General features: G+C 41.4%; 2 protein-coding genes and 1 long non-coding RNA gene across 3 annotated transcripts; 2 read left to right on the forward strand and 1 right to left on the reverse strand.

The window, feature by feature from the left end:
- The first annotated feature begins 13,639 nt into the window (after positions 1-13,639).
- On the forward strand, positions 13,640-36,648 carry LOC311503147 (NACHT, LRR and PYD domains-containing protein 3-like). The gene is made up of 9 exons (XM_084565699.1): positions 13,640-14,811; positions 15,648-15,883; positions 16,565-18,362; positions 18,493-18,666; positions 19,364-19,540; positions 19,713-19,889; positions 20,063-20,236; positions 29,188-29,361; positions 36,273-36,648. Exons 1-9 carry the CDS (start codon positions 14,660-14,662, stop codon positions 36,451-36,453), a joined length of 3,243 nt encoding a protein of 1,080 aa, XP_084421825.1. The 5' UTR covers positions 13,640-14,659; the 3' UTR covers positions 36,454-36,648.
- Positions 36,649-47,017: 10,369 nt separating this feature from the next.
- On the forward strand, positions 47,018-53,333 carry LOC311503148 (NLR family CARD domain-containing protein 3-like). The gene is made up of 6 exons (XM_084565700.1): positions 47,018-47,596; positions 47,843-48,036; positions 48,597-50,394; positions 50,531-50,704; positions 52,331-52,504; positions 53,076-53,333. The coding sequence occupies exons 1-6, from the start codon at positions 47,454-47,456 to the stop codon at positions 53,305-53,307; spliced, it is 2,715 nt and encodes a 904-aa protein (XP_084421826.1). The 5' UTR covers positions 47,018-47,453; the 3' UTR covers positions 53,308-53,333.
- Positions 53,334-126,848: 73,515 nt separating this feature from the next.
- On the reverse strand, positions 126,849-129,591 carry LOC311503156. The gene is made up of 4 exons (XR_014699572.1): positions 129,117-129,591; positions 127,688-128,113; positions 127,156-127,219; positions 126,849-126,964 (listed from the first exon to the last, which is right to left on the reverse strand). It is a non-coding gene; the product is annotated as an uncharacterized lncRNA (long non-coding RNA).
- Positions 129,592-133,373: the final 3,782 nt, after the last annotated feature.

Consider the following 133,373-nt stretch of genomic DNA (forward strand, 5'->3'; position numbering starts at 1 on the left):
AATCCCCGCCCACTTGGCCCCTACAGATCGCTGATACAACGAAAAAAATGCACTAAAGGGGAGAAATGTTGTCTTATTTTTGTATTGTATTATACTTCCTAAACACGTCCTTACATTATTTATAATATTTGTTGTGGAGTAATTTTCTACACTTTGTTCATTTAAGAAAAAAAATCCAGAAAGAAGTTCAATGAAGAACGAGATTAAGTTTTTTATTGTAGTTTCTGAACATGCCTGAAAAATAATTTGTTTTTATTTGTCCTCAAGTGATCATTTTGTGTTGTTTCTGAACAAAAACTTTTATTGTAATAAAGCATTTTCTATTTACTTATAAACCAAATTCTGTACTGAACTTTAATTGATTAATAATCCAAAAGGCAAAGCACGAAAACACTTAAAATGTCATGAGAATTAATTCAGATTTGGACTGATTCAGATTGATGGTGCATCCACCTTAATTTTTAAAAAGTATCGGTATCGGTATTGGCGATACTGGCCCAGTATTTACTTGGTATCGGATCGATACCAAATCTAGCGGTATCGCACACCTCCAGTAACGGGGTAAAACAGCTGTTGACGTGGACTCCCAGGTCACAGTGGGATTCTTCTAGCCTAGAATCTAGACTGCCCCTAGCGGCAGCAAATTACATTTGCTTCCAGGGGCAGTCTAGTTACTCTCTGTTGACTTGAGATTTTGAAAAATCCAAGATGGACCGGGCCAATCACGAGTCGGTGGGCGGGCTTAACATGATGACGACTGACCTGCGACCATAAGTTCCGTGAATTAGCGTGAATTCCCCATCCTGCTAGAACTACCAGAGCGATGGCTGCTGCTAGCGAACAACTTTCTTTCGAATCGGCTTTGGCCGCCACTCTGAAAGACTTGAAGTTAAGCTTTTCTCTGAGAAAAGAACAAGAAACTGCACTGAGGTCGTTCTTACAAAAGAAGGATGTATTTGGAGTTTTGCCAACCGGATACGGCAAAAGTTTGATCCACAGCTTAAAAATGTTTAATGCAGGAGAAACTCAACCTGTAGGCGAACTCATAATAAAAACAAAACAGGATGCAACAAGAACTATTTAATATCTATTAGGATAAGTTTTTTCCACAACACATGTGACTACGTCACCTTCTTGCGTGGAGAGGGAGTTTGAAAGACGACTGTTTATCCCACTCCTCCGGTTGAGCCCTGTCTATGGAGAATGCCCAGACCCTACATTTAATGTGGGTCTGTCTCGTCAGGCTAGGATTCTTCAGCATTCAGACGGAGAAAGCAGCACAGGACCAGAACCAGACTCAGTCAAAAGAGACTGGTTAGCATCCAGCTGAGCAGCCTAGCGCTGCCTACCTGCACAGCTGACAACAGGTGAACGTCACGTTGGTAGTAAAGTGGCATCAGGTGCGTTTGTAACAGAGCTGTTTTCCAGATAGCAGCACAGTGTGGGACCCATGTCTGTGTTATCAGTTCATCAGTCATTTGTGTCATGGAGCTAAACCTCCCTGTCTCCATGTCACATTTAATGTCAGTCTTATTCTTCAGAAGTCAGCACCTGGAACAGATCATGTCTGCTCTGTGATACTGTTCCTTTCACTCCAGTTAAAGCTTTGACTGTTTGTTCCATCATCACTCCATGAGTCTGAACTAAGTCACACTAACACGCATGCGGAGGTGGTCTGGGACACATGTGACCTCCTTCCTTTGGTAGTGTGAACACACAATGAGTCCTGGGTCACATTAAAGACCACCTACTCAACAGGGCTGATCTGTGGAAGAGGAGTTTAACTCATTCATTCAACCACTATTAGAAATGATCACATGAATCAGTGATGTCTGTTCATTAGTAATGAGAGCCTTTTAAAAGATTCTGGCCTTGGAGCTGAGAACCAAACTAAACTAGAAACTAATCTGAACTAGAATCAACTCAGGAGATGATTGAATACGATCAAATATGATGTGGTTAATGACTGATGTGATCATGTTGATGTATCAGGAGCCGTGTGGAGTTCAGTTACATATTTCCTCAATAATCACCGGTGTCTTTATTTCCATTTATTACCAGAGATTACGGTGCATATGAAAGCTTCCAGGGTTGGAGTTTTGTAGCTGGGTGGTGAATGAATAATAAATGTTATTTTTCACTTAATGGCAAAATGATTCTAATGTCTTATTTGTTTTTATGACATAACAACAGCACAGTACAACTAAAGCTTCCTGACCAGACAAAGAATAAGGATTTTACATATTACTATTTAGTTTGTACAAATTGTATCACATGGAAATGTAATGAGAAACCAAATGACATGTCAAAACCCTATCAAATGTATTTTAAGTAAAAAAAAATCTTCCTCATTCAACAGAAACATTGTCCACTTTGTCCATCTTGCACAATACAAATCTTTTCTCAGTCTGAGTAATAAAGTCAGTCTTTCCATCTCATCCTTTATGATTTCTAGCCAATCGGTGACAACAGGTCGATCTGTAACCACTGATGAGTTATTGCTTCTTTTGATGCCACAATCTTTATTTATAAAAGGTATCTATGGTTTCCTGTTCTGGTAGATCATCTAGATAAAGATGATTCTGATGTCTTATAATATATTTTTGTTTTCTTTGGTTCTCTTTCACATGTCATACTTCAAGGTTATGGAGAAGTCCACTAAACGTAAATGAGTTCCATTTGTTATCGCAGGGTGGCAGCAGTGAGCTGTTTTTGGTTTGTCCCGCCAAGTGCATTTTGGGTTATTGTGTTTCCCTGCTGCCAACCATGAGACTGATGAGTTTGTCAATAGGCGCGTTCGACTTGATGCAGATCTGTCTGAGTCTGACTTGACGTGATGCATGCTGGGTTGTCATGCTCATAGATCTCGAATATGATTGGTTAAAATGAACTTGTTCTACCCAGCATGCATCACGTCAAGTCAGATCTGCTCAGATCTGCATGAAGTCGAACGCGCCTAATGCAGATCTGTCTGAGTCTGACTTGACGTGATGCATGCTGGGTAGAAAAAGTTCATTTTAACCAATCATATTCGAGATCTATGAGCATAACAACCCAGCATGCATCACGTCAAGTCAGACTCAGACAGATCTGCATCAAGTCGAACGCGCCTAATAAAGTTGGGAGGAGGAGCTAATTGATTTTACCTGCCTGACGCACGTAAAACACCTGCGGGTCAGTTCTGATAGATATAAATATTATCTTGAGGCCTGATACAGTTATGAGCCTTGAGTTTGACATGTGTGGTTTATGAATTACCATTTATTTATTCATTAGCCAATATAAATATTATATATGACCATTTAAAACACAAATAATAGATTAACACTTAAATAAATAAAATGTGTTTATATTTTAAAAGTTAATTGGAACAGATTTCATTTAAGATTTAATTAACTGCACTTTATCAGAGAATGTGTTCATTGTTAATAAAGCATTTCAAGCTTTAAGTATGGCTAACTGCTTTCTTGATCATCCCTTTACTAAAAACACCAGCACAAAATAAAACATACCACTACTGCAGGCGCCCTGTCCCACAGGAGTCGGGCCCGTGGTGGCCGTCCCTTATTTTCATTTCTGAAAGGTGCCAACCCTAAATAAAAACTACAGTTCCCATCAGTCTCTGATCAACCTGGAGTACTGTAACTGAAATTAACTATTTCATACCATATTATATTCGTTCATTTGATTACACTCCTATATTCTATTAGTTCCTCATTTATTCATAGTTGTCACTTCATTAAATAAATATTTGTTCACACTTAAGAAGTTGTTTGTGATGTTATTTTACGGCAGAGAATGACTGGTACAAATTGTAGTAAAGGATTCACTCCTTCAGATATGCAAATTATTGAATTGAGACTGATAAATTGATTTAAACCGTGTTCTTCCTACGATAACAGGAGGTGGTGCCCTAACGAGACATTTAAAAGGTGTAGACTACCCTACATTATATGGCGCATCCGCGTGAGGCTGCGTATACCTGATTTCTCTGCAGTAATTTCATATTACAGACAAAACTTAACTGTGATAATTAATTAAGAGTTAATGCCGTTCTTGTGTCCGCTGAGCGATCCGACATCGCTGCTTGTTCGCTGTGCTTCGGTTGTGTATGAGCTTTCTTTATTGAGTCACTACCTTATTTTAAACGTGTAAAAGAAACCTTGCAAGGATAAAATTGAGCAATATTTAATGAAACAACGTCGCCGTACGTTATGTCTGAGTCGAGTCGCTGCGAGTTTCCAGGACTCTGAACTGTTTGCATGCTAGAGTGTTGTAAGCACGCTCTCTTTAAAAGGCCTGTTGGTGGGTTATCAGTTGTTGCGAAGTTCCAAAACTGATTAACGTCGCCCTGAATATTAGTCCACTTTGCTGCGAGGCTCCAGAAAGTTTGACATATTCAGACCCTCTTGTGTTTTCTGGTTAGATTAGCTACCTAACCCAAAACAGCTGTTTTAAAGACAGTGAAAGAGGCTATATTTTCCCCTCTTAAGTGATGAGACGGGTTGTTGCTGTGGTAACGAAATTCTTACCACACGCGTATTTGTGAAAATAGGAGTAGATAACTCCTAAGTTGTGCTCGTGAACGAGCTGAATTAACCCTGTGCTGGTTGTCTGTCCAGGTGAGCTGGAAAACTTTTTTGTGTTGAAACTTTAAAGAAGGCCGCCGTGCCCTGGAGTTTCTCTTGTGTGAAAAGTGAACTTCTCGCTGCTGAGAAATTAACCCTATCGTGCCCAAACTGACACTGAATCAGATTCTGTTTGAACAGGGCGGTCTTTCAGTGGGCGGAGCTAAAAACGCCCCCTCGTGACGCCTAAAACGTAACTTCCTTGCATTTGTAGACGTAACTTCCCTACATCTGTAGAGTAAAATAAACGACACCGCCTCTGGTGGTTGATTTGACTAATTGCATTTGACTTGCAAACATGGAAGGTCTGAGCTTGTATAGACAGAGCCTAAAGTAACTCACTCTATCACTATTGAACTAGTGGTTTTGTTAAAAACTAAAACTAAAAACTAAACTTCCTTGAGATATACTATTAATCCAATTTACTAAACTAAGTTTGTTTGATTACATGTTTGAAGATATATAAATTATCAACTTTATTTGGAAATTGCTAACTCCTAAACACATTATATATTTCTGTGTTCACAGATTCTCATTTAGGCTAAAGCCACTGTGTGTCAACATACACACAGGCTATTGAAATTTAATTTGAAACTAAATCCAGATTTAATTACTTAATTTATTCTATCATAAAAAAAAACTTATTAATCAAAAAAAGTAAACTTTTCTAATTTTCTTAAAATTACTCATTCGAGTTCTTTTTAATTTTCCATGTTCCTCAACCTAGTACCACATTAGGTTAGCATAGCATAATTAAATTACCACAACTGAAAATGGAGGACCCAACCGGATCCTTTCCCTCCAGTTTAGGAAATCCCTCCGAGAGCCTAGACTCAGCATTGATCGATCTGACTAGCAAATTGATGCCTGGATATGTAAATCAGATCCAAGAAACAAATTCCTCTGATCTAGAAGAAATAATGTCTGTGCTCGTGTGCCAAGCTTTAACTGAAAAACTTAAAGATAAAGATCTAACTAAGATGTTAGGAAGCATGGCTATTGTCATGGCAGCGCAACTCAAACAGTCAGCAAAATTGTTAGAGCAAAGCCAAACTAAAATAAGGGCCCAGCAACAAGATAATAAAGCCCTCAAAAGACAACTTGATGAGACTAAACAGTCTTTAACTGCGGCAAAGGAACGCAACAATGACTTAGAATCTCAAAGTAACACCAAAAGGGGGGAAGATAATAGATCGTCGGACGACGAAGGTACAGAGTTTGAAAGTAGGAATACTAGACTCAAACAAACCCTCCAATACCGCGAGCAGGAGCTAGCGGAAACAAAAGATCAGCTTCAAGAGTTGAGCAAACTTCTCAACCATTCTGACAATTGTCTTAAAGACGCACTAAATGAAATAAAAGACCTAAAAATGAAGCTCAAAGTTCACGACCGAGCTAGAGAATTTGAGAAAAATCGCTTCCTCCACTTGAAGCAGGAACTAGAAAAAGTCCGGGATCATGCTGGAGAATCCCGACAACAACAAGCAAGGACAGAGACAGACCTTGAAGAGATTAAAAGAGAGCTAGAATACTCTTTTGAGTTAGGCCTACACCAAGGAGAACCTTTGGGTGCAACATCCCATGACAAAAGAAGAGGAGCAACACACCACAGGGACACTCAGGGAGACCGTCCCTCTCCTCATCCTCCGCCGCCCCCAGCTCTCAACCTTCACACTCGGGTTAGCGCAGCTATACCTGACCGATTTAGGGAGACCTTGTCCCCTAAACCTCACTCATCTTCGGACACTTATCATTCACAAGGTCCTTCCGACAGAGACCTGGATAAGATCGCCCGCAACATGACTCGCTTTGACCCCAAAGCTGGTGACACGCATGACACTGACGCTTACCTCAAGGACATAGAGTTCTACCTGAGGAAATTCCCAAATGCTACAACTGATGACAGGATCTACCTAATCAAGGTAACCTCAAGTCATCGAGTTAGCAGATTCATCGAGCGACAACCTCACCATATCAAGGAAAGATATGGAAGCCTCTGCGAGGTACTAAAAGAGGAATTCTCTGGCTGCACGCCACAGACAAGTCTCACAGCTGCTTTAGCTATCAAACAAGGAAGACAAGAATCTCCCCAAGAATACTATCAGCGGCTCCACGAAGCCTATTTTGGTTCCAGAAACGATATACAGATGGAAGAAGAAATGCACTTCAAATCTCTGTTCGTGCAAAACCTCCATCCCTCAACTAGCCATCACCTCGGAGTCATGGCATGTCCAAAAACCCTCACTAGTCGCCAACTGCGTGAACTAGCCATGAAAGGGTTTGCAAAACAAAAGGAAAACATGGGCAAACCATCAGAACCCCACATCCTGAGTATCAACACCAGGTCAATTCCCTTGGAGTTAGAAGGAGCTCCGAAGAGAGCACCTTCGCAGCCCACCACGAATCCTGCTGAACCACGTCAACCTGTTGCCAGACCATATCCTTCCTTTCAACAAAAGAAGCAAGGCCGCTGGCATTCACAATCCACCTGGTCTGACAGAGGCCAGAACCAACCACGCTTTGAGAGAAATCGGAAGCCTCCTGATTTCCGCCGAGACAAGCCGCCACCTAACCAGTGGAAGGACCGCCAACCTCGTGCTAACAGGAAACATAATCAACGTGACTTTCGAAACACTCCCTTTAGGGACCAGGAACATCATGATCACAGCTCCTCTGATGAGGAAGCAACAGATCAGAACAGGCGAACTAGAAAACAGAACAGAAACAGCACTGACGGTAAGTATAATCAATCAGGTCTGACCAAGAAAGATCTTGAAACCATCAGGCAAATGATTGAAAATATATTCAAGAAAGAAAAGAAAGTCGACGTCTTTTCTGTAGCTTCAGCAAATCCAAAACCTTCTCCTCAGAAGAATCCAGACGACCAACCAAACGTCGTTGTGGAAGAAGTCTATTTGGGCCCCGAAGAAACTGTGCATGTGCTGCCTCAGACTCAAGCCCCAACACCCTTAACCACTGCGCGTGAACAATCAGACGCAGGGAGAGAGAAAACAACCCCTCCTAGTGCACTTCTGGTAGTCCAGTCGGACTCAAAAGAAGAACCATTCAAGGAGGACTCTTTGATCACTCAAGGTGAGCCACCTTTCCAACAGTTCTTGTGCCACCTCACAGAAAAAGGAATCGCTCGAAAATTCTACTTGCCTACTACACTTGAAAACGAGCTTGAACATGAAGCACTCCTTGACACTGGTGCAGATATCACTTTGATGTCATCAACACTTTTCAACAAGTTGCAAATGGTGACAAACCAATCCAACAAGAACTTGAAATTGCAGAGCTGTTCTCTTGATGCTCAACCATATTCTTCCACAAGCACCGTCTTGAAGGCCATGGCAGTGATTAACTTCACTATTGGACCAATGAGCCTTGTCCACCCCGTGTATGTGTCTCCCCTTGACACCATTCCTCTTCTAATTGGTAAAGACCTCCTTAATCGATTTGAGCCATTGATTGACTTCAAGCGTTTGAAGATCTGGGCACAGGTCCGTCGACCTCTGCCTATTTCTCTTTCCCATGCCACTGCAGCTCAGTGCTACACCCTTGAGACAAGGACCTTGACAAGTGACAAAGGACCTGACAATAGACAACCAACCGAGGTTGATGACATGTCAGAAGAAACTAATAACATCCAGCCACCACCCTCGTGGCCCAAAGAAGAACTTCTGTCTGAACAAGACACTTTCTTGTGCACATTGACCAGTTCTCCTAAGGCACACAACTACTACCCTCAGGTAGTAAAAGGCATCAAACTTGAAGATGCTGATGCCAACGATGTGATCTTAACTCTCTGGACTGATAAATCAGCCATCAGCCGAGAGCTGTATAAGTCCTTGTTACGGACAAATCCAAATCTTCCGTTTGTGAAGAAATCTTTCCGCTTCCCTTTAGATCCCACACCTCAGGCGATAGCGACCGCCGACGGGATCTGCACCTTAAAGGTGATATGGAACCACAGGGAGCTGAATCATCTTTTTCTGGTCATTCCTGACCTACCACACTCTGTCCACATTGGCGGTGATGTACTTGTCAGACTTACTGCTCAGGTGGACACGATCAAAAACATTCCATGGTCTCAAACAGGAGTACGAGGTGAAACCACCCTTCCTGACCATGATGACATGAAGACAGGACAAACAATTCCTGAAGCGAGCCAGGTGGCCAACGAACGCCACCCACACATACCTGCCAGAACGAAGGACGTGTCTATACACCACAGAAGACCATTCAAAAACAAAGAGCTCAATGACCTGCCAGATACTTTGGCCAAAACAGGTGCCCCTGACGGGTACCCCTGCACACTTGACACTGGATGTTTTACCCACCCTCCCACCCCAGTTGTTTTTGCTCCTCAAATCACCAAGGGCCTTCTTGTCCATGTCTCCGAAGCACTCACTTCTCCTGAGTTCGTGGTGCCTCAGAGCCACAGGGGGGTAATGCCAATGCATGCCATTGACTCTCCATGCGCAGGCCACAAAAGAATCAGAGCAACCCCACACAGAGTGACAGGGTTCTCACCTTTTGAAATGACAACGGATAGACAGATGATGCTTCCACGGCACCTGCTCTACCAACCAGAAGAGACCAACATTGCAACGGCATATACAACACGCAAGTATATGACCAACCTAAATGCTCACCTCAAAGCTACCTTCGCCTTTGCCCAGAAAAACTTGGACAAGAGTGCAGAAGGATGCAAGGCTTGTTACAACCAAAAAGCGTCCCATAACGAATCACAAGTGGGGGACCAAGTCTCTTCCGCCGTGTACCAAAACAAGGTTAGCAAAGGTCAAAAAGAGCCAACCTTCAAATGGGTTAATCGCAACCAAATTAAACCACGCAAAAACCCCATGGGACTTGTCGGGGACTCCAACGTCCTAATTAGGTCATAAATGATAAGAAACATTTAAACACCCAAGAGTGCCAATCGATAGTGGAAAAATAAATAAGATTGCTGTTAACGTAAACTACTAAAATTAATTGTAAGATAGGTGTCCTATCCTAATCCACCAAACTCGATTTACTTTCCAAGTTAAAATCGACATAATTAGCTACAAGTGGGGGTCAAACACCTCACACAACATAGTTCCCTTTAGGGCTCAACTCTATACATTTAACAGAACCCTAACCATGTGTGTTCTTTTCATAAAGATGATTTGGCTGATCACCAATTATCGACTGCACACCAAAAAAAATTTATTTGTTAAGTAAATCCTAGCGAGTTAAGTAGGAAAAACTTTCCTACAACCACTGATCTGACCAGCTGGGCTGGTAAGAAATGGAACAAAGAAGTTATAAAACATGCTGAAGCAGACACGACTCTCATGTCGCTGCGGTTGCAGAAGTTCACTGTCACACAATCAAAACTGAATGGGTATGTTGAGAGACCTAAATGGTTCATTGGAATTATGTCCGATTGCAGACATAAGAGCACAAATGTACAGACAACGAAACGAGTTGCAACTGTAATAGAATCATTGAAGAGCACCATTCTGGTGGTTAATGCTCATAGTGAAGCCTTGAGCAAGACTATCTATGCGATAGTCTCTCTTTTCTTAATAGTATCTGTTGACTATGCTCATACACAACTGGTTAACATGCTAATGACAGATATGTTGCAAGAGATCCTCAATGGACAGCCTAGCCATTGGTAAGATTTCCCCATATCTTATTTCTCTATCCCGAGTGCCAAACATATTATTCCCTGCCATCCTAGAGATAGCATCCTAGAGAACCAAGTGATTCAGAAATTCAGTTAGGACTAGATAGTGACCCTGTACTAGACCCATTTTTCACTGATATTTCCAAAAAAAAAAAAAAAAAAAAAAAAACACCAACTCTGGTCTTAAAGGTGGTTATCAAGTCAACGTCCCTTCGATGACAACAGGTCCCATCTTGTCGATCCGAAAGATCCCTGGACAGCGATCATTCGAATCGAGTGGGGGATATGTAGGGGAACCAGTCGTCCTCTCAATTCCCCCCCTCTCTGGAATTTAAATTTACGGAGTTGTTTTGCAGAAGAACTCTCCTAACAGATTAACCTTTTTCACCTTAGCCATAAAGGTGCCATGTCTGAACGCGGGACAGGCCCACGCTATCGGACCTCCCTGATGCTCTGGACGTCATCTGAGCCAAAAGAGACAGATTTACACTTCTTGTGGAATTTCCCACTCTTGTTTCTGAACTAATTAGTCCTGAATCGAAAGAACATCAACGCGATGTCAGGAACTACAAAGAATTAATTAATTGACTTCTACTCCTATGGACAAAGTCTAGAAGCCTTAATGTGATGTTCAATTATGTTTTAAACTTGTGATGTACTAATTTTCTTTTTCAGAGACAAATGCAAACATACCATTTTAACAGGTTTTGCCCCCCTCTCCGAGAATGACCAAGAGAGTGAAAAAGATAAGAAGGTCGTAAATAACTTTCTTTCCCCAGAACCAGACTCTGATCTGCATTTCTCTTCTCTAAAAGAGCCTAAGTTTGATAATATGACTATTGAAAATGTAATAACCTGGTAAGTTATATATTATTGTTCAGGAAGTGCTTACGATCACAATGAGACGACTTTGATCCTTGTACGATAAAGCTAGCCCAAATTCACATAATTTGTCACAGTAAGGATGGATCAACATTGCCATCAAGTGGCTATCTTTAAAAGTATTTTCTCTCTTTTAATTGTTGAAGTTAAAGAATGTAGAACCTTAGATATGTTCTAGTAGATATTAGTTGAAATCATAACTGTTGAAATTGTTATTTTAGAAACCTCAACCTTTTATTATTAGCAAAATGTCAATGTAAAAAGAACTTGAGTTTATTAATTTATTGATGCTTATGAGTTATTTTGATGTAGTCATTCTGATACGTCATCTTGTCATGTTGTAATGTTGAGTGTTGTCGCATACGAAAAACATTGCTAACGAGCCATGATGAGTGATGGAATGATTCAATTTAGTAATATAAAATAGGTTAAGAAGATCAGGCAATAAGACAGACAAAGGAGTAGGCGTTCCCTTCTCTTTCCGCGCGAAGATTATGGAAACCCGATCCAAACACGCCCTTAATAATTAACTCATAAAACCAGAGAGACGCACCCATTTCTCCGCACTTTAGGACTTTTATACTTTCGCTCTTTCGCCGCACTTTCTCCGCACTTTCAACTCTCCACTTTCCATTCACGTTTTACTTTTATTTTAGTCTTCTTCTTTACGTACTTAGTCACGTTTATACTTAGTAACTTTAAGAACAACTTGAATATTGACAATCCGGTCCTTTTCAAGCTCTGTTTGTTTCTCGTCGGATGTTTTTCCCGACGTACGATTTTTATAGTGACTTAAATATTTTTCTAGCTTTATTCATTTTTATACTCTACGAACCGAAGTACTAACCAACATCGTTTATAAGTTAGCCAGCGTAGTCAGCTGGGATATCAGAGAAAGACCCAATCTCTTCGACGGATCAAGAAATCAAGAAGCTGTTGCCATAGCAACGACATCAAGAAGACGTGACGATCCAGTTTCTTTCTTCAAACACAAAGACATTGCCAAGTGTCATCTGCCTTTGACTGAACACCTACAACGCTCTCAAGCAAAGCTGGGTGTTGGAGTTGCAGATCAAGCAACAAGTCCTGTCTACCGGTCCCAGAGAGACCTGCATCAGCTGTGCCGTTTCATCACTGACCACCTCGTCACACCGACGCTCCGCCATCATCTCATCACACCGACGCTCCGCCATCACCGACGCCGAGAAGACTCTACGGAAAAGTAGGCTTAATCGTTCCTACCGCTTAAGACAAAGAGTTGGTGTCACTACTTTGAAACTCCCTACTAACATCTTTTAGAGAAGATTGATTAGATTAGGTATCAAATCCATTCCCTTTAGTTTAGGACTTAAACACCTCCATCTCTCACCATCGCTCCAGAAATTAACTATTTCATACCTTATTATATTCGTTCATTTGATTACACTCCTATATTCTATTAGTTCCTCATTTATTCATAGTTGTCACTTCATTAAATAAATATTTGTTCACACTTAAGAAGTTGTTTGTGATGTTATTTTACGGCAGAGAATGACTGGTACAAATTGTAGTAAAGGATTCACTCCTTCAGATATGCAAATTATTGAATTGAGACTGATAAACTGATTTAAACCGTGTTCTTCCTACGATAACAGGAGGTGGTGCCCTAACGAGACATTTAAAAGGTGTAGACTACCCTACATCACTGAGTGTTTCTGGTTTACCTCTCAGACTGACCGAAGTCCAGAAGATGGAGGAAGAGGAGGACAGAGTCAGCTGTCTGTCTATGAAGAGTGACAGGTCCAGAGAGAAACTTGAAAACCCCAATGACATGCTGCATACTGCTGTTGACTAGGCCAGGTATCTGATGTCTTCATGTTGGTTGGTAGCTATATTTCTTTGTTTGGTTATCTGCTGAGCGGGCCATACAAGCCAGCAACATTTACTTTATTTAGATTGTAGGTTAAGCGTCATATCACATGACTATAGGTTTGTTAGGGTTTCTCAGTTGGACAGAGCCTCTAAATGTGTTTTGCCTGGGATTTTGGCGCAAGGGATTGTAACATCTAATTCTGTGTATTACTGAATATTATATTATTGCTGAATATGTGTTTGTGTTCTTCCGTGTATTTCCTTCTGCTGCTTTTATTTTGTATTTCCTGTGAAGTGTATTTATTATTTCCTGTGAAGTTTATTTTGAAAGGAACGTATCCGGATGTGATAACCGTTAATGACAGTAACAGAGGAAGACGAGGACAGAGTCAGCAACTGGTCCAGAGATCAACCTCCAGACTTCAGTGAAGAACCTGGACCCTCAGACACAAAGTAAGAGAACTAACTTGTTCATGACTCATTTTAATCACTTCTGTCACTTCCAGTTTATTTTCCGTCTCTGATGGTTGATTGAGTTTAACTAAAATGTATTTGTTATTCTAGCTGTTAACCAAAGTTTATTCAAGTTAGAGTTATAAAATGAAGGTGGTCTTAAAGACTGCAGAGTCTCAGCTTTAATTTGAGAGTATTCACATCCAAACTGGAGGAAATCTGGAGGAATTAAAAACATTTTAATACACAATCCTCTATTTTCAGGGACTGAAGTGATTGGACAAATTCACTCAATCATAAATAAAACGCTCATTTTTAACAGTTTGTCCAGAATCCGTTGCAGACAGTGACTGAAGTCTGAGCCCATGAACATCATCACAGAATAGGTTTCCTCCTTTGTTCTGCTGAGCCTGGTCTTTACTGCAGCTGTCTTCAGTTGTTGATTCTTCCTTTAGTTTAGTCTTTTAAGTGAAATACGTTTAAATCAGGTTGAGGTTGACTTGGCCTCTGCAGAATATTCCACTTCTTTACCTTCACAAACTCCTGGGTTTCTTTCACACTATGTCTTGGCTCATTGTCCATCTGGACTGTGAAGCACCATCCAATCATCTTTCTTCATTTGTCTGAATATCTCTCTTCACTTCAGAATTCATCCAGTGCATCTGTCACATCATCAATAAACACAGTGACTCTGTGTCATTGGAACTGATTCCTGCTCATGATCTGACTGTGTTCTACAGATGATGTTGTGTTCTTCAGATCAGGAGTCGTTCCAAGTCTTCTCCAGACTTTTATCTTCCTGTTGTTCTGGTTCAGGTTGATCTGAGTTTCATCTGTCCAGAGATCCTGTTCCAGAGCTGTTCTGGCTTTTCTTACATGTTATTTGGTAAAGTCTAATCTGGTCTTTCTGTTGGAGGTTCATGAATTATTTGCACTTGTAGAGTATTTTCTTAATGGTGTATAATAATATGATTACCTTCCAGTAGAGTGCTCTTCACTTGAATGGATATTGCGATGTGTCTTTTCTGTTGTGAAAAGGATCCTGAGATCCTCCACCACTGTTGTCTTCTATGGATGTCCAGGAATATTGATGTTGCAGACAACTATCCAATCACTTTTGAGCCTCTGAAAATGCAGCGACTGAAACCTTTTTCAGTGATGAAAGATGAGAATAAAACATATTTGTTTCTGCAGAGGTCAGTACCACAGACAGAGTGCAGAGTTTACAGTATCCAGCTGTCTGTCTGTGAAGAGTGACGGCTCCAAAGAAATAAATCCTCCAAACTTCAGTGAAGAACCTGGACCCTCAGACACAAAGTAAGAGACTGTTTCGACTGTAAACTGACCCAATGGAAGATGATGATTTTAGGATGAAGCAGAAATGTTCTGCTGAAAGATTTATAGTCATGATGCAGATGTTTTAGTGCAGGTAGGTAAGATCTGCTGGCTTGTAGGCCCACAGAGCAGCAAAGGATAATTCGAACCTTGTGAAATATAAGCTAACCTAATGCTGCTGGCTTGTATGTCCCGCTCAGCAGCTAACCAAACAAAGAAATATTGCTACCAACCAACATGAAGACATCAAGATACCTGGCCTAGTCAACAGCAGTATGCAACATGTCATTGGGGTTTTCAAGTGGGCACCGATGTTTCGTTAAGTTAGGCCCACGACACCTCCAGAAGGCTTAACAGTGAATTCAAGCGTCCTGGAGTCAACCCCCTCCACCCTGCCACTGCAAAACTCCGTTATTTTTCTCACCATTTCTCACCATTAATATTAGACAACAACTAATATTTCAATAATTAGCCTAGTCCTTTTATGAATCGCGAAACAAACAAATCTACCGTGGTTCGCCCCGTTGATGCAGACTGAACCACCAAGCAATTGACCACAGCTATCATGATTTGCAAACACACTAAAGTCACGCAGCCACCCTTACCTTTAGCTAGCTCTCCAGCGAGCATGTTTCCTACGTGTCCAGAGCCACTCGTTCGCTCTCTCTGCTGCCCAGGACATGTTGCATACCGCAGTCCTCTGGCTTTTTCTGTGTATGCCCAGTTCGCTCAGAAGGGCAATCGCCGATTTTGCCACAAATCCACAGCAGCCCACTTCTACTTCCAATGATTTTAGTGATGAAGAAATGTGTTGACAGAGAGAGGAAGAGGAGCCATGTTTCTGTGGAGGAGCAGCTGTCCTGCTGTGCTTTGTGTCAGGACGTCCTGAAGGATCCAGTCTCTAGCAGCTGTGGACACTGGTTCTGCAGAGAGTGCATCACCTCATACTGGGACCAGTCTGCTTCATCAGGAGACTCCTCCTGTCCCCAGTGTGGACCAAGATCCAAACAAATACCTGGACTGCAGAAAGCCAGTCAGAGCAGCACTGAACAAAGTAAGACTGTACATCTGTCTGCTGATGGACTATATAAATTAAACCTGTTGATTTAATCCAGACACATTGTTGTGTTTAACATCATGGGGATTTAAGATCATTGTAAATATCATTCTAAATGAACTACCAGTGAAATGTTACTGCATTGTTTCAGCTCCAGTAAACAGATCTGCTCTGAATCGTGTGACCTGTGGTTTCTGGAGAAAAAAGTCGGAACCCAAAGAATGAGGTTCATATTTCACATTGAATGGTTTTATGATGGCGCGCCCTGTGTTTGCATGTTAGTACTCTTGTCTGTGTAGAAAACAGACTCTTTCAAAATCCCACTGACATTTGTATTGATGCTAATAACTAAACACCCAGTGTTGGAACAAAGTCGTTCTCAACAGTATGGCGTGTGGCTCACTGTCTAGATCAGGACACTAGTGGTTTGAACATTAATCTAATATTGTTGTTTATTCACGATTTTTAGGCCTTTAACAAACAACATTTCCCATAAACCTTTGCAGGAATGTCACAGCTCAACAGAAGAGATGTCCATATATGAATTGAGGGTTTGCAGTGAGATCAGGCTGTCTGAAAAACTCTTTACAAAACATTTAAAGTCAGTTTTCTGTTCTTTGTGGCTTTAAACAGGGATGGCTGTTTTCTTTTTGTCTCATGTTTGTTCTTTTTTTCCAGCTGATGTTGGTCTGCAGGAGATTTTAGATGAACATAAGATCAGTCTGAGGAAGAGATATGAATGTGTGACTGAAGGAAGTGATGTAACAGGAAGTGGAGTCCTCCTAAACAGGATCTACACTGAGCTCTACGTCACAGAGGGACAGAGTGAAGAGGATTATACCCAACATGAGGTGGAGCAGCTTGAGACAGCTTCCAAGATGAAGGCCCTCCATGACACTCCAATCAAGTACCACGACATCTTTAAAGCCTTACCTGACCAACAGAGACATATCAGAGTGGTTCTGACCAACGGCGTCGCTGGTGTTGGAAAAACCTTCTCAGTGCAGAAGTTCACTCTGGACTGGGCAGAGGGTTTGGAAAACCAAGATGTCAGTGTGGTGATTGTGCTTTCGTTCAGGGAGTTGAACTTGATCAAAGATGAGCTGTACACTCTTCTCAGCCTGCTCCATGTTTTCCATCCAACATTACAGAAGGTCACAGCAGAGGAGCTGGCTGTCTGTAAACTTTTGTTCATCTTTGACGGCCTGGATGAAAGCAGACTTTCATTGGACTTCAGCGACATTGAGGTTGTGTCTGATGTCACACAGAAGGCATCAATCGACGTGCTGCTGACAAGCCTCATCAAGGGGAAACTGCTTCCCTCGGCTCTGGTCTGGATCACTTCCCGACCTGCAGCAGCCAGTCAGATCCCTCCTACATGTGTTGACAGGGTAACAGAACTACGAGGCTTCACTGACGCCCAGAAGGAGGAGTACTTCAGGAGGAGGTTCAGTGATGAAGAGCTGTCCAGCAGAATCATCTCCCACATCAAGACATCCAGGAGCCTCCACATCCTGTGTGGAGTCCCAGTCTTCTGCTGGATCACTGCTACAGTTCTGGAGCACATGTTTACTACAGAGCAGAGAGGAGAGCTGCCCAAGACCCTGACTGACATGTACACACACTTTGTGATGGTTCAGACAAAGAGGAGGAAGAACAAGTACCATGAGGGACATGAGACGAGTCCACAGGAGCTGATGGAGGATGACAGGGAAGTTCTTCTGAAGCTGGGGAGGCTGGCGTTTGAACATCTGGAGAAAGGAAACATCATGTTCTACCAAGAAGACCTGGAGCTCTGTGGTCTTGATGTGACAGAGGCCTCAGTGTACTCAGGAGTTTGTACAGAGATCTTCAAAAGAGAGAGTCTGATCTTCCAGAAATCAGTCTACTGCTTTGTTCATCTGAGCGTTCAGGAGTTTCTGGCTGCAGTCTACATGTTCCACTGTTACACCAACAAGAAGACAGAGGTGTTGGAGGACTTCCTGGGGAAAGACCACCAGGACTCCACTAAACCTCTGGATGACTTCTTGTATGGAGCCATGAATAAATCCCTGTTCAGTAAAAATAGTCACCTGGACCTGTTTGTTCGCTTCCTCCATGGCCTCTCTCTAGAGTCCAACCACAGACTCTTAGGAGGTCTGCTGGGTCAGATAGAGAACAGTCCAGAAATCATCCAGAGAGCCATCAACAAGCTGAAGGAGATAAACAGTTATGAAGTATCTCCTGATAGAAGCATCAACATCTTCCACTGTCTAATGGAGATGAACGACCTCTCAGTTCATCAGGAGATCCAAGAGTTCCTGAAGTCAGAGAACAAATCAAAGAAGGAACTCTCTGAGATCCACTGCTCAGCTCTGGCCTACATGCTGCAGATGTCAGAGGAGGTTCTGGATGAGTTGGACCTGAAGAAGTACAACACATCAAGGGAGGGACGACGGAGACTGATCCCAGCTGTGAGGAACTGCAGAAAGGCTCAGTGAGTCCTGATCATTAACAGAATCGATCAGATGTTCATCAGATGATCACCTCACTCTGTTTCATACTCATTCAGTCTGGATCTAGAATGTATGTTTTTTACAAATTATTTGTATGTTTTCTAATCACAGATTTACTGGATGTGGACTCTCAGAGATTCACTGTGAAGTTGTGGCCTCAGCTCTGAAGTCCAACCCTTCCTATCTGACAGAGCTGGACCTATGTAAAAATGACCTGGAGGATTCAGGAGTGAAGCATCTGTCTGCTGGACTGGAGAGTCCAAACTGTAGACTGGAGACTCTGAGGTCAGTTCACTGATTGGAGCTGTTGTAGGTTTTCTTTGTTTATTCAGTTCAAATCATTGACTGATGTGTCAAATGTTCTTTAGTTGATAAATGTTCAGTCGAGGGTCTCTGACTACAAAGGCTCAGTCTCCTCTGGTTTTAAGCCTCGACCCAGGAATTAGTAACAGAGCTCTACTGGAGGAGGGTTAACATGTCAGAGATACAATCAGGGACCAACATCATACCAGACTGAAAGTCATCATTGAAAATTTAACTTCTGTTCTAAAACACAGAGAGAAGCAGTGAAGGGATGCTACAGCTGGTGTTACATGTTACTGGGTTTAATCAGTGATGATGTCTTGTGGTGGAGAATCTTCTCTCAGCAACATACAACTGCACTGACTCCAAAGAGTCAGACCCAGGACAAGTCTTCTTATTTATTACAGTCATACCATCATCAACTATTACTTAGAATATTTCACATATCACTGAAACTCCCCAAACCATAAGTGGCCTCCAATCTTAAAACAACAAGTCCTGGTAAATATGCTGCTTTGGTGCAACAGTCCATTCCCTTCTCCACTGATCATAAAAACTAAATACACAGTCACAGACTGTTACTGATGTTGTTGAGATAGACTGATAGAAGGCTGCTGCTCTGAGTCAGGATGAAACACATAATACATTTCATTGGAGATCACTTTTATTCTTTATTCAGATTTGAGATATGCAGGTTGTCAGAGACCAGCTGCGATTTTCTGGGACCAGCTCTGAAGTCCAATCCCTCCCATCTGAAACATCTGCACCTGAGTTACAACTACAACCTGAAGGATTCAGGAGTGAAGCAGCTGTGTGGTTTTCTGGAGAGTCCAGACTGTAGACTGGAGACTCTGAGGTCAGTTCACTGTGTGTTACTGTTGTAGATCTGATATGTTTAATCACCAACTGAATCTATTTCATGTTCATCCAGAACTTTCCTCCATTAATCTGTAAATGTCCTTTAGTTCAAGACCAGTGTTTGTATCAGAAACTGTAGAATATATCTTAATCTTTAATTCTTTATTTAGATTGATGGGCTGCAGTTTGTCAGAGATCAGCTGTGATTCTCTGGGACCAGCTCTGAAGTCCAACCCCTCCCATCTGAAACATCTAGACCTGAGTGACAACAACAGTCTGAAGGATTCAGGAGTGAAGCAGCTGTGTGGTTTTCTGGAGAGTCCAGACTGTAGACTGGAGACTTTGAGGTTAGTTCATTGTCTGTTACTGTTGTAGCTCTGATATGTTTAATCATCAACTGAATCTTAATTCATGTTCATCCAGAACTTTCCTCCATAAATCTGTAAATGTCCTTTAGTACAAGACGAGTGTTTGCAGCAGAAACTGTAGAAAATATCTTAATCTTTTATTCTTTATTTAGATTGAGTGACTGCTGGTTGTCAGAGATCAGCTGTGATTCTCTGGTCTCAGTTTTGAGGTCCAACCCCTCCCATCTGAAACATCTGGACCTGAGTGACAACTTGCTCAAGGATTCAGGAGTGAAGCAGCTGTGCCTTTTTCTGAGGAATCCAGACTGTAGACTGGAGACTCTGAGGTCAGTAACTGTTGTAGATGTAGCCCAACTGCAAGATGTGGGACAGAACACAGGACAAACTTCTTTTTCGTGGTCTCTTATTCCCCGACTGCACTCAGCAGAGAAAAGCATTAAATGATTCACTGTTTGGGGAGTTTGTTATAATAATGGGAAATTAAATTGTATGGCTTCACGTCCTTGTTTGTTCAAAAAAAAAACAAGAAACCAAGAATGTCTCCTATGGATGCTCCTCTCTGCAATGCTAGCAAGAAAATTAGGAGTAACTGAAAGCTCACACCATGGTGTGGAAAGCTAAGGCATGGGTAGATTACTCAAGCACATTTAAATAAAAGAAATCCCTTTAAAACTCAGTATCTCCTTTCTATCTGCTCCCTACAGTTCAAGTTAGAAGCCCTTTTAAATCTGACCACATAGACAACAGTAGTGGCCTACTTCGCACTCGCGCTCTCGTGTACAGCCTGCACGCTTGGATACACACATCCACAACTCAGGATAGCGCTGTAACTCCCCTTAGGCACAAATACTCTTGTGAAATTATGGGTTTCTTATTCCTGAAATAGTCCAAAGTAAAAAAAATGCTCTTCCCTTCGTTCACTTGGCAACATAGATCTGATATGTTTAATCACCAACTGAATCTAATTCATGTTCATCAATCAGACTTTATTTGTATAGCACTTTTCATACAACGAAAGTGCTTTGTACATTCACACAGGGAGGGACACACAGCAGTAAACATTCTACATAGTAATAGCACAGAATTTTCATGATAGTTCATAGTAGTAGATTAGTAGCAGGAAATTAGTAGTAGGAAATTAGAGGGCAAGAGCTCTGTGCCAGAGAAAAGAAAGTGGAGGATGCGAGAGAGGAGAGAGAAGAAAGAAGGAGGACATGTGTTTGGTGCATCGTCCCCCAGCAGCCTAGGCCTATAGCAACATAACTAAGGGATGGTTTAGTCCAGCCCTAACTATAAGCTTGATCAAAAAGGAAAGTCTTAAGCCTGACCTTAAAAATAGAGAGAGTGTCTGCCTCCCGGACCCAAACTGGGAGCTGGTTCCACAAGAGAGCCTGATAGCTGAAAGCTCTACCTGCCATTCTACTTTGTGAAATTCTAGGAACCACAAGTAGGCCTGCACTTTCAGACCGAAGTGATCTGTTGGGATGATATGGTACAATGAGGTCTTTAAGATATGATGGAGCTAGGCCTTTGAGGGCCTTGTATGTAAGGAGGAGGATTTTAAATTCTATTCTAGACTTTGAAGGAAGCCAATGAAGAGAAGCTAAAACTGGAGTAATGTGATCTCTCTTGCTAATTCCTGTCAATGCTCTTGCTGCGGCATTTTGAATCAATTGGAGGCTTTTTAAAGATCTATTTGGACATCCAGACATTAATGAATTACAGTAATCCAGTCTGGACGACACAAATGCATGAACTAGTTTTTCAGCATCACTCTGAGACAGGATGTTCCTAAAATAAATAAATAAGAACAGCATTCATTAAAACATAAGCAACAACTGGAGCAAGAACTGTGGAAACGCTTTCGTATGTGAGGAAACACCAGAGGCTGGATAAAACCAATAATCGCACGGTAAAATCAGTCAATAAATATAGACTCTAAAGTGGTAGAAACAGAATAAAACATAAGAGCAAAAATTAATTAATTAAATAAATAAATAAAATAAATAAATAAATAAAAATGCCAAAAGGAAAACAAAAGAGGAAGTGATAAAATTATGATAATAACAGAACAAAAATGCCAACTACTAAAAAGTAAAAGAGTTTTAAATAGTTGTAGGGTTTGTTACACTTTTTAAATGTCTCGTTAGGACACCACCTCCTTTTATCATAGGAAGAACACGATTTAAGTCAATTTATCAGTCTCGATTAAATAATATTTATATCTGAAGGAATGAATTATTTTCTACAATTTATACCATTCATTCTCTGCTGTAAAACAACGTCACAAACAACTTGTGAATATTTATTGAAGTGACAACTATGAATAAATGAGGGACTAATAGAATATATGCATATAGGTGTGTAATCAAATAAAACAAATATGATAAGATCTGAAATAATTAATTTCTGGAGCGATGGTGAGAGATGGAGATGTATTATGGCTAAAACTAACGGGAATGGATTTGATATCTAATCTAATCAAGCTTCTCTAAAAGATGTTAATAGGGTGTTTCAAAGTAGTGACACCAATTCTTTATCTTAAGCGGTAGGAACGATTGAGCCTACTTTTCCGTAGAGTCTTCTCGGCACAGTGATGGTGAAGCGTTGGCGTGCTCCGGTGTGACGGGGTGGTGACGAAACGGCGCAGCTGATGCAGGCCTGTCTGGGACCGGTAGACAGGTACTTGTTGCTTGGTCTGCCATTCTAACACCCAGCTTCACTTGAGAGCGTTGTAGGTGTTCAGTCGAAGGCAGTAGATGACACTTTGCAATGTCTTTGTGTTCGAAGAAGGGGTAGTTGCTATGGCAACAGCCTCTCAGTATCTGTTTTTTTTTTCAATTATCTCTTTATTTATTTTTAAAGTTTCAGAACAGACAATCAAGGAAATGAAGGAAAAATAAATAAATAAACATAAAGAACTAGTGCAAAAGGTACTTGTTGCTTGGTCACCCTATTAACATCTTTACACACACTCATAAATGGTGAGTGTGTGGAGAGAGTCAACTCATTCAAATTTCTGGGCATCCATATCACAGACTGTTTCTCCTGGGCAACTAACACCACAGCCATTATCAAAAAAGCTCAGCAGCGCCTTCACTTCCTCAGGATACTGAGGAAAAACAACCTGAATGTGAAGCTACTGGTGTCCTTTTACAGATCCACTATCGAGAGCATCTTGTCATACGGCATCTCTGTGTGGTTTGCTGCATGTTCTGCAGCAGACAAAAAAGCCCTACAGAGAATTATAAAAAATGCAGAGAAAATCACTGGTTGCCCCCTCCCCCCCCTGTCAGATATTGCACTCAGCCGCACCCTCTCAAGAGCCAAGAACATCATCAAGGACAATACTCATCCTGGCCACCACTTGTTTCAACTGTTACCTTCTGGCAGGCGTTATAGGTCCATACAATCCAGTACCACAAGATTTAAAAACAGCTTCTTCCCAAACGCAATAGTCTTCCTAAACAAACACTGCTAAACCCAGCCACCTACTGTCACCTCTTGCACTTTAATAGTTGCACTATTTGATCATTGCTCTGTTTTACTCTTTTTACTGTGTTTTATATATGTCCTGATAGTGTGTTTTATATATGTCTTGAAATGTTTATTTATTGTATGTATGCACCCAGTGGAGTAGCGCTCCTAATTTCGTTGTATTGCAATGTACAATGACAATAAAGGCATTCAATTCAATTCAATTCAAAACAGACAACAACAAAAAAATACAGCAAATTAAATCAAATCAGTCCATGGTCACAGTTCATCCTTTGAAGATGTTATGTAAGCATGCCAAACCCTATTACGATGTGTGTCAGAAATCCATCAGCGGTTCCCATATCCTCCGGAAGGCATCCCCCTTATTCTTTAGAGCGTATGTACGTTGTTCCAGTCTTAAAGTTTCATTTAAAATTTGTTTAAACAAATCACATGATGGGGGTATGTGTTGATTCCATTTGAGCAAGATGCATTTCTTTGCTATATAGGATATTATGATAATCCTCTTCCTCTGTGTGGCATCCAGTGTCTTGTCCAGTTCCGTACCAAAGAGGTACTGTGTTGGTGTAATGTCAAACGGGGTTTCCACAACCTTAACAGTTAGATCATGTATTGCCTTCCAGAAATATTTTAACCCAAAAATGGGCTGCAGTTTGTCAGAGATCAAAAAACATGCATGATTGACCCTTACATGTTTTTTAAGCAATGGAATGTAATTTATGAGGTAAAGATCTTTAAGTTTTATAGCCACATTCACCCCAAGATATTTAAAGCTGTTTTGAGCCCAGGTGAACGGTGAGATGACCCTGAGTCTACTAGAAACTGATGAATTAATTAATAAAGCGTTGGATTTTGTCAGGTTGACTTTATAGCCGGATATTGTGCCAAATTTAGTGATGAGTTCTAATACTGCTGGGATTGATCGCTCGGGGCTGGTTAAATATAGAATTATATCGTCAGCATATAGTGACATTTTGTTCTTTGTTTTCCCGATAATGATAACGGCAATCTCTTCATTAGCCCGTATAGCTTCTGCGAGTGGTTCAATTGCCAGGTTAAATAAAAATGAGGATAATGGGCACCCCTGCCGGTAGCCTCTAAACAGGTCAAATGTTTCAGTGAGGGTACCATTTATACATATTTTAGCTTTTGGATTGCTATACATACTTCTGACCCACCCTATACATTTTTCACCAAAAATAAATTTTTTCCAGAACGGCAAACAAATATGACCACTCGACTCTATCAACCGCTTTTTCTGCGTCAAGCGACAGTAGTAGAGCTGTTCTGTTGTGTAGGGCCGAGTGGTCAATTATATTTAGTAGCCTCCGGATATTGTCAGATGCATAGCATGCCTTCACAAAGCCGGACTGGTCGCGATTAATAATCTGGGGCAACAAGTTTTCCAGAATGTGTGCAATTCATTTTGATAATAATCTTAAAGTCCACTGGGAGTAATGAAATTGGGCGAAATGATGCACATTCAGCAGCATCTTTGTCCTTCTTGTGTATTAAAGATATTATTGCTGTCTTCATAGTGTCGGGAAGAATTCCATTTTCGAAAAAAATCTGTGACCATAGGCATAAAAAGTGGCTCAATTTGCACCCAAAAATCCTGATAGTACTCTACTGAATATCCATCTAAACCGGGAGTTTTTCTGGAGGGCATTGACTTAATTGCTTGTAGCGCCTCATCTGAGGTGAATGGAGCACTCAATTGCTCCTTTTCGTCCTCTGTAATAGAGGGTAAGGATACTTTTTCCAAAAATCTACGGATATCCGTTTCGGAAGGATTTTCCGACGCGTAAAGCTGTGTATAAAAGTCAAGAAATGAGGTGTTAATTGATTGTGTATCATATTCAGTGTTGGGCAAGTTACTTCAAAAACGTAATACATTATGTATTACTTGTTACAGTCATTTCAAAGTAATTTGTTACATTATAATATTACTGTCTCTGAATTGTAAGGCATTACACTACTACTGCATTACTTTTAAGTTACTTTCACCAAAATAACTGCATATATATATATACTTATTCTAAATGTACCTTATTATGCTTCTAGGCTTAAGGCTAACAACAGAAGAATGTATAGGCGCAGTCAGGGGCGATCCTAGGGTCAGAGCTTCACAGCACGTCTTCCTTTAATGTCCTTTAATGACATGTAAATGTCCTCTGTAGACCGGCAGTATTAGTCTTAAACCTTGGCTTTGACATCAACACATATGAACAAACCAAAAGCTTAATTTAAACTATGGACAGTGGTTGATTGACAACCTGCACTATTAGCTTACCAGAGAGAGAGAAACGTCAGCTAGTAAACTCCTACAGAACAATAATAACAACAGTAAAAGTTAGGGCTGTTGCTAATGACTAATGTGTTGGTGCTGAGTGATTAAGTAAATAGATCGTAACTTATAGGAGCCACGCCCCTCAGGTGGTCAGCCGAGGGGCGCTGCGTGCATGGGGGAGGGAGGGGTAAACGAGAGGGGTGGATCATACCACTGGGGGGTCCTCGTTAAAATATTATTTTTAAACCACATACTTTCTTCGATTGTGTTATTTTTGTCATCTTATCATAGACAAACCCTTTTAAAATAAAACAACCATTTTTTTTAACTCTTATTTTTAGGGGTGCTGGGACAAAACGGGCTAGACGTTGTGATGGCTCGTAATGTAATACAAGGAACAATCATAGCCAGAATTTAGTTAAAAACAGACCTTTAACTGCTTTGTCTCTGCTTTCGTCCTCAGTTTGCCTTCTTTTCACTAACTTAATGTTAGCGTGGCACCGCTCTAAATGTTTCGTTGGATGAAAATAATGAGTGTGTCCATCTCGAAAATATACTGTCCGACGTCGAGCCTGCTTCAGCCCTACAGGAAGAAACGTTTTACAATTTGCGTGGAATTTTTCTCCTCTGCTGATCTCGCTGTGTTATTGGCGATAGTATAAAAACAAAACACCACTTAATTTCAGGTTAAAATACATTGCAACGCGCGTTACTGACCTTTGTACCGAGTATATTACCCAATTTTTTTTTGGAATGCCTTACATTACCTCATTACAGCAAAAAGCAGTACATTACAGTAATTACATTACTTTTGTAACGCGTTATTCCCAACACTGATCATATTTCAACTGGCCTGCCGCATTACGTGTACATTTTATTGTCTTTTCTGCACGCTCTTTTTTAAGTTGGTAGGCTACGAGTCTACTGGGCTTATTACCATATTCATGATATTGCTGTCTGGTGAAGAACAAAAGTTTTTTGATATGCTCTGTTTGAATGAGCTTAAGTTTATTTTTGGCTGCATTTAGTTTCCTGAAGTTTTCCTCTGTAGGAAACTGTTTATGGGATTGTTCCAAATTGATTAACTCTTTCTTAAGTTGTTCTGTTTGTTTAATAATAGATTTTTTCTTTGCAGATGTGTAAGAGAGCAGCTGGCCCCTAATTACTGCTTTAGCTGCATCCCACATCACTGCCGGAGTAACAGGGGAGGATGCATTATCTTGTCTGTACTACTCTAACCATTTTCTAATATTATTACAAGCTTCAAAGTCTGTGAGGAGTGAAGCATTAAATCTCCATTGTTTGGTTTGATTTGTCTGGTGGGGGAGGGATAGCCGCAGATAGACTGGTGAGTGGTCTGATTCAAGAATGGGGCCTATATCACATGAGACTATGGATGACAGATGATCCTGAGATAAAAAAAAAATAAATCTAGTTGAGAGTCTGATTTGTGCCTTGCCGAATAGAAAGTGTAGTCTTTTCTTGTGGGATCAAGTTCTCTCCAGACATCGACCAGTCCTACATCGGCCGAGGCTAACTTCAGAGTCTTAGAAGCATTGGGGTTAGATAGTGTGGGTGATGATTTGTCTAAATTACTATCCATACAACAATTGAAATCTCCAGCAACTGTTCCAAGGTCTGTATTATATTGATTAAATAGGGTGATCATATCCATCATAAATTTGGGGCTATCCTCGTTGGGTGCATATACATTCAGCAGTGACAGTTCTTGTCCATATAGCATCCCTTGAATTAGTATGTGTCTTCCTTCTTGGTCGCTATATTGCTCCTTAAATATGAAAGGCAGTTTTTTATGAATAAGTATTGCTGTTCCCCTTTTATTACTAGTAAAGCTAGAGAAGTAAGCCTGTCCGACCCAATCCCTCTTGAGTTTTTTGTGCTCCTCATTGGACAGATGAGTTTACTGAAAGAAAGCAATGTCTACTTTTTCCTTTTTTAAGAATGTAAAAACTCTCTTCCTCTTAATTGGGTGGCCAAGGCCTCTGACATTAAAAGTTAATACATGTGTACTAGCCATACTGAGTTTTGCGTGCTATATTGGTTTCGTTTGACCATGGTACGATAAAAGTAAAGGGAAAAATAATATAAGACTAACATACTAGTAAAAGAAAATGTTACATAGGTAGAGCACGAAGGTAAAATACATACAGATATAAAAACAAGATCATAATGGGCATCAGGTTAGCACATATACATATACACACATATAATTCCTACACCGTTCACCTGATTTGGATGTAATTACCCTCAAATTAAAGCTGAAAGTCTGCAGTTAAAGCACATCTTGTTTGTTTCATTTCAGATCCATTGTGGTGGTGTACAGAGCCAAAAGGATTAGAATTGTGTCAATGTCCCAATATTTATGGACCTGACTGTAACTTACCAGGTTATTACAATTTCGATAGTCATAGTATCAAACTTAGGTTCTTTTTACAGAGGAGAACACATCAGAGTTCTGCTCTGGAGGAAGAAAGTTATTTACGACCTGCATATCTACTTTCGCTCCCCTGGTCACTCTGGGAGAGGGGGAGGAAGGAAGTGTCTGGCATGTTTGCATGTGTGTGTCTCTGAAAAGGAAGAATTAGTGAATCACAGACTTAAAACATAATGAATATAACATTAAGGCTTCTTGATTTTGTTCATATGAAGTAGAAGAGGCAACTCCTCTCATTCTTTGTAGTTCCTGATATTGTGTTGATGTTCGATTTTCGATTCAGGACTAATTAGATCAGAAACAAGAGTGTGAAATTCCACAAAAGTGTAAATCTGTCTTTTTGGCTCAGTTGAAGTCCTTAGCATTCAGAGAGGCCCCTTAAGGGCCCCTTAGCGTGGACATGGTACCTTTATGGCTAAGGTGTAAAGGTTGGCCCGTTAGAGGGGTTCTTCCGCAGGGCAACCTCTTAAATTCTTTCCAGAGAGGGGCAGAGATAGCGAGGACGGCAGGACGATCTCCTACATAGTCAGTAAATCAATCAATAGATTGATTTACTGACTATTTTAACACATCAAAACTCATAGGACATCTGAAAAACAAGCATGACATGGTGTATTTTATTTATTTTCCCATTATTTTTACATTTACACTGAATGTATTTTTATTTTTCACAAAAATAAATATTTTTTATTGGGCAATGCAGGTACTGAAAAAATCTTCTCATTCTTCTATATTAGGCTAAGACCACTCAAATGATTTTGTTGGGCAATGTAATACTGAAGAATTCCGTGAGAAGTTAGTTGAGGAATTTTAAAAGTTATTTTTAAGAAAAGAACTTCATGTGAATTAAGGTTATATTAAATGTCAAATTGACAGCTCCACTGTCTCTCTGTAGTCTGGTGTAGTGGATAAGATGGACTGTCCGTGATGGAGAGCAGTTTGTCAGCGTCTGTAAATGTGTAAATGTCCTTTAGTTCAAGACGAGTGTTTGTAGCAGACACTGTAGAAAATATCTACATCTTTTATTTGTTTAGATTGAAGAGCGGCTGGTTGTCAGAGATCAGCTGTGATTCTCTGGGACCAGCTCTGAAGTCCGACCCCTCCCATCTGAAACATCTGGACCTGAGTAACAACAACCTGAAGGATTCAGGAGTGAAGCAGCTGTGTGGTTTTCTGGAGAGTCCAGACTGTAGACTGGAGAAACTAGAGTGAGTTCACTGTCTGTTACTGTTGTAGACCTGATATGTTTAATCACCAACTGAATCTAATTCATGTTCATCCAGAACTTTCCTCCATAAATCTGTAAATGTCCTTTAGTTCAAGATGAGTGTTTCTATCAGAAACTGTAGAAAATGTCCACTGTTAGTTGTTAAAGTCAATGAAGTTTAAAGGCTGTTAGGACACAGTAATGTTGAGCTGCACATTTAAAACCTGAACACATCTGATTGAATTATTCATGATTTAATCTACATCTTTTATTCTTTATTCAGATTGAGGAGTTGCTGTTTGTCAGAGATCAGCTGTTATTCTCTGGTCTCAGCTCTGAAGTCCAACCCCTCCCATCTGAAACATCTGGACCTGAGTGACAACAGTCTGAAAGATTCAGATGTGAAGCATCTTCTTGATTTTGTGGATAGTCCAGATTGTAGACTGGAGACTCTGAGGTCAGACTCCATGTTTTCTTTGTGTGCTGAGATGAATATGATGGTAAAGTTGTGGTGACTCTAAACTGCAGACATCAGGCTGATATTCTACTGATCCACACTGTGGATCTTCATGGTAAAGTCTGTTTTCTACTTCTGTGTTTTAGTCCATTGACTGTAGCAGAGCCATGTTGAGCTCCAGATTTCAAACCTTCATAAAAGAAGAAAAATCCTCCACTGGATGAATTCTGGATGGACACTGAAACTCTGACACACTTGATTTCCACCTTAAAGTCTGTCAGACATAGGGCTGGGCGATATATCGATATAAGAAATATATTGATATATTTTTTAGTGCAATATGGAATTAGACCTTATATATATTAGACCGCAACCCCGCCCCGCCTCTTTAATGCACAGAGGCGGACGCAACAACGTCTGCGGAGTGTGCGGAGGTGAAATTGGTTAGTAAACAGGGTTGACTGACAGGGTCATAAAAATCCCGTCAGAATCTATTTTTACCCGTCACTTTAATTTTTTAAAATGATAATAATGACATATTCAGTAGCATTTAATTTTCATTAAAATTTCATTAACTTTAAGTACTTTTTCAGTATTGACAGTATTGACTATAAATGGTAGGAAAAAAAAATTTTTGGGCTGCCAACATGTCTTGTCTGTACTCGGACCAGGACTTAGACGGTGAAGTGCGTCGGTGATATGCAAACTCTTTTATTTTGCACAATTTGCACAAAAACTCATCGGTCCTAGCAACGTGCTTTCATCCAGTTCCTCTATTTTGGTAGCCGTTAACCGCATAGACATACACTACTCACGATAAGTTAGGGATATTGTGAGAGACTCAGTGGATCTCATACATACGGTGTTTGTTTCACTTCAGAGATTTTTGGGATAGGGAGGCAATTGTATTGGGGTGATAGACACACCTCATTTTGTGTTTTCCACGTAATGGTCTCACTGTGTACAGTGTGCCTTACATATTGGGGCCAATACCAAAAAATACTAAAAGACAACCCTTTTCAATGTGGCATCAATTTCAACATTCTGTGGGTATAAAAAGCTGGTATTGTCAGTAAGTCATTCCAAGTTCATCATTCAAACAGCCACAAACGCACGACGTCACTTAACGGATGAGCAGTGCCACCTGGCCATAGCGCGCCTTCGGGTCGGTGGCAGGCAGTCAGATGTTGCTCGTGAACTTGGTGTGTCTCAAAGTGTCATCAGCAGATTTGCATCAAGACACAGAACTACTGGCAGAGTTTGTGACAGACCCAGGAGTGGAGCCCCACGAGTGACAGACCGCAACGATGACCAGTACCTAAGGACCTATGCACTCAGACATCGTTATGCAACTGCCACACAGCTGCAGGCCTGTTTAAGAGATGTGAGGGGTACTAGGGTTTCCAGACAAACCATTCGCAACCGACTCCACCGCTTTGGCTTGAATGCCAGACGACCGTTGCAGGTGATTCCACTGACACCAAGACACCACCGTGAACGTTTGCAGTGGGCACAAGATCATGTGACCTGGACAATGCAGCAGTGGTCTACTTTCCTGTTCACTGATGAGTGTCGGGTCACCTTGCACAGAAATGATGGTCGTCAGCGTTGCTGGAGAAGGCGAGGTGAGCGATACGCCGAGGTCAACATGGTCCCCAGGGTTCGCTTTGGTGGAGGAGGTGCAACAGTCTGGGCAGGCATCACCAGTCAGCGCAAAACAGATTTGATTATTGTAGATGGCTCAGTCACTGCACATTCTTACCTCAGACACATCATAGAACCCATCATCATCCCCCAATTCCGCCAGCACACCCCCAACTTTATGTTCATGGATGATAATGCTCCACCACATCGTGCCAGAATTGTCACAGCTCGACTTCAGGAAGTCGGAGTGCCTCATATGGTATGACCAGCAATGCCCCCTGACCTGAACCCCATAGAGCATGTCTGGGACCAGCTGAAGCAGAGACTGGATGATCGTACCCCACCCCCACGTGACCTGGCAGAACTGCGTGTAACACTTGTGGAAGAGTGGAACGCATTGCCTCAGAACAACATCATGAGGCAAGTGAGGAGCATGAGACGTCGCTGTCAAGCTGTCATTGCGGCAAATGGTGGAAACACCCGCTACTGACATTGTCAATTTTTGTTATTTGGGGCTATCCTTGTTATTGTCTAAATTTTTGGGGTAATAAATATTAAACTAATGAAAATGGTGTTCTGATTCATTATTAGTAATATCAAAGGGAACTTTTACTTATTTCATTAAAATTCAGACCAAATAGGAAAAGCACTCATGTAAATAACAATATCCCTAACTTATTGTGAGTAGTGTAGACATATATACATATATTGTATATATGTCTATGGTTAGCCGAGCTTTGACATGTGCATCAGTATAATCGGTGTACCAGGAAATCGTGCCCTGATAGACGTCTCTATCTATAGAAGTTCTGCGATGTGTTGAATGCAAACTGCGATTAGAGACAAGAGCCAATTAATAATGTCACTCACCACCAAGTGGTCAGGAGTGTGAATTGCAATCTGTCAAAATGACAGATGGCCTTCAGATTTTTCCATCACAGTTTTTAAAAAAAGGTCAATGACGGAAAATATTCGGTTAACGCGACCCCTGGTTATATGTAGGGAGTGCCATAAACAAGTTACAGCCAAGGATGGAAGCACTACAAATCCTTTTCACCACCTAAAACAGTCCACAACCCGAAAAAGCTCCATATCGGGATATATATCGTATATCGATATTCAGCCTAAATATATCGAGTTATGACTTTCGGTCCATTTCGCCCAGCACTAGTCAGACATCTAAAATCATTTCCACCACATCTGACTGGAACTAATAAATGTTCAGTATCTGCTTGTGGAGTTTAGTGATGATTATACTGACATATTCAAAGCAAACAGCATCAATGTTCCAGAAAATTAGACTTTGTTTGAATTTATCCTGACATGTTTGTTTTCTTTGGAAACTTGAGAATCTTCAGTGGAATCGGAAAGAAATGTATCTGCGCAACATGAGTTTGTAGAGATGGAGTCTCTGGTGGAGCTGGCAGAGTTCAGAGCTGAAGTCACTACGTCTTTATACTGTCATTAGTATTAATGAGAGCTCTTCTTCACTTGTTCTATTTGACTGAAGCTGCTTCCTGTTGGCTTCAGGTTCATTCTGAACCTTCAGCTCTGAACACATGATGAACCTCTGGATGATTTCAATCAAGAACTTTTTAAACACATATTATATTCTTTATCCAGATTGGATAGGAGCAGTGTACCAGAGTTCAGCTGTAATTCTCTGGTCTCAGCTCTGAAGTCCAACCCCTCCCATCTGAAACATCTGGACCTGAGTGACAACAACCTGGACTATTCAGATGCAAAGCATCTTCGTGATCTTGTGAAGAGTCCAGGCTGTAGACTGGAGACTCTGAGGTCAGACTCCATGTTTTCTTTGTGTGCTGAGATGAATGTGATGGTAAAGTTGTGGTGACTCTAAACTGCAGATGTCAGGCTGATATTCTACTGATCCACACTGAGGATCTTCATAGTAAAGTCTGTTTTCTACTTCTGTGTTTTCGTCCATTGACTGTAGCAGAGCCATGTTGAGCTCCAGATTTCGAAGCTTCATAGAAGAAGAACAATCCTCCACTGGATGATTGACTCTGAAACTCTGACACTCTTGATTTCCACCTTATAGTTTTTCAAATTAAAAGCAGGCCAGCAACTAACAATTATTTTATATTATAGTCGGCTCTATCAGTTACTTAATGATTTATTTTATAAAATGTTAAAACATCTTGATACCACTCTCTCTGAGTTCAAGGTGATGGCTTCAAATGTCTTTGTTTGTCTGAACAAGAATCTAAAAGAGTTCACTGTGAAGGAACAAAACATCTTCAAGATGTGAACTTTAAACTTGTTCATTCTGAACAGTCTTCAGCTCTGAACACATGATTTCAATCAGGAACTTTCTAAGCTCACTTCTTTTATTCTTTATTCAGATTGAATTACTGCAGTTTGTCAGAGATCAGCTGTTATTATCTGGTATCAGCTCTGGAGTCCAACCCCTCCCATCTGAAACATCTGGACCTGAGTAGAAACAGCCTGAAGGATTCAGGAGTGAAGCGGCTGTGTGGTTTTCTGGAGAGTCCAGACTGTAGACTGGAGACTCTGAGGTCAGTTCAGTGTGTGTTACTATTGTAGATCTGATATTTTTAATCACCAACTGAGTCTAATTCATGTTCATCCACAACTTTACTCCACAAACCTGTAAATGTTCTTTAGTTCAAGATTAGTGTTTGTAGCAGAAACTGTAAAAAATGTCCACTGTTAGTTGTTAAAGTCAATGAAGCTTAAAGGCTGTTAGGACACAGTAATGTTGAGCTGCAGATTTAAAACCTGAACACATCTGATTGAATTATTCATGATTTAATCTACATCTTTTATTCTTTATTAAGATTGAATCTCTGCAGTTTGATTAGCTGTGATTCTCTGGGACCAGCTCTGAAGTCCAACCCCTCCCATCTGAAACATCTGGACCTAAGATTCAATAGCCTGAAGGATTCAGGAGTGAAGCAGCTGTGTGGTTTTCTGGAGAGTCCAGGCTGTAGACTGGAGACTCTGGAGTGAGTTCACTGTCTGTTACTTTTGTCGATCTGATGTTTAATCACCAACTGACTGTAATTCATGTTCATCAATAATAATAATAATAATAATAATAATAATAATACATTTATGTTGTGGATCCACAACATAAATGTATTCGAGCACTCAAGGTCACCTTACATAAATCTGCAATGCATAAAACATAATAATAAAACATACCACGCAACATAAATAAAAGCAGATTTTAAAAGTAGATAGAAATTAGATAACTGGGGATGCAGGTTAAATGGAGATAGCTATTTTAAAAAGATGAGTTTTGAGTCTGGATTTGAAGGTTTTCAGAGAGTGTATGTTTCAGATGTCGGGTGGGAGAATGTTTCAAAGACGTGGAGCTGAGCGACTGAAGAGATAAGACTTTATGTGACGTTGTTGATGTAGGTTTCTAGAGATGGAGTGCCCTTGAGGATGACACCCAGACTCTTTTTTTTGTAATGAACATCTTATTGAAGTTTAACACACAAATAATATAGACAGGGAGAGATCAATTCGGTCAATCAGGCAGCCATCAAGGCCAGAAATTTACTCCCCAAATTTTGTAAATGATTTAGGTATAAAAGCAAAAACAAAACAAATTAAACAAAAAGGAAAAACAACACATAGACCACCACACTAATACTTCTCAATAGATAAGCGCTATAAATCGGTGACAGCACCGAACCGTGACCCCCCACACCAAGGTTCGTACCGAACCGTGACATGTGTGTACCGTTACACCCCTAATAGCCAAGTCCCCTGCCCAGTGTTTCTTAACCTTGAGCAAAGGGTCATATAATTGTTCCTGTAATAAACTATTGATCTTAAGAGTAGTTCTTCAATTGGGCTGTCCGTGGGGCAGATAAGCAGGCCTCACTACCATTTAGACAGGATGCTTTGCTTTTGGTCATACACTACCAGTCAAAGGTTTGGACACACCCTCTCATTTGATGATTTTTCTTTATTTTCATGATTATTTATATTGTAGATTCTCACTGAATGCATCAAAACTATGAATGAACACATATGGAATTATGTAGTAAACACAAAAGTGTGAAATAACTCTAAATATGATTCATATTTCACATTCTTCAAAATAGCCACCCTTTGCTTTGATTACTGCTTTGCACACTCTTGGCATTATCTCGATGATCTTCATGAGATAGTCACCTGAAATGGTATTCCAACAGTCTTGAAGGAATTCCGACAGATGCTGAGCACTTGTTGGCCCTTTTGCCTTCACTCTGCGGTGCATCTCATCCCAAACCATCTGGATTGGGTTTAGGTCAGGTGACTGTGGAGGCCAGGTCATCTGGTGCAGCACTCCATCACTCTCCGTGTTGGTCAAATAGCCCTTACACAGCCTGGAGGTGTGTTTGGGGTCATTGTCCTGTTGAAAAATAAATGATGGTCCAACAAAACGCAAACCAGATGGGTTTGCAGACCTTTTCTGCATCACACAAAGACGCAGTGGTTGGAACCAAATTTGGGGGTTGGTGCACATGGGTAACTTGCACAACAACAACTTGAGCTGTTGCAATAATTGCACTTTAATCACGATAGCACTTAATTTGGCACATTGCTTATTTGCACATTTTTACAGATATTCAGTCACACGTGAAACCTGCTGTGATCCATGTATCAGTCCATTCTCTCTGAACCACAGCTGCTGGAAGGAGATCACACACCTCACACTGTCGCATATTACTGTCTGTAGAAGACATGATGAAGATCCACAATAACACAAGGACAAAGTCAGTCAAACATGTCTGATTAGATTTAATCTACATCTTTTATTCTTTATTCAGATTGAGTAGTTGCAGTTTGTCAAAGATCAGCTGTGATTCTCTGGGACCAGCTCTGAAGTCCAACCCCTCCCATCTGAAACATCTGGACCTGAGTAACAATGACAACCTGAAGGATTCAGGAGTGAAGCAGCTGTGTGGTTTTCTGGAGAGTCCAGGCTGTAGACTGGAGATTCTGGGGTGAGTTATAGATCTGATATGTTTAATCACCAACTGAATCTAATTCATGTTCATCCACAACTTTCCTCCCTCTGCTCAAAGTTTCTTCCTGTCAAAAGGGAGTTTTTCCTTCCACCGTCGACTTCAGGCTTACTCTGGAGGTTTCAGGCCGGGTTTCAGACTGGATGTTGTAAAGCGTCTTGAGACAATTTGTATTGTTATTGATTGTTATATAAGTAAAGAATTTAATTGAATGAATCTGTAAATGTCCTTTACTTTAAGATGAGTGTTTGTAGCAGAAACTGTAGAAAATATCTCAATCGTTTATTCTTTATTCAGATTGGAGAGTTGCAGTTTGTCAGAGATCAGCTGTGATTCTCTGGGACCAGCTCTGAAGTCCAACCCCTCCCATCTGAAACATCTGGACCTGAGTAACAACAGTCTGAAGGATTCAGGAGTGAAGCAGCTGTGTGGTTTTCTGGAGAGTCCAGACTGTAGACTGGAGACTCTGGAGTGAGTTCACTCCTTGTTACTGTTGCAGATCTGATATGTTTAATCACCAACTGAATCTAATTCATGTTAATCCAGAACTTTCCTCCATAAATCTGTAAATGTCCTTTAGGTCAAGACCAGTGTTTGTATCAGAAACTGTAGAAAATGTCCACTGTTAGTTGTTAAAGTCAATGAAGCTTAAAGGCTGTTAGGACACAGTAATGTTGAGCTGCACATTTAAAACCTGAACACATCTGATTGAATTATTCATGATTTAACCTACATCTTTTATTCTTTATTCAGATTGGAGAGCTGCAGTTTGTCAGAGATCAGCTGTTATTCTCTGGTCTCAGCTCTGAAGTCCAACCCCTCCCATCTGAAATATCTAGAACTGAGATTCAACATGCTGAAGGATTCAGATATGAAGCAGCTTCTTTATCTTAAGAATAGTCCAGACTATAAACTGGAGACTCTGAGGTGAGTAGAGGGTTCCAGTCAGTCCATGCTGCTTTCATCAGTATTGTCCTAAACACAGTTAGTATCAAAGATCCAGTGTTTCCTGTAAACCTGCAGCTTCTCAGTGAAGCTGTGGGAGGAGAATGGAGACAGGCTTCAGGATTGGACAGAAAGACAGAGAGAGAGACAACAGTCAGCCAATCAGATGAGCCAGAAGCTTGTTGTGATCATGTGTTTGAGTTGATGTGAAGACGACTGTTGTTGTTGTGTTGATGTGTCCAGGAAATAAAGCTGGATTCCAGCTGACAGCCTTCCAAGATGTATAGAGACAGTGGTGGTCATTCATCAAATCTGATGAACAACTGATCACAGCTCTGAGATCAGTCTGACTGAAGCCTGCACATCACAGAACCAGCATTACATTTAGTAACCATGAGCAGAGTCATCACATGTGTCATTAGTTTGATCAGATCTCTTCAATGACAGCCTCCATGTTTATTAGTCAGCTGATCTTTGTTTAAATGGAGCAGCAGTAAATCCATCACTAAAGTGTTGGTTCAGTAATGAAGCGTTCAGGACTCTCAGCAGTTTATTAGTCAAATCTGCAGAGGAAACAGACTTGATGCTAAAAGTCTCTGCAGGTCTGTGTGTGTTCACTCCAACACGTTAACATGAAGATGAAAGGAAGCTGGCTGAGCTCCACAGCTGCTCCACTGCTGCTCTGAACAGGACTGAAGTCCCTGCTGCTCTTTCTACTGGATGTGATGATGAAGGGAGACTCTGGAAACACTCCTTCACCTCCTCTCTTCTTTCTCCTCCTCTCTACAGATGGAAGTGGTGATAAACAGGACAGTGTGTGAGGTGAGAGGATGAGCTGTGTCCTGATGATCCAGATGATGAACCAGCAGCAGCTTGTGTGGACAGAGACTCTGACTATAATATTTACTCTGAGTCATAGACTGTATATAATATATTATAATTAACTGCAGTTGGCACAGTGGGTAGCGTTGGTGCCTCACAGCAAGAAGGTCGCTGGTTCAAATCCCCGGGGCGGAGGCCTTTCTGTGTGGAGTTTGCATGTTCTCCCCGTGTCTGCGTGGGTTTTCTCCGGGCACTCCGGTTTCCTCCCATCATCAAAACATGCTAGGTGTTAGGCACCGGTCAGGTTGGGCCACAGTGGCGGCACGCGCGAGTGCAGCGGCTCAGGACCAACCCTCCATGTCTGACCATGCAATCTCGTTATATGATACTTGTATAATATAATGACAAATAAAGGCTCTTTATCTCTTTATCTTTATCTAGTGGCCGCTAGAGGCTCCAAAGAGCGCTAATCCCAATAGACCTCCATGTTAAAAAGCCCAACTTTACATTGATATTAAACATGTTTACAGCCTGGTACAAACAACGGTTTTAGTCTCGGTAGTTTATTTCACTATTCATGACAACTGTATGGGGGATGAATTGTTTTAGCTAGCTGATGGTTTTACAGTCTGTGAACTCACCACAGACACTTGACTGGTGTCAACATCCAAACTAGGCCACCAGAAATATAATTTCCAAGGGTCCATGGTGTCTAAGGACGACCTGAGAATATACTGAGTCAGGGACAAATAACCTGAGAGATCACCTGTTGGGTCAGATGTGATGCCTCTCTGCAGCAGAGTGTTTCTTCCCAGTCTAGTGTGCTGTTAGAACAAAACAATGCTTTCCTGACATGAATTCAGACACAGTTTACTGTTTGCAGTTACAACACATTTCCTGTGTGACAGCAGATATTTCAAAACTTATATATCTCTGATATTTTATACAGTATTTAAATACATTTTTTACCTCACTATGTTGACTGATTCCTCCTGTTCCTCTGTGATGATGATGCTACTATGTCTATATCATTAGAGCAAAACATTCACCAGGAGTGGACTGCTCCAAAATTAAGTACATGCAAACCAGAACACATATTCATTCATTCATCTTCTGTAACCGCTTGTTCCTCTAGAGGGTCATGGGGGGGCTGGAGCATATTTTAAGGATGCACAACACAATCCAACATTAGTGATGACTCCTACAACCTTTCACATGTTGAGCGTTTTACATCCTATAGCGAGATGAAAAATGTTAAGTTTGCTTTGACAGATTTTTATAATAATAATAATACATTTTATTTATAGGCGCCTTTCACGACACTCAAGGTCACCGTACAAAATTGTTTAAAATAAAACACAGTTCAAATACACAAAATAAACACAATTAAAGTACACACAAGCATAATATAGAACATATATTTACATAAAAATTACAGATAGAATGGGAGATAGAAGTGAGACTATGGAATGGAGTAGGCCTGCCTGAATAAATAAGTTTTGAGCTGAGATTTGAAGGTGGTGACTGAGTCTGAATTTTTTAAGTGTTCTGGGAGGGTGTTCCAGAGGCAGGGGGCTGAATGGGAGAAGGCTCTGAACCCCATGGTGGTCAAGCGAGCAGGTGGGATGGTGAGTTGTTGTGATGAAGATGACCTAAGAGTGCGGGCAGGAATGTTTATTTGGAGCAGGTTAGTGAGGTACTGAGGGGCGAGGTTGTTTAATGCCTTGAAGGTGAGAAGTAGGATTTGTAGTTGATAGGGAATTTGACAGGAAGCCAGTGGAGTTGATGCAGGACCGGTGTTATGTGACTTATGGAGGGGGTTCTAGTGACGATACGTGCGGCGTAGTTTTGAACCAGTTGTAGCTTATGGATAGATTTGTCAGGTAAACCAAATAAGAGGGAGTTGCAATAGTCCAGACGGGACGTGACCAGGCTATGGACAAGAGTGGCAGTATTTTCAGGTGAGAGGGATGGACGGAGACGGGAGATATTGCGTAGGTGAAAATAGGCTGAACGGGTGATGTTGTTAATATGAGAATGGAAAGAAAGTGTGGTGTCAAGGATGACACCCAGACTCTTAACCTGGGGGGAGGGGGAGACTGGGGAATTGTCAATTTTAATAGAGAAGTTATTTATATTGGATAGGATGGTTTTGGTGCCAATGAGAAGAATTTCAGTTTTACTACTGTTGAGTTTGAGGAAGTTTACGACAGTGATTCTGTTTGAAATAAATAATAAACCAGCCCGTTATTGTTTTTTTTGTTTTTTTTTTTGAGAAGAACTGTTTTAAACTCTCTTCCTCACGGCCTCTAATATGTTGCTGCCATCTAGTGGTAACTAGAGGTTAAAGCTGATTTGTCATTGTATCAGGTTTAATTTGTTCACTAATAATTCTGAATTAACACAAAGCAGCAAATTAACCTCAAATGCAGAACAAGATTATAATAAAATCCAATAATAATCATCATATCTTATTCAGGCTGAGATCATTTCACGTCAGACACCTGTAGATTTTGTTGGGTGACTCTTAAATGACCTCTGACCTCTTGCTCCAGATGTTTCATTCTGTCGTCTGATCACAAACAGAAGCTGCAACTTGTCGCCGTTTTGAAATGTTTATTTATTTATTTACAGTATACAGGACATTCATTCATTCACAAACCCGTTCCTATGGTAACAGAGCTTATCGTTCAACGTCCAGACCTCGTGGAAGTACGGAGCGCTCGACGTCGTCGTCCGCACAAACAAAGCTGGAAATGAAAGAGGACTGAAGGAGGAATATGTGACATGGCTCTTTAAAACAGCAACGGTCAACACAAATTATAGTAAATAAAAAAAAAAACTGCAAGAGCTAAAAATCATCAAATATTTTCCTCATGGCACCAGATACAAAAAACAAAGGAAAAAATACAAACACTTAAAAGAGTTAAGAGCTCGTTCTGTTCAGAGGAAATGGAGAAGAAGAAGAGTTTGTTTCTGCTCAGATGCTAATCAGTCTCTCCAGTCGTTCGTTCACTTTCAGATCCTTTAAATGAGGACTGGAGCCGCTGTACACTCTGAACCAAACTCAGAATTAACTCTGTGGCGTCAGGATGTCGTTAGTAGACTCTGTTTGGAAAACTGTGACGGGTGTTATTTGGGAACATGCAGCTTCCAGACTTTTAACCAGAACCAGAATCAGAACCTCCACCATAGACTTTAAAAAAATAAAAATAAAATCTGGTCAAACTGAGGCCTGTATGCCTGGGATACAGGCGTCGCCATCTTGTTTCAGTTTGGATCCAGAGTCAGATCAGAGCCACGTTCCTCCTCTAGACTCACTGGTGTTTTGTTTTTTTCATGCACTTATTTTATTTTAATTTACAGGACAGCTTCACAGAGGAGCTTTAGAGTCTATGTTGTCCACTGGCTCCCAGTACGTTTTAGAAACCATTTGAAGCTTATACTGATTAATTTTAAAGTTCTTGGTGGCCAGAGGCCCGGCAGAAATCAAAAGGGGTCAGGGTGTTCACAGTCAGGGGCACCAGGGCTGCAGAACGATCTGCTTGAGGAAATCGGGTCAGCTGTGATCTCCTTTAAACCTCTGTTTTCATCAGAGAGATTTTCCAAGTTTTTAACTTCTGTTTTTAAAATTGCAGATTTCTATGTTTCTGTGAAGCTCTTAGTAAATTTGTAAAGTGCTAAATAAATAAAGATTATTCTAATTGACAGATGTTATGTATTAGTGAATGTTCAGATGAAGGCTGTGGACCAGGTTGACCGGCCTCTTCAATGCAGGGCTCTAAAGACACACACATTTCGATAAGTTCACACACTCACACGCCACACATGACATTTCTCACGCTGAGAAGTGTTAAAATTCGCCGCACGTCATTAACATAGACTGTTTAAAAAGGAGATTAGTAATCTATGAATAGATGAGGCGAAAGCAGACTCCCATGCTTGAATCAGCGACTTCTCAGCCAATCAGAAAATAGTAGTTCTCGTTACTGCGATTGCATGCACACCTGGTGCACACGTCAAAGAAGAGCTGGAAGTGGAAGCCCATGAGCACGTAATCACTTCAGCACTTAATTTTTCTCTGCAATAGCTGCTCATTAAAGTCGAGGAACTACACAAGATATTTGCTTTATGGATCATTTTCCCTCATTAAAACAGCTTTGGACGGCTATGGTTAGATGGGGCTATTTAAGAAGGTTTAAATTAAATGAGTTACCGTCATGTAAATGTACACACGTATGTCTGCATGTTCAGGTTGAACCTCCTAGTAACACAGGAGACAATGACTAGTGCTGTTCAAGGAGCTCCTTATGGCCAAATGTCTTTTTTCTATTTTTTTTTCTAGTTTCTAGTTAAAAAAGAAATATCTCACTCCAAGCTAAGTTCAAAACTTGAGAGCCCTGTAAATGTCACATGAAGGTTATGGACCAGTGGACCACCTCTTTACTCCAGTTGCTTAGGAGACCACACACACGTGACTTAAAGTAAACATAGGAGGAGGAGCAGTGAAAGTGAAAGTGTTCAGTCAGTCTGTTCAGACTCAGAGTAGAAGGAGGAAAACTGAAGACTGAAGCAGGGTGAGTGTTAATATTCCTCTTCTTCTTCAGTTTAATTCAACCATTGACACACACTTGTGATTAATCAGCTAGAAAAAAGACATTTGGCCATAACGGGCTCCTTGAAGCACGAGTCATTGTCTCCTGTGTTTCTAGAAGGTTCAACCTGAACATGCAGACAGCATACGTGTGTGTACATTTACATGACGGTAACTCATCTAATTGAAACCTTCTTAAATAGCCCCATCTAACCATAACTGTCCAAAGCTGTTTTAATAAGGGAAATAAGATCTATAAAGTGAATATCCTGCGTAGTTCATCGACTGCAGCTACTGTAAAAAAATTAAATATTCGCGGGCTTTCACTTCCAGCCAGTGTTGCCAACTCCTCAATAAGGAAAGTAGCTATTGGCTGTCCGGCTCTCAGACGTGTAAACGTGTATTTTCTGATTGGCTGATAGGCCGGTGACTCAAGCAGAGGAGTCTGCCTTCGCCTCATCCATTCATAGATTATTAATCTCTTTTACAGTCTATGTTACTAATGTGCGGCGAGTTTTATCACTTCTCAGCGTGAGAAATGTGAACTTACTGAAATGCGTGTGAGACTTGAGAGCCCTGAATATTATATTATTACTGAATACGTGTTTGTGTTCTTCCGTGTATTTCTTCTACTGCTTTTATTTTGTATTTCTTGTGAAGTGTATTTATTATTTCCTGTGAAGTTTATTTTGAAAGGAACGTATCCGGATGTGATAACCGTTAATGATAGCAGAGAACGTCTAATATGGGGAGAAGTTCCACTCTCACTGAACTTCCGGGTTCTGAACTGTTGCAGTTCCACTCTGATTCCATATGAGGGCGCTCTCAGGACGAGTGCAGAATGAATGGCGGTCTATGGAGCAGTACCCCTCAAAATCCACTTTTCTCAGGATATAATTTTTTGTGCAGTAATTTGAATATTGAATTTGAAAGGAGATGCAAAGAAATGACACACTGCTGGGTGTTAGATTTTTTAGAGTCACTTATTTTGCTTTAAAAAGTATTTTAAAATGTCAATGACGTCATACACATCGTACGACCAGATACTGCTTTACGGCAATCCTTCAGTCACTGCTTTGGTGCTTTCGCGCTCTGCACTTTCTTTTCTCTCGAGGCACGGACAACACAGCTGACACGGGTAAATAATCGTGCTAGAAGAGTTTCTGTTTCGTTGTTTTAAAAGACCGGGCCGAAAAAAAAAAAACTTGGGCGAAAAAGTCCGTCTTAACATTCTGGTCCCGCTTCGGATGCCACGATGCCGTCAAGCGGGATCTGGTCGTAATCAGTCCTTCACTGACCAATCAGCGTTCATTAGCACAATGCTAGCGTGTTATGGGCAACAACAACTCAACCTGTAAGAAAACGAAAGGACATAAGTTCTCGTTCATTCAACTTTTGACCTATAACCCATGTTGAACTTGCAAAACCTACAATCAAATCTGAGATTTCTCAACGACAATCGGGTGAAAGAGACACATTTAGCCGTTTAGCTCCATAGAGTCCCATTCATGTTGCACTCATGGCGATCGCCCCCAGTGGAAATCTGGTGGAACTGCAACCAAAATTCGTTACAATGGGACTTAATAGAGAGTGGGAAGGCTCTCCGTAGACGGGCTCTGATGATAGTAACGGAAGATGGAACAGAAACGATAATTCTCTGTGTTTGTGTTAAATTAAATTATTGTGTTAGAGGTGAATGACTTTAATGATTTCTCCTGTTTCTAAGTATTTTGTACGGTGGCCCTTAGGGTCAAAACACAACGACAACGATTACTTCTTTTTTCCGATTGGACAGAACCAGTTCTAAAATATAAGCTGATGTGACTTGTTGTTTTAAGAAATGAGGCTTTGTGATTGGTCAGCTACGAGTGTAGACACTGTGATGCACTTTGAAAGCAGACAACATGTACTGTCCACATTGTGGAAAGAAGTTTGAGTCACTGCCAGATGTCTGCATGTCTTGCAGAAAGACGTTGGCATTAGGCGTGTTCGACTTCATGCAGATCTGACTTGACGTGATGCATGCTGGGTTGTTCATGCTATAGACCTCGAATATGATTGGTTAAAATGAACTTGTTCAACCCAGCATGCATCACGTCAAGTCAGATCTGACTTGACGTGATGCATGCTGGGTTGTTCATGCTATAGACCTCGAATATGATTGGTTAAAATGAACTTGTTCAACCCAGCATGCATCACGTCAAGTCAGATCTGCACAGATCTGCATGAAGTCGAACGCGCCTACTATTTAAAGAGGCCGAGGGGACGCGATGAGGACGTAGTTGCCCCGTCTCCTCAGTCCTAACTCCTTCAACCGTGCTTTCAGGGTTCTGAGGAACATGTTAATGTCATGATGGGTTGAAAGCATATTAAGAATGACACCATATGTTTGTCCTCTTTCAAAATATTCATTAATGTCATCTCGTCCTCCATTCTTTCTAACGTAGTTTAAAACTCGTGCACGGACCATTGACTGTATGGCACTGACACAGCCGGGTAGAAACAGGAAATGACGTTAGACTGTCGGGTTCTGTCCAATCAGAAACAAGAAGTGTTATCTCTGCCATAGACATATATACGTGTGTATATATATAGGCTATACATGTACATATACATATATCCGCCGCGACCGAAGTCCCGAGCCGAAGTCCCGCCCCTTCTACTTCCGGGCTATGGGACCTATCTTTCGAAAAAATATGAACGGCAGTCTATGGCGAAAGATAAATTATTTTCTGGTCCTGATCGACTTGTGCCTTGGATTATACATATGTTGTTTTTCAGAATAAAAAATGATTTTACATGTCAAGAATGTCACAGTTTGTCGCAAGATAGTTAAGTAAAACGCTATGGAAAATACGTAATTAAACGAACTACAAGTCCAAGTCGCTTACCGCTTACCCGCATGCTGGTGCGTACAGAACCGACCAAAACTCCCTTCGTGTAACTACAGCTCTCGACATGACCTGATTTATAATGATTTTCACCTCGTTTGATGCTTCTGCCTTCGTCCTGGAAGAAGACGGTAAAGCTCAACAAGGAGACAGCCATAGTTCTCCAGTGACGTACATTGTTCGAGACGAGAGATGTAGTTCACTAAGCGATCTCATACAAAACCTAATGTTGTTCAGCTTATTTACGTCAAATAATTTATCTCTTGACGTGAAAATTTATCTTTTAAATTCACACACATCATATGTGAAATTCATGCCACAATTCAAACGGGACCAAAAAATAATTATGATCTCTCCATAGACTGCCGTTCATATTTTTTCGAAAGATAGGTCCCATGACCCGGAAGTAGAGGGGCGGGACTTCGGCTCTCTATGATCTCTACCCCAGTGCCATAGAGATCTCTCTCTATGGCACTCCTCTCTACCTGCACTGCTCTACCCTTTACGTAATTTGAAATGTCGTTGTGTTTTTACCTTCAGGGCCACCGTAGTTTTGAGTTCATTTTTTAAATAAGTTAGCTAACTGCATCAACTGTCACTTTGAAGACTGCAGATTGAACATTGATGCTAATGCTAACGGTTTTCCTTCTTTAGTTTGTTGGACTTTTCTGTTGCTTTGTTAAAGTTTCACTGAACTGAATGATTAATATAAATTATAGAATCATTTTACTCTTCTCTTCCTTCGTTTTGAAGCTAAATTATCGAGTACTTTTCTCCTAAGCTAACGGCTACTGACACAGCTTTTTTAAGCTAACTCTGTTCTAAAAGTCTGTCACAGTTAATTGTTACCTTTTAAAGCTTAAAAACGTTCCTGTGGTTTTCAGAATCAAATCAGAATCAGCTTTAATGTACACATACAAGGAAGTTGACTTTGGCAACTTTGCTCTCTTGTACAGAAACAACTTAAATAAGTGGGGAAAAAAAATAAAAATAAATGTCAATCTGTACACATAAAATATAGGATAAGACAAATACACCAAACCAGGGTTTTGTACAGTGACTATATACAATAGTGCAGAGTTATTGTTTATTGATCATGGGAATGGTCTGCACTCTGTGACTGCTAATAAATGAAATATCGTCACGAATGGGATTCTGACCATGTTCTAACATAAACAAGTGTTTATTTAACTTGACAGGAAAATCTTTAATAACAACTGCAGTTCTCATCAGTCTCTGATCAAACTGGAGTACTGTAACTGAAGTTGATGTAAACTCACTGAGTGATTCTGGTTTACCTTCTGAAGTCCAGAAGATGGAGGAAAAGGAGGACAGAGTCAGCTGTCTGTCTATGAAGAGTGACTGGTCCAAAGGGAAAACTCTAGACTTCAGAGAAGAACCTGGACCCTCAGACACAAAGTAAGAGAACTACTACTAACTTGTTCATAATGACTCATTTTAATCACTTCTGTCCGTTACAGTTTATTTTCTGTCTCTGATGGTTGATTCATTTTTGCTAAAGTACTCTGAAAAGGTTTTTGTGACTCAAACATAGATAATGAGTCCTGTCCTCCTCTCAGCTTCTCTGACAGCTGTCAGTCACCTAGAAAAGCTGTAATCTAATCTCAGAGGACTGTTACAAACATGAAACCATCTCATTATCTGCAGCAGCTGTAGTTTGTGTGTTTACTGCTACTGAAATGACTTTATCTCAGAGTTTATCAGTGATTGATGAGAATAAAACATATTTGTTTCTGCAGAGGTCAGTACCACAGACAGAGAGCAGAGTCTACAGTATCCAGCTGTCTGTCTATGAAGAGTGACTGGTCCAATGATTCAGGCTTCAGTGAAGAACTTGGACCCTCAGACACAAAGTAAGAGACTGTTTCTACTGTAAACTGACCTGATGGAAGATGATGATTTTAGGATGAAGCAGAAATGTTCTGCTGAAAGATTTCTAGTCATGATGCAGATGTTTTAGTGCAGGTGGGTAAGATCGTAGTCTGGGTTTTAGAAGCAGGAAGTACTCATGGTATTTCTGAGCGTCTGAGCTTCTGGACAGTGATGTCAAATGTTGACAGTCTGCAAATGATTTTAGTGATGAAGAAATGTGTTGACAGAGAGAGGAAGAGGAGTCATGTTTCTGTGGAGGAGCAGCTGTCCAGCTGTGCTTTGTGTCAGGACGTCCTGAAAGATCCATTCTCTAGCAGCTGTGGACACAGGTTCTGCAGACAGTGCATCACCTCATACTGGGACCAGTCTGCTTCATCAGGAGACTCCTCCTGTCCCCAGTGTGGAAAAAGATCCAGAACAAGTAAGACTGTACATCTGTCTGCTGATGGACTCTTGATAAAATAAGTTTCGTACAGTTTTATTTATTCTCTTTTCTTTCCCTGCACTTCACATACCAGCCTTATGTTACTCATAACTGAGCTTTGTTAATTATTGCTGATATAAATTAATCTGTTCCTGTTGTGACCAGCCACTATGAGGCTTTTATTGTGAAACAGCCAGAGGAAATGTTTGTCACCTGATTAGTAGTATTTTGTTGTTAGTGCAGTTAAAAACGAGATGAACATATTGCTCATCATTTTATTAGTGGATCAGTCTTAAATATTACAGAGAGGAAGGAACAACCACAGTGAGCTGTTAGATGAAGAGCTGCAGACGAGCTGCCTCTGCTGTCAATCAAACACTGACACGCCCCCTCAGAGACTGATAGAACAAAGAGCATTTCTAATGTTCCCTCTAAAAATGAGTTATTATGAGAAGAAAAAACTCTTTACAAAATATTTAAAGTCAGTTTTCTGTTCTTTGTGGCTTCAAACAGGGATGACTGTTTTCTTTCTGTCTCACCTTTGTTCTTTTTTCCAGCTGATGTTGGTCTGCAGGAGGTTTTACATGAACATAAGATCAGTCTGAGGAGGAGATGTGAACTTGTGACTGAAGGAAGTGATGTAACAGGAAGTGGAACCCTCCTCAACAGGATCTACACTGAGCTCTACATCACAGAGGGACAGAGTGAAGAGGTTAATACCCAACATGAGGTGAAGCAGCTTGAGACAGCTTCCAAGATGAAGGCCCTCCATGACACTCCAATCAAGTGCCACGACATCTTTAAAGCCTTACCTGACCAACAGAGACACATCAGAGTGGTTCTGACCAACGGCGTCGCTGGTGTTGGAAAAACCTTCTCAGTGCAGAAGTTCACTCTGGACTGGGCAGAGGGTTTGGAAAACCAAGATGTCAGTGTGGTGATTGTGCTTTCGTTCAGGGAGCTGAACTTGATCAAAGATGAGCAGTACAGTCTTCTCAGGCTGCTCCATGTTTTCCATCCAACATTACAGAAGGTCACAGCAGAGAAGCTGTCTGTCTGTAAACTTTTGTTCATGTTTGATGGCCTGGATGAAAGCAGACTTTCATTGGACTTCAACAACAGTGAGGTTGTGTCTGATGTCACACAGAAGGCATCAGTCAACGTGCTGCTGACAAACCTCATCAAGGGGGAACTGCTTCCCTCGGATCTGGTCTGGATCACTTCCCGACCTGCAGCAGCCAATCAGATCCCTCCTACATGTGTTGACAGGGTAACAGAAGTACGAGGCTTCACTGACGCCCAGAAGGAGGAGTACTTCAGGAGGAGGTTCAGTGATGAAGAGCTGTCCAGCAGAATCATCTCCCACATCAAGACATCCAGGAGCCTCCACATCCTGTGTGGAGTCCCAGTCTTCTGCTGGATCACTGCTACAGTTCTGGAGCACATGTTGACTACAGAGCAGAGAGGAGAGCTGCCCAAGACCCTGACTGACATGTACTCACACTTTTTGATGGTTCAGACAAAGAGGAAGAAGAACAAGTACCGTGAGGGACATGAGACGAGTCCACAGGAGCTGATGGAGGCTGACAGGGAAGTTCTTCTGAAGCTGGGGAGGCTGGCGTTTGAACATCTGGAGAAAGGAAACATCATGTTCTACCAAGAAGACCTGGAGCTCTGTGGTCTTGATGTGACAGAGGCCTCAGTGTACTCAGGAGTTTGTACAGACATCTTCAAAAGAGAGAGTGTGATCTTCCAGAAATCAGTCTACTGCTTTGTTCATCTGAGCGTTCAGGAGTTTCTGGCTGCAGTCTACATGTTCCACTGTTACACTAACAAGGAGACAAAGGTGCTGAAGGACTTCCTGGAGAAAGATCATCGCGTCTCCACTAAGTCTCTGGATAATTTCCTGTATAGAACCATGAAGAAATCCCTGCTCAGTAAAAATGGTCACCTGGACCTGTTAGTTCGCTTCCTTCACGGCCTCTCTCTGGAGTCCAACCAGAGACTTTTAGGAGGTCTGCTGGGTCAGACAGGAAACAGTCCAGAAATCATTCAGGGAGCCATTAACAAGCTGAAGAAGATGAGGAATAGTAAAATGTCTCCTGACAGAAGCATCAACCTTTTCCACTGTCTGATGGAGATGAACGACCTCTCAGTTCATCAGGAGATCCAAGGGTTCCTGAAGTCAAAGAACAGATCAAAGAAGAAACTCTCTCTGATCCACTGCTCAGCTCTGGCCTACATGCTGCAGATGTCAGAGGAGGTTCTGGATGAGTTGGATCTGAAGAAGTACAACACATCAGAGGAGGGACGACAGAGACTGATCCCAGCTGTGAGGAACTGCAGAAAGGCTCGGTGAGTCCTGATCATTAACAGAATCAATCAGATGTTCATCAGATGATCACCTCACTCTATTTCATACTTATTCAGTCTGGATCTAGAATGTAAATGATCTTATTTTACAACAGATTTATATGTTTTCTAATCACAGATTTACTGGATGTGGACTCTCAGAGACTCACTGTGAAGTTGTGGCCTCAGCTCTGAAGTCCAACCCTTCCTATCTGACAGAGCTGGACATGAGTGATAATTTCCTGAAGAATTCATTAGTGAAGCATCTGTCTGCTGGACTGGAGAGTCCAAACTGTAGACTGGAGACTCTGAGGTCAGTTCACTGACTGGAGCTGTTGTAGGTTTTTTTATTTATTCAGTCGAAATCATTGACTGATGTGTCAAATGTTCTTTAGTTGATAAATGTTCAGTCGAGGGTCTCTGACTACAAAGGCTCAGTCTCCTCTGGTTTTTAGCCTCGACCCAGGAATTAGTAACAGAGCTCTACTGGAGGAGGGTTAACATGTCAGAGATACAATCAGGGACCAACATCATACCAGACTGAAAGTTATCATTGAAACTTTAATATCTGTTTTTAAACACAGAGAGAAGCAGTGAAGGGATGCTACAATTGGTTTTACATGTTACTGGGTTTAATCAATGATGATGTCTTGTGGTGGAGAATCTTCTCTCAGTAACATACAACAATGTTGACTCCAAAGAGTTTATTGCACCAAACTAACAGACCCAGGATGAGTCTTCTCATTTATTATAATCATACATCGTCAACTATTACTCAGAACATTTCACAGATCACTGAAATTCCCCAAACTATAACTGGCCTCCCATCTTAAAACATCAGGTCCTGATAAAGCGCTGCGTTGGTGCAACAGTCCAATCCCCTCTCCACTGATCATAAAAATAGGGCTGAACGATTAATTGCATTTGCGACAATATTGCGATATGATAAAACACAATTTCTCCCCCCAAGTTGTGCGATTACAAGGTGACCACTTCGTGACACGTGCGATGCGGATGATGTCTTCTGACCTGGACGATGTCATCTTTGTGCGGCACGCACACCCGGTCGGCTTGTTTATGTGTAATTTGCTACTGCTAGTTTTTTGCAACATGGCTGAATATTTGTCTGACTCTGGGGCTGTGGACGATCCATAGCAGTAGCAAATTACAGGTAAACAAGCCGACTGTAGCGCGTGTGGGTGCCGCTCAGACATGACATCGTCCAGGTCAGAAGGCATCACCCGGGGTCTGTAGGTCAATGTACAGACCCCGGGTGATGATGATAACAGGTAATTCCAGACTCAATGGGGAATAGCAAAATGAACGGGTTTCACAGCAGATAATGTTATTTAGAGGCTGCGTTTCGATGCCCTGATCACTCCCGCTATATGGATATAGACTGATCTAATTATCTCCTCAACAAGTGCAAATGAAACAAGTGAAACAAAGTGATATTAATCAGTAAACGATGGTATTTTATGCTAGAAATAAGGTCCAGGTTGTAAAAAACAGTAGTTCCCCTTTAAATGCACAGTGGCAAAGCCACAGATGTTTCTATAATGAGCAGTTAAATAAAAATGTCATTTATTTCAAGTCATACATCTTTTAATTTAATTCTAATAGGCCCAGCTTCTGGGAAAGAACATTTTACACTAAATGTATCTTATATTGTGTTGTTCATATTTGAATCATTCATTATGTTTTGTTGGGGGGAAAAAATAGGATAAAATAAAAAATAAAATAAGAAAATTGCATACTAAATCGCAATTGCAATATTGGAGAAAAAATTGCAATTATTTTCCCAAATCGTTCAGCCCTACATAAAAACTAAATACACAGACTGTTACTGATGTTGTTGAGTCAGACTGATAGAAGGCTGCTGCTCTGAGTCAGGATGAAACACATAATACATTTCATTCATATTTTATTCTTTATTCAGATTGAGTTACTGCAGTTTGTCAGAGATCAGCTGTGATTCTCTGGTCTCAGCTCTGAAGTCCAACCCCTCCCAACTTAAACATCTGGACCTGGGTATCAACAGTCTGAAGGACTCAGGAGTGAAGCAGCTGTGTGGTTTTCTGGAGAGTCCAGACTGTAGACTGGAGACTCTGAGGTCAGTTCACTGTCTGTTACTGTTGTAGATCTGATATGTTTAATCACCAACTGAATCTAATTCATGTTCATCCAGAACTTTCCTCCATAAATCTTAGACTTAGATTTGAATCATCCACAAGGGAAATAGTTAAATAGTTGCACATTGAAAATACGTTTGAGAACCACAAGTTAAAAGAAAGATAAAATAAAATAAGATTAAAATGAAATAGCATAAGTAAAAAAAAATCTACAAAATTACCATGTGAACAAATGTACAAGAATAGAGACACAATTAAATATATATTATATACATAGGTAGGAATAATAAGGTGCAATAATGTGCATTAACATGAATAACATGAGTTATGTGTTACAGGAAGGTGAGTTGTACCATTCACTGTGTGAGTGGAGTTGGATCAATCTGTTGGAGAATGAGTTCCACGGTCCCTCTATAGTCTGGTGTAGTGGATGAGATGGGTTGTCTATGATGGAGAGAAGTTTGTCCAGTGTCTATAAATGTCCTTTAGTTCAAGATGAGTGTTTGTAGCAGAATCTGTAGAAAATATCTACATCTTTTATTCTTTATTCAGAATAAAGAACTGCTGGTTGTCAGAGATCAGCTGTGATTCTCTGGTCTCAGCTCTGAAGTCCAACCCCTCCCATCTGAAACATCTGGACCTGAGTGGAAACTTCCTGAAGGATTCAGATGTGAAGCATCTTCGTGATCTTGTGGAGAGTCCAGACTATAAACTGGAGACTCTGAGGTCAGCCTCAATATTTTATTTGACTATTGAGATGAATATGATGGTAAAGTTGTGGTGACTCTAAACTGCAGACATAGGCTGATAATCTACTGATTCACACTGAGGATCTTAACGGCAAAGTTTGTTTTCTTCGTCTGTGGTTTAGTCCAGGGGTTCCCAAACTTTTTCATGCCAAGGCCCCCCAAACAGCATTAGCTTCTGGCCGGGGACCCCCTTTGCAAACCTACAGACAATGCTACAAAATATGTAAAGAAACGTCATCTTTTATAATGTTTTTTTCTTACTTTTATTCACTATTGTTGTAGCATTGTAACATTGTAACTGTTGCATTTGTTTAGCACAAGAGCTGGCTCATATTTTCTGATTTTAGTTGGCCATTATGACCCCCCCACTCCAACCCCCCCCACCCCCCCTCCCACTATAGCATTACAGACACAGACTGCCAAAACATTATGACCACTTAAGCCATTACAGTACTATAGTTGGGCTGCAGAATCTGACACTATGACCCCCCCCCCCACACTCCATTTAAGCATTACAGTAATAGACTGCCAAAACATTATGACCCCCTAAACCCATTACAGGACTATAGTAGGGAGCCAGAACCTGACACTATGACCCCCCCACTCCAACCCCCCCACCTCCCCTCCCACTATAGCATTACAGACACAGACTGACAAAACATTAGGGACTCTCAGACTGTTACAATGGGGAGACTAAACCGCGGAGTTAGCCTCGAGCTAACCGCGAGCTAGCCTCGAGCTAACGGCAAGCTAACCGGGATTTAACCGCGAGCTAACCGGGACTTAACCGCGAGCTAACCGGGATTTAACCGCAGACCCGCGGGAGTTTGCCGCGAGCTAACGTGGAGGCTAGTGGGGTTAGCCACTAAAACTGTGTCAAACTGAAAAATATATTATTCCATCACATAAAGTAGGAAACGTTTATGGCTTGTAACAACATTAATGATAGTATATATATATAATTGGAGTAATTTAATATAATATGATGTTTTTAATGAAATAACTCATAAGAGTTATATTCAGTATGTTACATAACATTATTTGACATGTCTATTTGTCTGCATATAGTTTTCCTCCAGCTGATCCAGACAGACTGCAGTGACGTCCAACATGAGACAAAGAGCTGGACTAACAGGACAATTTGAAGGTCTTCACTTCATCGCTGATTCCTTGTTACAGCCTGGATGTGTTAAGTTTAATATTGATGTTTTTCTAACTGTAAGACTGTGCCGTAAACTGTTAAACTATTGCTCAGGTAGGAGTAATGAGTTTTATTGTTGAAATTATTATGATTAACGATCAATTGTTACGATTTGCTCGTTCTTTGTCTGGGGATCCTAGTGAGGATGCCCCTCTTAAAGGTGGGGGTGTGACGATCCCTCCCACTCTCTTCCTTATTTGATGCTGGCTTTCAGGTGGAGCTGGGAGGGCTCTGCTGCCTGTACCTGCCCTTCAGTTTGTAGAAGGGCATAAAGGACGACCCTTCTCAGTGTCTCGCTCTCTCAGCCAGGCCTACTGCATCCTCCTCATCCTGTTTGGTTTGTTGTACCCTGCATGACATCAAACTCACACCCATCCAGTCAGAAGGAACCAGGCCTTAAATGACTATTTGAGTTGTGCTTTTTGTTATAGCTGCTGCTCATGGGAGTAAAGACATGCTAATTGCTAACATTAGTGGCTAATGCTTTACTACCAAGAGCAGCCAGCGTGCTAGCTGCTCATGGTAGTAAAGACATGCTAATTGCTAACATTTGTGGTTAACGCTTTACTGCCATGAGTAGCTAGCGTGCTAGCCGCTCGTGGTAGTAAAGACATGCTAATTGCTAACATTTGCGGCTAATGCTTGACTGCATGTAAAGACATGCTATTTGCTAACATTTGTGGCTAATGCTAGAATTAGTGGCTCATGTGTGTAAATATACATGTTAAAAATTACTATTTGAGGGTATTGTGAAGCTATACCACACGAAGCCAATGCTAAAATTAGTGGCTAGCGCATCATGCTAATTGCTAACATTAGCGGCTAATGCTTGACTGCATGTAAAGACATGCTAATTGCTAACATTTGTGGCTAATGCTAGAATTAGTGGCTCATGTGTGTAAATATACATGTTAAAAATTACTATTTGAGGTGTGCTTTTTCAATACAGAACCCCGGCAACAGCCCACTCGGCACTCTCAAAATTTCCTGCGGGAATTTTCTAGTTAGTGCCGAGTGCCTATGACACGAGGCCACTCCTCCCATAGCAAGCTATGGGAGGAGTGGCCTCGTGCCATAGGCACGAGGCCACTATTGATCTTCTGCGTGTTTCTTTGCAGTTTTATTAGTGCCGAGTGCCTATGACACGAGGCCACTCCTCCCATAGCAAGCTATGGGAGGAGTGGCCTCGTGCCATAGGCACGAGGCCACTATTGATCTTCTGCGTGTTTCTTTGCAGTTTTATTAGTGCCGAGTGCCTATGACACGAGGCCACTCCTCCCATAGCAAGCTATGGGAGGAGTGGCCTCGTGCCATAGGCACGAGGCCACTATTGATCTTCTGCGTGTTTCTTTGCAGTTTTATTTTTACTTATTCATTTTCCGCCCTTTTTCGCCGATTAATGCGGCCCGAACCGGCGAGAGGACCCCAACACATGATATATCAAAACGTGTGTTTTGATCCCGAATCCCGTGCTATTACTTTTATAAGGGATTGACGAGTTTTTCGCGAATTTATTCGCGAAAAACCGCGAGAAATTTCCCATTGAAATGAATGGAGAAGCCCGAAAAAAAAAAAAAATCAACAGACATTTTCAACAATGAACTGCTCTGGCATACTTTCACCGAGAGACTCCATTTAAATTTTAAAACGTAGGTACTCTTGCCTTCTCTTCAGCGATTCACTTCACTTATCGACAACTTTTACCGTTTTTAAACTATGAAGCCTCAGAGTTGTGTAGGTTTTTACTCAAATTTCAGGGTTTATAATGGGTGTGTATTGCGCGGAATGTTGGTGCTAGAGTGGCAGGTAGAGTGAGGAGGAGAGAAGAAAATAGGCAAAAAATAAAACAGAAACTGCTCCCGTGGCCACAAATTTCACACCTCAGATATAATTTATACATAGAAACGTAGGAAAATTTGTCTTCTCGCTCAAATTCGTCTGCTAAAGCTGTAAAGTCTTATAGTTTTGGCGTGAGACGCAAAGATGCGCCAGCAACACCCATCCACAGCTTCATAGACTGCCATGTTAAATTTCTGGAGCAAAGCAGAAGCAATCCTTTCTTTGAATCGCTCTTTATAGCTCACATTTCTTCATTTTACCCACAAACTGCATATCTAGACGTTCAGGAAAGACTCAAGATGCCCAAAGTGAAGTCGGTTCAATGATTGGAAACACGGTTTGGCCACAAGGCCTTCCTGTTCGAGGAGGTTTGTTTCAGCATTTTCTCTCCCTCTAGCCATCTTCTAACTGAAATTCAAACTGGTAACCGTGACAACAAGGCCCCAACGGGCATACACACGCTCACACGCAGCAGAAGAGGAGGGTCTCCACAGAAAGAGGCGGGAAACTTCCAACTGACATAAGTAACTGGTATGTGGGGCAGCCATTTTGGCTTTTGGCACCTAAGTTGAACAATGACAGGTGTCTGTCTGTCATTGGCTAGCGCGTCATGTTAATTGCTAACATTAGCGGCTAATGCTACTTTTTAGTGGCAAGAAATTGGTGGTAGCATTAGTGGCAGCATTAGCATGTTAGCGAATAGCATATTAGCAATTAGCATGTTAGCAATTAGCATGTATTTAATTTTTAGTGGCTTAAAAGACATGCTAACACTAAACCAATGTTAAAATTAGTGGCTAGCGCGTCATGTTAATTGTTACCATTAGCGGCTAATGCTACTTTTTAGTGGCAAGAAATTGGTGGTAGCATTAGTGGCAGCATTAGCATGTTAGCGAATAGCATATTAGCAATTAGCATGTTAGCAATTAGCATGTATTTAATTTTTAGTGGCTTAAAAGACATGCTAACACTAAACCAATGTTAAAATTAGTGGCTAGCGCGTCATGTTAATTGTTACCATTAGCGGCTAATGCTAATTTTTAGTGGTAGAAATTGGTGGTAGCATTAGTGGCACCATTAGCATGTTAGCGAATAGCTAGCCACTAATTTCTTGCCACTAAAAATTAAAGACATGCATTAACCTAATGCTAACATTAGGCAGCCATTTTAGTAGTTCTTAGCACTTAATTTGAATCTGCGTGTGTAAAATGACAGACAGAGAAAGCAGAGCAGCTAGCGCGTCAGCGCTAGCCACTATTTAAGCTCCCAGTGGAAAACAGGATCTGCCAAAACATTAAAACCCCCCAAACCATCCCTGTCTCCCTTGGTGCTTTCACACAGCTGCTGGGCCTCTTAGCTATTGCTCTTCTCATTGACTGAATGACAACTTCTCAGTCATGTTTGACCTTTTTTCTTTATTTTAAACACAAATTATATCTGGCTGCTTTGCTGAAACTCCTGACACAACATCCCTGACCCGTTTCCTTCATCTTATTAGGTCAGTGAATAGCTAAACTGCTAACAGACGCTAACGACTAGCCGTCCACCATAGCTCATGTATGTTAGCGAGCTAGCGGAGCTAACGGAGCTAGCTAGCCGCTACCTTAACGCCGCGGACTCAACCGCGGAGTTAGCCTCGAGCTAACCGCTAGCTAACCGCTAGCTAACCGGGATTTAACCGCAGACCCGCGGGAGTTAAACACGAATTAGCCGCGGTGGTTAGCCGTGAGCTAATGCGGAGGCTAGTGGGGTTAGCCGCCGGCTAATTCGCCGCGTTGCTCGCGGGAGCTTATCACAGTAATAATGTTGACGTTTTACAATTTAAAGGGAAGATATTTTTAAATTAAACTGTGTCAAACTGAAAAATATATTATTCCACCACATAAAGTAGGAAACATTTATGGCTTGCAACAACATTAATGACAGTATATATATATAATTGGAGTAATTTAATATATGATGTTTTTAATTAAATAAATAATGAGCTGTTGAACACTCATAAGAGTTATATTAAGTATGTTACATAACATTATTTGACAGGTCTATTTGTCTGCGTATAGTATTCCTCCAGCTGATCCAGACAGACTGCAGTGACGTCCAACGTGAGACGAAGAGCTGGACTCACAGGACAATTTGAAGGTCTTCACTTCATCGCTGATTCCTTGTTACAGCCTGGATGTGTTAAGTTTAATATTGATGTTTTTCTAACTGTAAGACTGTGCCGTGAACTGTTAAACTATTGCTCAGGCAGGAGTAATGAGTTTTATTGTTAAAATTATTATGATTAACGATCAATTATCACGATTTGCTGTTCTTTGTCTGGGGATCCTAGTGAGGACACCCCTCTTAAAGGTGGGGGTGTGACGATCCGTCTCGCTCTCTTCCTTATTTGATGCTGGCTTTCAGGTGGAGCTGGGAGGGGTCTGCTGCCTGTACCTGTCCTTCAGTTTGTAGAAGGCGAAGCATAAAGGACGACCCTTATCAGTGTCTCTCTCTCTCAGCCAGGCCTACTGCATCCTCCTCATCCTGTTTGGTTTGTTGTACCCTGCATGACATCAAACTCACACCCATCCTGTCAGTAGGAACCAGGCCTTAAATGACTATTTGAGTTGTGCTTTTTGTTATAGCTGCTGCTCATGGTAGTAAAGACATGCTACTTAGTAAAGACATGCTAATTGCTAACATTAGTGGCTAATGCTTTACTACCAAGAGCATCCAGCGTGCCAGCTGCTCATGGTAGTAAAGACATGCTAATTGCTAACATTAGCGGCTAATGCTTGACTGCATGTAAAGACATGCTAATTGCTAACATTTGTGGCTATTTGAGGTGTGCTTTTTCAATACAGAACCCCGGCAACAGCCCACTCGGCACTTCAAAAATTTCCGCGGGAATTTTCTAGTTAGTGACTCGAGGCTACGCACGAGACACGACTCCCCATATAGCTCTAAGCTATATGGGGAGTCGTGTCTCGTGGCGAAGCCACGAGACACTATTGTTCTTCTGCGTGTTTCTTCTATATTATTATTCATCTTCCGTACCTTTTTTCGGTCTCAAACTCGCCCCGCAATTTTGGGGCGACACCGACAAAAATTACATCAAAACGTGCGCCTTTATCGGGATCGGTGTGCTATTACTTTTATAAGGAATCCACGAATTTTTCGCGAATTTATTCGCGAAAAACTGCGAAATTCGTCCCATTGAAATGAATGGGAAACTGCGAAAAAACGAGAAAACTGACACTTTTGAGGGGCATTTTCAAAAGCTAACTCCTCCCGCAAAATTTCACCTAGAGACTTCATTTAAACTTTAAAATGTAGGTAAATTTGTCCTCTATAAAAATTCTATTCAGATTTTTGATATCTTTTATACTTTTCGATCAATCACTCGTCAATCATCGTGATCAATCATGTGAAATTTCTGAGTTTATAATGGGTGTGTATTGCGTGGAATGTTCGGCCTAGAGTGGGAGACCTCAGAGGCTAGAGTGGTAGAGGCTGTCTGAAATTCACTGAAATTTTTCTCTTTCCACGCTGCTCCTGGGCACATCTTACATCGTAGACATTAGATTTTTTCCACTTTTGTAGAGGAACTTGTCCTGATTCATACAATGTGCTCGCCTAAGACGAGACATTTTCTGAATTTGAATGGCGTGCCCCAGAGTGAGGAGTGTCCCGCTCCAACTGCCAATAAACTCCCATTCAAAATATGAAGCTGATTTTCGAGGAAAGCTGAATCCACCCTCTTCTTATACTCGCCACAGTTTCCACAATATTTACTCCAGAGACACCAAAATTACATCAGTGTGTTCGGGAACTTCTCCTGCCAATCACTGTCTGTTTTTTTTTTCTGATGTGAGCTTTGGTTTTGCCTCAGTGAGCCCAAATGCGAGGACTGTCAGAGGGCAAAAAATCAAAATTTCTTCCTTCTCCTCTCCTGTGTCTGTGAGTAGTCATGGCAACCAGCAGAGTCACCATGGCAGCCTCAGGCCAGGGCCACAGCTGCAGCCATTTTTGTAGTCCTTGGCAGTTAATTTCAGTTTATTTAAGTAAATAACAAAGAAAGAGACAGAGAGAGGGTAAAAGACAGACAGGCAGTAACAGAGAGGTAAAGCAAGACATTTTTTGAGGTGACTGTCACTCTGCTTGCTCTGTGTGTACATCTGAGCTGAATGTTTTCTATTGTGTGTGTGCGTGACTGTGCTAATCTCTACCCTTAGCCTAGTTTAGTGCGTCAGCGCCGCGCGTTAGCGTGGCAAATGGTAATGCCAACATTAGTAATGGTAATGCTAACATCTTTTTCCTTTTCTTTTTTTAATAACCCCGGCAGCAGCCCTCGAGTCACTCTCAAAATTTCCTGCGGGAAATTTCTAGTTTTTACTTATTATTCATTTTCCGCCCTTTTTCGCCGATTAATGCGGCCCGAACCGGCGAGAGGACCCCAACACATGATATATCAAAACGTGTGTTTTGATCCCGAATCCCGTGCTATTACTTTTATAAGGGATTCGTGAGTTTTTCGCGAATTTATTCGCGAAAAACCGCGATAAATTTCCCATTGAAATGAATGGAGAAGCCCGAAAAAATAAATAAATCAACAGACATTTTCAACAATGAACTGCTCTGGCATACTTTAACCGAGAGACTTCATTTGAACTTTAAAACGTAGGTACTCTTGCCTTCTCTTCAGAGATTCACTTCACTTATCGACAACTTTTACCGTTTTTAAACTATGAAGCCTCAGAGTTGTGTAGGTTTTTACTCAAATTTCAGGGTTTATAATGGGTGTGTATTGCGCGGAATGTTTGTGCTAGAGTGGATGACATCATCAGCTAGAGTGAGGAGGAGAGAAGAAAATTAGTCAAAAAACTGCACAGAAACTGCTCCCATGGCCACAAATTTCACACGACAGACATAATTTATACATAGAAACGTAGGAAAATTTGTCTTCTCACTCATATCCGTCTGCTAAAGCTGTAAGTCTTATAGTTTTGGCGTCAGACACAAAGATGCGCCAGCAACACCCATCCACAGCTCCATAGACTGCCATGTTAAAAAGGCAGGGAAATTTCTGGAGGAAAGCAGACGTAACCTTTCTTTGAATCGCTTTAAATAGGTCACATTTCTTCATTTTACCCACAAATTGCATATGTAGACGTTCAGGAAAGCCTCAAGATGCCCAAAGTTAAGTCGGTTCAATGATTGGAAATACGGTTTGGCCACAAGTCCTTCCTGTTCGAGGCGATTTTTCAGCATTTTCTCTCTCTCTCCCCGTCTTCCAACTGACATTCTGACAGGAGCAGTTGACCCTGGTAGCCATGACAACCAGACCCCAACCAGCTTACACACGTTCACAGACGCAGCTGCTGGAAAACATGATCTGCCAAAACATTAAAACCCCCCCAAACCATTACTGCAGTACTGTAGGGGGCCAGAACCTGACATTATGACCCCCCCACTCCAACCCCCCCCACCCCCCCTCCCACTATAGCATTACAGACACAGACTGCCAAAACATTATGACCACTTAAGCCATTACAGGACTATAGTAGGGAGCCAGAATCTGACACTATGACCCCCCTCCACTCCATTTAAGCATTACAGTAATAGACTGCCAAAACATTATGACCCCCTAAACCCATTACAGGACTATAGTAGGGAGCCAGAACCTGACACTATGACCCCCCCACTCCAACCCCCCCACCTCCCCTCCCACTATAGCATTACAGACACAGACTGACAAAACATTAGGGACTCTCAGACTGTTACAATGGGGAGACTAAACCGCGGAGTTAGCCTCGAGCTAACCGCGAGCTAGCCTCGAGCTAACGGCAAGCTAACCGGGATTTAACCGCAAGCTAACCGGGACTTAACCGCGAGCTAACCGGGATTTAACCGCAGACCCGCGGGAGTTTGCCGCGAGCTAACGTGGAGGCTAGTGGGGTTAGCCACTAAAACTGTGTCAAACTGAAAAATATATTATTCCATCACATAAAGTACGAAACGTTTATGGCTTGTAACAACATTAATGATAGTATATATATATAATTGGAGTAATTTAATATAATATGATGTTTTTAATGAAATAAATAATGAGCTGTTGAACACTCATAAGAGTTATATTCAGTATGTTACATAACATTATTTGACATGTCTATTTGTCTGCATATAGTTTTCCTCCAGCTGATCCAGACAGACTGCAGTGACGTCCAACATGAGACAAAGAGCTGGACTAACAGGACAATTTGAAGGTCTTCACTTCATCGCTGATTCCTTGTTACAGCCTGGATGTGTTAAGTTTAATATTGATGTTTTTCTAACTGTAAGACTGTGCCGTAAACTGTTAAACTATTGCTCAGGTAGGAGTAATGAGTTTTATTGTTGAAATTATTATGATTAACGATCAATTGTTACGATTTGCTCGTTCTTTGTCTGGGGATCCTAGTGAGGATGCCCCTCTTAAAGGTGGGGGTGTGACGATCCCTCCCACTCTCTTCCTTATTTGATGCTGGCTTTCAGGTGGAGCTGGGAGGGCTCTGCTGCCTGTACCTGCCCTTCAGTTTGTAGAAGGGCATAAAGGACGACCCTTCTCAGTGTCTCGCTCTCTCAGCCAGGCCTACTGCATCCTCCTCATCCTGTTTGGTTTGTTGTACCCTGCATGACATCAAACTCACACCCATCCAGTCAGAAGGAACCAGGCCTTAAATGACTATTTGAGTTGTGCTTTTTGTTATAGCTGCTGCTCATGGTAGTAAAGACATGCTAATTGCTAACATTTGTGGTTAACGCTTTACTGCCATGAGTAGCTAGCGTGCTAGCCGCTCGTGGTAGTAAAGACATGCTAATTCTAACATTTGCGGCTAATGCTTGACTGCATGTAAAGACATGCTATTTGCTAACATTTGTGGCTAATGCTAGAATTAGTGGCTCATGTGTGTAAATATACATGTTAAAAATTACTATTTGAGGGTATTGTGAAGCTATACCACACGAAGCCAATGCTAAAATTAGTGGCTAGCGAATCATGCTAATTGCTAACATTTGTGGTTAATGCTTTACTGCCATGAGTAGCTAGCGTGCCAGCCGCTCGTGGTAGTAAAGACATGCTAATTGCTAACATTTGTGGTTAATGCTTTACTGCCATGAGTAGCTAGCGTGCGAGCCGCTCGTGGTAGTAAAGACATGCTAATTGCTAACATTTATGGCTAATGCTAGAATTAGTGGCTCATGTGTGTAAATATACATGTTAAAAATTACTATTTGAGGGTATTGTGGAGCTATACCACACTAAGCCAATGCTAAAATTAGTGGCTAGCGCATCATGCTAATTGCTAACATTAGCAGCTTATGCTAGAATTAGTGGTTCATGTGTGTAAATATACATGTTAAAAATTACTATTTGAGGGTATTGTGAAGCTATACCACACTAAGCCAATGCTAAAATTAGTGGCTAGCGCATCATGCTAATTGCTAACATTAGCAGCTTATGCTAGAATTAGTGACTCATGTGTGTAAATATACATGTTAAAAATTACTATTTGAGGGTATTGTGAAGCTATACCACACTAAGCCAATGCTAAAATTAGTGGCTAGCTCATCATGCTAATTGCTAACGTTTGTGGTTAATGCTTTACTGCCATGAGTAGCTAGCGTGCTAACATTTGTGGCTAATGCTAGAATTAGTGGCTCATGTGTGTAAATATACATGTTAAAAAATACTATTTGAGGTGTGCTTTTTCAATACAGAACCCCGGCAACAGCCCACTCGGCACTCTCAAAATTTCCTGCGGGAATTTTCTAGTTAGTGCCGAGTGCCTATGACACGAGGCCACTCCTCCCATAGCAAGCTATGGGAGGAGTGGCCTCGTGCCATAGGCACGAGGCCACTATTGATCTTCTGCGTGTTTCTTTGCAGTTTTATTTTTTTTACTTATTATTCATTTTCCGCCCTTTTTCGCCGATTAATGCGGCCCGAACCGGCGAGAGGACCCCAACACATGATATATCAAAACGTGTGTTTTGATCCCGAATCCCGTGCTATTACTTTTATAAGGGATTCGTGAGTTTTTCGCGAATTTATTCGCGAAAAACCGCGATAAATTTCCCATTGAAATGAATGGAGAAGCCCGAAAAAATAAATAAATCAACAGACATTTTCAACAATGAACTGCTCTGGCATACTTTAACCGAGAGACTTCATTTGAACTTTAAAACGTAGGTACTCTTGCCTTCTCTTCAGAGATTCACTTCACTTGTCGACAACTTTTACCGTTTTTAAACTATGAAGCCTCAGAGTTGTGTAGGTTTTTACTCAAATTTCAGGGTTTATAATGGGTGTGTATTGCGCGGAATGTTTGTGCTAGAGTGGATGACATCATCAGCTAGAGTGAGGAGGAGAGAAGAAAATTAGTCAAAAAACTGTACAGAAACTGCTCCCATGGCCACAAATTTCACACGACAGACATAATTTATACATAGAAACGTAGGAAAATTTGTCTTCTCACTCATATCCGTCTGCTAAAGCTGTAAGTCTTATAGTTTTGGCGTCAGACACAAAGATGCGCCAGCAACACCCATCCACAGCTCCATAGACTGCCATGTTAAAAAGGCAGGGAAATTTCTGGAGGAAAGCAGAAGTAACCTTTTTTGAATCGCTTTAAATAGGTCACATTTCTTCATTTTACCCACAAATTGCATATGTAGACGTTCAGGAAAGCCTCAAGATGCCCAAAGTTAAGTCGGTTCAATGATTGGAAATACGGTTTGGCCACAAGTCCTTCCTGTTCGAGGCGTTTTTTCAGCATTTTCTCTCTCTCTCCCCGTCTTCCAACTGACATTCTGACAGGAGCAGTTGACCCTGGTAGCCATGACAACCAGACCCCAACCAGCTTACACACGTTCACACACGCAGCTGCTGGAAAACATGATCTGCCAAAACATTAAAACCCCCTCAAACCATTACTGCAGTACTGTAGGGGGCCAGAACCTGACATTATGACCCCCCCACTCCAACCCCCCCCACCCCCCCTCCCACTATAGCATTACAGACACAGACTGCCAAAACATTATGACCACTTAAGCCATTACAGTACTATAGTTGGGCTGCAGAATCTGACACTATGACCCCCCTCCACTCCATTTAAGCATTACAGTAATAGACTGCCAAAACATTATGACCCCCTAAACCCATTACAGGACTATAGTAGGGAGCCAGAACCTGACACTATGACCCCCCCACTCCAACCCCCCCACCTCCCCTCCCACTATAGCATTACAGACACAGACTGACAAAACATTAGGGACTCTCAGACTGTTACAATGGGGAGACTAAACCGCGGAGTTAGCCTCGAGCTAACCGCGAGCTAGCCTCGAGCTAACGGCAAGCTAACCGGGATTTAACCGCGAGCTAACCGGGACTTAACCGCGAGCTAACCGGGATTTAACCGCAGACCCGCGGGAGTTTGCCGCGAGCTAACGTGGAGGCTAGTGGGGTTAGCCACTAAAACTGTGTCAAACTGAAAAATATATTATTCCATCACATAAAGTACGAAACGTTTATGGCTTGTAACAACATTAATGATAGTATATATATATAATTGGAGTAATTTAATATAATATGATGTTTTTAATGAAATAAATAATGAGCTGTTGAACACTCATAAGAGTTATATTCAGTATGTTACATAACATTATTTGACATGTCTATTTGTCTGCATATAGTTTTCCTCCAGCTGATCCAGACAGACTGCAGTGACGTCCAACATGAGACAAAGAGCTGGACTAACAGGACAATTTGAAGGTCTTCACTTCATCGCTGATTCCTTGTTACAGCCTGGATGTGTTAAGTTTAATATTGATGTTTTTCTAACTGTAAGACTGTGCCGTAAACTGTTAAACTATTGCTCAGGTAGGAGTAATGAGTTTTATTGTTGAAATTATTATGATTAACGATCAATTGTTACGATTTGCTCGTTCTTTGTCTGGGGATCCTAGTGAGGATGCCCCTCTTAAAGGTGGGGGTGTGACGATCCCTCCCACTCTCTTCCTTATTTGATGCTGGCTTTCAGGTGGAGCTGGGAGGGCTCTGCTGCCTGTACCTGCCCTTCAGTTTGTAGAAGGGCATAAAGGACGACCCTTCTCAGTGTCTCGCTCTCTCAGCCAGGCCTACTGCATCCTCCTCATCCTGTTTGGTTTGTTGTACCCTGCATGACATCAAACTCACACCCATCCAGTCAGAAGGAACCAGGCCTTAAATGACTATTTGAGTTGTGCTTTTTGTTATAGCTGCTGCTCATGGGAGTAAAGACATGCTAATTGCTAACATTAGTGGCTAATGCTTTACTACCAAGAGCAGCCAGCGTGCTAGCTGCTCATGGTAGTAAAGACATGCTAATTGCTAACATTTGTGGTTAACGCTTTACTGCCATGAGTAGCTAGCGTGCTAGCCGCTCGTGGTAGTAAAGACATGCTAATTGCTAACATTTGCGGCTAATGCTTGACTGCATGTAAAGACATGCTATTTGCTAACATTTGTGGCTAATGCTAGAATTAGTGGCTCATGTGTGTAAATATACATGTTAAAAATTACTATTTGAGGGTATTGTGAAGCTATACCACACGAAGCCAATGCTAAAATTAGTGGCTAGCGAATCATGCTAATTGCTAACATTTGTGGTTAATGCTTTACTGCCATGAGTAGCTAGCGTGCCAGCCGCTCGTGGTAGTAAAGACATGCTAATTGCTAACATTTGTGGTTAATGCTTTACTGCCATGAGTAGCTAGCGTGCGAGCCGCTCGTGGTAGTAAAGACATGCTAATTGCTAACATTAATGGCTAATGCTAGAATTAGTGGCTCATGTGTGTAAATATACATGTTAAAAATTACTATTTGAGGGTATTGTGAAGCTATACCACACTAAGCCAATGCTAAAATTAGTGGCTAGCGCATCATGCTAATTGCTAACATTAGCAGCTTATGCTAGAATTAGTGGTTCATGTGTGTAAATATACATGTTAAAAATTACTATTTGAGGGTATTGTGAAGCTATACCACACTAAGCCAATGCTAAAATTAGTGGCTAGCGCATCATGCTAATTGCTAACATTAGCAGCTTATGCTAGAATTAGTGACTCATGTGTGTAAATATACATGTTAAAAATTACTATTTGAGGGTATTGTGAAGCTATACCACACTAAGCCAATGCTAAAATTAGTGGCTAGCTCATCATGCTAATTGCTAACGTTTGTGGTTAATGCTTTACTGCCATGAGTAGCTAGCGTGCTAACATTTGTGGCTAATGCTAGAATTAGTGGCTCATGTGTGTAAATATACATGTTAAAAATTACTATTTGAGGTGTGCTTTTTCAATACACAACCCCGGCAACAGCCCACTCGGCACTTCAAAAATTTCCGCGGGAATTTTCTAGTTAGTGCCGAGTGCCTATGACACGAGGCCACTCCTCCCATAGCAAGCTATGGGAGGAGTGGCCTCGTGCCATAGGCACGAGGCCACTATTGATCTTCTGCGTGTTTCTTTGCAGTTTTATTTTTACTTATTATTCATTTTCCGCCCTTTTTCGCCGATTAATGCGGCCCGAACCGGCGAGAGGACCCCAACACATGATATATCAAAACGTGTGTTTTGATCCCGAATCCCGTGCTATTACTTTTATAAGGGATTGACGAGTTTTTCGCGAATTTATTCGCGAAAAACCGCAGAAAATTTCCCATTGAAATGAATGGAGAAGCCCGAAAAAAAAAAAAAATCAACAGACATTTTCAACAATCAACTGCTCTGGCATACTTTCACCGAGAGACTCCATTTAAATTTTAAAACGTAGGTACTCTTGCCTTCTCTTCAGCGATTCACTTCACTTATCGACTCCTTTTACCGTTTTTAAACTATGAAGCCTCAGAGTTGTGTAGGTTTTTACTCAAATTTCAGGGTTTATAATGGGTGTGTATTGCGCGGAATGTTTGTGCCAGAGTGGATGACATCATCAGCTAGAGTGAGGAGGAGAGAAGAAAATTAGGCAAAAAATAAAACAGAAACTGCTCCCGTGGCCACAAATTTCACACCTCAGATATAATTTATACATAGAAACGTAGGAAAATTTGTCTTCTCGCTCAAATTCGTCTGCTAAAGCTGTAAAGTCTTATAGTTTTGGCGTGAGACGCAAAGATGCGCCAGCAACTCCCATCCACAGCTTCATAGACTGCCATGTTAAATTTCTGGAGCAAAGCAGAAGCAATCCTTTCTTTGAATCGCTCTTTATAGCTCACATTTCTTCATTTTGCCCAAAAACTGCATATCTAGACGTTCAGGAAAGACTCAAGATGCCCAAAGTGAAGTCGGTTCAATGATTGGAAACACGGTTTGGCCACAAGGCCTTCCTGTTCGAGGAGGTTCGTTTCAGCATTTTCTCTCCCTCTAGCCATCTTCTAACTGAAATTCAAACTGGTAACCGTGACAACAAGGCCCCAACGGGCATACACACGCTCACACGCAGCAGAAGAGGAGGGTCTCCACAGAAAGAGGCGGGAAACTTCCAACTGACATAAGTAACTGGTATGTGGGGCAGCCATTTTGGCTTTTGGCACCTAAGTTGAACAATGACAGGTGTCTGTCTGTCATTGGCTAGCGCGTCATGTTAATTGCTAACATTAGCGGCTAATGCTACTTTTTAGTGGCAAGAAATTGGTGGTAGCATTAGTGGCAGCATTAGCATGTTAGCGAATAGCATATTAGCAATTAGCATGTTAGCAATTAGCATGTATTTAATTTTTAGTGGCTTAAAAGACATGCTAACACTAAACCAATGTTAAAATTAGTGGCTAGCGGGTCATGTTAATTGCTACCATTAGCGGCTAATGCTAATTTTTAGTGGTAGAAATTGGTGGTAGCATTAGTGGCACCATTAGCATGTTAGCGAATAGCTAGCCACTAATGTCTTGCCACTAAAAATTAAAGACATGCATTAACCTAATGCTAACATTAGGCAGCCATTTTAGTAGTTCTTAGCACTTAATTTGAACATGCGTGTGTAAAATGACAGACAGAGAAAGCAGAGCAGCTAGCGCGTCAGTGCTATTTAAGCTCCCAGTGGAAAACAGGATCTGCCAAAACATTAAAACCCCCCAAACCATACCTGTCTCCCATGGTGCTTTCACACATCTGCTGGGCCTCTTAGCTATAGCTCTTGTCATTGACTGAATGACAACTTCATGTTTGACCTTTTCCTTTATTTTAAACACAAATTATATCTGGCTGCTTTGCTGAAACTCCTGACACAACATCCCTGACCCGTTTCCTTCATCTCATTAGGTCAGTGAATAGCTTAACTGCTAACAGACGCTAACGACTAGCCGCCCAGTGATTTAGCCGACGACTAGCCTTCCAGCATAGCGCATGTATGTTAGCAAGCTAGCGGAGCTAACGGAGCTAGCTAGCCGCTACCTTAACGCCGCGGACTCAACCGCGGAGTTAGCCTCGAGCTAACCGCTAGCTAACCGCTAGCTAACCGGGATTTAACCGCGGACCCGCGGGAGTTAAACACGAATTAGCCGCGGCAGTTAGCCTTGAGCTAACGCGGAGGTTAGTGGGGTTAGCCGCCGGCTAATTCGCCGCTTTGCTAGTGGGTGCTTATCACAGTAATAATGTTGAAGTTTTACAATTTAAAGGGAAGATATTTTTAAATTAAACTGTGTCAAACTGAAAAATATATTATTCCACCACATAAAGTAGGAAACATTTATGGCTTGCAACAACATTAATGACAGTATATATATAATTGGAGTAATTTAATATAATATGATGTTTTTAATTAAATAAATAATGAGCTGTTGAACACTCATAAGAGTTATATTAAGTATATTACATAACATTATTTGACATGTCTATTTGTCTGCCTATAGTTTTCCTCCAGCTGATCCAGACAGAAGGAACCAGGCCTTAAATGACTATTTGAGTTGTGCTTTTTCTTATAGCTGCTGCTCATGGGAGTAAAGACATGCTACTTAGTAAAGACATGCTAATTGCTAACATTAGTGGCTAATGCTTTACTACCAAGAGCAGCCAGCGTGCTAGCTGCTCATGGTAGTAAAGACATGCTAATTGCTAACATTTGTGGTTAACGCTTTACTGCCATGAGTAGCTAGCGTGCTAGCCGCTCGTGGTAGTAAAGACATGCTAATTGCTAACATTTGCGGCTAATGCTTGACTGCATGTAAAGACATGCTATTTGCTAACATTTGTGGCTAATGCTAGAATTAGTGGCTCATGTGTGTAAATATACATGTTAAAAATTACTATTTGAGGGTATTGTGAAGCTATACCACACGAAGCCAATGCTAAAATTAGTGGCTAGCGAATCATGCTAATTGCTAACATTTGTGGTTAATGCTTTACTGCCATGAGTAGCTAGCGTGCCAGCCGCTCGTGGTAGTAAAGACATGCTAATTGCTAACATTTGTGGTTAATGCTTTACTGCCATGAGTAGCTAGCGTGCGAGCCAGGCGAACCAGGCCTTAAATGACTATTTGAGTTGTGCTTTTTGTTATAGCTGCTGCTCATGGTAGTAAAGACATGCTACTTAGTAAAGACATGCTAATTGCTAACATTAGTGGCTAATGCTTTACTACCAAGAGCGGCCAGCGTGCTAGCTGCTCATGGTCGTAAAGACATGCTAATTGCTAACATTAGCAGCTAATGCTTGACTGCATCTAAAGACATGCTAATTGCTAACAATTGTGGCTAATGGTAGAATTAGTGGCTCATGTGTGTAAATATACATGTTAAAAATTACTATTTTAGGTGTGCTTTTTCAATACACAACCCCGGCAACAGCCCACTCGGCACTTCAAAAATTTCCGCGGGAATTTTCTAGTTAGTGCCGAGTGCCTATGACCCGAGGCACTACTCCCAGAGCTAGCAAGCTCTGGGAGTAGTGCCTCGTGCCATAGGCACGAGGCACTATTAATCTTCTGCGTGTTTCTTTGCAGTTTTATTATTATTATTCATTTTCCGCCCTTTTTCGCCGATTAATGCGGCCCGAACCGGCGAGAGGACCCCAACACATGATATATCAAAACGTGTGTTTTGATCCCGAATCCCGTGCTATTACTTTTATAAGGGATTGACGAGTTTTTCGCGAATTTATTCGCGAAAAACCGCAGAAAATTTCCCATTGAAATGAATGGAGAAGCCCGAAAAAAAAAAAAAATCAACAGACATTTTCAACAATCAACTGCTCTGGCATACTTTCACCGAGAGACTCCATTTAAATTTTAAAACGTAGGTACTCTTGCCTTCTCTTCAGCGATTCACTTCACTTATCGACTCCTTTTACCGTTTTTAAACTATGAAGCCTCAGAGTTGTGTAGGTTTTTACTCAAATTTCAGGGTTTATAATGGGTGTGTATTGCGCGGAATGTTTGTGCCAGAGTGGATGACATCATCAGCTAGAGTGAGGAGGAGAGAAGAAAATTAGGCAAAAAATAAAACAGAAACTGCTCCCGTGGCCACAAATTTCACACCTCAGATATAATTTATACATAGAAACGTAGGAAAATGTGTCTTCTCGCTCAAATTCGTCTGCTAAAGCTGTAAAGTCTTATAGTTTTGGCGTGAGACGCAAAGATGCGCCAGCAACTCCCATCCACAGCTTCATAGACTGCCATGTTAAATTTCTGGAGCAAAGCAGAAGCAATCCTTTCTTTGAATCGCTCTTTATAGCTCACATTTCTTCATTTTGCCCAAAAACTGCATATCTAGACGTTCAGGAAAGACTCAAGATGCCCAAAGTGAAGTCGGTTCAATGATTGGAAACACGGTTTGGCCACAAGGCCTTCCTGTTCGAGGAGGTTCGTTTCAGCATTTTCTCTCCCTCTAGCCATCTTCTAACTGAAATTCAAACTGGTAACCGTGACAACAAGGCCCCAACGGGCATACACACGCTCACACGCAGCAGAAGAGGAGGGTCTCCACAGAAAGAGGCGGGAAACTTCCAACTGACATAAGTAACTGGTATGTGGGGCAGCCATTTTGGCTTTTGGCACCTAAGTTGAACAATGACAGGTGTCTGTCTGTCATTGGCTAGCGCGTCATGTTAATTGCTAACATTAGCGGCTAATGCTACTTTTTAGTGGCAAGAAATTGGTGGTAGCATTAGTGGCAGCATTAGCATGTTAGCGAATAGCATATTAGCAATTAGCATGTTAGCAATTAGCATGTATTTAATTTTTAGTGGCTTAAAAGACATGCTAACACTAAACCAATGTTAAAATTAGTGGCTAGCGGGTCATGTTAATTGCTACCATTAGCGGCTAATGCTAATTTTTAGTGGTAGAAATTGGTGGTAGCATTAGTGGCACCATTAGCATGTTAGCGAATAGCTAGCCACTAATTTCTTGCCACTAAAAATTAAAGACATGCATTAACCTAATGCTAACATTAGGCAGCCATTTTAGTAGTTCTTAGCACTTAATTTGAACATGCGTGTGTAAAATGACAGACAGAGAAAGCAGAGCAGCTAGCGCGTCAGCGCTAGCCACTATTTAAGCTCCCAGTGGAAAACAGGATCTGCCAAAACATTAAAACCCCCCAAACCATCCCTGTCTCCCTTGGTGCTGTCACACATCTGCTGGGCCTCTTAGCTATAGCTCTTCTCATTGACTGAATGACAACTTCTCAGTCATGTTTGACCTTTTCCTTTATTTTAAACACAAATTATATCTGGCTGCTTTGCTGAAACTCCTGACACAACATCCCTGACCCGTTTCCTTCATCTTATTAGGTCAGTGAATAGCTAAACTGCTAACAGACGCTAACGACTAGCCGTCCAGCATAGCGCATGTATGTTAGCGAGCTAGCGGAGCTAACGGAGCTAGCTAGCCGCTACCTTAACGCCGCGGACTCAACCGCGGAGTTAGCCTCGAGCTAACCGCTAGCTAACCGCTAGCTAACCGGGATTTAACCGCGGACCCGCGGGAGTTAAACACGAATTAGCCGCGGCAGTTAGCCGTGAGCTAACGCGGAGGCTAGTGGGGTTAGCCGCCGGCTAATTCGCCGCGTTGCTCGCGGGAGCTTATCACAGTAATAATGTTGAAGTTTTACAATTTAAAGGGAAGATATTTTTAAATGAAACTGTGTCAAACTGAAAAATATATTATTCCACCACATAAAGTAGGAAACATTTATGGCTTGCAACAACATTAATGACAGTATATATATATAATTGGAGTAATTTAATATATGATGTTTTTAATTAAATAAATAATGAGCTGTTGGACACTCATAAGAGTTATATTAAGTATGTTACATAACATTATTTGACAGGTCTATTTGTCTGCATATAGTATTCCTCCAGCTGATCCAGACAGACTGCAGTGATGTCCAACGTGAGACAAAGAGCTGGACTCACAGGACAATTTGAAGGTCTTCACTTCATCGCTGATTCCTTGTTACAGCCTGGATGTGTTAAGTTTAATATTGATGTTTTTCTAACTGTAAGACTGTGCCGTAAACTGTTCAACTATTGCTCAGGCAGGAGTAATGAGTTTTATTGTTAAAATTATTATGATTAACGATCAATTATTACGATTTGCTCGTTCTTTGTCTGGGGATCCTAGTGAGGACAGCCCTCTTAAAGGTGGGGGTGTGACGATCCGTCCCGCTCTCTTCCTTATTTGATGCTGGCTTTCAGGTGGAGCTGGGAGGGGTCTGCTGCCTGTACCTGCCCTTCAGTTTGTAGAAGGCGAAGCATAAGGGACGACCCTTATCAGTGTCTCTCTCTCTCTCAGCCAGACCTACTGCATCCTCCTCATCCTGTTTGGTTTGTTGTACCCTGCATGACATCAAACTCACACCCATCCTGTCAGTAGGAACCAGGCCTTAAATGACTATTTGAGTTGTGCTTTTTGTTATAGCTGCTGCTCATGGTAGTAAAGACATGCTACTTAGTAAAGACATGCTAATTGCTAACATTAGTGGCTAATGCTTTACTACCAAGAGCAGCCAGCGTGCTAGCTGCTCATGGTCGTAAAGACATGCTAATTGCTAACATTAGCAGCTAATGCTTGACTGCATGTAAAGACATGCTAATTGCTAACAATTGTGGCTAATGGTAGAATTAGTGGCTCATGTGTGTAAATATACATGTTAAAAATTACTATTTGAGGTGTGCTTTTTCAATACACAACCCCGGCAACAGCCCACTCGGCACTTCAAAAATTTCCGCGGGAATTTTCTAGTTTTACTTATTATTCATTTTCCGCCCTTTTTCGCCGATTAATGCGGCCAGAACCGGCGAGAGGACCCCAACACATGATATATCAAAACGTGTGTTTTGATCCCGAATCCCGTGCTATTACTTTTATAAGGGATTCGTGAGTTTTTCGCGAATTTATTCGCGAAAAACCGCGATAAATTTCCCATTGAAATGAATGGAGAAGCCCGAAAAAATAAATAAATCAACAGACATTTTCAACAATGAACTGCTCTGGCATACTTTAACCGAGAGACTTCATTTGAACTTTAAAACGTAGGTACTCTTGCCTTCTCTTCAGAGATTCACTTCACTTATCGACAACTTTTACCGTTTTTAAACTATGAAGCCTCAGAGTTGTGTAGGTTTTTACTCAAATTTCAGGGTTTATAATGGGTGTGTATTGCGCGGAATGTTTGTGCTAGAGTGGATGACATCATCAGCTAGAGTGAGGAGGAGAGAAGAAAATTAGTCAAAAAACTGTACAGAAACTGCTCCCATGGCCACAAATTTCACACGACAGACATAATTTATACATAGAAACGTAGGAAAATTTGTCTTCTCACTCATATCCGTCTGCTAAAGCTGTAAGTCTTATAGTTTTGGCGTCAGACACAAAGATGCGCCAGCAACACCCATCCACAGCTCCATAGACTGCCATGTTAAAAAGGCAGGGAAATTTCTGGAGGAAAGCAGAAGTAACCTTTTTTGAATCGCTTTAAATAGGTCACATTTCTTCATTTTACCCACAAATTGCATATGTAGACGTTCAGGAAAGCCTCAAGATGCCCAAAGTTAAGTCGGTTCAATGATTGGAAATACGGTTTGGCCACAAGTCCTTCCTGTTCGAGGCGTTTTTTCAGCATTTTCTCTCTCTCTCCCCGTCTTCCAACTGACATTCTGACAGGAGCAGTTGACCCTGGTAGCCATGACAACCAGACCCCAACCAGCTTACACACGTTCACACACGCAGCTGCTGGAAAACATGATCTGCCAAAACATTAAAACCCCCTCAAACCATTACTGCAGTACTGTAGGGGGCCAGAACCTGACATTATGACCCCCCCACTCCAACCCCCCCCACCCCCCCTCCCACTATAGCATTACAGACACAGACTGCCAAAACATTATGACCACTTAAGCCATTACAGGACTATAGTTGGGCTGCAGAATCTGACACTATGACCCCCCTCCACTCCATTTAAGCATTACAGTAATAGACTGCCAAAACATTATGACCCCCTAAACCCATTACAGGACTATAGTAGGGAGCCAGAACCTGACACTATGACCCCCCCACTCCAACCCCCCCACCTCCCCTCCCACTATAGCATTACAGACACAGACTGACAAAACATTAGGGACTCTCAGACTGTTACAATGGGGAGACTAAACCGCGGAGTTAGCCTCGAGCTAACCGCGAGCTAGCCTCGAGCTAACGGCAAGCTAACCGGGATTTAACCGCGAGCTAACCGGGACTTAACCGCGAGCTAACCGGGATTTAACCGCAGACCCGCGGGAGTTTGCCGCGAGCTAACGTGGAGGCTAGTGGGGTTAGCCACTAAAACTGTGTCAAACTGAAAAATATATTATTCCATCACATAAAGTACGAAACGTTTATGGCTTGTAACAACATTAATGATAGTATATATATATAATTGGAGTAATTTAATATAATATGATGTTTTTAATGAAATAAATAATGAGCTGTTGAACACTCATAAGAGTTATATTCAGTATGTTACATAACATTATTTGACATGTCTATTTGTCTGCATATAGTTTTCCTCCAGCTGATCCAGACAGACTGCAGTGACGTCCAACATGAGACAAAGAGCTGGACTAACAGGACAATTTGAAGGTCTTCACTTCATCGCTGATTCCTTGTTACAGCCTGGATGTGTTAAGTTTAATATTGATGTTTTTCTAACTGTAAGACTGTGCCGTAAACTGTTAAACTATTGCTCAGGTAGGAGTAATGAGTTTTATTGTTGAAATTATTATGATTAACGATCAATTGTTACGATTTGCTCGTTCTTTGTCTGGGGATCCTAGTGAGGATGCCCCTCTTAAAGGTGGGGGTGTGACGATCCCTCCCACTCTCTTCCTTATTTGATGCTGGCTTTCAGGTGGAGCTGGGAGGGCTCTGCTGCCTGTACCTGCCCTTCAGTTTGTAGAAGGGCATAAAGGACGACCCTTCTCAGTGTCTCGCTCTCTCAGCCAGGCCTACTGCATCCTCCTCATCCTGTTTGGTTTGTTGTACCCTGCATGACATCAAACTCACACCCATCCAGTCAGAAGGAACCAGGCCTTAAATGACTATTTGAGTTGTGCTTTTTGTTATAGCTGCTGCTCATGGGAGTAAAGACATGCTAATTGCTAACATTAGTGGCTAATGCTTTACTACCAAGAGCAGCCAGCGTGCTAGCTGCTCATGGTAGTAAAGACATGCTAATTGCTAACATTTGTGGTTAACGCTTTACTGCCATGAGTAGCTAGCGTGCTAGCCGCTCATGGTAGTAAAGACATGCTAATTGCTAACATTTGCGGCTAATGCTTGACTGCATGTAAAGACATGCTATTTGCTAACATTTGTGGCTAATGCTAGAATTAGTGGCTCATGTGTGTAAATATACATGTTAAAAATTACTATTTGAGGGTATTGTGAAGCTATACCACACGAAGCCAATGCTAAAATTAGTGGCTAGCGAATCATGCTAATTGCTAACATTTGTGGTTAATGCTTTACTGCCATGAGTAGCTAGCGTGCCAGCCGCTCGTGGTAGTAAAGACATGCTAATTGCTAACATTTGTGGTTAATGCTTTACTGCCATGAGTAGCTAGCGTGCGAGCCGCTCGTGGTAGTAAAGACATGCTAATTGCTAACATTTATGGCTAATGCTAGAATTAGTGGCTCATTGTAGTAGCATCTTGGCATAGTAGCATCATCATAGCATCGTAGCATCGTACTATCACAGCAATATAGCATGGTATCGCAGACTGCTGCGGCCACTGCATCACTCTCGCGATTTCCCGCAGGGGAATTGTCTAGTTAGTGCCTCGTGCCTATGACACGAGGCCACTCCTCCCATAGCAAGCTATGGGAGGAGTGGCCTCGTGCCTATGGCATAACATTTGTGGTTAATGCTTTACTGCCATGAGTAGCTAGCGTGCGAGCCGCTCGTGGTAGTAAAGACATGCTAATTGCTAACATTTATGGCTAATGCTAGAATTAGTGGCTCATGTGTGTAAATATACATGTTAAAAATTACTATTTGAGGGTATTGTGAAGCTATACCACACTAAGCCAATGCTAAAATTAGTGGCTAGCGCATCATGCTAATTGCTAACATTAGCAGCTTATGCTAGAATTAGTGGTTCATGTGTGTAAATATACATGTTAAAAATTACTATTTGAGGGTATTGTGAAGCTATACCACACTAAGCCAATGCTAAAATTAGTGGCTAGCGCATCATGCTAATTGCTAACATTAGCAGCTTATGCTAGAATTAGTGACTCGTGTGTAAATATACATGTTAAAAATTACTATTTGAGGGTATTGTGAAGCTATACCACACTAAGCCAATGCTAAAATTAGTGGCTAGCTCATCATGCTAATTGCTAACGTTTGTGGTTAATGCTTTACTGCCATGAGTAGCTAGCGTGCTAACATTTGTGGCTAATGCTAGAATTAGTGGCTCATGTGTGTAAATATACATGTTAAAAAATACTATTTGAGGTGTGCTTTTTCAATACAGAACCCCGGCAACAGCCCACTCGGCACTCTCAAAATTTCCTGCGGGAATTTTCTAGTTAGTGCCGAGTGCCTATGACACGAGGCCACTCCTCCCATAGCAAGCTATGGGAGGAGTGGCCTCGTGCCATAGGCACGAGGCCACTATTGATCTTCTGCGTGTTTCTTTGCAGTTTTATTTTTACTTATTATTCATTTTCCGCCCTTTTTCGCCGATTAATGCGGCCCGAACCGGCGAGAGGACCCCAACACATGATATATCAAAACGTGTGTTTTGATCCCGAATCCCGTGCTATTACTTTTATAAGGGATTGACGAGTTTTTCGCGAATTTATTCGCGAAAAACCGCAGAAAATTTCCCATTGAAATGAATGGAGAAGCCCGAAAAAAAAAAAAAATCAACAGACATTTTCAACAATCAACTGCTCTGGCATACTTTCACAGAGAGACTCCATTTAAATTTTAAAACGTAGGTACTCTTGCCTTCTCTTCAGCGATTCACTTCACTTATCGACTCCTTTTACCGTTTTTAAACTATGAAGCCTCAGAGTTGTGTAGGTTTTTACTCAAATTTCAGGGTTTATAATGGGTGTGTATTGCGCGGAATGTTTGTGCCAGAGTGGATGACATCATCAGCTAGAGTGAGGAGGAGAGAAGAAAATTAGGCAAAAAATAAAACAGAAACTGCTCCCGTGGCCACAAATTTCACACCTCAGATATAATTTATACATAGAAACGTAGGAAAATTTGTCTTCTCGCTCAAATTCGTCTGCTAAAGCTGTAAAGTCTTATAGTTTTGGCGTGAGACGCAAAGATGCGCCAGCAACTCCCATCCACAGCTTCATAGACTGCCATGTTAAAAAGGCAGGGAAATTTCTGGAGGAAAGCAGACGTAACCTTTCTTTGAATCGCTCTAAATAGGTCACATTTCTTCATTTTACCCAGAAATTGCATATGTAGACGTTCAGGAAAGCCTCAAGATGCCCAAAGTTAAGTCGGTTCAATGATTGGAAATACGGTTTGGCCACAAGTCCTTCCTGTTCGAGGCGTTTTTTCAGCATTTTCTCTCTCTCTCCCCGTCTTCCAACTGACATTCAAACAGGAGCAGTTGACCTTGGTAGCCATGACAACCAGGCCCCAACCAGCTTACACACGTTCACACACGCAGCTGCTGGGGACGAGAGGCGGGAAAAGAGCTCTCAGTGGAAAACATGATCTGCCAAAACATTAAAAACCCCCAAACCGTCTCCCATGGTGCTTTCACACAGCTGCTGGGCCTCTTAGCTATAGCTCTTCTCGTTGACTGAATGACAACTTCATGTTTGACCTTTTCCTTTATTTTAAACACAAATTATATCTGGCTGCTTTGCTGAAACTCCTGACATAACATCCCTGACCCGTTTCCTTCATCTCATTAGGTCAGTGAATAGCTTAACTGCTAACAGACGCTAACGACTAGCCGCCCAGTGATTTAGCCGACGACTAGCCTTCCAGCATAGCGCATGTATGTTAGCAAGCTAGCGGAGCTAACGGAGCTAGCTAGCCGCTACCTTAACGCCGCGGACTCAACCGCGGAGTTAGCCTCGAGCTAACCGCGAGCTAACCGCTAGCTAACCGGGATTTAACCGCGGACCCGCGGGAGTTAAACACGAATTAGCCGCGGCAGATGGCGTGAGCTAACGCGGGGGCTAGTGGGGTTAGCCGCCGGCTAATTCGCCGCCTTGCTAGCGGGTGCTTATCACAGTAATAATGTTGAAGTTTTACAATTTAAAGGGAAAATATTTTTAAATTAAACTGTGTCAAACTGAAAAATATATTATTCCACCACATAAAGTGGGAAACATTTATGGCTTGCAACAACATTAATGACAGTATATATATAATTGGAGTAATTTAATATAATATGATGTTTTTAATTAAATAAATAATGAGCTGTTGAACACTCATAAGAGTTATATTAAGTATGTTACATAACATTATTTGACATGTCTATTTGTCTGCCTATGGTTTTCCTCCAGCTGATCCAGACAGACTGCAGTGACGTCCAATATGAGACAAAGAGCTGGACTCACAGGACAATTTGAAGGTCTTCACTTCATCGCTGATTCCTTGTTACAGCCTGGATGTGTTAAGTTTAATATTATTGTTTTTCTAACTGTAAGACTGTGCCGTAAACTGTTAAACTATTGCTGAGGTAGGAGTAATGAGTTTTATTGTTAAAATTATTATGATTAACGATCAATTGCTACGATTTGCTCGTTCTTTGACTGGGGATCCTAGTGAGATCCCTCCCACTCTCTTCCTTATTTGATGCTGGCTTTCAGGTGGAGCTGGGAGGGGTCTGCCGCCTGTACCTGCCCTTCAGTTTGTAGAAGGGCGTAAAGGACGACCCTTCTCAGTGTCTCTCTCTCTCAGCCAGGCCTACTGCATCCTCCTCATCCTGTTTGGTTTGTTGTACCCTGCATGACATCAAACTCACACCCATCCAGTCAGAAGGAACCAGGCCTTAAATGACTATTTGAGTTGTGCTTTTTGTTATAGCTGCTGCTCATGGTAGTAAAGACATGCTACTTAGTAAAGACATTCGCGACGTAAGTCGCGAATACTTTCATACCTGTCTTGACCTGACCATTACTTTTTGTAGTCAAACATGAAATTATTTGCAACGTAAGTCGCAAATATTTTCACCAGGATTATATTATGACTATATGAACAGGTGATCATTAAAGCATCATAGCATCTTAGTATAATTGCATTGTAGCATCTTAGCATCGTAGCAACATAGTATCTTAGCTTTGTAGCATCTTAGTATCATAGCATCTTAGTATCTTAGCATCATAGCATTGTAGCATCTTGGCATAGTAGCATCATCATAGCATCGTAGCATCGTACTATCACAGCAATATAGCATGGTATCGCAGACTGCTGCGGCCACTGCATCACTCTCGCGATTTCCCGCAGGGGAATTGTCTAGTTTAATATAATATGATGTTTTTAATTAAATAAATAATGAGCTGTTGAACACTCATAAGAGTTATATTAAGTATGTTACATAACATTATTTGACAGGTCTATTTGTCTGCCTATAGTTTTCCTCCAGCTGATCCAGACAGACTGCAGTGACGTCCAACATGAGACAAAGAGCTGGACTAACAGGACAATTTGAAGGTCTTCACTTCATCGCTGATTCCTTGTTACAGCCTGGATGTGTTAAGTTTAATATTGATGTTTTTCTAATTGTAAGACTGTGCCGTAAACTGTTAAACTATTGCTCAGGTAGGAGTAATGAGTTTTATTGTTAAAATTATTACGATTTGCTCGTTCGTTGTCTGGGGATCCTAGTGAGGACACCCCTCTTAAAGGTGGGGGTGTGACGATCCCTCCCACTCTCTTCCTTATTTGATGCTGGCTTTCAGGTGGAGCTGGGAGGGGTCTGCTGCCTGTACCTGCCCTTCAGTTTGTAGAAGGGCATAAAGGACGACCCTTCTCAGTGTCTCTCTCTCTCAGCCAGGCCTACTGCATCCTCACACCCATCCAGTCAGTAGGAACCAGGCCTTAAATGACTATTTGAGTTGTGCTTTTTGTTATAGCTGCTGCTCATGGTAGTAAAGACATGCTACTTAGTAAAGACATGCTAATTGCTAACATTAGTGGCTAATGCTTTACTACCAAGAGCAGCCAGCGTGCTAGCTGCTCATGGTAGTAAAGACATGCTAATTGCTAACATTTGTGGTTAACGCTTTACTGCCATGAGTAGCTAGCGTGCTAGCCGCTCGTGGTAGTAAAGACATGCTAATTGCTAACATTAGCGGCTAATGCTTGACTGCATGTAAAGACATGCTAATTGCTAACATTTGTGGCTAATGCTAGAATTAGTGGCTCATGTGTGTAAGTATACATGTTAGAAATTACTATTTGAGGTGTGCTTTTTCAATACAGAACCCCGGCAACAGACGTGACCATTACTTTTTGTAGTCAAACATGGATTATATTATGACTATATGAACAGGTGATCATTAAAGCATCATAGCATGGTAGCATCATGGTAGCATCATGGTAGCATCATTAAAGCATCTTAGCATCATAGCATTGTAGCATCATTAAAGCATCTTAGCATTGTAGTATCTTAGCATCATAGCATCTTAGTATAAGGAAAACACACACTTTATGACAACTACAGATGTTTAACATGTGTCTGCTTTGTTATTAGCTTGTTGCTTACATTTACTTATAACATTTGAAATACGTTTCAATTTTTTTGCATTGTCTTTGATAGGATTAAAGGGTTCCTGTGCTTCGACAGCTGAGAGTGATCATCGTTGATTCATCGCCCTCAACCTATCGCAGAGCAGTATCGCCACCTCACCCACACACATACATTCACCACACCTTCATCTACACAGATTTAATTTAAGTATAACATATTACATTAATTTGTCTTAGATTAGATTATTTTACATTAGGTAGTTAGAGTTTAGGTAAAGGTTAGGGTTTAGGTTAGTTTGATAGGTTTGATAGCCTGTTAAGCTTTGAAAAGTATTTTGTCTTGTTTTTTTTTTCTGTCTATTTTTTGTCAGCAGGATGCCTAGGAAGTCCAGACGTTCCATGGCGGTGAAGCAGCGCTGGAGGAGGCTCGACCTGGAGGAGCTGAGGTCCACCCCTTCCCCCCTGGAGGTATTTACACAGTAAATAAGCTTCTGTGCCACAATGACATCTGTCTGCGTGAAAATGGCTCTAGAAATGTTACATCTATTGTTTTCTCCTTAACTGCTGAGTTCTGTATGTGTTTGGTCTTAATGTTTCATCAGACGTCCCCCCCGGCCGGAGAGGAGCCTTCCCACCGACCCTGCTCTCAAGCTCGTCCCCCCGTTCGTGCTCGTGAGTATCTCTCAATGATCAATAAATTAATTCAGCATCAGTATTGTAGCATCTTGGCATAGTAGCATCATCATAGCATCGTAGCATCGTACTATCACAGCAATATAGCATGGTATCGCAGACTGCTGCGGCCACTGCATCACTCTCGCGATTTCCCGCAGGGGAATTGTCTAGTTTAATATAATATGATGTTTTTAATTAAATAAATAATGAGCTGTTGAACACTCATAAGAGTTATATTCAGTATGTTACATAACATTATTTGACATGTCTATTTGTCTGCGTATAGTTTTCCTCCAGCTGATCCAGACAGACTGCAGTGACGTCCAACATGAGACAAAGAGCTGGACTCGCAGGACAATTTGAAGGTCTTCACTTCATCGCTGATTCCTTGTTACAGCCTGGATGTGTTAAGTTTAATATTGATGTTTTTCTAACTGTAAGACTGTGCCGTAAACTGTTAAACTATTGCTCAGGTAGGAGTAATGAGTTTTATTGTTAAAATTATTATGATTAACAATCAATTATTACGATTTGCTCGTTCTTTGTCTGGGGATCCGAGTGAGGACACCCCTCTTAAAGGTGGGGGTGTGACGATCCCTCCCACTCTCTTCCTTATTTGATGCTGGCTTTCAGGTGGAGCTGGGAGGGCTCTGCCGCCTGTACCTGCCCTTCAGTTTGTAGAAGGGCATAAAGGACGACCCTTCTCAGTGTCTCTCTCTCTCAGCCAGGCCTACTGCATCCTCCTCATCCTGTTTGGTTTGTTGTACCCTGCATGACATCAAACTCACACCCATCCAGTCAGAAGGAACCAGGCCTTAAATGACTATTTGAGTTGTGCTTTTTGTTATAGCTGCTGCTCATGGGAGTAAAGACATGCTAATTGCTAACATTAGTGGCTAATGCTTTACTACCAAGAGCAGCCAGCGTGCTAGCTGCTCATGGTAGTAAAGACATGCTAATTGCTAACATTTGTGGTTAACGCTTTACTGCCATGAGTAGCTAGCGTGCTAGCCGCTCGTGGTAGTAAAGACATGCTAATTGCTAACATTTGCGGCTAATGCTTGACTGCATGTAAAGACATGCTATTTGCTAACATTTGTGGCTAATGCTAGAATTAGTGGCTCATGTGTGTAAATATACATGTTAAAAATTACTATTTGAGGGTATTGTGAAGCTATACCACACGAAGCCAATGCTAAAATTAGTGGCTAGCGAATCATGCTAATTGCTAACATTTGTGGTTAATGCTTTACTGCCATGAGTAGCTAGCGTGCCAGCCGCTCGTGGTAGTAAAGACATGCTAATTGCTAACATTTGTGGTTAATGCTTTACTGCCATGAGTAGCTAGCGTGCGAGCCAGGCCAACCAGGCCTTAAATGACTATTTGAGTTGTGCTTTTTGTTATAGCTGCTGCTCATGGTAGTAAAGACATGCTACTTAGTAAAGACATGCTAATTGCTAACATTAGTGGCTAATGCTTTACTACCAAGAGCGGCCAGCGTGCTAGCTGCTCATGGTCGTAAAGACATGCTAATTGCTAACATTAGCAGCTAATGCTTGACTGCATCTAAAGACATGCTAATTGCTAACAATTGTGGCTAATGGTAGAATTAGTGGCTCATGTGTGTAAATATACATGTTAAAAATTACTATTTGAGGTGTGCTTTTTCAATACACAACCCCGGCAACAGCCCACTCGGCACTTCAAAAATTTCCGCGGGAATTTTCTAGTTTTTACTTATTATTCATTTTCCGCCCTTTTTCGCCGATTAATGCGGCCCGAACCGGCGAGAGGACCCCAACACATGATATATCAAAACGTGTGTTTTGATCCCGAATCCCGTGCTATTACTTTTATAAGGGATTCGTGAGTTTTTCGCGAATTTATTCGCGAAAAACCGCGATAAATTTCCCATTGAAATGAATGGAGAAGCCCGAAAAAATAAATAAATCAACAGACATTTTCAACAATGAACTGCTCTGGCATACTTTAACCGAGAGACTTCATTTGAACTTTAAAACGTAGGTACTCTTGCCTTCTCTTCAGAGATTCACTTCACTTATCGACAACTTTTACCGTTTTTAAACTATGAAGCCTCAGAGTTGTGTAGGTTTTTACTCAAATTTCAGGGTTTATAATGGGTGTGTATTGCGCGGAATGTTTGTGCTAGAGTGGATGACATCATCAGCTAGAGTGAGGAGGAGAGAAGAAAATTAGTCAAAAAACTGTACAGAAACTGCTCCCATGGCCACAAATTTCACACGACAGACATAATTTATACATAGAAACGTAGGACAATTTGTCTTCTCACTCATATCCGTTTGCTAAAGCTGTAAGTCTTATAGTTTTGGCGTCAGACACAAAGATGCGCCAGCAACACCCATCCACAGCTCCATAGACTGCCATGTTAAAAAGGCAGGGAAATTTCTGGAGGAAAGCAGAAGTAACCTTTTTTGAATCGCTTTAAATAGGTCACATTTCTTCATTTTACCCACAAATTGCATATGTAGACGTTCAGGAAAGCCTCAAGATGCCCAAAGTTAAGTCGGTTCAATGTTTGGAAATACGGTTTGGCCACAAGTCCTTCCTGTTCGAGGCGTTTTTTCAGCATTTTCTCTCTCTCTCCCCGTCTTCCAACTGACATTCTGACAGGAGCAGTTGACCCTGGTAGCCATGACAACCAGACCCCAACCAGCTTACACACGTTCACACACGCAGCTGCTGGAAAACATGATCTGCCAAAACATTAAAACCCCCTCAAACCATTACTGCAGTACTGTAGGGGGCCAGAACCTGACATTATGACCCCCCCACTCCAACCCCCCCCACCCCCCCTCCCACTATAGCATTACAGACACAGACTGCCAAAACATTATGACCACTTAAGCCATTACAGGACTATAGTTGGGCTGCAGAATCTGACACTATGACCCCCCTCCACTCCATTTAAGCATTACAGTAATAGACTGCCAAAACATTATGACCCCCTAAACCCATTACAGGACTATAGTAGGGAGCCAGAACCTGACACTATGACCCCCCCACTCCAACCCCCCCACCTCCCCTCCCACTATAGCATTACAGACACAGACTGACAAAACATTAGGGACTCTCAGACTGTTACAATGGGGAGACTAAACCGCGGAGTTAGCCTCGAGCTAACCGCGAGCTAGCCTCGAGCTAACGGCAAGCTAACCGGGATTTAACCGCAAGCTAACCGGGACTTAACCGCGAGCTAACCGGGATTTAACCGCAGACCCGCGGGAGTTTGCCGCGAGCTAACGTGGAGGCTAGTGGGGTTAGCCACTAAAACTGTGTCAAACTGAAAAATATATTATTCCATCACATAAAGTACGAAACGTTTATGGCTTGTAACAACATTAATGATAGTATATATATATAATTGGAGTAATTTAATATAATATGATGTTTTTAATGAAATAAATAATGAGCTGTTGAACACTCATAAGAGTTATATTCAGTATGTTACATAACATTATTTGACATGTCTATTTGTCTGCATATAGTTTTCCTCCAGCTGATCCAGACAGACTGCAGTGACGTCCAACATGAGACAAAGAGCTGGACTAACAGGACAATTTGAAGGTCTTCACTTCATCGCTGATTCCTTGTTACAGCCTGGATGTGTTAAGTTTAATATTGATGTTTTTCTAACTGTAAGACTGTGCCGTAAACTGTTAAACTATTGCTCAGGTAGGAGTAATGAGTTTTATTGTTGAAATTATTATGATTAACGATCAATTGTTACGATTTGCTCGTTCTTTGTCTGGGGATCCTAGTGAGGATGCCCCTCTTAAAGGTGGGGGTGTGACGATCCCTCCCACTCTCTTCCTTATTTGATGCTGGCTTTCAGGTGGAGCTGGGAGGGCTCTGCTGCCTGTACCTGCCCTTCAGTTTGTAGAAGGGCATAAAGGACGACCCTTCTCAGTGTCTCGCTCTCTCAGCCAGGCCTACTGCATCCTCCTCATCCTGTTTGGTTTGTTGTACCCTGCATGACATCAAACTCACACCCATCCAGTCAGAAGGAACCAGGCCTTAAATGACTATTTGAGTTGTGCTTTTTGTTATAGCTGCTGCTCATGGTAGTAAAGACATGCTAATTGCTAACATTTGTGGTTAACGCTTTACTGCCATGAGTAGCTAGCGTGCTAGCCGCTCGTGGTAGTAAAGACATGCTAATTCTAACATTTGCGGCTAATGCTTGACTGCATGTAAAGACATGCTATTTGCTAACATTTGTGGCTAATGCTAGAATTAGTGGCTCATGTGTGTAAATATACATGTTAAAAATTACTATTTGAGGGTATTGTGAAGCTATACCACACGAAGCCAATGCTAAAATTAGTGGCTAGCGAATCATGCTAATTGCTAACATTTGTGGTTAATGCTTTACTGCCATGAGTAGCTAGCGTGCCAGCCGCTCGTGGTAGTAAAGACATGCTAATTGCTAACATTTGTGGTTAATGCTTTACTGCCATGAGTAGCTAGCGTGCGAGCCGCTCGTGGTAGTAAAGACATGCTAATTGCTAACATTTATGGCTAATGCTAGAATTAGTGGCTCATGTGTGTAAATATACATGTTAAAAATTACTATTTGAGGGTATTGTGGAGCTATACCACACTAAGCCAATGCTAAAATTAGTGGCTAGCGCATCATGCTAATTGCTAACATTAGCAGCTTATGCTAGAATTAGTGGTTCATGTGTGTAAATATACATGTTAAAAATTACTATTTGAGGGTATTGTGAAGCTATACCACACTAAGCCAATGCTAAAATTAGTGGCTAGCGCATCATGCTAATTGCTAACATTAGCAGCTTATGCTAGAATTAGTGACTCATGTGTGTAAATATACATGTTAAAAATTACTATTTGAGGGTATTGTGAAGCTATACCACACTAAGCCAATGCTAAAATTAGTGGCTAGCTCATCATGCTAATTGCTAACGTTTGTGGTTAATGCTTTACTGCCATGAGTAGCTAGCGTGCTAACATTTGTGGCTAATGCTAGAATTAGTGGCTCATGTGTGTAAATATACATGTTAAAAAATACTATTTGAGGTGTGCTTTTTCAATACAGAACCCCGGCAACAGCCCACTCGGCACTCTCAAAATTTCCTGCGGGAATTTTCTAGTTAGTGCCGAGTGCCTATGACCCGAGGCACTACTCCCAGAGCTAGCAAGCTCTGGGAGTAGTGCCTCGTGCCATAGGCACGAGGCACTATTAATCTTCTGCGTGTTTCTTTGCAGTTTTATTATTCATTTTCCGCCCTTTTTCGCCGATTAATGCGGCCCGAACCGGCGAGAGGACCCCAACACATGATATATCAAAACGTGTGTTTTGATCCCGAATCCCGTGCTATTACTTTTATAAGGGATTGACGAGTTTTTCGCGAATTTATTCGCGAAAAACCGCGATAAATTTCCCATTGAAATGAATGGAGAAGCCCGAAAAAAAAAAAAAATCAACAGACATTTTCAACAATGAACTGCTCTGGCATACTTTAACCGAGAGACTTCATTTGAACTTTAAAACGTAGGTACTCTTGCCTTCTCTTCAGCGATTCACTTCACTTATCGACAACTTTTACCGTTTTTAAACTATGAAGCCTCAGAGTTGTGTAGGTTTTTACTCAAATTTCAGGGTTTATAATGGGTGTGTATTGCGCGGAATGTTTGTGCTAGAGTGGATGACATCATCAGCTAGAGTGAGGAGGAGAGAAGAAAATTAGTCAAAAAACTGTACAGAAACTGCTCCCATGGCCACAAATTTCACACGACAGACATAATTTATACATAGAAACGTAGGAAAATTTGTCTTCTCACTCATATTCGTCTGCTAAAGCTGTAAGTCTTATAGTTTTAGCGTCAGACACAAAGATGCGCCAGCAACACCCATCCACAGCTCCATAGACTGCCATGTTAAAAAGGCAGGGAAATTTCTGGAGGAAAGCAGAAGTAACCTTTTTTGAATCGCTTTAAATAGGTCACATTTCTTCATTTTACCCACAAATTGCACATGTAGACGTTCAGGAAAGCCTCAAGATGCCCAAAGTTAAGTCGGTTCAATGATTGGAAATACGGTTTGGCCACAAGTCCTTCCTGTTCGAGGCGTTTTTTCAGCATTTTCTCTCTCTCTCCCCGTCTTCCAACTGACATTCTGACAGGAGCAGTTGACCCTGGTAGCCATGACAACCAGACCCGAGTGGCGGGAAAAGAGCTCTGAGTGGATAACAGGATCTGCCAAAACATTAAAACCCCCTCAAACCATTACTGCAGTACTGTAGGGAGCCAGAACCTGACATTATGACCCCCCCACTCCAACCCCCCCCACCCCCCTTCCCACTATAGCATTACAGACACAGACTGCCAAAACATTATGACCCCTCAACCCATTACAGGACTATAGTAGGGAGCCAGAATCTGACACTATGACCCCCCCCCTCCACTCCATTTAAGCATTACAGACACAGACTGCCAAAACATTATGACCCCCTAAACCCATTACAGGACTATAGTAGGGAGCCAGAACCTGACACTATGACCCCCCCCCCACTCCAACCCCCCCACCTCCCCTCCCACTATAGCATTACAGACACAGACTGACAAAACATTAGGGACTCTCAGACTGTTACAATGGGGAGACAGAACACTCCATGACCCCCCCCCCCTCCCTCCCTCTCTCCCTCCTTCCCTCTCTCTCTCTCTCTCTCTCTCTCTCTCCCTCCCCCTCCTTCCCTCTCTCCCTTCCTCCCTCCTCTGTTGGTGCTATCACTTTATTAGGTAAGTGAGTTTCTAGAATTATTTATATGTCAAGTGTTTGTGCCCAACATAGCTGAACTGTTAATAGAAGTTAACTACTAGCTGCCCAATGTTTTAGCCTTAGGCTAGCCTTCCAGCAGAGCTCATGTATGTTAGCGAGCTAGCGGAGCTAGCAGCTAGCTAACCGCCGCGGACTAAACCGCGGAGTTAGCCTCGAGCTAACCGCGAGCTAGCCTCGAGCTAACCGCAAGCTAACCGGGATTTAACCGCGAGCTAACATTAATGACAGTATATATAAATAATTGGAGTAATTTAATATAATATGATATTTTTAATTAAATAAATAATGAGCTGTTGAACACTCATAAGAGTTATATTCAGTATGTTACATAACATTATTTGACATGTACTATTACATGTCAAATAATGTTATGTAACATGCTCCTGCTGAACGTCAGCAAAACAAAGGAACTGATAGTGGACTTCAGCAGGAAACAGCAGAGGGACTTCCATCCACTCACTATCTGTGGCTCTGAGGTGGAAAGAGTGGACACTTTCAGATACCTGGGAGTGACCATCTCACAGGACCTGTCATGGACCCACCATCTGAACACCATCGTGAGGAAGGCCAGACAGCGTCTCTACCTCCTCAGACGCCTCAGAGACTTTAAGCTCCCTCTCAAGGTGCTCAGAAACTTTTACACCTGCACCATCGAGAGCATCTTGTGTGGGAGCATCACCACCTGGATGGGAAACTGTACCAGGCAGGACTTCCTGGCCCTCAAGAGGGTGGTCCGTTCAGCGGAGCGGACCATCAGAACTCCCCTCCCCAACCTGCAGGACATTTACACCAAACATTGCAGGTTAAGGGCCACAAAGATCCTGAAACAGCCCAGTCACCCCGGACACTCTCTCTTCTCTCTACTGCCATCAGGCCGGCGTTTCCGATGCCTGAGGACAAAGACTGAGAGGCTGAAGAAGAGTTTCTATCCCCATGCCATCCGCCTGCTCAACTCTGAGCCTTAACTGGACTTAAATATCACTGCACTTTATTCATGAAGCTGCTAACACTGTAAACTGATGTACATATACAACCCCCCCCCCCCCAAGTTTACCAGTCTATATTTTTATTTTTATTCAGTCTATATTATTATTTTATTTTTATTTTTATTTTTTATTCTTATATTTAATTCTCTATTGGTGTACATTACACTTATATTGCTTACCTTGTGTGCATACTACTGTTTACTGTAGTACTATATTTCTTTCTTTTTATTTCTTTTTACTACAGGCTGCAGGTACAACAACACATTTCACTGTACATTGTACTATGTATAACTGTGCATGTGACAAATAAAAAAAATCTATCTAATCTATCTATCTATCTTACTATTACTATTTGAGGGTATTGTGAAGCTATACCACACTAAGCCAATGCTAAAATTAGTGGCTAGCGCATCATGCTAATTGCTAACATTTGTGGTTAATGCTTTACTGCCATGAGTAGCTAGCGTGCTAGCCGCTCGTGGTAGTAAAGACATGCTAATTGCTAACATTAGTGGCTAATGCTTTACTACCAAGAGCAGCCAGCGTGCTAGCTGCTCGTGGTAGTAAAGACACGCTAATTGCTAACATTAGCGGCTAATGCTTGACTGCATGTAAAGACATGCTAATTGCTAACATTAGCAGCTAATGCTAGAATTAGTGGCTCATGTGTGTAAATATACATGTTAAAAATTACTATTTGAGGGTATTGTGAAGCTATACCACACTAAGCCAATGCTAAAATTAGTGGCTAGCGCATCATGCTAATTGATAACATTTGTGGTTAATGCTTTACTGCCATGAGTAGCTAGCGTGCTAGCCGCTCGTGGTAGTAAAGACATGCTAATTGCTAACATTAGTGGCTAATGCTTTACTGCCAAGAGCAGCCAGCGTGCTCGCTGCTCATGGTAGTAACTCAACTCTCAACTCAACTTTATTTATAAAGCCCTTTAAAACAGCTGTGGCTGACACAAAGTGCTGTACATAAAATACAACCTAAAATATAAGACATCAAACATAAGAGACAATATAAAAGCAATAAAAACAATATAAAAACAATAATAAATGATAAACAGTATTAAAATAATAATAAAACAGAACAGAAAACAGGGTCTCATGCTGTGTTAAAGGCCAAAGAATAAAAATGGGTCTTAAGATGTGTTTTAAAAATGGACAGCGAAGGGGCTTGTCTGATGTGTAGGGGGAGATCGTTCCATAATTTAGGACCGGCACCAGAAAAGGCTCTATCCCCTCTGAGCCTCCGTTTGGCCCTTGGTACCTCCAGGAGCAGCTCAGAGAGGTAAGGCGGGGCGAGACCATTTAAAGATTTAAAAACAAATAAAAGAATCTTAAAATGGACTCTAAAATGCACAGGCAGCCAATGGAGAGAGGCTAAAATGGGAGTAATGTGCTCCCTCTTACGTGCTCCAGTTAAAAGGCGAGCGGCAGCATTTTGAACCAACTGGAGACGTCCGAGGGAGGATTGGCTGACTCCAAGATAAAGTGCGTTACAGTAATCCAGCCGCGAAGTAATGAAGGCGTGGATTACTGTTTCAAAATGCTTACGTGCAAGGAAAGGCTTCACCTTTGCCAGCTGCCTAAGGTGAAAGAAGCTGGACTTTACTATTGCACCAATTTGCCGATCAAGTTTAAAATCACTATCCATCCTAAAACCCAAGTTTGTGACTATTTGCTTCCTGTAACCCACCAAGGGGCCCAAATCAACAGGAGGTGGTTTGCTGGGGCCACCGGGACTGAACACCATCACTTCAGTTTTATTTTCATTAAATTTTAAAAAGTTCAAGGACATCCAAGCTTTAATGTCCTCAAGACATAAAAGAAGCGATTTCAGGGAGAACGCATCCTTCTTTCTTAGTGGCACATAGATCTGGCTGTCATCAGCGTAACAATGAAAAAAGATCCCATGCTTTCTCAGGATTGAACCCAGGGGCAGCAGGTACAATGAGAAAAGTAGGGGCCCTAAAATTGAACCCTGTGGAACCCCATATGACAGCGGAGCAGAGCGGGACTCAGAACCACCAAGGCGTATGCACATGGTCCTGTTTGCCAGGTAGGACTTAAACCAGTCCAGGGCGGTGCCAGAAATACCTACTAGGTGCTGCAATCGATGCACCAAAATGCTGTGGTCCACGGTATCAAAAGCCGAAGACAAGTCCAGAAGCACAAGAGTCACGTAGTCTCCAGAGTCATTTGCCAGGAGGATGTCATTAAAAACTCTTAATAGAGCTGACTCTGTGCTATGCATTGAGTAAAGACATGCTAATTGCTAACATTAGCGGCTAATGCTTGACTGCATGTAAAGACATGCTAATTGCTAACATTAGTGGCTAATGCTTTACTACCAAGAGCAGCCAGCGTGCTAGCTGCTCATGGTAGTAAAGACATGCTAATTGCTAACATTAGCGGCTAATGCTTGACTGCATGTAAAGACATGCTAATTGCTAACATTTGTGGCTAATGCTAGAATTAGTGGCTCATGTGTGTAAATATACATGTTAAAAATTACTATTTGAGGGTATTGTGAAGCTATACCACACTAAGCCAATGCTAAAATTAGTGGCTAGCGCATCATGCTAATTGCTAACATTAGCGGCTAATGCTTGACTGCATGTAAAGACATGCTAATTGCTAACATTTGTGGCTAATGCTAGAATTAGTGGCTCATGTGTGTAAATATACATGTTAAAAATTACTATTTGAGGTGTGCTTTTTCAATACAGAACCCCGGCAACAGCCCACTCGGCACTCTCAAAATTTCCTGCGGGAATTTTCTAGTTAGTGCCGAGTGCCTATGACCCGAGGCACTACTCCCAGAGCTAGCAAGCTCTGGGAGTAGTGCCTCGTGCCATAGGCACGAGGCACTATTAATCTTCTGCGTGTTTCTTTGCAGTTTTATTATTATTATTCATTTTCCGCCCTTTTTCGCCGAAGAATGCGGCCCGAACCAGCGAGAGGACCCCAACACATGATATATCAAAACGTGTGTTTTGATCCCGAATCCCGTGCTATTACTTTTATAAGGGATTCGTGAGTTTTTCGCGAATTTATTCGCGAAAAACCGCGATAAATTTCCCATTGAAATGAATGGAGAAGCCCGAAAAAATAAATAAATCAACAGACATTTTCAACAATGAACTGCTCTGGCATACTTTAACCGAGAGACTTCATTTGAACTTTAAAACGTAGGTACTCTTGCCTTCTCTTCAGAGATTCACTTCACTTATCGACAACTTTTACCGTTTTTAAACTATGAAGCCTCAGAGTTGTGTAGGTTTTTACTCAAATTTCAGGGTTTATAATGGGTGTGTATTGCGCGGAATGTTTGTGCTAGAGTGGATGACATCATCAGCTAGAGTGAGGAGGAGAGAAGAAAATTAGTCAAAAAACTGTACAGAAACTGCTCCCATGGCCACAAATTTCACACGACAGACATAATTTATACATAGAAACGTAGGAAAATTTGTCTTCTCACTCATATTCGTCTGCTAAAGCTGTAAGTCTTATAGTTTTGGCGTCAGACACAAAGATGCGCCAGCAACACCCATCCACAGCTCCATAGACTGCCATGTTAAAAAGGCAGGGAAATTTCTGGAGGAAAGCAGAAGTAACCTTTTTTGAATCGCTTTAAATAGGTCACATTTCTTCATTTTACCCACAAATTGCACATGTAGATGTTCAGGAAAGCCTCAAGATGCCCAAAGTTAAGTCGGTTCAATGATTGGAAATACGGTTTGGCCACAAGTCCTTCCTGTTCGAGGCGTTTTTTCAGCATTTTCTCTCTCTCTCCCCGTCTTCCAACTGACATTCTGACAGGAGCAGTTGACCCTGGTAGCCATGACAACCAGACCCGAGTGGCGGGAAAAGAGCTCTGAGTGGATAACAGGATCTGCCAAAACATTAAAACCCCCCCAAACCATTACTGCAGTACTGTAGGGGGCCAGAACCTGACATTATGACCCCACCACTCCAACCCCCCCCACCCCCCCTCCCACTATAGCATTACAGACACAGACTGCCAAAACATTATGACCCCTCAACCCATTACAGGACTATAGTAGGGAGCCAGAATCTGACACTATGACCCCCCCACCTCCACTCCATTTAAGCATTACAGACACAGACTGCCAAAACATTATGACCCCCTAAACCCATTACAGGACTATAGTAGGGAGCCAGAACCTGACACTATGACCCCCCCACTCCAACCCCCCCACCTCCCCTCCCACTATAGCATTACAGACACAGACTGACAAAACATTAGGGACTCTCAGACTGTTACAATGGGGAGACAGAACACTCCATGACCCCCCCCCCCCTCTCTCCCTCTCCCTCTCCCTCCTTCCCTCTCTCTCTCTCTCTCCCTCCTCTGTTGGTGCTATCACTTTATTAGGTAAGTGAGTTTCTAGAATTATTTATATGTTAAGTGTTTGTGCCCAACATAGCTGAACTGTTAATAGAAGTTAACTACTAGCTGCCCAATGTTTTAGCCTTAGGCTAGCCTTCCAGCATACACAGTAAACTGTTAAACTATTGCTCAGGTAGGAGTAATGAGTTTTATTGTTAAAATTATGATGATTAACGATCAATTATTACGATTTGCTTGTTCTTTGTCTGGGGATCCTAGTGAGGACGCCCCTCTTAAAGGTGGGGGTGTGACGATCCCTCCCACTCTCTTCCTTATTTGATGCTGGCTTTCAGGTGGAGCTGGGAGGGGTCTGCTGCCTGTACCTGCCCTTCAGTTTGTAGAAGGGCATAAAGGACGTCCCTTCTCATGGTAGTAAAGACATGCTAATTGCTAACATTTGTGGCTAATGCTAGAATTAGTGGCTCATGTGTGTAAATATACATGTTAAAAATTACTATTTGAGGGTATTGTGAAGCTATACCACACTAAGCCAATGCTAAAATTAGTGGCTAGCGCATCATGCTAATTGCTAACATTTGTGATTAATGCTTTACTGCCATGAGTAGCTAGCGTGCTAGCCGCTCGTGGTAGTAAAGACATGCTAATTGCTAACATTTGTGGCTAATAGTGTACTGCCATGAGTAGCTAGCATGCTAGCCGCTCGTGGTAGTAAAGACATGCTAATTGCTAACATTAGCGGCTAATGCTTGACTGCATGTAAAGACATGCTAATTGCTAACATTTGTGGCTAATGCTAGAATTAGTGGCTCATGTGTGTAAATATACATGTTAAAAATTACTATTTGAGGGTATTGTGAAGCTATACCACACTAAGCCAATGCTAAAATTAGTTGTTAGCGCATCATGCTAATTGCTAACATTAGCGGATAATGCTTGACTGCATGTAAAGACATGCTAATTGCTAACATTTGTGGCTAATGCTAGAATTAGTGGCTCATGTGTGTAAATATACATGTTAAAAATTACTATTTGAGGGTATTGTGAAGCTATACCACACTAAGCCAATGCTAAAATTAGTGGCTAGCGCATCATGCTAATTGCTAACATTTGTGGTTAATGCTTTACTGCCATGAGTAGCTAGCGTGCTCGCCGCTCGTGGTAGTAAAGACATGCTAATTGCTAACATTAGTGGCTAATGCTTTACTACCAAGAGCAGCCAGCGTGCTAGCTGCTCATGGTAGTAAAGACATGCTAATTGCTAACATTTGTGGTTAATGCTTTACTGCCATGAGTAGCTAGCGTGCCAGCCGCTCGTGGCAGTAAAGACATGCTAATTGCTAACATTAGCGGCTAATGCTTGACTGCATGTAAAGACATGCTAATTGTTAACATTTGTGGCTAATGCTAGAATTAGTGGCTCATGTGTGTAAATATACATGTTAAAAATTACTATTTGAGGGTATTGTGAAGCTATACCACACTAAGCCAATGCTAAAATTAGTGGCTAGCGCATCATGCTAATTGCTAACATTTGTGGTTAATGCTTTACTGCCATGAGTAGCTAGCGTGCTAGCCGCTCGTGGTAGTAAAGACATGCTAATTGCTAACATTAGTGGCTAATGCTTTACTACCAAGAGCAGCCAGCGTGCTAGCTGCTCATGGTAGTAAAGACATGCTAATTGCTAACATTAGCGGCTAATGCTTGACTGCATGTAAAGACATGCTAATTGCTAACATTTGTGGCTAATGCTAGAATTAGTGGCTCATGTGTGTAAATATACATGTTAAAAATTACTATTTGAGGGTATTGTGAAGCTATACCACACTAAGCCAATGCTAAAATTAGTGGCTAGCGCATCATGCTAATTGCTAACATTAGCGGCTAATGCTTGACTGCATGTAAAGACATGCTAATTGCTAACATTTGTGGCTAATGCTAGAATTAGTGGCTCATGTGTGTAAATATACATGTTAAAAATTACTATTTGAGGTGTGCTTTTTCAATGCAGAACCCCGGCAACAGCCCACTCGGCACTCTCAAAATTTCCTGCGGGAATTTTCTAGTTAGTGCCGAGTGCCTATGACACGAGGCCACTCCTCCCATAGCAAGCTATGGGAGGAGTGGCCTCGTGCCATAGGCACGAGGCCACTATTGATCTTCTGCGTGTTTCTTTGCAGTTTTATTTTTACTTATTATTCATTTTCCGCCCTTTTTCGCCGATTAATGCGGCCCGAACCGGCGAGAGGACCCCAACACATGATATATCAAAACGTGTGTTTTGATCCCGAATCCCGTGCTATTACTTTTATAAGGGATTGACGAGTTTTTCGCGAATTTATTCGCGAAAAACCGCGATAAATTTCCCATTGAAATGAATGGAGAAGCCCGAAAACAAAAAAAAAACAACAGACATTTTCAACAATGAACTGCTCTGGCATACTTTAACCGAGAGACTTCATTTAAACTTTAAAACGTAGGTACTCTTGTCTTCTCTTCAGAGATTCACTTCACTTATCGACAACTTTTACCGTTTTTAAACTATGAAGCCTCAGAGTTGTGTAGGTTTTTACTCAAATTTCAGGGTTTATAATGGGTGTGTATTGCGCGGAATGTTTGTGCTAGAGTGGATGACATCATCAGCTAGAGTGAGGAGGAGAGAAGAAAATTAGTCAAAAAACTGTACAGAAACTGCTCCCATGGCCACAAATTTCACACGACAGACATAATTTATACATAGAAACGTAGGAAAATTTGTCTTCTCACTCATATCCGTCTGCTAAAGCTGTAAGTCTTATAGTTTTGGCGTCAGACACAAAGATGCGCCAGCAACACCCATCCACAGCTCCATAGACTGCCATGTTAAAAAGGCAGGGAAATTTCTGGAGGAAAGCAGAAGTAACCTTTTTTGAATCGCTTTAAATAGGTCACATTTCTTCATTTTACCCACAAATTGCACATGTAGACGTTCAGGAAAGCCTCAAGATGCCCAAAGTTAAGTCGGTTCAATGATTGGAAATACGGTTTGGCCACAAGTCCTTCCTGTTCGAGGCGTTTTTTCAGCATTTTCTCTCTCTCTCCCCGTCTTCCAACTGACATTCTGACAGGAGCAGTTGACCCTGGTAGCCATGACAACCAGACCCCAACCAGCTTACACACGTTCACACACGCAGCTGCTGGAAAACATGATCTGCCAAAACATTAAAACCCCCTCAAACCATTACTGCAGTACTGTAGGGGGCCAGAACCTGACATTATGACCCCCCCACTCCAACCCCCCCCACCCCCCCTCCCACTATAGCATTACAGACACAGACTGCCAAAACATTATGACCACTTAAGCCATTACAGGACTATAGTTGGGCTGCAGAATCTGACACTATGACCCCCCTCCACTCCATTTAAGCATTACAGTAATAGACTGCCAAAACATTATGACCCCCTAAACCCATTACAGGACTATAGTAGGGAGCCAGAACCTGACACTATGACCCCCCCACTCCAACCCCCCCACCTCCCCTCCCACTATAGCATTACAGACACAGACTGACAAAACATTAGGGACTCTCAGACTGTTACAATGGGGAGACTAAACCGCGGAGTTAGCCTCGAGCTAACCGCGAGCTAGCCTCGAGCTAACGGCAAGCTAACCGGGATTTAACCGCGAGCTAACCGGGATTTAACCGCAGACCCGCGGGAGTTTGCTGCGAGCTAACGTGGAGGCTAGTGGGGTTAGCCACTAAAACTGTGTCAAACTGAAAAATATATTATTCCACCACATAAAGTAGGAAACATTTATGGCTTGCAACAACATTAATGACAGTATATATATATAATTGGAGTAATTTAATATAATATGATGTTTTTAATGAAATAAATAATGAGCTGTTGAACACTCATAAGAGTTATATTAAGTATGTTACATAACATTATTTGACAGGTCTATTTGTCTGCATATAGTTTTCCTCCAGCTGATCCAGACAGACTGCAGTGATGTCCAACATGAGACGAAGAGCTGGACTCACAGGACAATTTGAAGGTCTTCACTTCATCGCTGATTCCTTGTTACAGCCTGGATGTGTTAAGTTTAATATTGATGTTTTTCTAACTGTAAGACTGTGCCGTAAACTGTTAAACTATTGCTCAGGTAGGAGTAATGAGTATTATTGTTAAAATTATTATGATTAACGATCAATTATCACGATTTGCTGTTCTTTGTCTGGGGATCCTAGTGAGGATGCCCCTCTTAAAGGTGGGGGTGTGACGATCCCTCCCACTCTCTTCCTTATTTGATGCTGGCTTTCAGGTGGAGCTGGGAGGGCTCTGCTGCCTGTACCTGCCCTTCAGTTTGTAGAAGGGCATAAAGGACGACCCTTCTCAGTGTCTCGCTCTCTCAGCCAGGCCTACTGCATCCTCCTCATCCTGTTTGGTTTGTTGTACCCTGCATGACATCAAACTCACACCCCTCCTGTCAGTAGGAACCAGGCCTTAAATGACTATTTGAGTTGTGCTTTTTGTTATAGCTGCTGCTCATGGTAGTAAAGACATGCTACTTAGTAAAGACATGCTAATTGCTAACATTAGTGGCTAATGCTTTACTACCAAGAGCAGCCAGCGTGCTAGCTGCTCATGGTCGTAAAGACATGCTAATTGCTAACATTAGCAGCTAATGCTTGACTGCATGTAAAGACATGCTAATTGCTAACAATTGTGGCTAATGGTAGAATTAGTGGCTCATGTGTGTAAATATACATGTTAAAAATTACTATTTGAGGTGTGCTTTTTCAATACACAACCCCGGCAACAGCCCACTCGGCACTTCAAAAATTTCCGCGGGAATTTTCTAGTTAGTGCCGAGTGCCTATGACCCGAGGCACTACTCCCAGAGCTAGCAAGCTCTGGGAGTAGTGCCTCGTGCCATAGGCACGAGGCACTATTAATCTTCTGCGTGTTTCTTTGCAGTTTTATTATTATTATTCATTTTCCGCCCTTTTTCGCCGATTAATGCGGCCCGAACCGGCGAGAGGACCCCAACACATGATATATCAAAACGTGTGTTTTGATCCCGAATCCCGTGCTATTACTTTTATAAGGGATTGACGAGTTTTTCGCGAATTTATTCGCGAAAAACCGCAGAAAATTTCCCATTGAAATGAATGGAGAAGCCCGAAAAAAAAAAAAAATCAACAGACATTTTCAACAATCAACTGCTCTGGCATACTTTCACCGAGAGACTCCATTTAAATTTTAAAACGTAGGTACTCTTGCCTTCTCTTCAGCGATTCACTTCACTTATCGACTCCTTTTACCGTTTTTAAACTATGAAGCCTCAGAGTTGTGTAGGTTTTTACTCAAATTTCAGGGTTTATAATGGGTGTGTATTGCGCGGAATGTTTGTGCCAGAGTGGATGACATCATCAGCTAGAGTGAGGAGGAGAGAAGAAAATTAGGCAAAAAATAAAACAGAAACTGCTCCCGTGGCCACAAATTTCACACCTCAGATATAATTTATACATAGAAACGTAGGAAAATGTGTCTTCTCGCTCAAATTCGTCTGCTAAAGCTGTAAAGTCTTATAGTTTTGGCGTGAGACGCAAAGATGCGCCAGCAACTCCCATCCACAGCTTCATAGACTGCCATGTTAAATTTCTGGAGCAAAGCAGAAGCAATCCTTTCTTTGAATCGCTCTTTATAGCTCACATTTCTTCATTTTGCCCAAAAACTGCATATCTAGACGTTCAGGAAAGACTCAAGATGCCCAAAGTGAAGTCGGTTCAATGATTGGAAACACGGTTTGGCCACAAGGCCTTCCTGTTCGAGGAGGTTCGTTTCAGCATTTTCTCTCCCTCTAGCCATCTTCTAACTGAAATTCAAACTGGTAACCGTGACAACAAGGCCCCAACGGGCATACACACGCTCACACGCAGCAGAAGAGGAGGGTCTCCACAGAAAGAGGCGGGAAACTTCCAACTGACATAAGTAACTGGTATGTGGGGCAGCCATTTTGGCTTTTGGCACCTAAGTTGAACAATGACAGGTGTCTGTCTGTCATTGGCTAGCGCGTCATGTTAATTGCTAACATTAGCGGCTAATGCTACTTTTTAGTGGCAAGAAATTGGTGGTAGCATTAGTGGCAGCATTAGCATGTTAGCGAATAGCATATTAGCAATTAGCATGTTAGCAATTAGCATGTATTTAATTTTTAGTGGCTTAAAAGACATGCTAACACTAAACCAATGTTAAAATTAGTGGCTAGCGGGTCATGTTAATTGCTACCATTAGCGGCTAATGCTAATTTTTAGTGGTAGAAATTGGTGGTAGCATTAGTGGCACCATTAGCATGTTAGCGAATAGCTAGCCACTAATTTCTTGCCACTAAAAATTAAAGACATGCATTAACCTAATGCTAACATTAGGCAGCCATTTTAGTAGTTCTTAGCACTTAATTTGAACATGCGTGTGTAAAATGACAGACAGAGAAAGCAGAGCAGCTAGCGCGTCAGCGCTAGCCACTATTTAAGCTCCCAGTGGAAAACAGGATCTGCCAAAACATTAAAACCCCCCAAACCATCCCTGTCTCCCTTGGTGCTGTCACACATCTGCTGGGCCTCTTAGCTATAGCTCTTCTCATTGACTGAATGACAACTTCTCAGTCATGTTTGACCTTTTCCTTTATTTTAAACACAAATTATATCTGGCTGCTTTGCTGAAACTCCTGACACAACATCCCTGACCCGTTTCCTTCATCTTATTAGGTCAGTGAATAGCTAAACTGCTAACAGACGCTAACGACTAGCCGTCCAGCATAGCGCATGTATGTTAGCGAGCTAGCGGAGCTAACGGAGCTAGCTAGCCGCTACCTTAACGCCGCGGACTCAACCGCGGAGTTAGCCTCGAGCTAACCGCTAGCTAACCGCTAGCTAACCGGGATTTAACCGCGGACCCGCGGGAGTTAAACACGAATTAGCCGCGGCAGTTAGCCGTGAGCTAACGCGGAGGCTAGTGGGGTTAGCCGCCGGCTAATTCGCCGCGTTGCTCGCGGGAGCTTATCACAGTAATAATGTTGAAGTTTTACAATTTAAAGGGAAGATATTTTTAAATGAAACTGTGTCAAACTGAAAAATATATTATTCCACCACATAAAGTAGGAAACATTTATGGCTTGCAACAACATTAATGACAGTATATATATATAATTGGAGTAATTTAATATATGATGTTTTTAATTAAATAAATAATGAGCTGTTGGACACTCATAAGAGTTATATTAAGTATGTTACATAACATTATTTGACAGGTCTATTTGTCTGCATATAGTATTCCTCCAGCTGATCCAGACAGACTGCAGTGATGTCCAACGTGAGACAAAGAGCTGGACTCACAGGACAATTTGAAGGTCTTCACTTCATCGCTGATTCCTTGTTACAGCCTGGATGTGTTAAGTTTAATATTGATGTTTTTCTAACTGTAAGACTGTGCCGTAAACTGTTCAACTATTGCTCAGGCAGGAGTAATGAGTTTTATTGTTAAAATTATTATGATTAACGATCAATTATTACGATTTGCTCGTTCTTTGTCTGGGGATCCTAGTGAGGACAGCCCTCTTAAAGGTGGGGGTGTGACGATCCGTCCCGCTCTCTTCCTTATTTGATGCTGGCTTTCAGGTGGAGCTGGGAGGGGTCTGCTGCCTGTACCTGCCCTTCAGTTTGTAGAAGGCGAAGCATAAGGGACGACCCTTATCAGTGTCTCTCTCTCTCTCAGCCAGACCTACTGCATCCTCCTCATCCTGTTTGGTTTGTTGTACCCTGCATGACATCAAACTCACACCCATCCTGTCAGTAGGAACCAGGCCTTAAATGACTATTTGAGTTGTGCTTTTTGTTATAGCTGCTGCTCATGGTAGTAAAGACATGCTACTTAGTAAAGACATGCTAATTGCTAACATTAGTGGCTAATGCTTTACTACCAAGAGCAGCCAGCGTGCTAGCTGCTCATGGTCGTAAAGACATGCTAATTGCTAACATTAGCAGCTAATGCTTGACTGCATGTAAAGACATGCTAATTGCTAACAATTGTGGCTAATGGTAGAATTAGTGGCTCATGTGTGTAAATATACATGTTAAAAATTACTATTTGAGGTGTGCTTTTTCAATACACAACCCCGGCAACAGCCCACTCGGCACTTCAAAAATTTCCGCGGGAATTTTCTAGTTTTACTTATTATTCATTTTCCGCCCTTTTTCGCCGATTAATGCGGCCAGAACCGGCGAGAGGACCCCAACACATGATATATCAAAACGTGTGTTTTGATCCCGAATCCCGTGCTATTACTTTTATAAGGGATTCGTGAGTTTTTCGCGAATTTATTCGCGAAAAACCGCGATAAATTTCCCATTGAAATGAATGGAGAAGCCCGAAAAAATAAATAAATCAACAGACATTTTCAACAATGAACTGCTCTGGCATACTTTAACCGAGAGACTTCATTTGAACTTTAAAACGTAGGTACTCTTGCCTTCTCTTCAGAGATTCACTTCACTTATCGACAACTTTTACCGTTTTTAAACTATGAAGCCTCAGAGTTGTGTAGGTTTTTACTCAAATTTCAGGGTTTATAATGGGTGTGTATTGCGCGGAATGTTTGTGCTAGAGTGGATGACATCATCAGCTAGAGTGAGGAGGAGAGAAGAAAATTAGTCAAAAAACTGTACAGAAACTGCTCCCATGGCCACAAATTTCACACGACAGACATAATTTATACATAGAAACGTAGGAAAATTTGTCTTCTCACTCATATCCGTCTGCTAAAGCTGTAAGTCTTATAGTTTTGGCGTCAGACACAAAGATGCGCCAGCAACACCCATCCACAGCTCCATAGACTGCCATGTTAAAAAGGCAGGGAAATTTCTGGAGGAAAGCAGAAGTAACCTTTTTTGAATCGCTTTAAATAGGTCACATTTCTTCATTTTACCCACAAATTGCATATGTAGACGTTCAGGAAAGCCTCAAGATGCCCAAAGTTAAGTCGGTTCAATGATTGGAAATACGGTTTGGCCACAAGTCCTTCCTGTTCGAGGCGTTTTTTCAGCATTTTCTCTCTCTCTCCCCGTCTTCCAACTGACATTCTGACAGGAGCAGTTGACCCTGGTAGCCATGACAACCAGACCCCAACCAGCTTACACACGTTCACACACGCAGCTGCTGGAAAACATGATCTGCCAAAACATTAAAACCCCCTCAAACCATTACTGCAGTACTGTAGGGGGCCAGAACCTGACATTATGACCCCCCCACTCCAACCCCCCCCACCCCCCCTCCCACTATAGCATTACAGACACAGACTGCCAAAACATTATGACCACTTAAGCCATTACAGGACTATAGTTGGGCTGCAGAATCTGACACTATGACCCCCCTCCACTCCATTTAAGCATTACAGTAATAGACTGCCAAAACATTATGACCCCCTAAACCCATTACAGGACTATAGTAGGGAGCCAGAACCTGACACTATGACCCCCCCACTCCAACCCCCCCACCTCCCCTCCCACTATAGCATTACAGACACAGACTGACAAAACATTAGGGACTCTCAGACTGTTACAATGGGGAGACTAAACCGCGGAGTTAGCCTCGAGCTAACCGCGAGCTAGCCTCGAGCTAACGGCAAGCTAACCGGGATTTAACCGCGAGCTAACCGGGACTTAACCGCGAGCTAACCGGGATTTAACCGCAGACCCGCGGGAGTTTGCCGCGAGCTAACGTGGAGGCTAGTGGGGTTAGCCACTAAAACTGTGTCAAACTGAAAAATATATTATTCCATCACATAAAGTACGAAACGTTTATGGCTTGTAACAACATTAATGATAGTATATATATATAATTGGAGTAATTTAATATAATATGATGTTTTTAATGAAATAAATAATGAGCTGTTGAACACTCATAAGAGTTATATTCAGTATGTTACATAACATTATTTGACATGTCTATTTGTCTGCATATAGTTTTCCTCCAGCTGATCCAGACAGACTGCAGTGACGTCCAACATGAGACAAAGAGCTGGACTAACAGGACAATTTGAAGGTCTTCACTTCATCGCTGACTCCTTGTTACAGCCTGGATGTGTTAAGTTTAATATTGATGTTTTTCTAACTGTAAGACTGTGCCGTAAACTGTTAAACTATTGCTCAGGTAGGAGTAATGAGTTTTATTGTTGAAATTATTATGATTAACGATCAATTGTTACGATTTGCTCGTTCTTTGTCTGGGGATCCTAGTGAGGATGCCCCTCTTAAAGGTGGGGGTGTGACGATCCCTCCCACTCTCTTCCTTATTTGATGCTGGCTTTCAGGTGGAGCTGGGAGGGCTCTGCTGCCTGTACCTGCCCTTCAGTTTGTAGAAGGGCATAAAGGACGACCCTTCTCAGTGTCTCGCTCTCTCAGCCAGGCCTACTGCATCCTCCTCATCCTGTTTGGTTTGTTGTACCCTGCATGACATCAAACTCACACCCATCCAGTCAGAAGGAACCAGGCCTTAAATGACTATTTGAGTTGTGCTTTTTGTTATAGCTGCTGCTCATGGGAGTAAAGACATGCTAATTGCTAACATTAGTGGCTAATGCTTTACTACCAAGAGCAGCCAGCGTGCTAGCTGCTCATGGTAGTAAAGACATGCTAATTGCTAACATTTGTGGTTAACGCTTTACTGCCATGAGTAGCTAGCGTGCTAGCCGCTCGTGGTAGTAAAGACATGCTAATTGCTAACATTTGCGGCTAATGCTTGACTGCATGTAAAGACATGCTATTTGCTAACATTTGTGGCTAATGCTAGAATTAGTGGCTCATGTGTGTAAATATACATGTTAAAAATTACTATTTGAGGGTATTGTGAAGCTATACCACACGAAGCCAATGCTAAAATTAGTGGCTAGCGAATCATGCTAATTGCTAACATTTGTGGTTAATGCTTTACTGCCATGAGTAGCTAGCGTGCCAGCCGCTCGTGGTAGTAAAGACATGCTAATTGCTAACATTTGTGGTTAATGCTTTACTGCCATGAGTAGCTAGCGTGCGAGCCGCTCGTGGTAGTAAAGACATGCTAATTGCTAACATTTATGGCTAATGCTAGAATTAGTGGCTCATTGTAGTAGCATCTTGGCATAGTAGCATCATCATAGCATCGTAGCATCGTACTATCACAGCAATATAGCATGGTATCGCAGACTGCTGCGGCCACTGCATCACTCTCGCGATTTCCCGCAGGGGAATTGTCTAGTTAGTGCCTCGTGCCTATGACACGAGGCCACTCCTCCCATAGCAAGCTATGGGAGGAGTGGCCTCGTGCCTATGGCATAACATTTGTGGTTAATGCTTTACTGCCATGAGTAGCTAGCGTGCGAGCCGCTCGTGGTAGTAAAGACATGCTAATTGCTAACATTTATGGCTAATGCTAGAATTAGTGGCTCATGTGTGTAAATATACATGTTAAAAATTACTATTTGAGGGTATTGTGAAGCTATACCACACTAAGCCAATGCTAAAATTAGTGGCTAGCGCATCATGCTAATTGCTAACATTAGCAGCTTATGCTAGAATTAGTGGTTCATGTGTGTAAATATACATGTTAAAAATTACTATTTGAGGGTATTGTGAAGCTATACCACACTAAGCCAATGCTAAAATTAGTGGCTAGCGCATCATGCTAATTGCTAACATTAGCAGCTTATGCTAGAATTAGTGACTCGTGTGTAAATATACATGTTAAAAATTACTATTTGAGGGTATTGTGAAGCTATACCACACTAAGCCAATGCTAAAATTAGTGGCTAGCTCATCATGCTAATTGCTAACGTTTGTGGTTAATGCTTTACTGCCATGAGTAGCTAGCGTGCTAACATTTGTGGCTAATGCTAGAATTAGTGGCTCATGTGTGTAAATATACATGTTAAAAAATACTATTTGAGGTGTGCTTTTTCAATACAGAACCCCGGCAACAGCCCACTCGGCACTCTCAAAATTTCCTGCGGGAATTTTCTAGTTAGTGCCGAGTGCCTATGACACGAGGCCACTCCTCCCATAGCAAGCTATGGGAGGAGTGGCCTCGTGCCATAGGCACGAGGCCACTATTGATCTTCTGCGTGTTTCTTTGCAGTTTTATTTTTACTTATTATTCATTTTCCGCCCTTTTTCGCCGATTAATGCGGCCCGAACCGGCGAGAGGACCCCAACACATGATATATCAAAACGTGTGTTTTGATCCCGAATCCCGTGCTATTACTTTTATAAGGGATTCGTGAGTTTTTCGCGAATTTATTCGCGAAAAACCGCGATAAATTTCCCATTGAAATGAATGGAGAAGCCCGAAAAAATAAATAAATCAACAGACATTTTCAACAATGAACTGCTCTGGCATACTTTAACCGAGAGACTTCATTTGAACTTTAAAACGTAGGTACTCTTGCCTTCTCTTCAGAGATTCACTTCACTTATCGACAACTTTTACCGTTTTTAAACTATGAAGCCTCAGAGTTGTGTAGGTTTTTACTCAAATTTCAGGGTTTATAATGGGTGTGTATTGCGCGGAATGTTTGTGCTAGAGTGGATGACATCATCAGCTAGAGTGAGGAGGAGAGAAGAAAATTAGTCAAAAAACTGTACAGAAACTGCTCCCATGGCCACAAATTTCACACGACAGACATAATTTATACATAGAAACGTAGGAAAATTTGTCTTCTCACTCATATCCGTCTGCTAAAGCTGTAAGTCTTATAGTTTTGGCGTCAGACACAAAGATGCGCCAGCAACACCCATCCACAGCTCCATAGACTGCCATGTTAAAAAGGCAGGGAAATTTCTGGAGGAAAGCAGAAGTAACCTTTTTTGAATCGCTTTAAATAGGTCACATTTCTTCATTTTACCCACAAATTGCATATGTAGACGTTCAGGAAAGCCTCAAGATGCCCAAAGTTAAGTCGGTTCAATGATTGGAAATACGGTTTGGCCACAAGTCCTTCCTGTTCGAGGCGTTTTTTCAGCATTTTCTCTCTCTCTCCCCGTCTTCCAACTGACATTCTGACAGGAGCAGTTGACCCTGGTAGCCATGACAACCAGACCCCAACCAGCTTACACACGTTCACACACGCAGCTGCTGGAAAACATGATCTGCCAAAACATTAAAACCCCCTCAAACCATTACTGCAGTACTGTAGGGGGCCAGAACCTGACATTATGACCCCCCCACTCCAACCCCCCCCACCCCCCCTCCCACTATAGCATTACAGACACAGACTGCCAAAACATTATGACCACTTAAGCCATTACAGTACTATAGTTGGGCTGCAGAATCTGACACTATGACCCCCCCCCCCACACTCCATTTAAGCATTACAGTAATAGACTGCCAAAACATTATGACCCCCTAAACCCATTACAGGACTATAGTAGGGAGCCAGAACCTGACACTATGACCCCCCCACTCCAACCCCCCCACCTCCCCTCCCACTATAGCATTACAGACACAGACTGACAAAACATTAGGGACTCTCAGACTGTTACAATGGGGAGACTAAACCGCGGAGTTAGCCTCGAGCTAACCGCGAGCTAGCCTCGAGCTAACGGCAAGCTAACCGGGATTTAACCGCGAGCTAACCGGGACTTAACCGCGAGCTAACCGGGATTTAACCGCAGACCCGCGGGAGTTTGCCGCGAGCTAACGTGGAGGCTAGTGGGGTTAGCCACTAAAACTGTGTCAAACTGAAAAATATATTATTCCATCACATAAAGTACGAAACGTTTATGGCTTGTAACAACATTAATGATAGTATATATATATAATTGGAGTAATTTAATATAATATGATGTTTTTAATGAAATAAATAATGAGCTGTTGAACACTCATAAGAGTTATATTCAGTATGTTACATAACATGTCTATTTGTCTGCATATAGTTTTCCTCCAGCTGATCCAGACAGACTGCAGTGACGTCCAACATGAGACAAAGAGCTGGACTAACAGGACAATTTGAAGGTCTTCACTTCATCGCTGATTCCTTGTTACAGCCTGGATGTGTTAAGTTTAATATTGATGTTTTTCTAACTGTAAGACTGTGCCGTAAACTGTTAAACTATTGCTCAGGTAGGAGTAATGAGTTTTATTGTTGAAATTATTATGATTAACGATCAATTGTTACGATTTGCTCGTTCTTTGTCTGGGGATCCTAGTGAGGATGCCCCTCTTAAAGGTGGGGGTGTGACGATCCCTCCCACTCTCTTCCTTATTTGATGCTGGCTTTCAGGTGGAGCTGGGAGGGCTCTGCTGCCTGTACCTGCCCTTCAGTTTGTAGAAGGGCATAAAGGACGACCCTTCTCAGTGTCTCGCTCTCTCAGCCAGGCCTACTGCATCCTCCTCATCCTGTTTGGTTTGTTGTACCCTGCATGACATCAAACTCACACCCATCCAGTCAGAAGGAACCAGGCCTTAAATGACTATTTGAGTTGTGCTTTTTGTTATAGCTGCTGCTCATGGGAGTAAAGACATGCTAATTGCTAACATTAGTGGCTAATGCTTTACTACCAAGAGCAGCCAGCGTGCTAGCTGCTCATGGTAGTAAAGACATGCTAATTGCTAACATTTGTGGTTAACGCTTTACTGCCATGAGTAGCTAGCGTGCTAGCCGCTCGTGGTAGTAAAGACATGCTAATTGCTAACATTTGCGGCTAATGCTTGACTGCATGTAAAGACATGCTATTTGCTAACATTTGTGGCTAATGCTAGAATTAGTGGCTCATGTGTGTAAATATACATGTTAAAAATTACTATTTGAGGGTATTGTGAAGCTATACCACACGAAGCCAATGCTAAAATTAGTGGCTAGCGAATCATGCTAATTGCTAACATTTGTGGTTAATGCTTTACTGCCATGAGTAGCTAGCGTGCCAGCCGCTCGTGGTAGTAAAGACATGCTAATTGCTAACATTTGTGGTTAATGCTTTACTGCCATGAGTAGCTAGCGTGCGAGCCGCTCGTGGTAGTAAAGACATGCTAATTGCTAACATTTATGGCTAATGCTAGAATTAGTGGCTCATGTGTGTAAATATACATGTTAAAAATTACTATTTGAGGGTATTGTGAAGCTATACCACACTAAGCCAATGCTAAAATTAGTGGCTAGCGCATCATGCTAATTGCTAACATTAGCAGCTTATGCTAGAATTAGTGACTCATGTGTGTAAATATACATGTTAAAAATTACTATTTGAGGGTATTGTGAAGCTATACCACACTAAGCCAATGCTAAAATTAGTGGCTAGCTCATCATGCTAATTGCTAACGTTTGTGGTTAATGCTTTACTGCCATGAGTAGCTAGCGTGCTAACATTTGTGGCTAATGCTAGAATTAGTGGCTCATGTGTGTAAATATACATGTTAAAAAATACTATTTGAGGTGTGCTTTTTCAATACAGAACCCCGGCAACAGCCCACTCGGCACTCTCAAAATTTCCTGCGGGAATTTTCTAGTTATTATTATTATTCTTTGGATTTTTAAAAAATCCTTTCGGTGTCTAAACATGCACGAAAAGTCCTGAAAATTTGCAGAAAGATTCGTTCGCCCGAAAACTTTAATGTATCAGGGACTCGAGCATGGCCGTGGCAAAATGGCTCTCTAGCGCCACCTACGGATTTTCTACGGACCAGCCCCTGAAGCCCGTTGCGTCTAAAAATCTGGAAATATGTCACGTATATGTAACATCGCAGGACGCACAAAAAAGTCTTTTGGAGCCATATTCTAAACCCAACAGGAAGTCTGCTATTTTGATTAAAAGTGTGAAAATTGGACAAAAACGTGGTGTTTTTAGAGTTTGTAAAAGCAGGTATTAAACCTTATCAGATTGACTTCAAAACTATGGAATTAGGTAGTTGGAGGCTAGATGAACAAAAACTAAAAAGGCGCATATACTTTTCGTCGAAGTGGCGTGGGTCTGCTGGCCCCTCAAAGTTTTCTTGACGCGCCATGAAACAGGAAGTTGCATTAAACGTGCTTTAAACATGCTTTAATTCAGTCCAAAGTGCATGAAACTTTACAGTATTGTTACTGGTCCCTAACTGAACACATCTGTATGTCAATATTCATGCAATTATTGTAGCGCCACCTATTGTGTACAAAAAATGTCTGATTTTTTCAGGTGTCTGTTGTATGAGCTGCTGTTCCTGTCAGGATGTTTGGATTGTGTCATGTCATACTTGTGTCTTTAATGATCACTCCCTGCGAAAACTGGGACTTTTCGTTAAACTTTAGTGCCTTTTATTTTTACTCAAAGTGAAGAGTGTCACCATCTCCCTCATTCCATAATGATTGCACGTAGTTCGCTACTTTGTCCAGCAGATGGAGCCAAAGTATTTCATTCTGGTGGCTGGCTTTCAGTGTGTGTGTGTGTGTGTTGTTTAAACGTGTAATGATGATTTTAGCTGTTTTAACATACTTTGATGACACAGAGAGAATAATTATACAACTGTTTGTTGATGCCACAGAGAGAATACAGTCAAAAGAGCCGAGACTATCTGTGCTGCCGCTTCTGGCATGCATGTCTCCACCTGAGGGTGGCAGTGTGGCGATTGCGATTGTAGTAGTTTCAAGAGAAGAAGTCGTTTTGCAGCTAAACTTCAGTCTACCTATCGTTCAGGAGTTAAGAGAACATTTGTCTGTGAGTATTATAAATGCGTAGTCATGTGTGTTGCTGTAACCTGCGTATATAAGGTCGCGGTCGGTTGATGTTGCCGCCGCTACGGCGATGCTAGTTCCGTTAGCCTGTCTATGGTGTTTCCCATTGTACATTAGCATTAAGCTAGCGGAGTTTATTCTTCGTTCTTATAGGTAGATAGATAGGTAGATAGATAGATGGATGGATAGGTTTTATTTGTCCAATGCATAGTTATACATAGTACAATGCACAGTGTAATGTATTGTTGTACCTGCAGCCAGTAGTAAAAAAAATATATATATAAGTACTACAGTAAACAGCAGTTTGCACACAAGGTAAGCAATATAAGTGTAATGTACACCGATAGAGAAATAAAAAAAAATAAAAATAAAAATATAGACTGAATAAAAATACAGACTTAGAGGGAGGGTAGTTGTATATGTACATAAATTAACAGTATTTGTCAGTCTTTACTAGATGTAAAGAGAAGAGATACTTAGATATACTTAAGATATATTCTTAATTTTATATTTAATCATCTTTTGTTGTATGTATTTCAGTTTTACGGTAAACTTCAATTGGGAGTGACAAAATGAATCCTTGACGCAAAAAGACTTTGCCTGTCATTGGAGAACTGTTAGCTGTCGTGCCACGGTGCATTGTTACTCCTCTGTTTCCCCTGAGATCTGCAGTGACCCCGTCCTTGCCGGACGCCGACTGGCGTGGATTGCGAGGGCCCGTTCAACGCTGCTTGCAGCTTTAATTATTATTATTAGGGCCCGAGCACGAAGTGCAAGGACCCTATTGTTTTCGTACTGTTTATTATTATTATTATTATTATTATTATTATTATTTTCCAGGATTTTTAGAAAATCCTACGCATGCCTAAACATGCACGAAAAGTCCTGAAAATTGGCAGAAAGATTCGTTTGCCCGAAAATTGTAATGTATCAGGGCCTCGAGCACGGGCGTGGCAAAATGGCTCTATAGCGCCACCTACGGATTTTCTACGGACCAGCCCCTGAAGCCCGTTGCGTCTAAAAATCTGGAAATATGTCACGTATATGTAACATCCCAGGACGCACAAAAAAGTCTCTTGGAGCCATATTCTAAACCCAACAGGAAGTCTGCTATTTTGATTAAAAGTGTGAAAATTGGAGAAAATTGGAGAAAATTGGAATTAATCATCAATTTTTTTTAAGGCATTAAACCTATCAGATTGACTTTAAAAACTATGGAATTAGGTAGTTGAACACTTGATGAACATAAGCATATTTTTTGTTGACTTTTCGTCGATGTGGCGTGGGTCTGCTGGCCCCTGACAGTTTTTTTGACGCGCCATGAAACAGGAAGTTGCATTAAACGTGCTTTAAACGTGCTTTAATTCAGTCCAAAGTGCATGAAACTTTACAGTATTGTTTCTGGTCCCTAACTGAACACATCCATATGTCAATATTCATGCAATTGTTGTAGCGCCACCTATTGTGGGCAGGAAATGTCTGATTTTAAATAGAGTCTGTTGTATGAGCTGCCATTCCTGTCGGTCTGATTTTTATTGTTTTCAGATGTTATCACGACATACTTATGATCTTCATGGTCACTCCCTGCGAAGATTGTAAGTTTTCGTTAAACTTTAGGGCCTTTTATGGTCGTGAAAGTGAAAAGTTGCTCTTTCTCCCTCATTTCATCATCAGTGCACACGTAGTTCGCTACTTTGTCCAGCAGATGGAGCCAAAGTATTTCTCTCTGCTGGCTGGCTTTTAGTGTGTGTGTGTGTGTGTTGTTTAAACGTGTAATGATGATTTTAGCTGTTTTAACATACTTTGATGACACAGAGAGAATAATTATACAACTGTTTGTTGATGCCACAGAGAGAATACAGTCAAAAGAGCCGAGACTATCTGTGCTGCCGCTTCTGGCATGCACGTCTCCACCTGAGGGTGGCAGTGTGGCAATTGCAATTGTAGTAGTTTCAAGAGAAGAAGTCGTTTTGCAGCTAAACTTCAGCCTTAATGATCGTTCAGGAGTTAAGAGAACATTTGTCTGTGAGTATTATAAATGCGTAGTCATGTGTGTTGCTGTAACCTGCTTATATAAGGTCGCGGTCGTTTGATGTTGCCGCCGCTATGGCGATGCTAGTTCCGTTAGCCTGTCTATGGTGTTTCGCATTGTACGTTAGCATTAAGCTAGCGGAGATTATTTTTCGTTGTTATCGATAGATAGGTAGATAGACAGGTTGCATTTGTCTCATGCACAGTTATACATAGTACAATGCACAGTGAAATGTATTGTTGTACCTGCAGCCACATACTTTGATGACACAGAGAGAATAATTATACAACTGTTTGTTGATGCCACGGAGACAATACATTCAAAAGAGTTTGGTGTAGCCGCCGCTATGGCGATGCTAGTTCCGTTAGCCTGTCTATGGTGTTTCGCATTGTACGTTAGCATTAAGCTAGCGGAGATTGTCCGTCGTTGTTATAGATAGATAGATAGATAGATAGATAGGTTTTATTTGTCCCATGCACAGTTATACATAGTACAATGCACAGTGTAATGTATTGTTGTACCTGCAGCCAGTAGTAAAAAAAATATATAGGCTAAGTTCTACATTAAACAGTAGTTTGCACACAAGGTAAGCAATAGCCTATAAGTGTAACTGGTAGAGAAATAAAATAAAATAAAAATAAAAATATAGACTAGTAAACTTAAAGGGGGAGTAGTTGTATATGTATACATTTACAGTCGGCCTATTTGTCAGTCTTTACGAGATGTAAAGAGAAGTAAGAGATACTTAGAGATACTTCAGATATATTCTTAATTTTATATTTAATCATCTTTTGTTGTATGTGTTTTAGTTTTACAGAAAACTTCAATTGGGAGTGACAAAATAAATCCTTGACGCAAGAAGACTTTGCCTCTCATTGGACAACTGTTAGCTATCGTGCCACGGTGCATTGTTACTCCTTTGTTTCCCCTGAGATCTGCGGTGACCCCGTCCTTGCCGGACGCCGACTGGCGTGGATTGCGAGGGCCCGTTCAACGCTGCTTGCAGCTTTAATTAGGGCCCGAGCACGAAGTGCAAGGACCCTATTGTTTTCGTACTGTTTATTATTATTATTATTATTATTATTATTTGTCAGGATCTTTAGAAAATCCTACGCATGCCTAAACATGCCGGAAAAGTTCTGAAAATTGGCGCAAAGATTCGTTTGCCCGAAAATTGTAATGTATCAGGGCCTCGAGCACGGGCGTGGCAAAATGGCTCTATAGCGCCACCTACGGATTTTCTACGGACCAGCCCCTGAAGCCCGTTGCGTCTAAAAATCTGGAAATATGTCACGTATATGTAACATCCCAGGACGCACAAAAAAGTCTCTTGGAGCCATATTCTAAACCCAACAGGAAGTCTGCTATTTTGATTAAAAGTGTGAAAATTGGAGAAAATTGGAGAAAATTGGAATTAATCATCAATTTTTTTTAAGGCATTAAACCTATTAGATTGACTTTAAAAACTATGGAATTAGGTAGTTGAACACTTGATGAACATAAGCATATTTTTTGTTGACTTTTCGTCGATGTGGCGTGGGTCTGCTGGCCCCTGACAGTTTTTGTGACGCGCCATGAAACAGGAAGTTGCATTAAACGTGCTGTAAACGTGCTTTAATTCAGTCCAAAGTGCATGAAACTTTACAGTATTGTTACTGGTCCTTAACTGAACACATCCATATGTCAATATTCATGCAATTATTGTAGCGCCACCTATTGTGGGCAGGAAATGTCTGATTTTAAATAGAGTCTGTTGTATGAGCTGCCATTCCTGTCGGGATGATTTTTATTGTCTTCAGATGTTATCACGACATACTTATGATCTTCATGATCACTCCCTGCGAAGATTGTGAGTTTTCGTTCAACTTTAGGGCCTTTTATGGTAGTGAAAGTGAAAAGTTGCTCTTTCTCCCTCATTTCATCATCAGTGCACACGTAGTTCGCTACTTTGTCCAGCAGATGGAGCCAAAGTATTTCTCTCTGCTGGCTGAATGTCAGAGTGTGTGTGTGTGTTGCTTAAACTTCTAATGATTGGTGAGGCTGTTTTAACATACTTTGATGGCACAGAGAGAATAATTATACAACTGTTTGTTGATGCCACGGAGAGAATACAGTCAAAAGAGTTTGGTGTTGCCGCCGATATGGCGATGCTAGTTCCGTTAGCCTGTCTATGGTTTTTCCCATTGTACATTAGCATTAAGCTAGCGGAGTTTATTCATCGTTGTTATAGATAGATAGATAGAGAGATAGATAGAGAGATAGATAGATGTACAGGTAGATAGATAGATAGATGTACAGGTAGATAGGTAGATAGATAGATAGATAGATAGATGTATAGGTAGGTAGGTAGATAGATAGATAGATAGATGTATAGGTAGGTAGGTCGGTAGATAGGTAGATAGATAGATAGATAGATAGGTAGGTAGGTAGGTAGATAGATCGATAGATGTGTAGGTAGATAGATAGATAGATAGACAGATAGATAGATAGATGGATAGATGGGTTTTATTTATATTAAACTTAAATTAGGAGTGACAGAATAAATCCTTGAAGCAAGAAGACTTTGCCTGTCATTGGAGAACTGTTAGCTATCGTGCCACGGTGCACTGTTACTCCACTGTATCCCCTCAGAAATGCAGTGACCCCGTCCTTGCCGGTCGCCGACAAGCGTGGATTGCGAGGGCCCGTTCAACGCTGCTTGCAGCTTTAATTATTATTATTATTATTCTTTGGATTTTTAAAAAATCCTTTCGGTGTCTAAACATGCACGAAAAGTCCTGAAAATTTGCAGAAAGATTCGTTCGCCCGAAAACTTTAATGTATCAGGGACTCGAGCATGGGCGTGGCAAAATGGCTCTCTAGCGCCACCTACGGATTTTCTACGGACCAGCCCCTGAAGCCCGTTGCGTCTAAAAATCTGGAAATATGTCACGTATATGTAACATCCCAGGACGCACAAAAAAGTCTCTTGGAGCCATATTCTAAACCCAACAGGAAGTCTGCTATTTTGATTAAAAGTGTGAAAATTGGAGAAAATTGGAGAAAATTGGAATTAATCATCATTTTTTTTTAAGGCATTAAACCTATCAGATAGACTTCAAAAACTATGGAATTAGGTAGTTGAACACTTGATGAACATGAGCATATTTTTTGTTGACTTTTCGTCGATGTGGCGTGGGTCTGCTGGCCCCTCAAAGTTTTTTTGACGCGCCATGAAACAGGAAGTTGCATTAAACGTGCTTAAACGTGCTGTAAACATGCTTCAATTCAGTCCAAAGTGCATGAAACTTTACAGTATTGTTACTGGTCCCTAACTGAACACATCCATATGTCAATATTCATGCAATTGTTGTAGCGCCACCTATTGTGGGCTGATTTAAATAGAGTCTGTTGTATGAGCTGCCATTCCTGTCGGGATGATTTTTATTGTCTTCAGATGTTATCACGACATACTTATGATCTTCATGGTCACTCCCTGCGAAGATTGTGAGTTTTCGTTAAACTTTAGGGCCTTTTATGGTAGTGAAAGTGAAAAGTTGCTCTTTCTCCCTCATTTCATCATCAGTGCACACGTAGTTCGCTACTTTGTCCAGCAGATGGAGCCAAATAATTTCTCTCTGCTGGCTGAATGTCAGTGTGTGTGTGTGTGTTGGTTAAACTTCTAATGATTAGTGAGGCTGTTTTAACATACTTTGATGACACAGAGAGAATAATTATACAACTGTTTGTTGATGCCACAGAGAGAATACATTCAAAAGAGTTTGGTGTTGCCGCCGCTATGGCGATGCTAGTTCCGTTAGCCTGTCTATGGTGTTTCCCATTGTACGTTAGCATTAAGCTAGCGGAGATTATCCGTCGTTGTTATAGATAGATAGATAGATAGATAGATAGATAGATAGATGTACAGGTAGATAGGTAGATAGATGTACAGGTAGATAGGTAGATAGATGTACAGGTAGATAGGTAGATAGATGTACAGGTAGATAGGTAGATAGATAGATAGATATGTAGGTAGATAGATAGATATGTAGGTAGGTAGGTAGATAGATAGATAGATAGATAGATAGATAGATAGATAGATAGGTAGGTTTTATTTGTCCCATGCACAGTTATACATAGTACAATGCACAGTGAAATGTATTGTTGTACCTGCAGCCAGTAGCAAAAAACATATATAAGTACTACAGTAAACAGTAGTTTGCACACAAGGTAAGCAATATAAGTGTAATGTACACCCATAGAGAAATAAAATAAAATAAAAATAAAAATATACACTGAATAAAAATATAGACTTAGAGGGGGGGTAGTTGTATATGTACATAGATAAGTACTACAGCAAACAGTAGTTTGCACACAAGGTAAGCAATACTTATAAGCATACTTATAAGTGCAATGTACACCGTTCGAGAAATAAAATGAAATAAAAATAAAAATATAGACTGGTAAAATTAAAGGGGGGGATAGTTGTATATGTACATAAATTTACAGTATTTGTCAGTCTTTACTAGATGTAAAGGGAAGTAAGAGATACTTAGAGATACTTAAGATGTATTCTTAATTTTATATTTCATCATCTTTTGTTGTATGTATTTCAGTTTTACGACAAACTTCAATTGGGAGTGACAAAATAAATCCTTGAAGCAAGAAGACTTAGCCTCTCATTGGAGAACTTTGAGCTATCGTGCCACGGTGCATTGTTACTCCTCTGTTTCCCCTGAGATCTGCGGTGACCCCGTCCTTGCCGGATGCCGACTGGCGTGGATTGCGAGGGCCCGTTCAACGCTGCTTGCAGCTTTAATTATTATTAGGGCCCGAGCACGAAGTGCAAGGACCCTATTGTTTTCGTACTGTTTCTTTTTATTATTATTATTCTTTTCAGCGTCTTTTAAAAATTCTAACGGCTTCAAACATGCACGAAAAGTCCTGAAAATTTGCAGAAAGATCCGTTTGCCCGAAAATTGTAATGTATCAGGGCCTCGAGCACGGGCGTGGCAAAATGGCTCAGTAGCGCCACCTATGGACCTTCTACGGACCAGCCCCTGAAGCCCGTTGCGTCTAAAAATCTGGAAACATGTCACATATATGTAACATCCCAGGACGCACAAAAAAGTCTCTTGGAGCCATATTCTAAACCCAACAGGAAGTCTGCTATTTTGATTAAAAATGTGAAAATTTGTGAAAATTGGACAAAAACAGCGTTTCTTAGAGGTTGTAAATGAGGTATTACATTTTATCAGATTGACTTCAAAACTATGGAATTAGGTAGTTGGAATCTCGATGAACAAAAACTAAAATAGGCGCATATACTTTTCGTCGATGTGGCGTGGGTCTGCTGGCCCCTGACAGTTTTTTTGACGCGCCATGAAACAGGAAGTTGCATTAAATGTGCTTTAAACGTGCTTTAATTCAGTCCAAAGTGCATGAAACCTTACAGTATTGTTACTGGTCCCTAACTGAACACATCCATATGTCAATATTCATGCAATTATTGTAGCGCCACCTATTGTGGGCAGGAAATGTCTGATTTTAAATAGAGTCTGTTGTATGAGCTGCCATTCCTGTCGGGATGATTTTTATTGTCTTCAGATGTTATCAGGACATACTTATGATCTTCATGATCACTCCCTGCGAAGATTGTGAGTTTTCGTTAAACTTTAGGGCCTTTTATGGTAGTGAAAGTGAAAAGTTGCTCTTTCTCCCTCATTTCATCATCAGTGCACACGTAGTTCGCTGCTTTGTCCAGCAGATGGAGCCAAAGTATTTATCTCTGCTGGCTGAATGTCAGTGTGTGTGTGTGTGTGTGTGTGTTGCTTAAACTTCTAATGATTGGTGAGGCTGTTTTAACATACTTTGATGACACAGAGAGAATAATTATACAACTGTTTGTTGATGCCACGGAGAGAATACATTCAAAAGAGTTTGGTGTTGCCGCCGCTATGGCGATGCTAGTTCCGTTAGCCTGTCTATGGTGTTTCGCATTGTACGTTAGCATTAAGCTAGCGGAGTTTATTCATCGTTGTTATAGATAGAGATAGATAGATAGATGGATATGTAGGTAGATAGATAGATAGATAGATAGATAGATAGATAGATAGATATGTAGGTAGATAGATAGATAGATAGGTAGATAGATAGGTAGATAGGTAGGTTTTATTTGTCCCATGCACAGTTATACATAGTACAATGCACAGTGAAATGTATTGTTGTACCTGCAGCCAGTAGTAAAAAATATATAGTACTACAGTAAACAGTAGTTTGCACACAAGGTAAGCAATAGCCTATAAGTGTAATGTACACCGATAGAGAAATACAATAAAATAAAAATAAAAATATAGACTAAATCAGAGCCGAGACTCTCTGTGCTGCCGCTTCTGGCATGCACGTCTCCACCTGAGGGTGGCAGTGTGGCGATTGCGATTGTAGTAGTTTCAAGAGAAGAAGTCGTTTTGCAGCTAAACTTCAGCCTTAATGATCGTTCAGGAGTTAAGAGAACATTTCTCTGTGAGTATTATAAATGCGTAGTCATGTGTGTTGCTGTAACCTGCTTATATAAGGTCGCGGTCGTTTGGTGTTGCCGCCGCTACGGCGATGCTAGTTCCGTTAGCCTGTCTATGGTGTTTCGCATTGTACATTAGCATTAAGCTAGCGGAGTTTATCCGTCGTTGTTATAGATCGATAGATAGATAGATAGATAGATAGATAGATAGATAGATAGATAGATAGATGTATGTGGAGGTAGATAGATAAATAGATCGATAGATAGATAGGTTTTATTTGTCCCATGCACAGTTATACATAGTACAATGCACAGTGAAATGTATTGTTGTACCTGCAGCCAGTAGTAAAAAATATATAAAATGTATAAGTACTACAGTAAACAGTAGTTTGCACACAATGTAAGCAATACTTATAAGCATACTTATAAGAAGGTCGCCGTTGTTCGATGTTGCCGCCGCTATGGCGATGCTAGTTCCGTTAGCCTGTCTATGGTGTTTCGCATTGTACATTAGCATTAAGCTAGCGGAGTTTATTCTTCGTTGTTATAGATAGATAGATAGATAGGTTTTATTTGTCCCATGCACAGTTATACATAGTGCAATGCACAGTGTAATGTATTGTTGTACCTGCAGCCAGTAGTAAAAAAAATATATAAGTACTACATTAAACAGTAGTTTGCACACAAGGTAAGCAATAGCCTATAAGTGTAACTGGTAGAGGAATAAAATAAAATAAAAATAAAAATATAGACTAGTAAACTTAAAGGGGGAGTAGTTGTATATGTATACATTTACAGTAGGCCTATTTGTCAGTCTTTACTAGATGTAAAGAGAAGTAAGAGATACTTAGAGATACTTAAGATATATTCTTAATTTTATATTTAATCATCTTTTGTTGTATGTATTTCAGTTTCACGGTAAACTTCAAATGGGAGTGACAAAATAAATCCTTGAAGCAAGAAGACTTTGCCTCTCACTGGACAACTGTTAGCTATCGTGCCACGGTGCATTGTTACTCCACTGTTTCCCCTGAGATCTGCGGTGACCCCGTCCTTGCCGGACGCCGACTGGCGTGGATTGCGAGGGCCCGTTCAACGCTGCTTGCAGCTTTAATTATTATTATTATTATTATTCTTTGGATTTTTAAAAAATCCTTTCGGTGTCTAAACATGCACGAAAAGTCCTGAAAATTTGCAGAAAGATTCGTTCGCCCGAAAACTTAAATGTATCAGGGCCTCGAGCATGGGCGTGGCAAAATGGCTCTATAGCGCCACCTACGGATTTTCTACGGACCAGCCCCCGAAGCCCGTTGCGTCTAAAAATCTGGAAATATGTCACGTATATGTAACATCCCAGGACGCACAAAAAAGTCTCTTGGAGCCATATTCTAAACCCAACAGGAAGTCTGCTATTTTGATTAAAAGTGTGAAAATTGGAGAAAATTGGAGAAAATTGGAATTAATCATCCATTTTTTTTAAGGCATTAAACCTATCAGATTGACTTTAAAAACTATGGAATTAGGTAGTTGAACCCTTGATGAACATGAGCATATTTTCTTTTTGACTTTTCGTCGATGTGGCGTGGGTCTGCTGGCCCCTCAAAGTTTTTTTGACGCGCCATGAAACAGGAAGTTGCATTAAACGTGCTTAAACGTGCTGTAAACATGCTTCAATTCAGTCCAAAGTGCATGAAACTTTACAGTATTGTTACTGGTCCCTAACTGAACACATCCATATGTCAATATTCATGCAATTGTTGTAGCGCCACCTATTGTGGGCTGATTTAAATAGAGTCTGTTGTATGAGCTGCCATTCCTGTCGGGATGATTTTTATTGTCTTCAGATGTTATCACGACATACTTATGATCTTCATGGTCACTCCCTGCGAAGATTGTGAGTTTTCGTTAAACTTTAGGGCCTTTTATGGTAGTGAAAGTGAAAAGTTGCTCTTTCTCCCTCATTTCATCATCAGTGCACACGTAGTTCGCTACTTTGTCCAGCAGATGGAGCCAAATCATTTCTCTCTGCTGGCTGAATGTCAGAGTGTGTGTGTGTGTTGGTTTAACTTCTAATGATTGGTGAGGCTGTTTTAACATACTTTGATGACACAGAGAGAATAATTATACATCTGTTTGTTGATGCCACAGAGAGAATACATTCAAAAGAGTTTGGTGTTGCCGCCGTTATGGCGATGCTAGTTCCGTTAGCCTGTCTATGGTGTTTCCCATTGTACGTTAGCATTAAGCTAGCGGAGATTATTATCCTTCGTTGTTAGAGATAGATAGATAGATAGATAGATAGATAGATAGATGTACAGGTAGATAGGTAGATAGATGTACAGGTAGATAGATAGATAGATATGTAGGTAGATATGTAGGTAGATAGATAGATAGATAGATAGATAGATAGATAGATAGATGTGTAGGTAGGTAGGTAGATAGGTAGATAGATAGATAGATAGATGTGTAGGTAGGTAGATAGATAGATAGATGGATAGATAGATGGATAGATGGGTTTTATTTATATTAAACTTAAATTAGGAGTGACAAAATAAATCCTTGAAGCAAGAAGACTTTGCCTGTCATTGGAGAACTGTTAGCTATCGTGCCACGGTGCACTGTTACTCCACTGTATCCCCTGAGAAATGCAGTGACCCCGTCCTTGCCGGACGCCGACAAGCGTGGATTGCGAGGGCCCGTTCAACGCTGCTTGCAGCTTTAATTATTATTATTATTATTCTTTGGATTTTTAAAAAATCCTTTCGGTGTCTAAACATGCACGAAAAGTCCTGAAAATTTGCAGAAAGATTCGTTCGCCCGAAAACTTTAATGTATCAGGGACTCGAGCATGGGCGTGGCAAAATGGCTCTCTAGCGCCACCTACGGATTTTCTACGGACCAGCCCCTGAAGCCCGTTGCGTCTAAAAATCTGGAAATATGTCACGTACATGTAACATCCCAGGACGCACAAAAAAGTCTTTTGGAGCCATATTCTAAACCCAACAGGAAGTCTGCTATTTTGATTAAAAGTGTGAAAATTGGACAAAAACGTGGTGTTTTTAGAGTTTGTAAAAGCAGGTATTAAACCTTATCAGATTGACTTCAAAACTATGGAATTAGGTAGTTGGAGGCTAGATGAACAAAAACTAAAAAGGCGCATATACTTTTCGTCGAAGTGGCGTGGGTGTAATGGCCCCTCAAAGTTTTCTTGACGCGCCATGAAACAGGAAGTTGCATTAAACGTGCTTTAAACGTGCTTTAATTCAGTCCAAAGTGCATGAAACTTTACAGTATTGTTACTGGTCCCTAACTGAACACATCTGTATGTCAATATTTATGCAATTATTGTAGCGCCACCTATTGTGTACAGAAAATGTCTGATTTTTTCAGGTGTCTGTTGTATGAGCTGCTGTTCCTGTCAGGATGTTTGGATTGTGTCATGTCATACTTGTGTCTTTCGTGATCACTCCCTGCGAAAACTGGGACTTTTCGTTAAACTTTAGGGCCTTTTATTTTACTCAAAGTGAAGGGTGTCACCATCTCCCTCATTCCATAATGATTGCACGTAGTTCGCTACTTTGTCCAGCAGATGGAGCCAAAGTATTTCATTCTGGTGGCTGGCTTTCAGTGTGTGTGTGTGTGTTGTTTAAACGTGTAATAATGATTTTAGCTGTTTTAACATACTTTGATGACACAGAGACAATAATTATACAACTGTTTGTTGATGCCACAGAGAGAATACAGTCAAAAGAGCCGAGACTCTCTGTGCTGCCGCTTCTGGCATGCACGTCTCCACCTGAGGGTGGCAGTGTGGCGATTCCGATTGTAGTAGTTTCAAGAGAAGAAGTCGTTTTGCAGCTAAACTTCAGTCTTACCTCTCGTTCAGGAGTTAAGAGAACATTTGTCTGTGAGTATTATAAATGTGTAGTCATGTGTGTTGCTGTAACCTCTTAGTATAAGGTCGCCGTCGTTCGATGTTACCGCCGCTATGGCGATGCTAGTTCCGTTAGCCTGTCTATGGTGTTTCGCATTGTACGTTAGCATTAAGCTAGCGGAGTTTATTCTTCGTTGTCATAGATAGAGAGATAGATAGATAGATAGATAGATAGATGTATGTGTAGGTGGATAGATGTATAGGTAGATAGATAGATAGATAGATAGATGTATGTGTAGGTAGATAGATAAATAGATAGATGTATAGGGAGATAGATAGATAGATAGATGGATAGGTTTTATTTATCACATGCACAGTTATACATAGTACAATGCACAGTGAAATGTATTGTTGTACCTGCAGCCAGTAGTAAAAAAAAAAATATATAAGTACTACATTAAACAGTAGTTTGCACACAAGGTAAGCAATATAAGTGTAATGTACACCGATAGAGAAATAAAATGAAATAAAAATAAAAATATAGACTGGTAAACTTAAAGGGGGGATAGTTGTATATGTACATAAATTTATAGTATTTGTCAGTCTTTACTAGATGTAAAGGGAAGTAAGAGATACTTAGAGATACTTAAGATGTATTCTTAATTTTATATTTCATCATCTTTTGTTGTATGTATTTCAGTTTTACGGTAAACTTCAATTGGGAGTGACAAAATAAATCCTTGAAGCAAGAAGACTTAGCCTCTCATTGGACAACTGTTAGCTATCGTGCCACGGTGCATTGTTACTCCTCTGTTTCCCCTGAGATCTGCAGTGACCCCGTCCTTGCCGGACGCCGACTGGCGTGGATTGCGAGGGCCCGTCCAACGCTGCTTGCAGCTTTAATTACATTATTGCATTTTTGTTAATGTCAGTTTTGCATTTGGAGAGGCAGGGTGACAACGAAAAACTTATACTTAGATAAGTTTTAGGCTACATGGAGAGAAAAGCTTAGTGTTCATGTTCGCATGGGTAGTAGCACTGGCTCCAGAGGCTCTAACTTAACTTTTCCATATCATTCATCTGATGGTAGACGTCTGGTGATATTCATTTGAGCACAACTGGGCTGTATTAGGCTATTGATTCCCGTGATTTTGCTTATAAATTCCGATTCAGCTATTAGCCTACCTTCGTGATAACGCAAAGAGGTCTGCCATGGCGGTCCGTTCGAATTCGCCTAGAAGCTAGCTCACTTCTCCTGATGAGTGGCCACCCCCAGGACCACAACGCCAAACTCGCCAGTCCTAAAATTCCCGTCATTCCTAATTAAATAACCCTCGCTCAAATCACGAGTCACGACAATGCCTTGACATACGGGATCGCAATCTATCAGCATCTCATCAAGCATCAGCAAGTAGCGCTGGATAAAATATAAATAATTACGCTGTGCATATACAAATGAAGACCAGTATAAGCATCGCAAAGGGCCTCTGATACAATATAGACAGTTGACAATTCAAAAGAGGTCGATATTTCAGCAGCTTAGCTCTGGAACAACTCAACTCGCAGCAATGTAAATGAATGAGGTCGAACGCCCAAATGACAGTGTTTGGAACTAATCCGACTTTCAAATCCGGAAGTAGGCGGTTAAAAGCGCCGCCATTTTTTACAACGGAGGTCTATGGGAGTGTCGCAACTCTCTCTCGATGGCACTGGTGCAACACTGAAAGTTAAAAATGAGCTAAGCAAGTATACCTTGAATCCTGCAAGGACTGCACAGACTCTTCTAAAAGACTGCGTCTGATGGCATCATCTTCATCAACATCAATAGGACTGTAAATTAGACACAAGAAGATAAAAGAGCTTTTGTTCCCTAACAAAATGGACCAACATAAAATGTAACAAATATTACATGAGAAAACCTTAAGTTAATACATATAACTGTACATGAAATCTGCAAAGTGATTCATAGCTTCATTTGGCCCTCTCTGTCCCTGTAGTTCCATCCCATCATCAGATGGAGCACGGGCTTCCACCCTCTCTTGCCTCTCACAGTGTTCCCTCTGGGCTCTGGACGGTGCATCTCTCTGACTCACTACATGAAGACAATCAACTCAGTAACTCTTAATAATAACCTAAACAATATTTTCAATCTCTTGATGCAATTTATGCTACACTGTTTTCACTCACACAAATAATTATAACTGTTTTGTTTCAATAAGTTCAATAATGCAATAAGTCACCAATTCATCACAAAAATCAAGTCAGATCAGCAATTAACCTGCAAAGTGATTCATAGCTTCATTTGGCCCTCTCTGTCCCTGTAGTTCCATCCCATCATCAGATGGAGCACGGGCTTCCACCCTCTCTTGCCTCTCACAGTGTTCTCTCTGGGCTCTGGACGGTGCATCTCTCCGACTCACTACATGAAGACAATCAACTCAGTAACTCTTAATAATAACCTAAACAATACTTGTTTCAATAAGTTCAATAATGCAATAAGTCACCAATTCATCACAAATATCAAGTCAGATCAGCAATTAACCTCAAGAGGCTGTTATTTACTGTGATTTTCCACACAAATGAGGGGTGTTAATTGTTTTTTTTACTCACCTCTCCTTCGTTGTACAACCGAGCTTTCAAAATCACTGTCATCAGACAGCTCCACACATAAGCTCTGCACAAAAGAAAAGGTGTGAACTCCTATGTAAAAACAGGCAACTTGTACAGTAAGTTACAAGGTGAAATCTTTACAGTGTGACACAGAGATAATTTTATCTGACTGAAAAAAATGACATATTTTCTAAGTGTGAGGAGTATACAACATCTAGCTTGTAGATGGAGATGGAGGTATGTGTTGTAGGGGATCATTCAGTTATTGAATACAGGCGTGCTCATCACTGGATCACCAGGTTATGGGTGTGTTCTGTCCAATGTGCAGTAACAGATCAAGGCCCAAGGTCTGTGGAAATGTAGAGGCCAAAAATCTGTGGACTAGTGTGGGCTAAAAGCAAATACTGTATGGGCATCCTTGGTTGCATATGATTGATTTTTTTTCTGAGTTCAATAAATGGGCAGCAACCCATTTAGACTGAGCCTTTTGTTCTCCGAGTTACCACACAAATTTATTCAATAACATGCTCACCTGTGCAGGAACTTCCATTTCTGCCATGATATACAAACAAGTGCTGGAACACACGGAGGCAACTTCTTTACCACCCCAGGGGAAATTGGAGGTGACCTTTGGTATCATCAGTTTTTTACTCCCCTTGATGATGCTCAAAAACTGAAATGGAAGTGACTGGTGCTCTGATAAGCCAAATGCTCCACTGAAGATAGCTGTTATTTCAGCTCTCACTTGGTCTTCAGACCATTCTGTGGAAAATGAAATTTTTCCAACAAGGCCAGCCGTAGCCAACCTGGTCCGATTTTCTCCTCTGGGTATAATGAAGACCGATGTCCCCGGTGAAAAGGGTAAACATATAACTTCTTTTGTGTATGTTTTCACATGTCTTCGTCTCAAGTATCCCAATTGAGCCCCATTACGTCGAGGGATGGATGGCAGAGGAGCCTATTGAAAACAAGCAGACCAAGAGTCTTAATAGAGCTGATAGTGACCAAGTTTAACAGTAAAGTTGTAAAGAACTGCATACAGGCCTCCATGCTGACATTTAGTGTTGTGGATCCATTAATGTCATTTTGCCATTTACAGGATGTAATCATTATATGCCAATCAAGTTAGTACATTTCACATTAACACTTACATAAGCCTACCATAAGCCTATGATTCTAACCAAAAATAGTTCTATTAGTGACACCCCCATCCAGATTTGCACTCAATCAATAAAACCTGTTCTCATTTCCAACTCGTCCTATGTTGATTTTTTGTCAAATCACTTGGTTTCACTATAGAGCTTATGGTGTGGTCAATAGACTCCATGATACAACCTATCAATACAATATTGGATGCCCACAACTTCCTCTCCTGGACCACAGAACAGAAGCATTACAGAGTCTGGACAAGTCTAGCATTGTCTATCCAAAAAACGACTTCCGGTTTGCTGCATTTCTTTGCATTAACTCTGTGTGCTAATAATATTCAGTTGTTTTTTTGTTTTGATGACAGATCAGTAATGGCAGCGTTTGGTTTTATTGTTGTCATCAATTAATACACGTCTTAATACATATGCTGTCAATAAATTACCTTCATCTTTATCGGTAAGTTTTGGCCACTGCCTGACATCATCTACCCAATGTTCCCTTTCACCTGACATTTTCTTTCATTGAAAAGCCATTAGGGCACCGGCAAGTGTCATAATTCAACCTCACTCCGCACCGCAGGCACGCACTTGGCGGCAGGGAAGATGGCGGCGCCCATGAAGTTCGCGGCGGATTTGTGTATAAATCCGTGCACTCCACTAGTTAATGTTAGCCAGTTAGCCGTCAGCTTGTACACCTCAAATTACCAATGTTGAACTTCAATATTAACCAGAAACAGTTATTTTATATCAATAGTTTTATCTATTTCCTCAGGGTAAAAATAAACGTTATCCAGCTATATCACAACAACTTACCGATCTCAGTGACGTGAAGTTGGAAGTGATGGCACTGGGCACCGCTGGTGTTGAAACCTGAAACAAGAGGCTGCATTTTAGATGTCAGATATAGCGCAAAGTACGTTAATATTACACATGTTGACCACAGCCCGGGCTTCATAGAGTGGTCAGTTTTGTCACTGGTAACCACTAAGTCAACTAGGTTATGGGTAACCAGAGCCCGTCTACGGACTTTCTCTGGGGTAACTTAAGTTACCTTTCTCAGTCACATTAACTACAGCAAGGATAACAAAACTTTAGCTAGCATCCGTCACATAGCTAACTGGCTGGGTTAGCTAACAGTGGCTAACCCACTCCAGTATGCATAAAGAACTAAAATTGAAATAACTTAACTTACCGTTGATGTTGTCGACATGTTTAGTCTCACGTGGTCATTCCATCTCTGGTTATCTAGGTGGTGTCCAGCAAACCACGTGGCCTTCACTGACAACTGGAACACTTTCTGGAACACTTTCTGGGGAAAGCCTGGTCTGATTAGGAGAGATGGCATCAATGTTCCCTCTAATTTTTCATGTGTCTGGGCATACACAAAAACTCTGTGAGTACACTGTGGACCACTGTGAGCAACATCACACATGTAGGCTGGGGCCACACACCAGTATCACACCTGTCCAAAACCTGAGATCATAGCAAGTTACATAGTTTATCAAAAGAATCACGCTATAGCAGTAATTTCCGTTACTTTTAATATAAGTGATTTGGCCCACTTAACATAAAAAGAACAAAAATCTTGTTGTTCATGAGCTGTGTAGTATGTTATATGTCAGTGTGAGGGTCTTGGTGTTGTCTGGGTGAGGGAGAGTCCTGCTCTGGAAGAACTGACACATGTACACCTTTCAGAGATAAAATAAACCCTGTATTAAAAAAATATTAAAATTAACAGATTAGGCTACAATAAATATCTTTCTTAAGCAGAAACCTGTCCTGCTTAACTTAAAACTGTATAAATGAACATAAAACAATAGAAAGCAGAACATTCCTTTTGTAATAGTGCAATATGAAAAGTTCAAACAGAGAGTTTGAGGAAAAGTTGTAGCTTTGTTGTCTTCTGGTATCTTCTTCACAAGCAACAGTACCTGGACCAATGAGATGAGCAGGATTCCCGCTGTCAGCTTATTGGTCACAGAGCAGGAGACGGCCTGGGAATAACTTTACCGTAAATGTTCATATAAAGCGCCTTGTTACTCATTAATTACATTGACATTTTACACGCTACTTTTGATTCTCACGGTAATACGGGACAAAGTGCGTCCTGTTTCAGCTCAATATGGGACGCGTACTTTTGTTTCTAAATACGGAACGATTCTGTTTTTCAAGGGACTGTTGGCAACGCCAAGTTTTGCAGAGCAGACCTTTCTCTCTCGAAAAAGAAAAATCTAACCCAGTTTCACCGCTGGTTCTTCTGTTTGCACACACTCCGACAGCCATTCCATCTTAAAAGAACCACATTTAATTTTTACTTTGTCTTGGTGAGTGGATGCGCCACTGCCTTAACTCCACCGCACTGTTACCTAGCTAACCTGCAAAACACCGGCGCCGCGGCGCATATGGGGGGGGGGGGGCACGTGATTGGCAGCGTAAGTGAACCGCATCATATCATTGGCTGGACAGCTGTCACTCACTGACTTACATTGCAAAATGGTACATAAACAAATAACAATTTACTTGTTTAATTTATTTACAGTTCATGTTGGATTTTTTTTATGCGCTGCATAGATTTTCTTGTGCGCGGAGAACGTGCGAGCAGTGCGCGATTGCGCAAGCGCGCAGCTTAGAGGGAACATTGGATGGCATCCACCCCACTTTAGCGGGTGCTGCTCTCATCTCTAGGAATATGGACCATTTTATTAACCCCCCCCCCCACCCGTAACCATGACAACCCAGAGTTCAGACCAGGAGGAGGAGTTGTAGTCTTACACACTTCTCTGCTGCTTCTCTCGGACTGTCTCACACCCTAAACTCTCTAAACTCTATAGATGTTCTGTCTGCTCCCAGATTATTTAAACCAAAGAACAACAACAGAGGAGTTACTCATTGGAACCTGATACAAATCAGAACAAGTTCACTGGTAGAACAGAAGAAGAGGAAAATGAAATGTGGTCTTTTAAATGTCAGATCTCTCTCATCTAAATGTCTTTTAGTGAATGATCTGATAACTGATCATCAGATTGATCTATTTAGTTTGACTGAAACGTGGCTACAGGATGATATCTACTACTAGTCATGCTATTCTCTTCTACAGTGGCGGCTGCTGGTCTTTCAAATAGGGGAAGCCCAGTTTTGTAAAATTGGCCAAATATTACATCATTAAATTTAACAGGGTTACTAATTAATTCTCCTTATATTGTATAGGCCTATGTTTATAGTTATTATTAGTTAATTACAGTGCATGAAAATGCACTCTACTGTTATCAGAAGTGTTCTTCGTATTATTATTATCATTCTTCTAACCAAAATTAATTTAATTAATTCAGCTTGAATCGTTTAACGTAGAAACTTCATTAAACTTTTAAGCTATCAACTTTTAAACTACAGTGGGTGCAGCTAGCTAGCTGGCTGGCTAGTTTACCCCCTACAATTGCAAATAAACGAACTTTTTAAAACTGAAATGAAAACAAGTAGCAAACTCAATAACGCTATATATTCACGATTTTATTTTGACAGATGGAAATAGTGCGATATATCGCAACAGATAATTAGCAGTAGCTTAGTATTAACCCTATGGTATTACCAGAGCCCGTCTACGGAGAGCCTTCCCACTCTCTATTAAGTCCCATTCTAACGAATTTTGGTTGCAGTTCCACCAGATTTCCACTGGGGGCGATCGCCATGAGTGCAACATGAATGGGACTCTATGGAGCTAAACGGCTAAATGTGTCTCTTTCACCCGATTGCCGTTGAGAAATCTCAGATTTGATTGTAGGTTTTGCAAGTTCAACATGGGTTATAGGTCAAAAGTTGAATGAACGAGAACTTATGTCCTTTCGTTTTCTTACAGGTTGAGTTGTTGTTGCCCATAACACGCTAGCATTGTGCTAATGAACGCTGATTGGTCAGTGAAGGACTGATTACGACCAGATCCCGCTTGACGGCATCGTGGCATCCGAAGCGGGACCAGAATGTTAAGACGGACTTTTTCACCCAAGTTTTTTTTTTTCGGCCCGGTCTTTTAAAACAACGAAACAGAAACTCTTCTAGCACGATTATTTACCCGTGTCAGCTGTGTTGTCCATGCCTCGAGAGAAAAGAAAGTGCAGAGCACGAAAGCACCAAAGCAGTGACTGAAGGATTGCCGTAAAGCAGTATCTGGTCGTACGATGTGTATGACGTCATTGACATTTTAAAATACTTTTTAAAGCAAAATAAGTGACTCTAAAAAATCTAACACCCAGCAGTGTGTAATTTCTTTGCATCTCCTTTCAAATTCAATATTCAAATTACTGCACAAAAAATTATATCCTGAGAAAAGTGGATTTTGAGGGGTACTGCTCCATAGACCGCCATTCATTCTGCACTCGTCCTGAGAGCGCCCTCATATGGAATCAGAGTGGAACTGCAACAGTTCAGAACCCGGAAGTTCAGTGAGAGTGGAACTTCTCCCCATAGACGTTCTCTGGTATTACTGTAACTTCACTCGCCAAATATCCGCATGGGACTGACCTAAAATCCTTCGATGCAGAAGTATAGTCTGGTATAGGCTTAAAGCGCTGTCAATCACGACGAGTTCCAGCCACGTTAACAGTTCATCCAATCATCATACAGAAGCTCGGCGTCCTGGTACATCCCACTGCCCATTCACTCCCAGAGACGCCCGGCTTCCCTGGAAGTGACGATTTTGGAGCGTTTGTCCAATAAATGTCGAGCTTTGTTGCCCTGAGATCGGCCCATTCTGAAGCCCCGTTGAAAGTCCATTGAAGCCGAGCCTCAATGGGTTTTTAAACGGACCGTGATATGAGAAAAAAAAATCACGATAGACGAACGGCTAAAACTTATTAACGATTGTGTTATTATAAGAAGTAGCCATGAAGTCGATCATGTTCTAGCACATTTTAGTTTGAGTAGTAACGTAAATTCGTAGTATTTGACGAAATTGCCAGTGATATTTTAGGGGAGGCTGAGCTTCCCCTGTAGTCTTAGAGCAATCGCCTCTGCTCTTCTATTACTGTAGACAATGTTTACTGCTGTGTGTCTTTCTTCTGCAAAGGTGTCAAGTAA

Source organism: Chelon labrosus (assembly GCF_963514085.1).
Source record: "Chelon labrosus genome assembly, chromosome: 18".
Classification (NCBI taxonomy): Eukaryota; Metazoa; Chordata; class Actinopteri; order Mugiliformes; family Mugilidae; genus Chelon; species Chelon labrosus.

What these genes read in the sequence shown, in the direction of transcription:
- LOC311503147 (XM_084565699.1), top strand. Translation starts at nt 14,660, where the DNA reads ATGAGAATAAAACATATTTGTTTCTGCAGAGGTCAGTACCACAGACAG. An exon ending in CCTGGACCCTCAGACACAAA is followed by an intron (nt 14,812 to 15,647) that starts GTAAGAGACTGT and finishes ATGTGTTGACAG; the next exon opens with AGAGAGGAAGAGGAGCCATG. An exon ending in TGTAGACTGGAGACTCTGAG is followed by an intron (nt 20,237 to 29,187) that starts GTCAGTAACTGT and finishes TTATTTGTTTAG; the next exon opens with ATTGAAGAGCGGCTGGTTGT.
- LOC311503148 (XM_084565700.1), top strand. Translation starts at nt 47,454, where the DNA reads ATGAGAATAAAACATATTTGTTTCTGCAGAGGTCAGTACCACAGACAG. An exon ending in TGTAGACTGGAGACTCTGAG is followed by an intron (nt 50,705 to 52,330) that starts GTCAGTTCACTG and finishes TTCTTTATTCAG; the next exon opens with ATTGAGTTACTGCAGTTTGT. An exon ending in TGTAGACTGGAGACTCTGAG is followed by an intron (nt 52,505 to 53,075) that starts GTCAGTTCACTG and finishes TTCTTTATTCAG; the next exon opens with AATAAAGAACTGCTGGTTGT.